Source organism: Lepidochelys olivacea, assembly GCF_965140295.1.
Source record: "Lepidochelys olivacea isolate rLepOli2 genome assembly, chromosome: 24".
In the NCBI taxonomy this organism is placed as follows: domain Eukaryota; kingdom Metazoa; phylum Chordata; order Testudines; family Cheloniidae; genus Lepidochelys; species Lepidochelys olivacea.
In genome coordinates, this window is record NC_140434.1 from 17,839,798 (window position 1) to 17,978,660 (window position 138,863).

The 138,863-nt window shown below is 56.6% G+C and overlaps 6 protein-coding genes across 10 annotated transcripts in view; 3 read left to right on the plus strand and 3 right to left on the minus strand.

Annotated features, from left to right (window-relative positions):
- Nucleotides 1–8,558: 8,558 nt before the first annotated feature.
- On the minus strand, nucleotides 8,559–36,936 carry LOC311512483 (phospholipase A2 inhibitor and Ly6/PLAUR domain-containing protein-like; the record flags this gene model as incomplete). Its single annotated transcript, XM_084613695.1, has 5 exons — nucleotides 8,559–8,803; nucleotides 28,938–29,078; nucleotides 29,794–29,952; nucleotides 31,104–31,226; nucleotides 36,870–36,936. 5 exons carry the CDS (start codon nucleotides 36,934–36,936, stop codon nucleotides 8,559–8,561), a joined length of 735 nt encoding a protein of 244 aa, XP_084469821.1.
- Nucleotides 36,937–43,860: 6,924 nt separating this feature from the next.
- LOC311512484 (phospholipase A2 inhibitor and Ly6/PLAUR domain-containing protein-like) lies at nucleotides 43,861–50,677 on the minus strand (the record flags this gene model as incomplete). Its single annotated transcript, XM_084613696.1, has 6 exons — nucleotides 50,591–50,677; nucleotides 47,668–47,790; nucleotides 45,962–46,120; nucleotides 45,105–45,245; nucleotides 44,258–44,339; nucleotides 43,861–44,032 (listed from the first exon to the last, which is right to left on the minus strand). Exons 1-6 carry the CDS (start codon nucleotides 50,655–50,657, stop codon nucleotides 43,861–43,863), a joined length of 744 nt encoding a protein of 247 aa, XP_084469822.1. The 5' UTR covers nucleotides 50,658–50,677.
- Nucleotides 50,678–96,723: 46,046 nt separating this feature from the next.
- LOC311512725 (interferon-inducible GTPase 5-like) lies at nucleotides 96,724–100,592 on the minus strand. Of its 4 annotated transcripts, none has more exons than XM_084614065.1 (2): nucleotides 100,578–100,592; nucleotides 96,724–99,747 (listed from the first exon to the last, which is right to left on the minus strand). In XM_084614065.1, exon 2 carries the CDS (start codon nucleotides 99,731–99,733, stop codon nucleotides 98,507–98,509), a length of 1,227 nt encoding a protein of 408 aa, XP_084470191.1. In that variant the 5' UTR covers nucleotides 99,734–99,747; nucleotides 100,578–100,592; the 3' UTR covers nucleotides 96,724–98,506. The 4 variants fall into 4 exon arrangements, with proteins under 4 accessions (XP_084470191.1, XP_084470190.1, XP_084470189.1 ...); XM_084614064.1 differs by lacking the exon at nucleotides 100,578–100,592 and adding an exon at nucleotides 100,569–100,575; XM_084614063.1 differs by lacking the exon at nucleotides 100,578–100,592 and adding an exon at nucleotides 100,106–100,182.
- A 4,570-nt stretch (nucleotides 100,593–105,162) lies between these two features.
- LOC311512388 (heat shock cognate 71 kDa protein-like) lies at nucleotides 105,163–115,252 on the plus strand. Of its 2 annotated transcripts, none has more exons than XM_084613599.1 (9): nucleotides 105,163–105,368; nucleotides 108,876–109,081; nucleotides 109,572–109,777; nucleotides 110,399–110,551; nucleotides 111,166–111,721; nucleotides 112,498–112,700; nucleotides 113,386–113,584; nucleotides 113,776–114,008; nucleotides 114,832–115,252. In XM_084613599.1, the coding sequence occupies exons 2-9, from the start codon at nucleotides 108,877–108,879 to the stop codon at nucleotides 115,000–115,002; spliced, it is 1,926 nt and encodes a 641-aa protein (XP_084469725.1). In that variant the 5' UTR covers nucleotides 105,163–105,368; nucleotide 108,876; the 3' UTR covers nucleotides 115,003–115,252. The 2 variants fall into 2 exon arrangements, with proteins under 2 accessions (XP_084469725.1, XP_084469724.1); XM_084613598.1 differs by having other exon boundaries at nucleotides 105,164–105,368; nucleotides 108,872–109,081.
- Nucleotides 115,253–119,929: 4,677 nt separating this feature from the next.
- On the plus strand, nucleotides 119,930–130,414 carry LOC311512209 (uncharacterized protein). Its single transcript, XM_084613305.1, has 7 exons — nucleotides 119,930–120,161; nucleotides 121,734–121,850; nucleotides 122,513–122,656; nucleotides 125,998–126,141; nucleotides 126,624–126,758; nucleotides 127,159–127,311; nucleotides 127,594–130,414. The coding sequence occupies exons 1-7, from the start codon at nucleotides 120,113–120,115 to the stop codon at nucleotides 129,318–129,320; spliced, it is 2,469 nt and encodes an 822-aa protein (XP_084469431.1). The 5' UTR covers nucleotides 119,930–120,112; the 3' UTR covers nucleotides 129,321–130,414.
- A 4,329-nt stretch (nucleotides 130,415–134,743) lies between these two features.
- LOC311512574 (urokinase plasminogen activator surface receptor-like) overlaps nucleotides 134,744–138,863 on the plus strand; it is a 4,514-nt gene continuing 394 nt past the window's right edge. The window contains exons 1-7 of the mRNA XM_084613846.1: nucleotides 134,744–134,859; nucleotides 136,161–136,271; nucleotides 136,649–136,795; nucleotides 136,899–137,048; nucleotides 137,757–137,894; nucleotides 138,180–138,326; nucleotides 138,670–138,863. The exon at nucleotides 138,670–138,863 is cut by the window's right edge and continues 394 nt beyond it. Coding sequence (XP_084469972.1) covers nucleotides 134,811–134,859; nucleotides 136,161–136,271; nucleotides 136,649–136,795; nucleotides 136,899–137,048; nucleotides 137,757–137,894; nucleotides 138,180–138,326; nucleotides 138,670–138,863 — 936 coding nt within the window. The 5' untranslated portion in view covers nucleotides 134,744–134,810. The remainder of the gene's footprint in view (nucleotides 134,860–136,160; nucleotides 136,272–136,648; nucleotides 136,796–136,898; nucleotides 137,049–137,756; nucleotides 137,895–138,179; nucleotides 138,327–138,669) is intronic.

A 138,863-nucleotide genomic window follows, 5' to 3' on the forward strand; every position in this document is an offset into this window, starting at 1 on the left:
CTGTCCCCACCCCCAAAAAAAACCAATAGGGTTCTGCCCAGTGATGTCTATAACATCGTCTGCAATTTGGGAGTTGATGGAACGCAGCATTCAAAAGTTACTTCATTGCACAGAAATAGGGAAATGCCATTGAGGTGAGTGCGGCCAGTTTGTCTGGGCTGCCTGCCGGCCAGCAGAGGGGTCTGACAGAAAGATTTGGGGTGCAGAAGCCAGCTGTCTTGGCCTTTAGCTTCGCGGGGATTGCTCCCCTTTGGGAAGGCTCTGTGTTGCGCTGGCCCCCAGTTTTACAGCCGGTTACAGGCCCTAGGCTTAAGTTAAAGTCAACTTTGCCCACATCCCTCTGGATCAGCCCAGCCATTTGCAGTATGCGGGGGATGGCAAGGATGGAAATTTCCAGGCAAAAACCTGTGTTAAACAGCACAAAGGGACGTTCATTGTCTCTTGTTCCCCAAATTACCATTGATACAAGTCATATTAACCACAGCGCACAGACCTCTTGGGGACCTGTAAGTGGAGAATCTCTGCCCTTCAGTCCTTATGTACAGCGCTCTGCACAAAAGCTATGTAAGTGCAACATCTTCACAGCTTTTCTTTTAGAGAGTCTAAGAGTTTCAGGCTCTGATGCTGATCTAGTCTGAGCTCCTGCCTAGCTGAAGCCAGAAAACCTCACCCAGCCCTTCCTCCATGCAGCCCATATCTGATGGTCGAACTAGAGCCAATCTTCCAGAAGGACGTCCAATCCCAATGTACAGAGACCAAGAGATGGAGAATCCCCACCCCCACCCCTCCTTGAGAAACTGGTGCCAGGATTAATTCCACCTTGGACTGATCTAAATTCAACTCCCACCATTGGATCTCATTCTGCCTCTGTTTGCTCGGTTGGAGAGCCCTCTGCTACCGGACATTGTAGGCCTGATTCCAGGTTACACTCAGTCCCCTATTGTGTAATTTACTCCTCTATTAATTCCCCTTTATGCTGCCAAAGCAGTGCAGAGGGGCCTTCGTGGGAATAAGAATTCAGGGCAGTGTCCAGTCACGGTGTCCCTCAGGTCCACGCCCAACAGATGGGTTGCTATGGCTGCGGCCCTTGGGGAATTCACACCCTGAGCACTGCAGTGTGACCAGTCTAACCCCTGGGAGAGATGGAGGTCGATGGGTGAATGCTTCCCTCAACTCGGCTACCATCGCTCGGGGAGGGGAGTTCCTAGAGGGATGGAAAACCCCGTCCTTTTGGACACGAGGCATCTTCACTACGGTGCTCTGCTGGCCCAGCAGCAGCTCTGTGGCTAAGCCATGACAGCAGCCATAGTGTAGACAGGGCCCTGTACCCCACACAGAGCTAATCCCCCCTCCCTGCACAGGCTGGATGTTCCCCTGACTTGGGGTCCGGGGAGTATAAAGGGTCCAAGCCCAGGAGGGGTTAGACGGCCACAGAAGCAGGTGACTCACGTGGGGAAGTTTGTGCATTCGTCGTAGCTAGGAGAGCAGGGAGAAGGCAGAGGAGGAAGGAAACCATCCTGGTGCTGGGAGGCTCACGGGGCTGGGCTCGGAGCCGAACGGGGCCTTCTCCCGGCTGACACAGCGAGCTCTGCCTGAGGGGAGAGGAGAGAGTCGAGACCAAAATGAGGCGAGAAAGGGAATTCCAGCCGAAATTTGGGCAGAGGAGCACCAGGCAACGGAGTCACACAAATAACCAATTCTGTGCTTCACTGGCAGTTCCAAAAGATCGGGTGGGAAATCGTTTTGGGTTGGCCCAAAATTCTCGTCCAACTGCAAAGCTGAACGAAAAATGATTTTGGTTCATTTTCAAGCATTTAGAAAGATTTTAAAATTGGATGAAATAGAAATGCTGCCATCAATTCTGAAATGAAAAGACATTTTGAGTTGGAAAAAATCCAGAACGTCTAATTCGGGAAATGTCCAGACAAAACATTTCCATTTTTTCAAGGTGTTTTTTCTCGGATTTTTTTTCAGCTGCAGCAATGTGGCGAAATTGACACAAATTTGCAAAATGTCTCACTCGCCCTGAACCTGCGTTTTTCAGTGGAGAAACGTTTCGGTCGAAAAATTTCTCCCAGCTCCCTCCTGCCACTGACATGCCTGGAAAAACAGAGTGGGAACTGCAGGGTAGAGTCCTGCATAGGCCTGGTTTTCAAATCCCACTCCGACCCGCCCCCAAACTGTTTCTTGCATTTTTATTTCTCTCCCAGCTGCAAAAACCTTAGATCCCGCAAATCCTACAAGAGAGAGAGATTCCCTCATGCCACTTTTAAAGAAAATAGTCTGGTTAATATATTATACATATAAACAGAAGTCAGACATAATTCTTACCGCTAAAAGTATAAAACAAATCTTACTTAAACCATGTAAAAAGTTATTTAAGTGCTGTTATAATGGACATCAAATCGCTTTCTATCCTTTGCTTAAATTAAAGTATAAACACTTTTATTTTTAAAAAGCCAACTTGCTTTCTATTGCTGAAATTCTACTGATGACAAGCTGCTGCCCTGTGTTTTCCCGCATATTACCGCAGTCGGCTTTCTTTGCCCACCCAATCCCACCTGCAACAAAGCACTTTTACCCGCTCCTGCTATTATGGCAGCAGGTCCTGTGGGTCCCGTGGGATCCCAGTCCTGCTGCAGAGCTCTAGCCTGGCCCAGGTTTCACTCCCTCCTCCGTATTTTCTCCAGGTCTGCACCGTCCCTTGTGACATGGGGCGACCGGCATGGCCTGTGGGGCGCCAGGGTCAGAGCATCCTGCCGATCTGCAAAGGGGCCCTACAGTGTTTCCACATTATCTCCACCCCCTTGGGCGGCTTCTTCACTTTCCACTTCTGCAGCGAGCTGAGATGTCCATTGATCCTCCTACAGGGACACTCCGGTCCCTTCCCTGGATCAGCCCAGTTCGGTTAGAAGCTGTCAGGTCTCGGAGGCTTCAGACCCCCGCCCTGCCCATGTGCGTTACTTTGCATTGACCAAAACTCAACTTCATCTGCCATCGCGTTGCCCGTTGACCCAGCTCCTTTCGATCTCCCTCAAGTTCCCGACTAACCTCAATACGTTGCCTTCTCTGCAGATTTCACCACCTCCTCGCTCACCCCCCGTCAGATCATCTGAGTACCGTGAACGCTGGGTCTAGCACAGAGCCTGGAGGCCTCCACTTTTAAGCTTTTGCCATCACACAAAATTCCCTTGAATTCTGGCTCTGTTTTCTAGAGACACAAGGTGGGGGGAAGAGACGAGCTTCTGAGCGACACCGAGCTCTGCTGTGGGTCAGCGTTGCTCGACAACTCGTGTCTCTCCCCAGCAGAAGCTGGCCCAATAAAAGCTTTTCCCTCCCCGACCTTGTCTCTCTAATATCCCGGGACCCGAATGGCTACAAGAACGCTGCAAACTCCTGTTTTCTGGCTGTTGTCCTGTTTCTGCTCCATGACGGTCCATTGCCTCCCACCCCAGGACGGCTTCGATTCCTTCCTGCCGTACAGCGAGGGACTGTGCCGAAGGCTTTTTGACAGTCCACATCAAGTACATCGAGTGGTTCATCTCTGCTCCCTAAACCTGGGACGTTCAAAGCAGCCAAAGGGAGACCGAGACCCGACTCCCAGGAAGTTTCAGCAGATGCTGGCCCCCTCGCCGCCAGTTTTTCCTTTGAAAATCTCCCTATTTCATTCCCCCACCACTCCAGGAGTGAGACTTCTTTTCCCTTGCACAGACTGAGCCGCTTTATCCCGGCTCTGTCGTCGTCATGGGGTTTTGCAGCGGGAGCGTGCACCTGAGATATATCTCCAGCCTTTACCCGCTTTGCAGCAGACCAGGGAAGATTACAACGGATAATATAACACGGCTTAGAAACTCTTACCTTCAGGTGCAAAATAGTCCAGTTCACCTCCAATTTCTCTGGAAGTTGAAGAGATGCACTAACCTGTCTAGCATGGCCCCTTTCCTCTCTATATAGGCCAAAGACAGAATTGGACGTAATTGGGTGTAATGATTTACTGAAAGCAACATGCAATACGACCATCATGCCTGGCCACTCCCTCTTTAAGTACAATTCAGACCGACTCTTTCTCAACCCATCAGCTTGTGTTTTATAGAACTTGTCTCGTAAAGTCTCCTGGTTCGTGCAACAGAGTTAAGAGATGATACTCAGCTCAGTCACAAGGGTAGAGGTGCGACTGTTTGCACATTGGAGGTGTTTAGCCAGATCATGAGATGGTGTGGATCATAGAGAGAGGGCAAATTCACAGCAGCTGGGGATCTGTCCAATAGAGCTAGGGCCAATTGACACCAGCCCAGGATCTGGTTCCATTTACTCTAATGGAGTGATGGTCGATTGACACTAAATGGGGGATCTAGTGAAACTATCCCAAGGTAACTAAGGTTGACCATGGAGTTGGCCCCATTAGGACAGCTGCCCTCTCACGCCCAGAACAGGTTGTTAAATTCCTTCTCCTTAAATTGGGCAAACATTCATTGGTGACACATTTTGTTATCCGCCCCATGTCAAGGGCGTTGTGTCCAACTGGGTCTCGTGCCCGTGATGTCGCGCCCGGCTGGGGAAATTTAGTTACAGAATAACTGAGCGGAGAAGTGCGTTTCGGCCTTGGTTGTATTTCAAGCCAGTTTTGCTGCCTGAGGTTGTCGAGATGGGTAGGGGGCTTCCAGATGGAATCCAGGTGTTAGGATCTGCAGGAGTCTAAAGAGAGGGGGTGGTTGGAGAGCGACTGGTGAACAGTGCGATGGAAAACCTGGGGATTAGTTATATCAATGCATTAATGCAAGGCTCAGATTCAATTGGTAGGTGGTGATTCTGTATCGGTGCCTCGCCGAGTTTGCAGCCTTGTTCTCTAGAATCTCGGCTGTCATTGAAAACACAAGAGTGAGGGGAATGGGAAAGTCCCCCACAAACCTTTTTCAAAAGCTCTTTAGGTTTAGATAGTTTTAGGCGGTTGCCTTTTCTAAAAGGGGCAACAACTGGTTTTATTTAAAACTGTCTCCGTAACCCATTTTCCATACCTTCAGAGAATTTGAGGGGTTGACATCAGCAGGTCTGGTATGTATAGTTCTGTGAAAGCTCCGGTTGTCACTCTTTATAAACTCAGGTAACACGTTAGGTAGCGACCTGGGCTGTGGGATGCAGAATGTCTCCACATCTGAATTTGTAAAGTTCTGTTAAATGGCCCCACACCCCCCACATCATGCCACTTTAGCAATCTGCTTAAAGTTTGGTTGAGAAATTCTTTTCTCTGACCTGTGTATAATTTTTGAGGCAGGCAACCTTCACTGCAAACAGCTTTAAAGGCCATGGTACTTCACTGCCCATTTTATCTTTGAGGCCTAAGGCCCAGGCTCATGTAGAGAGACTGTCTATTGCTGTTAAGATATACTTAAAATCACTGTAAAACTCCAGAGTAAAACTCCAGACATGGGGGGCGTGGGGAAGGGTTCCATCCTAGACCCTGGCATTACACCTCTTCTGATTAGTAGATGTTTCCCTTCTGGAATGCTCTAAGGGGGGCTGAAACCCCCTTGGTGGGGGGGAGTTCTTAGAGGGGTCACAGAGCCCTCTTTTCGGGTGGGTCACCCCATCCCAGAACCTGTCCTAATTGGTCAAATCTACTCTCAGGGAGGTCCTGTGGGGCTGAAAATCACCCCACTTGGTACAGAATGGCGGGGGGAGTTTACAGAGGGGTCACATGCCATCCCTTCCTTCTGGTTATGTGTCCATCTTGACCCCAGAAATAATACCCCAGGGGCTGAGTTTTACGGTGACAAGTGGGTGGAGCCTGAGGGTAAAAGAGGTGGGTGCAATGTTTGATTGATGTTGTCACACTTGTACTACTTATCTATCCCCATACACCTCCTCTGTCTATCTCGAAAGATCTCCAGGGCAGGACTGTGTCAACACGTCTGTGCAGCACCTGACACAACTGGGGCCGCAATCTAGTCAGAGTCTGGGCAGAACTTGGCACAACGCATTCCTGATCTCTAGGTACTACCCTAGTACGTTTCTTGACAAAGCCCTGTCTGGCATGATTTAATTGGGGATCGGTCCTGCTTTGGGCCGGGAGTTGGACTAGATGACCTCCTGAGGTCCCTTCCAAGACTGATATTCTATGATTCTTTCTCTCTTACATGCCAAGGGACCGCAGATCCCTCTGGGCTAGGATAGCACTGAAGTGCAGCCACCTCTGGGGTGGGGGTGAACCCCAGCCTGGGGAATGTCTAATGACAGCAATGTTTAGGAGATGGACCCTGGAAGATTAAATATCCTCAGAGGGGAGCCCAGTCACTTTAACAGAGACAAGGGTGGAAATCAACAAATGCACCGCGACTCCCACTCATCCTCTGCCTCTGGCAGCCCAGTGAGACTGCAGCCCAAGGACTCTTCCCCAAGGGGTCCCTCCGTCTTCCCAGTGGATGCCCCCCTTCACTGGCCCTCCGCTCTCCCCAGCTGTGGGAGGGCCACTGGTCTGCCCTCTAGGATGCATCCACACTGCAGCTGGGAGGGGTCCGGCCCAGCTCAGGGAGAGGGACCCAGGCTAGCCTGACTTCAGGACTGGGCAAACTGGTTGAAACTATAGTAAAGAACAGAATTGTCAGACACAGAGATGAACATAATTTGTTGGGGAAGAGTCAACTTGGTCTTAGTAAAGGGAAATCGTGCCTCATGAATCTCCTAGAATTCTTTGAGGGGGTCAACAAGCATGTGGACAAGTGGGACCCAGTGGATGTTGTGTACTTAGATTTTCAGAAAGCCTCTAAAAAGGTCCCTCACCAAAGGCTCTTAAGCAAAGTAAGCTGTCATGGGATAAGAGGGAAGGGTCTCTCATGGGTCGGTAACTGGTTACAAGATAGGAAGCAAAGGGTAGGAAGAAATGGTCAGTTTTCAGAATAGGGAGAGGTAAATAGTGGTGTCCCCAGGGATCTGCACTGGGCCCAGTCCTATTCAACGTATTCATAAACGATCTGGAAAAAGGGGTAAACAATGAGGTGGCAAAATTAGGACTGAAAAGATCATGTTGCCTCAATATAAATCCATGGGACGCCCACAGCTTGAACACTGCGTGTGGATGTGGTCGCCCCGTCTCAAAAAAGATCCACTGGAATTGGAAAAGGCTCAGAAAAGGGCAATAAAAATGATGAGGGGGACGGAAAGCCTTCCGTATGAGGAGAGATTAATAAGAGTGGGACTCTTCAGCTTGGAAAAGAGACGACTAAGGGGGGATAGGAGAGAGGTCTATAAAAGGTTGAAGGGTGTGGAGGAAGTAAATAAGGAAGTGTTATTTACTCCTCCTAACAAAAGAACTAGGGGCCACCAAATGAAATTAACAGGCTGCAGGTCTAAAACAAACAAAAGGAAGTATTTCTTCACACAACGCAGAGTCAACCTGTGGAACTGGTTGTCAGGGGATGTGGTGAAGGCCAAGACCATAACAGTGTTCAAAGAAGAACTAGATAAATTCATGGAGGATAGGTCCATCAGTGGCGATTAGCCAGGATGGGCAGGGATGGTGGCCCTAGCCTCTGTTTGCCAGGAGCTGGGAATGGGCGACAGGGGATGGATCACTTGATGATTCCCTGTTCTGTTCATTCCCTCTGGGGCACCTTTCATTGGCCTCCGTCGGAAGACAGGATACTGGGCTAGATGGACCTTTGGTCTGACCCAGTAGGGCCATTCTTACATTCTTATGCTCGAGTGTGGATAGCAGTGTGGCCACGTGCATGGGGAGAGGCGTGACAGGACTCCCTGTGTGGAGCCCCACCATGCCTCAGTTTCCCGGGTCCCACAGGGCTGTTGCACAGACCTAGTCATTAAGGTTTGTGATGCCCTCAGATCCCGTGGCGAGAACTCCGCAGAGAGGCCCAGGAGGTGTCATTAATCATTCAGCGCAGCGCAGGCTTGGAACAGCGGGTGGGAAATACGGCCTGGGGTAGTGCCCCACTGAGAAGAAACAGACGTATTGACCGAGGCAGGGCTGCGGTGGAGAACACACAGTGCGTGATCGTGAATCAAAGGCTGGAGCACAATGCAAATGCGCCGGGGGATTGGATTAAGCTTGTACTGGCAACGTGTGTTCTGGCATTTCCTGACTTCTCAGAGCTTCAGTGTGCAACCTCCATGGTGTGCTTGGAATGTAGATTTTTGGATTGCAGATTTTATATTTGGAATGTAGATTTTTATTGCAGATTTTATATTTACACACACACACACATACACAGAGAGCCAAGCAAATTCTTATGTGGCTAATGCATCTAACAGTGCCCCAGTTTCCTGCGGACGAGCCCAGCAATGGGCAACCTGTACTTAACAACACACCGGGGGCTTTTATTTCGGATCCTGATTTATTCAGTGAATTTGCTAATGCACAGAGAGATTCCAGCCAGCCGTGAGGTACCAGGACAGATGCACACCCATATTCTGGGCAGACTCTTGGTTACGCAGCGGCCCCCCTGCATCGCCCCGGCAGCGCGGGGGGCCTCGGAGGGGGCGCTGCTGGGAATTCAGGCCTTTCCTCACAGGCACCAGGTGCCGTGAGGCCCATGCAGTGCAGGGGGTCAGGAGAGCAGCTTCCCCAGCAGCAGCCCAGTCAGGCCAGGCAGGTAGAGGGCAAAGGAGAATTTCCCCAGAGCCGGGCTGGCTCCGCTGGGAGCAGGGCTGGTGGGTGTTTTCTCCGCCGGAGCGTCGGTTGCCCGTGAACACAGGTATATGTAGGGTCCTGACGCCAGGAATGTTCCAGGTTTAATGTCCTGAGCAGACGCAGTAGCACAGCCTTTCGCTTCAAATGGCGAAGAAGATGGACCTGAGGGAGGAAACCAGGTTGTTATGAGGCAGGGGCAGCTCTGGTTCCTTCTCTGCCCCCAGAACCTCTGTCTCCACCATCCAGCGGTTCCCGCCTCTGCCCCCCGGTCCCACCCTCCCGGTGCTCTCCCTGCGCTCGCTGTAACCGGCCACGGCAGGCCGGGAGTCTGGTCCCCTCGTGCCTCCCCCGCGCCCCTTTCTGCAGCTCCACAAGAGACTGAAGCTGGAGTTTGGATCCCAGCTGATCACCGGGGGCGGCTCCTTCCCCAGCGCGCGGCCCCCCGGGGAACACGCCCGGCTCTCAGCGTCCCCGGCAGCCCCGACCGCTCGGTTCAGTTATTTTATAAACACCCCAAAGCGCTGGGAGTCCTGAACACACACGGAGAACAGGAGCTTCTGCACTGAGCAATGGCTTCGCTCCACCTTAAACATACAGGGAGTGGGGTCTAGTGGTCAGAGCAGTGGGGGCTGGGAGCCAGGACTCCTGGGTTCTCTCCCCAGCTCGGCATCACTGACATAACAACCCTTCCCATGGCAAGAGACACGTTGTCGTAACTCCAGGAGCCGGGCGGCATCACTGAGCCGGGGGAGCTGGTGTGGAAGGGAAAACTTCCAAGTTCCTCTCTCCTTCCCTCTGGCCAAAACCCCCCTTGGCCGCCCCCACCCGCCCAAGGGCCCAGCACAGACTCTAGGTTTCACCAGTTCTCTGGGGAGTTCCCGAGGCCTGAGATTCCCGGGGGAGCTCCCGCACTGTCCCCAGCTGGCAGCATTTGCCGTTCGGTATCTCCCCAGTGAAACCGATGCGATGGGTCTCGTCCCCTGCACAAGGGGCGATTGTGCTGTTCCAGGTATCGGACTTCAGATCAAAGCAGATGGGGCACTGCAGCCCGTTCCTGGTGGCACTCCCTTTGGGCACTGAGAGACATAGTTACAGGTGGATTAAACCTCATTCAAACGGGCGGGTGCGCCCGCTGCCCTGCTTTGCTCGGCCCTGCGAAGGCCCCACCCCAGCCCGTGGGCACGGCGACCTCTGAACCTGACTGCCGATCAATTTCAGAATTTCTGGGCATTTTCTAGGCCCCCATGGCCAGAAGCCTGCTCCTCTTTGGGAGAAATCAGAAACAACCCCCCACCATCTGATCAGCCCAGCCACCTCTGCGATTGTCTCAGATCAAACACTGGGTCGACGGCCCCCAATGACTTCCCATCTCCGCTCTGCCCAGCGTCCCCGGGGGTGTAACACGGTAACACCCGCAATGACCGATCTCCCAGACAGAAAGAAGGAGGATGGTGGGGGCAGGGGGCATGGGGGTGAAGGGTATATACACAGACCTGGGTGGGAACCGGGGTGGGGGAAGAGGGGCATGGGGGTGCTCTGAATCCCTGGCAAGGTGGGGGAGATTGCCATAAAAAGTGTCTCCAAGGAATTCCCAGACTTTATTGGATGATCTGTGCCCGGCTGTGTTATTTTCCCAACCGATCCCCGGGTGGCTGAAATCCCCCGTCACCACCACGGTCTGGGCTTTTCAAGATTTTGTGGTTTAAGAAAAGCCTCACCCACCTCTACTTCCTGGTTAGCTGGTCTGTCGCCGACCCTACCGTGGCGTCCCCCCCCCCCCCGCCCCCGCTTGTTACCCCTTTTATCCCGACCCGGAGACTTTAGACATGTCTGTCTCCTATTCCCAACCCAGCCTCCAAGCAGGTGCCGACACCTTGGCTATACCAGGCAACCCCTCCTCCCTTTGTCCCTGCCCGCCCGGAGCAAGCCGTGCCCCTCTGGGCCGATATCCCAGCCGTGTGTGTTCTCCCACCACATCTCTGTGACGCCGGCGATGTCCCAGCTGTGATCACTCACTCATTCAAAAGCTGAAAGCGATGGGAAATCCAGTCGTTTTGGGAAATGGCCAAACAGGAGGTTTTGAATTTTTCGCACCAGGACCCACAGGGATAAACTGGCCAGCGATAAACAGCCCTGGGGCTCTGAACCAGGTTTCCAGCCACCAGAAGAGGGAGCTTCTGGAAGGGTTTCCCAACTGGAGGAGGGGAGACGCAAAGCCCCCAACGAGTTTGCAGGTCGATCTTGACAGGGGTATGAACAAGGTCCTACTTGAATTGTGGGATGATTGTCAAAAAATTGCGTCTTGAGTTGCGGACAAGCCATGGAAAATTGTGGAGAAGTCATAACAGACCTTATTATTTGCGATAATAAAATCCACGATGACTTTTCTGTGATTTTCCACTGTCGACTGCCTGGGGCTGAGGGCGGGGGCCAAGGGCTGAGAGCAGGGGCATTTGCTGTCAGCCCTGAGGTGGCCAGGGCTCCCACTGTCAGCCCCATGCACGATGGGGGCTTCCACTGCCAAATTTGTGGTGGAAGCCTAATGTTGCAGAATCTGCCATTTCTGCAGTAATATTGCAAGTTACGTACGGTGTTCTTTACGAAGGTTTAGATGGAAGCATATCCTGGCTGCTTGCTACTGCTTCTCTCAGATGTAGCCCTCGCCCTTCTGATTTCAAATACATTTTAAAATAGGCCCCAACTGTTCTCCCCACCCGGCTTGGAGACCCGCCAGCTACAGGTATTTCAATGGACGACAGAAATGACATTCGAGTAAATGGACGCGTAGGGCAATAAAGGGGAGAAATGGTCACAAATACAATCGTGCCGGGGGTTTCTCCACATGTGCAATTCGACTGCGGCAAGTGGGGGGGTCTAAGGGTCCGCTGGGGTGTGAATCTACCCTGCGCCTGTCCACGTGCACCCTGCTGACGCGTGTGAACTGTTCATTACTGTGCTTTGAGCTCGTCCCCTTTCAAGGCGCTCTAATGACCTGTCCACGTGCACCAGCAGGGGGCGCACAGATGGATTCACACCCCAGCTCACCGCCGTCTAATTGTTTGGGTGAACAAGCCCTTAAACAGGGATGGTAAAAACAGATCCCCATGTACCGTCCAGTACAGCCGAGTTACAGTTATCTGTGTCATTGCATCAGCTGGTGTTGATCCTCAGAAACGTGCCATTCCTGCCAGTAAAAGTGATGGGGGATTTTATGCCACTGTTCTAGTCATCTATACATTCTTTGTAGAAGTCAGTGGTCGGTGTCTCACCTGTTTTAAAGAGAGAAAACAAAGAACAGAACTGAGAGGCTGGGGGCGGGGGAACCTTGAGTAGGATCAGGGAGGTTATTTTACATCTGCTTTTGGCCCTGGGGTGACACTGCTGGGATCCTGGGCCCAGTCCTGGGCCCCATGATTCAGGAATGAAGTTGGTCGGGGGTCAGAGAAGAGCCACGAGGATGATTGAATGGTTAGAAAACCTGCCTTAGCGTGAGCTCAAAGCTTGTATCCACTGTGGATAGTAGGGGGCTGTGTGTGTGTGTAAGCAGGGGGCGGTGGGAGTCAGGGCCAAACCTGGGTTACAGCCCACATTAACTCTGCAGTGAAGAGAAACCCTGAGTGGGTGCAGGTTTGAATAAACCCATTTGTGACTCGTCCTGGGAAAATTACCTGAGTGTGGTCAGAGAGAGAGCGAGAGCTGGGTGCATGGAGATAGATAGATAGATGGGGTCTGTGGGGATAGATAGATAGACAGAGGGGGTGGATGGGGATGGATGGATAGATAGAGGGGATGGATGGGGATGGATGGATAGATAGAGGGGGTGGATGGGGATGGATAGATAGATAGATAGATAGATAGATAGATAGATAGATAGATAGATAGATAGATAGAGGGGGTGTGTGGGGATAGATAGATAGATAGATAGATAGATAGATAGATAGATAGATATTATGTTAAAGCTGATGGTATCCTATGCATCCTTCTGTGATGGGGTGTACCTACCCTGCACCGGCCCCGAAAGGGTTAACTCTGCTTTTCAGGCTGAGGAAGCCCCGCCCCTCCGACTCTGCTGCACATGCTCAGCCTGGAGGCAGGGTATAAAAGGAAGCAGCCCAGCTCAGTCTGGGCAGGCTGCTGAAGGGGGAGGATGCGGACAGCAGGCTCTCTCCAGGGAGCTGCTACTGGCTTCACTTGCAGAGCCACGGCATGCAGAGCTCTAGACGGGCTCCAGGCTGCCTGACGAGCCCGCAGAAGAGATCGCGCCGGCAGGAGCTTCGCCACTTGAGGACCCCCGAGACCCGGGAGAATCGTGGAGCCTCGTCAAGGGAGAAAGGGTCGGAAGCAGTCCAGGGGACTTAGACTTTCCTCCAGTGAGTGAACTGGGGAACCAGTCAGCGTGTTTCGGGGGCATCTCCGCTGACTCGGTGGTGGGCACCCGCTCCGCTGCCTGGGCCCTGGGCTGGGGGTCGGAGGAGCAGGGAGGGCCTAAGTCCCCCTACCCATAGGCCACACACCACTAAGTGGTGCCCCACTTCCCCGACGGGCCAATCAGCCATGCAATCCCACAGAGATGGGTCACTTTATTGACTCTGGCCACTAAGCCGCATTACCACGTTTTACAGTCAGGGTCATGAACACAGGACCTAACGGGCTGCTATTCAGTTTTTTCCCTTCTTCTCACCCTACGTGATCCTGCACAGGAGATGGAGTGTACCTACCCCCTTCTTACAGGGTAAATGGAGTGACACCTTTTTACAGGGTAAATGGAAGGAACCATTAAATCTCTTTAATTCAATGGAAGCATGAACAAAAACGGGTCTGTAACTAAAGTTTTCGAAGAGCTCAGGGAGTTGAACTTGGAGAAGGTTTGGAATCTCTTTAAGTCAAAGGGGCAAAAATTATCTTGAGTTTGCATCCCAAGCAAGCAGAATAAACGTGTGCGGCCGGGCTCCAGACCTGAGTAGGTGACTAACCACTTCCTACAAGATTTTGGGAGCAAGGTGACTGTCTACAAGGGATCTCATCACCGATTTCTCTTTTTTAACATGATCAGAAAGTACATTTCCACCTAAAGCACCTTCACTTGTTGCATCACAGCCGTCCATTGTGGAGGTGAAAACGTAGTGAATAAAATTCAATAAATAAAGCCCAGGGGGTGAAATCCAGGCCCCACTGAAGTCAATGGGAGATTTATAATTTGGGTCCAGGATTCCAAACCTCTGTGTCTTCAGGTTGCCATGTACGACACAGTAACGCTGCCTGAATAAATAAAGTGTCTAGCAACAAATGGATATAAACTGGTGTAGCAGGGTGGCTACCCTGCTCCTAAATAGGAGGGGTTAAAAGCAGCCCTGGGGAGGGCTGGGGATGGCCACGCCCCAATCAGGCCCCAGCTGGCCTGTATCGAAAGGCTGGGAGCCAGAGGCCCAAGGAGTCTCTCTCCGGGCTGGGAGGGTAATGAGGGTGGTGCACTGCTGGGGAAGGAGCAGGCTGAGCAGGGGTGCTCCAGGCTGGCAACTCCCCAGGCTGTAGGCCTGGTCCAAGGCCCATGGAGGTACTGGGAGGCAGAGGAAGGCAATAGGTCCGAACCCCCTTGCCTATGATGAGGCCTTTACACTGCAGTCTGCCCCAGGGCGCAGGGGCTTGGTGATGACTGGCAGTAGCCCAGACGGAGGTAAGGTGGGGATAGTGGGTTGGGGGTTCCCCAGGAAGGGGAGACCCAGAGGCAGAGTGTGGGGGTGCTGCCAGGGGGCAGAACCCAGAGAAAGGGGCACCTGGGTCTGTGAGGGACACGGGGGCCAGAGCTGTGCGGATCACCAGCCTGCAGGGGGCGCTCCGCGCTGGAAAGAGCTAATTCCCCAATGACCAGCAGGAGGCGCTGCAGGGGTGAGTCCGAACCTTTACACTGGCTGTAAACATCAGAGGGGAGCAGTGGGAGCAAAAATCAAACTGGCTTCAAGCCTGAGCTTGATAAGTTTATGAAGGGGATGGGAAGCAAATATCTCTAACGGCTGGTGATGGGACGCTAGCCGGGAAGGGCTCTGAGTTACGGCAGAGAATTCTTTCCCAGGTGTCTGGCTGGTGGGTCTTGCCCCTATGATTCTATGACTCTATGCTCAGGGTCTAACTGATCATCGGATTTGGGGTCAGGCAGGAATTTTCCCCTGGGTCAGATTGGCAGAGACCCTGAGGTTTTTTTGCCTCCTCCTACAGCATGGGGCACGGGTCACCTTCAGGTTTAAACTAGAGTAAATGGTGGATTCTCTGTAACTTGAAGTCTTTAATCCATGATTTGAGAATGTCAGTGACTCAGCCAGAGGTTAGGGGTCTGCTGCAGGAGGCGGTGGGTGAGGTTCTGTGGCCTCCGACGTGCAGGAACTCAGACTAGGAAGATGATCACGATGGTCCTCTCTGGCCCTAAAGTCTACGAGTTCTGCGCCGGGTGACTGTGCTTTGTTGACCACGTGGGGGTTGGCCTGAGCGATGATGAGGGTTGTGACACAGACTGCAGGGTAAGATGGGCCTGGGTTCCCGGCAATGTCACCTACCCAGTGTCGATTCTCCTGCCCCTGAGATGCAGCCTCCTGTAGCCTTCGTTGCTGTGCAGGTCTCTTTAGGAGGCTGGCACGTGTCCACCGAGCCAGAGCACTTCTCACATTTCAGGGTTCCTGTTGGAAGAAGAAGAAGAAGAAATGCTTCCTTCTTACTGGGGGTAACAGTGTCACTCTGACACGCCCCTTAACCCCAGTCTTCCCCCTCTGCTCCAAACAAGCCGAGGGGTTAATGGACCCGATTCCCTCTGGGACACTCAGCAATTGCTCAATTTCAGCCCCTGGGCCAGCAGTACACGGGGGTCAGACTGGGGATGGGTGAAGGGGATGGTGCTCTTCCCAAGCTCCGCCCACAGAATAAGCTCCTCCCACCCCAGATGTTGCTTCTGGTGTGCAGGTAATCACAGTACTGGGAGAGTTGCTCGCTTCGCAGCGTGTGTTGGCTGAGTCCATTGCACGGCCCGGGGGTCCTGGCAGCCCCCCATGGTCCTCACAGACTCCTCGGGTGCCCCTTCCATCCCCTTCTATTGCAGGGACGTCATGAAAGCCCCTCCACCTCCTACTTCATGCCAGGATCTCTGTGTGCCCCCCATTTCCCATCCCCCATGCCAGGGGCTCTCTGTGCCTCCCATTCCCTATCTGTGGCGAATGGGAAGGATGAAAATTCCCAAGCAAAAAACTTTGTTAAGAAGAAGAAAAGGACATTCATTCTCCATTGTTCCCCAAATTACCATTGATACAAGTGGCATTGACCACAGCACATGGACACTCACAGACCTCTTGGGGACCTGTAAGTGAATGATCTCTGCCCTTTAGTCCTTATGTACAGCGCCCTGCACGCAAGCTGTGTGAGTGCAGCAGCTTCACACCTTTTCTTTTAGAGAGGCGTAGATTTTCAGGCTCTGATGCTGATCTAGTCTGAGCTCTGGCCTAGCCCAATGGCTCTCCCAGCCATTCTGCCATCCAGCCCATATCTGATGGTTCAGCTACAGCCAGTCTTTTATTAGGGCAGCCAATCCCAATGTTCCACCCTGCCTCTTGAGAAGCTGCTGCCAGGGTTAATTCCACCTTGGACTGGTCTAAATTCAAATCCCAGCCATGAGATCTCTTTCTGCCTCTGTTTGCTCGGTTGGAGAGCCCTCTGCTACCAGAAACTGTAGGCCTGATTCCAGGTTACACTCAATCCCCAAGCAGTGTAATTTAGTCCTATATTTAGTCCCCTTCATGCTGCCAAAGCAGTGCAGAGGGGCCTTCATGGGAATAAGAATTCAGGGCAGTGTCCAGTCACGGTGTCCCTCAGGCCTGGTCTACACTAAACAGGTTGATTTCGCTATGGCACTCGGAGGGAATCCACACCCTGAGCACCACAGTGAGGCCAACCCAACCCCTGGAGTAGATGCAGGTCGACAGACGAATGCTTTCCTGGGGTTGGCTACCATCACTTGGGGAGGTGAGTTCCTAGAGGGATGTTTCCATTGGGGCAGGCGGTATCTTCACTATGGGGCTCTGCCAGCCCACCTACAGCGCTGGGACATGACAGCAGCCATAGTGTAGACAGGGTCCTGTACCCCACACAGAGCTAATCCCCCCTTCCTGCACATGCTGCATATTCCCCTGACTGGGGGTCCAGGGGTATAAAGGGTCCAAGCCCAGGTGGGGTTAGATGGCCACAGCAGTGGGTGACTCACCTTGTGCACTCGTTGTAGCTAGGAGAGCAGGGAGAAGGCAGAGGAGGAAGGAAACCGTCCTAGTGCTGGGAGGCCCACGGGGCTGGGCTCAGAGCCGAACGGGGCCTTCTCCCGGCTGACACAGCAAGCTCTGCCGGGGGGAAGAGGAGAGAGTCAAGACCAAAATGAGGCGGGAAAGGGACTTCCAGCCCAGATTCAGGGAGGGAAAGCACCAGGAATCAGAGCTGCACAAATAACCGATTTTTTGATTCACTGGCAGTTCTCGAAGATTGGGAAACAAATCGTTCTGGGTTGACCCAATTTCTCGTCCAACTGAAAAGCCGAACGAAAAATGGTTTTCTTTCATTTCCAAGCGTTTGGAAACATTTTAATTTGGCTTAAAAATAAATGGTGCCATCTCTTTTGAAATGGAAAGACATTTTGAGTTGAAAAAATCAAAACGTCTAATTCTGGAAATGTCCAGACAAAACGTCTCCATTTTTTAACGATTTTTTAACGATGATTTTTTTTTCTGCTGAAGCAATATGGCAAATTTGAGGCAAAGTCACGAAATGTTTCAGTCACCCCAAACCCGCATTTTTCGGTGGAGAAAAGTCAGGGTCAAAAAATTTCTCTCAGCTCTCCCATGCCTAGTAACCACAGAGTGGGCGCTCCAGTGAGGAGCCCGGCGTGGGACTGTTTTTTTTAATCCCACTCCCAGCCACTCCCGCGTTGTTTCTTGCATATCTATTTCACTCCCACCCATAATCATCTTAGATCTCGCAAATCCCACGAGAGAGAGAGAGAGTCCCTCGTGCTACTTTCAAACAAAATAGTCTGGTTAATATATTATACATATAAACGGAAGTCAGACATAATTCTTACAGCTAAAAGTATAAAACAAATCTTCCTTAAACCATGTAAAAAGTTATTTAAGTGCTGTTATAATGGACATCAAATCGCTTTCTATCCTTTGCTTAAATTTAAGTATAAACACTTTTATTTTTAAAAAGCCAACTTGCTTTCTATTGCTGAAATTCTACTGATGACAAGCTGCTGCCCTGTGTTTTCCCGCATATTACCGCAGTCGGCTTTCTTTGCCCACCCAACCCCACCTGCAACAAAGCACTTTTACCTGCTCCTGCTATTATGGCAGCAGGTCCTGTGGGTCCCGTGGGATCCCAGTCCTGCTGCAGAGCTCTAGCCTGGCCCAGGTTTCACTCCCCCATCTGTATTTGCTCCAGGTCTGCACCGTCCCATGTGACATGGGGCGACCGGCACAGCCTGTGGGGCACCAGGGACAGAGCATCCTGCCGATCTGCAGAGGGGCCCTACAGTGTTTCCACATTATCTCCACCCCCTTGGGCGGCTTCTTCGCTTTCCTCTTCTGCAGCGAGCTGAGGTGTCCATTGATCCTCCTACAGGGACACTCCGGTCCCTTCCCTGGATCAGCCCAGTTAGGTTAGAACCTGTCAGGTCTAGGAATGCTTCAAACCCCATCCTTTACGCCGGTGGCTCTCAGCCAGGAGTACGTGTACCCCTGGAAGTACGCAAAGGTCTTCGGGTACGTCAGCTCATCTGGATATTTGCCTAGTTTTACAACAGGCTACATAAAAAGCACCAGCAAAGTCAGTGCAAACTAAACTTTCCTACGGACAATGACGTGTTTCTACTGCTCTATCGACTATACTGAATGTAAGTACAATATTTATATCCCAACCGATTTATTTTATCATGACATGGTAGCAGTGAAAAAGTCAGTCATTTTTCAGTAATAGTGTGGCTATGACACTTTTGTATTTTTATGTCTGATTTTGTAAGCAAATAGTTTTTAAGTGTGGTGAAACTTGGGGGTGTGCAAGACAAATCAGACTCCGGAAAGGCGTACGATAGTCTGGAAAGGTTGAGAGCCCCTGATTTACACGCTTTGCGGCAGAGCATGAAAGGTTACAAAGAATAATTTAACACAGCATTAAAAACTCTTAACTTCAGCAGCAGTGGTTCCGTTCACCTCCAAATTCTCTGTGAAACCGAAGAGACGCACTAACCTGTCTAGCATGACCCCTTTCCTCTCTCTATAGTCCAAAGACAGGTTTCAGAGTAACAGCCGTGTTTATTATCATCCACATTGTAAGGAGAGTGATCACTTTAGATAAGCTATTACCAGCAGGAGAGTGGGGTGGGGGGAGGTATTTTTTCATGCTTTGTGTGTATAAAAAGATCTTCTATACTTTCCACAGTATGCATCCGATGAAGTGAGCTGTAGCTCACGAAAGCTCATGCTCAAATAAATTGGTTAGTCTCTAAGGTGCCACAAGTCCTCCTTTTCTTAGTCCAAAGACAGGATCAGATTCATATATACATTGGGAGTAACTGTGAATGACTTACTGAAAGGTAACATGTTATACGACCCTCATGCCTGGGCACTCCCTCTTTAAATACAGTTCAGATTGACCCTTCTCAACCCACTGTGTTTTATAGAACTTGTCTCACGCAGTCTGCTGGCTCATGTAACAGAGATAAGAGGTGGTACTCAGCTCAGTCACAAGGGTAGAGGTGCGACTGTTTGCACATGAGAACTCTTTAGCTACATCCTGAGATGGTGTGGATCGTAGAGCGATGGCAAATTCACAGCAGGTGCGGATCAGGCCCCATTGACTTCAATAGAGCTAGGGCCAATTGACACCAAATGGGGTGGGGGTCCAGTGAAACTATCACAAGGAAACTGAGGATGGCCATGGAGTTGGCTCCATGACAACTGCTCCCCTCCCACTCCCAGAACAGGTTGCTAGCTTCCTTGTTGTTGACTTGTGTAAATATTCACTGGGGACAGATTTTCTTACCCGCCGCATATCAAGGGTGTTGCGTCAAACTGGATCCCAAGAGCACAACCTTGCGCCTGGCTGGGGGAATTTAGTTATAGAATACTGAGCAGAGAAGAGTGTTTCGGCCTTGGTTGCATTCCAGGCCAGTTTTTCTCCCTGAGGTTGTCGAGATGGGTAGGGGGCTTCCAGAGAGAAGCCAGGGTTAGGATCTCCAGGAGCCTAAAGAGAGACCTGAATAGCTCCATGTATAATGTTTTTCATGCTTTAAAAAAGCAATTTTAAAAATGGTAATGTTTTGCTTTAAATACAACATTTCTATACTTTTGAAAAAAAATATCTAGGTGTACTTTCTCTGAAGCCCTTGACCATCAACAGTAGGGTTGATCAAGAAATTTTTTGACATTATTCCTCTGTCTGTATCCGTGTCTGTGTTTACAATATATATGTCATCCCTTTGTCTTCAGCTCAGCCTGTTATATTACACCTTGCGTGCTTGAGTTTTGGTTCAGTAATAAGGATAATAACCTGACTGTTTCATTTTGTGTTCTTAATCAGTATTCCTTCATTTTAAGTGGTTTCAGCATTTGTGTACACGTTTACAGTAGAAGATTTCAAGAGTAGATAAGCTACTTATTGACAGCAGAAGATTTCAAGTGTGGATAGGCTACATAGTGAGCAGATAGATCACTATGAAGAGGAGATTTGAAAGTGGTGCAAGGAAGAGACGGCGAAAACAATTGAGTGAAGCAGCAGCTAAGAGCTCAAAGCCAATAACTTCATTTCTCAAACCACTGGAAAACGCACCTTACCCAGCAAACACTGCTACAGATAATGCAAACGCCGAACTGCAATAGGTGATGTTTCAATGTCAATACCGGATCATGAGGACAGTAGTCAAGAAGGAGATGTGCCAACAGTTAACAGATGCAGCAGACGATCAAGAAACTCAACAGCAACAGGAAGATGTAGATCTTACGCAGCAAGAGCAATTCATGAGTACTACGGGTTTGACTCTGACTGACGTTGGAATTATTGACAAGATCAATGCTGCCCAAATGCAAACTTTTCCTCAGATTAGTTGTTTTGAAATTCCAAGTAACATTCCACAAGATGCTGATAATCATGCTCTCCCTACTCGTCTGCTGACAGAAACTCTTCCAAATGGTGAGACCTGCACAAGAGACTGGTTATGCTGGAGTATGGGAAAAACAATCTCTGTACTGTGCGCCCTGCTTCATTTTGAACAACAGTGCTGCAAATGCACCAGTTCTCTCTGATCACTCAGGATGGAGCATCAACAGAGGTTGGAGGAAGTTGAAAGACCGGATATCATCACATGAGAGTTCAACGTCACACAAAGCCCTGGTCTACACTGGGGTGGGGATCGACCTAAGATACGCAACTTCAGCTATGAGAATTGGTTTCAGAGCAGCAGCCGTGTTAGTCTGTATCCGCAAAAAGAACAGGATGACTTGTAGCATCTTAGAGACTACCAAATTTACTAGAGCATAAGCTTTTGTGGGCTACAGCCCACTTCATCGGATGCATAGAATGGAACATATAGTAAGATAGATAGATAGATATACACACAGATAAGTTGGAAGTTACCATACAAACTTGCATCCGATGAAGTGGGCTGGAGCCCACGAAAGCTTATGCTCTAATAAATTTGTTAGTCTCTAAGGTGCCACAAGTCCTCCTGTTCTTCTAGCTACGAGAACAGCATAGCTGAAGTCGATGTATCTTAGGTTGACTTACCTCGCGTCCTCACAGCGCGGGGTCGACTGCCGCTGCTCCCCGTCAACTCTGCTTCTGCCTCTTGCCGTGGTGGAGTACAGGAGTTGACGGCAAAGCGATCGGGGATTGATTTTATCTCATCTACACTAGATGCGATAAATCGATCCCCGATAGATCGATCCGGCAGGTAGTGTAGACATACCCAAAGAAAACTATGTTACATGGAAATCAGCCAGTAGGGCAGCATCAGCTGAAAGTTCAGTTGAGAATATACTCTTGACTGAACTCTCTACAGAAACTAATAACTGGAAAAAAAACTTCTTGAGCGGAACCATGGATGTCATCCTTGTTCTTCCTGAGCAGGGATTGCTTTCTTTGGTTCCAGTCAATGTATTGGTGATCGTTCAAATGGAAGCTTTCAAGGCATAGTTGAGCTCCTCAGCAAATATGACCCACTTTTATGAGAGCATGTTAAATGTGTTTGAGAATCGCAAGAAAGTCCAAAGCACATGCAAGTCCATTGCCTCTCCACACGCAGACAAAACGAGTTTATTGAGCTATGTGGGTCATTCGTACAAACAGCCATTCTTGATGAGATGTGAAATGCCAAGTATTTTTCAATCAGTGTTGATGCCACTCCAGATTATTCTCACAAGGAACAGACTACTATGGTTATTCGATATGTTAAGATTGTAGACAGCTCAAAATTTTCAATTGAAGAAAGGTTTATTTTGTTTGATAATTTCACGAGAAAAACTGGAAAAGAAATTGCTGCTCAAGTACTAGCAACTCTAGAAGGTTTTAAGTGAGATTTTCAAGTCTTCATTGGTCCAGCCTAGGACAATGGATCTAATATGGCTGGGAAGTACCAAGGTGGACAAGCAGTTCTGCCTGAGCATAATTCAAACTATTTTCTCCAGCTGTGGAAACCACACACTAAACCTTGTAGGTGTTGACTGGGCTGAATCATGCAAGGAGGCAATTACTTACTTCGGAGCTGTTCAGCAAATGTACAATCTCTTCAGTAGCAGTCCACAAAGGTGGGAAATTCTGAAGCAATCTCTTCCTATTTCACTGCAGGGGATGTCCCAAACTAGATGGTCTGCACGGATTGATGGGGTTCAACCGGTTGCACCGCATTTGAATTCTGTGAGAAAGGCTTTAAATGAGTTTGAATCCCTCAATCTCACTGCAAAGGCTCGAACTGAACTTCAGTCTATTCAGAAGCACATGTCCAAATTTGAAAGCATTCTGATGTCATCTTTGTGGATGAAGCTACTTACAATGATCCACCAAACTAATCTGGGAGTTGAAGCACCCAGTGCTAGACTGGATGTTGAGAGGGATAACACTGAAAGTCTTATCAATGACATTCAACAGATTCGTGAACAAGGGGATGCGATCCTGACTGAGTCCAAATTAGTAGCACAGAATATTGACATTTCTTCTGAGTTCTCCACCAATTGCAACTTACCTACTGAATCCGGTGCCGAGCAGCATTATAGGGTCAATGTCTCTCTTGTCGTCATTGACTCTATTTGTACCCTTTGGGGGTTTCTTTGGCAGTTCATCAGACTGAGTAATGAAGATCTACTTTCTGCAGCTGAACAATTTCAGCAACAGTACAATGAAAAAATCTCAAAAGATCTCAGTGACGAGGTCATCTTCCTCAAACGAATATATTCCACGAACTTTAAATTGGATTGCAAGCCAAAGGAATTGCTTCAAGAAATACTTGAATGTGGACTCTCTGGGGTGTTTCCTAATATCACAATTGCATTGCGTATTTTTGTCAGTTTGTCTCCATCAGTGGCTTCAGGTGAACGCACCTCCAATGTGTTGAAGCAGGTAAAGAACTATCACCATTCAACTATGGGACAAGAGCGTTTGAATGGGCTCACCATGCTTAATGTCAACTGTGAAATTGCACGAAAGCTAGACTTTTTCCTCAATAATTAGTGCATTTGCCCAGAAAAAGGCTAGAAAAGCATTTGTTAAATAAAAAAATATTCAAATTATGTCTCACTCTTTTTTTGGTGCCTTATTTTGTTTTCATGTGTCGTCATTTTTTATTTTTATTATGGCTAGGGGCCTCAAAAGCTCTGAGAGGGCCTGGTCTTTATTTCAGGGGTGATGGTGTCGATGTGGTGTTTACGGACAGGCACGTAATGCGGTTTATCCTAGGGGATGGTGACAAACTCGTTCCTTCCTCGGACGGGGCTGCAGCGTAACAGGGGAATGGAAAAGTCCCCCACAAGCTCTTTTGGTTTTAGATAGTCTCACATGGTCGCCTCTTCTAAAAGGGGCAACAACCGGTTTTATTTTAAAACTGTCTCTGTAAACCATTTTCCATACTGTGGCAGGCGGACTAGTTCCAGAGACCCTCTGCTAGAGGCCTCGCTGTCCTGTATCACCCTGCCCCAGAGTAGAGCAGAGAGAAGTTCTCCAGGCAGCCTAGAGTGGCTGCAGAGGAGCGGCCAATCAGAGGGGCTGACGGATCGACCAATAGGGGGCCAGAAGGGCCAGATAAAAGGCAAGCCACAGAGCAGAGCCTTCAGTGGCTGTGTGAGACCTGACGAGGGAGGACCGGGAGCCTGGCTGGCTGGACGAGCAGCAAGCCACGGGCAGCTCACCGCAGAGAGCTCACCGGGCAGAACCGGGCCCAGGGAAGGCTGCCAAAGACCGGGCGCCTGACTGGCTGGATAGAGCAGCAGCAGGACCATGAAAACGTCAGTGCGGGCTGTGAACGCTCTGGCTGTCACTCTTTATAAACTCAGGGAACACGTCGAGGTAGTGAACGGTGTGGTGGGATGCAAAATATCTCCACAGCCGAGATTTTAAAGTTCTGTTAAATGGCTCCACAACCCCCGCTTTGACTTCATTGTTAGTAACAAAATGGGGAACGCCATTAACGCTGCTTCAACAATCTGCTTGAAGGGTTGTTTAAAAATGCTTTTCCCTGATTGGTTTGTAATTTTTGAGGCATGCAAGCTTTGCTGAAAATAGCCTTAAAGGACATGGATACTTCACTGCCCGTCTTGTCTTTTAGGCCTAAGGCCCAGGCTTATTTAGGCCTAATGTCTGTTGCTGTTAAGATGTACTTAAAATCACTCTCAGACTCCAGAGATTTGGGGGAGGGGGGGTTCCAGCCTAGACTCTCACACTATACCTATTCTAATTGTACGTTTCCCTTATGGATGCCCTAAGGGGGGCTGAAACCCCCTTGGTAGAGGGCGGTGGCGGGAGTCCTTAGAGGGGTCACACAGCCCTCTTTCGGGATGGTCACCTGAACCTGCCCTGATTGGTCAAGTCTTCTCTCAGGGAGGTCCTATGGGCTGAGACCAACCCCACTTAGTAGAGGAGTTCTTAGAGGGGTCACACGCCACCCCTTGCTTCCAGCCATGTGTCCATCTTGACCCCTGAAGTAATACCCCAAGGGGTGAGTCTTATGGTGACAAGTGGGTGGGGCCTGAGGGGGAAAAGGGCAGGTTCAATGTTTGTACTACTTATCTGTCCCCATACACCCCCCTAACTAGTGTGGTTAGATGTTGATAGATGTTTGGTTGCATGTGTGTGTTCCCTCTGTGTGCCGCCCCAGTCCTGCACAGACATCTGGCAGGGCAAACCTCGAGCGAATTGCCCAATGACCACAAGATCCGTTAAGGATGAAGGCACCAGGCCAGGTTTATTGTCGACGAAGTACGGTACTAGTATCCCGCAGACTCTACTGGACCACTAATACAGGTATGCCTGTAACGATGGACCAGCTCAGTGAACAGTGGGACTTTCTGTTCCTCCCTAGACTAGACAAAGACACTCCCTCTGAGATACATCTTTATACCCCGATACAAACAAGTTACGTACTGCCCCTCTGACATAGTTACTGTAGTTACTGTCCCCTGACATGGCTCGTTACTACTCATTACCGTGTACATGTTGGTTTGATTAAAACATCTCTATTACATACTGACCTTATCTTTTAGGAGGGCTCAGTGCATTCCTATTATCCTTGGGGAATGGTTTTGTACCATCTGATATCGGGGTGTGTTTGCGTGAGCGCTCTGTGACTAGCACTTCTTAGGAATGTGTATTTCTGCATTATCAGCCCTGTTCTTGCCAGATTCTTTGAGCAGGTCCTGCCTCATACCAGGCCTCTGATTCAAGGACTTATGTCTTAGGTTCTCTTCCTCCTCCAGCTAGCTAGCTATCCACATATGCCCCCACCATCTATCTATCTATCTAGATCTTCAGGGCAGGACAGTGTCAACATGTCTGTGCAGTGCCTGGCACAACAGGGTTCCTGATCTGGTCAGGGTCTCGGCAGCACCTGGCACGACAGGTCCCTGATCTCTAGGTACTACCCGAGTACGTTTCTTTCTCTCTTACGTGCCAAGGGACCTCAGATCCCTCCGGGCTAGGATAGCACTGAAACGCAACCACCTCTGGGATGGGGGTGAACCCCAGCCTGGGGAATATCCAATGACAGCAACATTTAGGAAACGTGCCCTGGAAGATTAAATATCCTCAGAGAGGAGCCCAGTTGCTTTAACTGAGACAAGGGTGGAAATCGGCAACTGCACTGTGACTCCCACTCATCCTCTGCCAGGGTGGCCCAGCTAGGCTGCTGCCCAAGGACTGTCCCCAGGGGACACCAGCAACCACACACCACACAACAGAACCACTAACCCAGGAACCTATCCTTGCAACAAAGCCCGTTGCCAACTGTGTCCACAGATCTATTCAGGGGACACCATCGTAGGGCCTAATCACATCAGCCACACCATCAGAGGCTCGTTCACCTGCACATCCACCAATGTGATCTATGCCATCATGTGCCAGCAATGCCCCTCTGCCATGTACATCGGCCAAACCGGACAGTCTCTACGCAAAAGAATAAATGGACACAAATCAGACGTCAAGAATTATAATATTCAAAAACCAGTCGGAGAACACTGCAATCTCTTTGGTCACTCGATTACAGACCTAAAAGTGGCAATTCTTCAACAAAAAAACTTCAGAACCAGACTCCAACGAGAGACTGCTGAATTGGAATTAATTTGCAAACTGGATACAATTAACTTAGGCTTGAATAAAGACTGGGAGTGGATGGGTCATTACACAAAGTAAAACTATTACCCCATGTTTGTTGCCCCCCCGCCCCCCCGCTCTCCTGCTGGTAACTGGTCACCTTTCCTGATCACTCTCCTTACAGTGTGTATGGTAACACCCATTGTTTCATGTTCTCTGTGTATATAAATCTCCCCACTGTATTTTCCACTGAATGCATCCGATGACGTGAGCTGTAGCTCACGGAAGCTTATGCTCAAATAAATTGGTTAGTCTCTAAGGTGCCACAAGTCCTCCTTTTCTTTTTGCGGATACATGGCTAACATGGCTGCTCCTCTGAAACCTCCCCCTTCCCAGCGGCTACCCCCCACCTCTGGCCCTGCAGCCTTTTCTCTCCCCAGCTGTGGGAGGGCCTGTTAATCCTTTGGGGTGTATCCACACTGCACCTGGGAGGGGTCCGGCCCAGCTTCAGGAGAGGGACCCGCCCTAGCTCTGCTCAAGCTGTGGATAGCAGTTTGGCCACGTGCATGGGGAGATGTGTGTCAGGACTCCCTGTGTGGAGTCCCGCCGTACCTCAGTTTCCCGGGTCCCACAGGGCTGTTGCACAGACCAAGTCATCAATGTTTGTGACGCCCTCAGATCCCGTGGCGAGAACTCCGCAGAGAGGCCCAGGAGGTGTCATTAATCATTCAGCGCAGCGCAGGCTTGGAACAGCGGGTGGGAAATACGGCTTGAGGTCCCCCGCACCGGCGAGAACAAAAAGTCGTATTGACCGAGGCAGGGCTGCGGTGGAGAACGTACAGTGTGTGATCGTGGAATCAAAGGCTGGAGCACAATGCAAATGCTCCTGGGACTGAATTAAGCTTGTACTGGTGTAAAGCCATTGTCGGCGGGTAGGACCGAACCTCTGGAGCGAAATGCAGAAGCCTCTACCCGAAGAGCCGAAAGTCAACTGGCTCTTAGCTCAGGCTGTAGAGCAGACTCTTTTGATCTGTCTTTCTAAGTGGTCTCGATGCCACTAGATGGGACAGACACCACAGCCAGGAGGCGTGTGGGTTACACTGGCAATCTGTGTTCTGGCAACGAGCAACCTGAACATAAGAACACACCGGGGGCTTTTATTTCAGCTCCTGATTTATTCAGTGAACTTGCTAGTGCACAGAGAGATTCCAGCCAGCCGTGAGGTACCGGGACAGATGCACCCACCCATACGCTGTGCAGACTCTTGGTTATTGCATCGCCCCAGCAGCACCGAGGATCCTCGGGGGGTGGGGGTGGGGGGGAAATGGTGCCGCTGGGAATTCAGGCCTTTATTCCCAGGCACCAGGTGCCACGTGGCCCGTGCAGGGCGGGGGTCAGGAGAGCAGCTTCACCAGCAGCAGCCCAGTCAGGCCAGGCAGGTAGAGGGCAAAGGAGAATTTCCCCAGAGCCAGGCTGGCTCCATTGGGGGTGGAAGGGTTTGTTTTGGGGAGGGTGGTGTTTGTAGGGGAGTGGGTGGGGGTGAGGGTATTAGCGGGGCTGGTGGTTGTGCGAGGGAGGATGGTGGGTATTTTCTCCGCCGGAACGGAGGTCCCCCATAAAAAGAGGTATCTGTAGACTGCAGAAATCAGGATGGTTTCACCTTTAATCTCTCTTGTGGACTCAGTACCGCAGCCTTTCCCAGTAAATGCTGAAATAGTTGAACCTGAGGGAGGAAACCAGCCTGTTATGAGGCGGGGGCAGCTCTGGTTCCTTCTCTGCCCCCAGAACCTCTGTCTCCACCATCCAGCGGTTCCCGCCTCTGCCCCCCGGTCCCACCCTCCCGGTGCTCTCGCTGTAACCGGCCACGGCAGGCCGGGCGTCTGGTCCCCTCTTGCCTCCCCCGCGCCCCTTTCTGCAGCTCCACAAGAGACTGAAGCTGGAGTTTGGATCCCAGCTGATCACCGGGGGCGGCTCCTTCCCCAGCGCGCGGCCCCCCGAGGAACACGCCCGGCTCTCAGCGTCCCCGGCAGCCCCGACCGCTCGGTTCAGTTATTTTATAAACACCCCAAAGCGCTGGGAGTCCTGGACACACACGGAGAACAGGAGCTTCCGCACTGAGCAATGGCTTCGCTCCACCTTAAACATACAGGGAGTGGGGTCTAGTGGTCAGAGCAGTGGGGGCTGGGAGCCAGGACTCCTGGGTTCTCTCCCCAGCTCGGCATCACTGACATAACAACCCTTCCCATGGCAAGAGACCGTGTTGTCGTAACTCCAGGAGCCGGGCGGCATCACTGAGCCGGGGGAGCTGGTGAGGAAGGGAAAACTTCCAAGTTCCTCTCTCCTTCCCTCTGGCCAAAACCCCCCTTGGCCGCCCCCACCCGCCCAAGGGCCCAGCACGGACTCTAGGTTTCACCAGTTCTCTGGGGAGTTCCCGAGGCCTGAGATTCCCGGGGGAGCTCCCGCACTGCGGCCAGCTGGCAGAATTTACCTTTCACTTGGTACCCAATGAAATGCAGGCAGTAGGTCTCGTCCCCGGTACAAGGGGTGATGGTGCTGTTGCAGACAGTGAAGTTCAGAGCAAAGCAGGTGGGGCACTGCAGGCCGTTCTCGGTGGTGCTCCCCGTGGGCACTGAGAACCGAGAGAGAGCGAGACGGTTACAGGGTGGGTTAAACCTCGTTCAAACCCCTCGTCTGTGCCCTGCATTGCCCGAGCGCGTGAAGGCCCCACCCCCAGCCCGACGGCATTTCTCCGTCTGTCTGTGACACCACCATCTGTGAACGCCACAGCCGATCGGTTCCAGGCCCCAGCGAGTTTGAAGTGGAGCCTGACAGGCTCAGGGAGGTTTCCATTTGAGCCCATCCCGGCTGCTGCCCCATCTCTCACCTGCAGCCCTCGCCCATCTGATTTCACATGGGCCCCGACTGCTCCACCCACCCCCGGTCTGGAGACCCGCCAGCTACGGCCATTTCAATGGCGGCAGAAATGACGTTCGAGTGAATGGACAACAAAGGGGAGAAACGGTAACAAATACAATCGTGCCGGGGCTTGTCCACATGAACCATTCGACTGTAGTAAGGGGATCCGGGGTGTAAGGATCTGCCGGGGTGTGAATCGACCCTGCGCCAGCCTGCCACGGCCCAGCTGTCCACATGCGCCCTGCTGACGCGCGTGAACCCTTCATTCATGTGCTTTAAGCTAGTGCCCTTGCAACGCGCTCGAACGGCCACGTGCGTCGGCAGGGGGCTCGCGGAGAGCTGCAGTCACGCCCCAGCTCAGCGCCGTCCAAACTGTTCCTGTGGACAAGCCATGAAACAGGGACAGTAAAAACAGACCCACAACTTACCTTCCAGTGCGCCCGAGTTACAGTTATCTGCGTCGTTGCATCGTGTGGAGTTGATCCTCAGATACTGGCCATTCCCAACAGTGAACGAGATGGGGACTTTTATGTCACTTTTATAGCTACTCAGACACTGTTTGTAGAAGAACGGGCTCCTTGTCCCATCTTTGTTAAAGACAGAAAACCAAAACAGAAAACAAGAGACTCAGAGGGAAATCTCAAGTAACAGCAGTGAGGTTATTTTACCTCCATGTTTGTCCTGGGGCAACAGCTGCTGGGATCCTGTGTCCAGTTTGGGGCCCACAATTCAAGAAATTAAAGAGGAACCCGGGTCTCAACTACACCCCAAATTGCAACAGCTAGCCTGAGATTAAAGGGTTTTGTGTGTGGATAGTAGGGGGAGGTGGAGGTGTTAGAGCTAAACCTCGGGTCACAGCCCACGTTAACTCTGTAGTGAAGCCGTAACCTGTGTGGGTGGAAGTTTGAATAAACCCATGTGTGACTGTGCTGGGAAAATTTCCTGAGTGTGGTCAGAGAGAGAGAGAGAGAGAGAGATGGGTGTATGGAGATAGATAGTTAGATAGATGGATAAAGACAGACTATGTTAAAGCTGACAGTGCGCTATTCATCCTTCTTACAGGGTAAATGGAAGGAGCCATTTACTCTCTTTAATTCAATGGAAGGATGAACAAAAATGGGTCTGTAACTATGGTTTTCATTTTCAAAGGGCAAATGTTGAGAAGTTAAGGGAACTAGTGAAATCCGCCGGCCTGAATTGCTCAGGGAGTTTAACATGGAGAAGGTTTTGAATGTCTTTAAATCAAATGGGCAAAATCTACCTTGAATTTGCATCCCAAGCAAGGGGAAAAACTTGTAAGGCCAGGCTCCAGCCCTGAGTAGATGACTAATAGCTTCAGACAGGTAACACTGGGAGCAAGCCGACGGTGTACAAGGGATCTCAGTGCCAATTTCCTGTTTTTAACATGATTCAGAACGTGCATTTCCACCCAAAGCAGCTTCGCTTTTTGCAGCGCAGCCGTCCATTGTGGAGATGAAAACTGAGTGAAATCTTGGCCCCACTGAAGTGAGTGGGAGATTTGCAATTTGGGGCTAGGATTTCGAACCACCGTGTCTTCCAGTTGCGACATAAGACACTGTAACGTTGCCTGAACAAATCAAGCGTCGAGCCCAGACTGAGTGTTGTGTGCCGGGGGGATGTGCTTTGTGGATGGATTGTGCTGGGGTTGGCCTTAGTGATGAGGATGGTGACAGAGTGCGGGGTGGGATGTGCTTGGGGTGACGGCAATGTCACCTACCCAGTGTAATATCTTCTGCCACGGAGAGGCAGCCACCAGTAGCCTTGTTTTCTTGGCAGGTTCCTACAGCCGTATCACAGGTCTCCTCTAGGCCAGAGCACACTTTGCATGTCAGGGTCGCAGCTGGAGAAAGAAGAAGAAGAAGTGTTTCTTTCTTACTGTTGTGTAACAGTGTCGTCGCTGATATGTCCGTTAGCCTGAGTCTTCATAAGAACGGCCAGACTGGGTCAGACCAAAGGTCCATCTAGCCCAGTGTCCTGTCTTCTGACAGTGGCCAATGCCAGGTGCTCCAGAGGGAATGAACAGAACAGGGAATCATCAAGTGATCCATCCCCTGTCACCCATTCCCAGCTTCCGGCAAACAGAGGCTGGGGACACCATCCCTGCCCATCCCTGACCTATCCTCCATGAACTTATCTAGTTCTTTTTTGAACCCTGTTGCAGCTTGGCCTTCACAACATCTTCTGGCAATGAGTTCCACAGGTTGACTGTGCGCTGTGTGAAGAAATACTTCCTTTTGTTTGTTTTCAACCTGCAGCCTATTAATTTAATTGGGTGACCCCTAGTTCTTGTGTTATGCGAAGGAATAAATAACACTTCCTTATTTACTTTCTCCATGCCAGTCATGATTTTATAGACCTCTAAAATATCAGAGAATCAGAGAATCAGAGAAGATTAGGTTTGGAAGAGACCTCAGGAGGTCATCTAGTCCAACCCCCTGCTCAAAACAGGACCAAATCCAAAAAAATCATCATAGCCAGGGCTTTGTGAAGTTGGGCCTTAAAAACCTCAAAGGATGGAGATTCCACCCCCTCCGTAGGGAACCCAATGCAGCGCTTCACCACCCTCCTAGTGAAATAGTGTTTCCTACTATCTAACCTAGACCTCCCCCACTGCAACTTGAGACCATTGCTCCTCGTTCTGTCATCTGCCACCACTGAGAACAGCTGAGCTCCATCCTCTTTGGAACCCCCCTTCAGGTAGCTGAAGGCTGCTATCGAATCTCCCATCACTCTTCTCTTCTGCAGATGAAATAAGCCCAGGTCCCTCAGCCTCCCCTTGTAAGTCATGTGCCCCAGCCCCCTAATCATTTTCGTTGCCCTCCGCTGGACTCTCTCCAATTTGTCCACATCCCTTCTGTAGTGGGGGGCCCAAAACTGGACCCAGTACTCCAGATGTGGCCTCACCTTTGCCGAATAGAGGGGAATAATCACTTCCCTCCATCTGCTGGCAACGCTCCGACTAATGCAGCCCAATATGCCCTTATCCCCATTTAGTCGTCTCTTTTCCAAACTGAAAATTCCGTTTTATTAATCTCTCCTCATACAGAAGCTGTCCCATACCCCTAATCATTTTTGTAACCCTTTTCTGTACCTTTTCCAATTCCAGTATAGCTTTTCTGAGATGGGGTGACCACATCTGCACACAGTGTTCAAGATGTGGGTGTCCCATGGATTTATAGAGAGGCAACATGCTATTGTCTGTCCTATTATTTGTCCCTTTCTTCATGATTCCCAGCATTCTGTTCGCTTTTTTGACTGTCGCTGCACATGGAGTGGAGGTTTTCAGAGAACCATCCACAGTGACTCCAAGATCTTTCTTGAGCGGTAACAGCTAATTTAGACCCCATCATTGTATATGCATAGTTGGGATTACATTTCCCCATGTGCATTACTTTGCATTTATCAACACTGAATTTCCTTTGCCATTTTGTTGCCCAGTCACCCAGTTCTGAGAGACCCTTTTGTAGCTCTTCACAGTCTGTCTGGGACTTTACTATCTTGAGTAGTTTTGTATTGTCTGCAAGTTTTGCCACCTCATTGTTTACCCCTTTTTCCAGATCGTTTATGAATATGGTGAATAGGACTGGGCCCAGTGCAGACCCCTGGGGACACCACTATTTACCTCTCTCCCTTCTGAAAACTGACCATTTCTTCCTACCCTTTGCTTCCTATCTTGTAACCAGTTACCGACCCATGAGAGAACCTTCCCTCTTATCCCATGACAGCTTACTTTGCTTAAGAGCCTTTGGTGAGGGACCTTGTCAAAGGCTTTCTGAAAATCTAAGTACATTATATCCACTGGGTCCCACTTGTCCACATGCTTGTTGACCCCCTCAAAGAATTCTAGGAGATGGGTGAGGCGTGATTTCCCTTTACAAAAACCATGTTGACTCTTCTCCAACAAATCATGTTCATCTCTGTGTCTGACAGTTCTGTTCATTACTACAGTTTCAACCAGTTTGCCCAGTACTGAAGTCAGACTTACCAGCCTATAACTACCAGGATCACCTCTCGAGTCTTCTTTAAAAATTGGCATCACATTAGCTACCCTCCCATCATCTGGTACAGAAGCTGATTTAAATAATAGGTTCCATACCACCGTTAGTCGTATATCCGCAATTTGACATTTGAGTTCCTTCAGACCTCTTGGGTGAATCCCCTCTGGTCCTGGTGAGTTATTACTCTTCAGTTTATCAGTTTGTTCCAAAACCTCCTCTAATGACACCTCAATCTGGGACAGTTCCTCAGATCTGTCACCTAAAAAGAATGGCTCAGGTTTGGGAATTTCTCTCACGTCCTCAGCCGTGAAGACCGATGCAAAGAATTCATTTAGTTTCTCTGCAATGGCCTTATCCTCCTTGAGTGCTCCTTTAGCACCTCGACCGTCCAGTGGCCTCGCTGGTTGTTTAGAAGCTTCCTGCTTCTGATTTGCTTAAACAAATTTTTGCTGTTACTTTTTGAGTCTTTGGCTAGCTGGTCTTCAAATTATTTTTTTGGCTTCCTAATTATATTTTTACACTTCATTTGCCAGAGTTTATGCTCCTTTCTATTTTCCTCACTAGGATTTAACTTCCACTTTTTAAAGGATGCCTTTTTGCCTCTCGCTGCTTCTTTTACTTTATTGTTTAGCCACGGTGGCTCTTCTTTGGTTCTCTTACCATGTTTTTTAATTTGGGGGATACATTTAAGTTGAGCCTCTATTATGGTGTCCCTAAAAAGTCCCCATGCAGCTTGCAGGGATTTCACGTTTGGCATGGTACCTTTTAACTAACTTCCTCATTTTTGTGTAGCTCCCCTTTCTGAAATGAAATGCAACCGTGGTGGGCTGCTTTGGTGTTTACCCTGTCACAGGGATGTTAAATTTAATTATATTATGGTCACTATTACCAAGCGCTTCAGTTATATTCACCCCTTGGACTGGATCCTGTGCTCCACTGAGAATTTCCTCTCTCCTTGTGGGTTCCAGGACCAGCTGCTCCAAGAAGCCGCCATCTAAGGTGTCAAGAAACTTTATCTCTGCAGCCCGTCCTGAGGTGACCTGGACCCAGTCAACAGGGGGATAGTTGAAATCCCCCGTTATTACTGAGTTTTTAATTTTGATAGCCTCTCTAATCTCCCTGAGCATTTTACAGTCACTATCACCATCCTGGCCAGGTGGTCGGTAATATCTCCCTACTGCTATAGTCGTATTATTCAAGCATGGAATTACAATTCATGGAGTTTCTATGGGAGAGTTTGGTTCATTTAAGATTTTTACTTCGTTTGACTCTACGCTTTCTTTCACATATAGGGCCCCCCCCCCACCAACACCACCTGCTCCAAACAAACCGAAAACTTAACGGACCCAATTTCCTCCAGGACACTCAGTAACTGTGCAGTTTCAGGCACTGAGCCAGCAGTAGCCGGGGGGGACTAATTGGGGACGGGTCAAAGGGATGGTGCTTTCCCCAAGCTCTGCCCACAAAATAAGCTCTGCCCACCCCAGATGTGGCTCCTGTTGTGTATTCACAGTACTGGCGAGTCGCTCCCTTCGCAGTGTGCGCTGGCTGAGTCCATTGCACCCGCCCGGGGTTCCTGGCAGCCCCCCATGGTCCTCACAAACACCTCGCGTGTCCCTCCCACCCTGTTCGATTTCAGGGATGCCATGTAAAGCCGGCCCCCCCCATGCCTCATGCTAGCGGCTCTGTGTACCCCGCATTCCCCATCCCCCCCTACCAGGGTCCCCCAATTCACTCCCATGCCAGGAGCTCTGGGTGCCCCCCATTTGCCCTCCCCTGTACCAGGGTACCCCCTTCTCCCTCCATGCCATGTGTGCTCCCCATTCCTTCCCCCCCCCACCATCATCCTTGTTTCTATCTGGGAGATCAGCTGCTCAGGATGTAACATGTTAAGCTGCATGGGGATGCTGGGCAGAGCTGGGCGGGGGGTGGGGGGTGATGGGCTGGAAGATGTCAATGGTGCCACCAACCAGTTCTTTGATCTGCACAGAGTTACAGAGGGGGTTGAAGGTCTGGCTGGGCTGGCCAGACACCAACGGCTCTGTGTGACCCCAATTTCCCTCTTCCGGTTTTCTGATTTCCCCCCAAATCAATGTGGTTCTGCCCATGTCTAGAACACCCCCTGACATTCTGGAGTTAATGGAAAGTAGCGTTCAAAAGTTATTTGGTTGCACAGAAGAAATAGGGAAAGGCCACTGAGGTGAGTGCAGCCAGGCTCTCTGGGCTGCCAGCTGGCCAGCAGAGGGGTCTGGCAGAAGGGTTTGGGGTGCAGAAGCCAGCTGTCGTGGACATTGCTCCCCGTTGGGAAGGCTCTCTGATGACAGGTCCCCCAGGTTTACAACCCGGCTACACAGCCCTTAGTCTTTGGGATATAAAGGTGGCTTAAGGTAAAGCCAACTTTGCACACATCCCACTGGAATAGCCCAGCCGTTCGCAATCTGTGGGGAATGGGAAGGATGGAAATTGCCAGGCAAAAAACAGAACAAAAGGACGATCATTGTCCCATGTTCCCCAAATTACCATTGATACAAGTGGCATTAACCACAGCACATGGACATGCTGGGGACCTCTTGGGGACATGTAAGTTTGAAGAATTTCTTCCCTTCAGTCCTTATGTACAGCGCCCTGCACACAAGCTGTGTGAGTGCAGCAGCTTCACACCTTTTCTTTTAGAGAGGTGTAGATTTTCAGGCTCTGATGCTGATCTAGTCTGAGCTCCAGCCTAGCCCAAGCCAGAGAACCTCTCCCAGCCATTCTGCCATCCAGCCCATATCTGATGGTTCAGCTACAACCAGTCTTTTAGAAAGGCATCCAATCCCAATGTACAGAGTCCAAAGGATGGAGAATCTGCCTTGTCTCTTGAGAAGCTGCTGACAGAATTAATTCCACCTTCGATCGGTCTAAATTCAACTCCCAGCCATGAGATCTCTTTCTGCCTCTGTTTGCTCGGTTGGAGAGCCCTCTGCTACCGGACATTGTAGGCCTGATTCCAGGTCACACTCAGTCCCCTAGCAGTGTAATTTACTCCTCTATTGAGTCCCCTTTGTGCTGCCAAAGCAATGCAGAGGGGCCTTCATGGAAATAAGAATCCAGGGCAGTGTCCAGTCACGGTGTCCCTCGGGCCTGCTCTACACTGTACAGTTAAGTTGATATAGCTGTGGCCCCTGGGAGGAAGAGGAACCACACCGTGAGTGCTGCATCTAGGCCAGCCCAACCCCTGGAGCAGATGCGGCTGGGCTGGTGGGTGAATGCTTCCCTCGGCCTGGCTACTGTGAGTTCCTAGAAGGATGGAAAAACCCCGTCCATTGGCCCAGCTACAGCGCTGGGACACGACAGCAGCCGTAGTGTAGACAGGGCCCTGTACCCCACACAGAGCTAATCCCCCCTCCCTGCACAGGCTGGATGTTCCCCTGACTGGGGGTCCGGGGGGTATAAAGGGTCCAAGCCCAGGAGGGGTTAGACGGCCACAGAAGCAGGTGACTCACGTGGGGAAGTTTGTGCATTCGTCGTAGCTAGGAGAGCAGGGAGAAGGCAGAGGAGGAAGGAAACCATCCTGGTGCTGGGAGGCCCACGGGGCTGGGCTCGGAGCCGAACGGGGCCTTCTCCCGGCTGACACAGCGAGCTCTGCCTGAGGGGAGAGGAGAGAGTCAAGACCGAAATGAGGCGGGAAAGGGAATTCCAGCCGAAATTTGGGCAGAGGAGCACCAGGCAACGGAGTCACACAAATAACCAATTCTGTGCTTCACTGGCAGTTCCAAAAGTTCGGGTGGGAAATCGTTTTGGGTTGGCCCAAAATTCTCGTCCAACTGCAAAGCCGAACGAAAAATGATTTTGGTTCATTTTCAAGCATTTAGAAAGATTTTAAAATTGGATGAAATAGAAATGCTGCCATCAATTCTGAAATGAAAAGACATTTTGAGTTGGAAAAAATCCAGAACGTCTAATTCGGGAAATGTCCAGACAAAACATTTCCATTTTTTCAAGGTGTTTTTTCTCGGATTTTTTTTCAGCTGCAGCAATGTGGCGAAATTGACACAAATTTGCAAAATGTCTCACTCGCCCTGAACCTGCGTTTTTCAGTGGAGAAACGTTTCGGTCGAAAAATTTCTCCCAGCTCCCTCCTGCCACTGACATGCCTGGAAAAACAGAGTGGGAACTGCAGGGTAGAGTCCTGCATAGGCCTGGTTTTCAAATCCCACTCCGACCCGCCCCCAAACTGTTTCTTGCATTTTTATTTCTCTCCCAGCTGCAAAAACCTTAGATCCCGCAAATCCTACAAGAGAGAGAGATTCCCTCATGCCACTTTTAAAGAAAATAGTCTGGTTAATATATTATACATATATTATAGTCAGACATAATTCTTACTGCTAAAAGTATAAAACAAATCTTCCTTAAACCATGTAAAAAGTTATTTAAGTGCTGTTATAATGGACATCAAATCGCTTTCTATCCTTTGCTTAAATTTAAGTATAAACACTTTTATTTTTAAAAAGCCAACTTGCTTTCTATTGCTGAAATTCTACTGATGACAAGCTGCTGCCCTGTGTTTTCCCGCATATTACCGCAGTCGGCTTTCTTTGCCCACCCAATCCCACCTGCAACAAAGCACTTTTACCCGCTCCTGCTATTATAGCAGCAGGTCCTGTGGGTCCCGTGGGATCCCAGTCCTGCTGCAGAGCTCTAGCCTGGCCCAGGTTTCACTCCCTCCTCCGTATTTTCTCCAGGTCTGCACCGTCCCTTGTGACATGGGGCGACCGGCATGGCCTGTGGGGCGCCAGGGACAGAGCATCCTGCCAATCTGCAGAGGGGCCCTACAGTGTTTCCACATTATCTCCACCCCCTTGGGCGGCTTCTTTGCTTTCCTCTTCTGCAGCGAGCTGAAGTGTCCATTGATCCTCCTGCGGGGACACTCCAGTCCCTTCCCTGGATCAGCCGGGTTCAGTTAGAACCTGTCAGGTCTCGGAGGCTTCAGACCCCCGCCCTGCCCATGTGCATTACTTTGCATTGACCAAAACTCAACTTCATCTGCCATCGCGTTGCCCATTGACTCAGCTCCTTTCGATCTCCCTCAAGTTCCCGACTAACCTCAATATGTTGCCTTCTCTGCAGATTTCACCACCTCCTCGCTCACCCCCCGTCAGATCATCTGAGTACCGTGAAGGCTGGGTCTAGCACAGAGCCTGGAGGCCTCCACTTTTAAGCTTTTGCCATCACACAAAATTCCCTTGAATTCTGGCTCTGTTTTCTAGAGACACAAGGTGGGGGGAAGAGACGAGCTTCTGAGCGACACCGAGCTCTGCTGTGGGTCAGCGTTGCTCAACAGCTCGTGTCTCAGCCCAGCAGAAGCTGGTCCAATAAAAGCTTTTCCCTCCCCGACCTTGTCTCTCTAATATCCCGGGACCCAAATGGCTACAAGAACGCTGCAAACTCCTGTTTTCTGGCTGTTGTCCTGTTTCTGCTCCATGACGGTCCATTGCCTCCCACCCCAGGACGGCTTTGATTCCTTCCTGCCGTACAGCGAGGGACTGTGCCGAAGGCTTTTTGACAGTCCACATCAAGTACATCGAGTGGTTCATCTCTGCTCCCTAAACCTGGGACGTTCAAAGCAGCCAAAGGGAGACCGAGACCCGACTCCCAGGGAGTTTCAGCAGACACTGCCCCCCTCGCCGCTGGTTTTTCCTTTGAAAATCTCCCTATTTCATTCCCCCACCACTCCAGGAGTGAGACTTCTTTTCCCTTGCACAGACTGAGCCGCTTTATCCCGGCTCTGTCGTCGTCATGGGGTTTTGCAGCGGGAGCGTGCACCTGAGATATATCTCCAGCCTTTACCCGCTTTGCAGCAGACCAGGGAAGATTACAAGGGATAATATAACACGGCTTAAAAACTCTTACCTTCAGGTGCAAAATAGTCCAGTTCACCTCCAATTTCTCTGTAAATTGAAGAGATGCACTAACCTGTCTAGCACGGCCCCTTTCCTCTCTATATAGGCCAAAGACAGAATTGGACGTAATTGGGTGTAATGATTTACTGAAAGCAACATGCAATACGACCATCATGCCTGGCCACTCCCTCTTTAAGTACAATTCAGACCGACTCTTTCTCAACCCATCAGCTTGTGTTTTATAGAACTTGTCTCGTAAAGTCTCCTGGTTCGTGCAACAGAGTTAAGAGATGATACTCAGCTCAGTCACAAGGGTAGAGGTGCGACTGTTTGCACATTGGAGGTGTTTAGCCAGATCATGAGATGGTGTGGATCATAGAGAGAGGGCAAATTCACAGCAGCCGGGGATCTGTCCAATAGAGCTAGGGCCAATTGACACCAGCCCAGGATCTGGTTCCATTTACTCATTAGGACAGCTGCCCTCTCACGCCCAGAACAGGTTGTTAAATTCCTTCTCCTTAAATTGGACAAACATTCATTGGTGACACATATTCTTATCCGCCCCATGTCAAGGGCGTTGTGTCCAACTGGGTCTCGTGCCCGTGATGTCGCGCCCGGCTGGGGGAATTTAGTTACAGAATAACTGAGCGGAGAAGTGTGTTTCGGCCTTGGTTGTATTTCAAGCCAGTTTTGCTCCCTGAGGTTGTCGAGATGGGTAGGGGGCTTCCAGATGGAATCCAGGTGTTAGGATCTGCAGGAGTCTAAAGAGAGGGGGTGGTTGGAGAGCGACTGGTGAACAGTGCGATGGAAAACCTGGGGATTAGTTATATCAATGCATTAATGCAAGGCTCAGATTCAATTGGTAGGTGGTGATTCTGTATCGGTGCCTCACCAAGTTTGCAGCCTTGTTCTCTAGAATCTCGGCTGTCATTGAAAACACAAGAGTGAGGGGAATGGGAAAGTCCCCCACAAACCTTTTTCAAAAGCTCTTTCGGTTTAGATAGTTTTACGCGGTTGCCTTTTCTAAAAGGGGCAACAACTGGTTTTATTTAAAACTGTCTCCGTAACCCATTTTCCATACCTTCAGAGAATTTGAGGGGTTGACATCAGCAGGTCTGGTATGTATAGTTCTGTGAAAGCTCCGGTTGTCACTCTTTATAAACTCAGGTAACACGTTAGGTAGCGACCTGGGCTGTGGGATGCAGAATGTCTCCACATCTGAATTTGTAAAGTTCTGTTAAATGGCCCCACACCCCCCACATCATGCCACTTTAGCAATCTGCTTAAAGTTTGGTTGAGAAATTCTTTTCTCTGACCTGTGTATAATTTTTGAGGCAGGCAACCTTCACTGCAAACAGCTTTAAAGGCCATGGTACTTCACTGCCCATTTTATCTTTGAGGCCTAAGGCCCAGGCTCATGTAGACAGACTGTCTATTGCTGTTAAGATATACTTAAAATCACTGTAAAACTCCAGAGTAAAACTCCAGACATCGGGGGCGTGGGGAAGGGTTCCATCCTAGACCCTGGCATTACACCTCTTCTGATTAGTAGATGTTTCCCTTCTGGAATGCTCTAAGGGGGGCTGAAACCCCCTTGGTGGGGGGGGGAGTTCTTAGAGGGGTCACAGAGCCCTCTTTTCGGGTGGGTCACCCCATCCCAGAACCTGTCCTAATTGGTCAAATCTACTCTCAGGGAGGTCCTGTGGGGCTGAAAATCACCCCACTTGGTACAGAATGGCGGGGGGAGTTTACAGAGGGGTCACATGCCATCCCTTCCTTCTGGTTATGTGTCCATCTTGACCCCAGAAATAATACCCCAGGGGCTGAGTTTTACGGTGACAAGTGGGTGGAGCCTGAGAGTAAAAGAGGTGGGTGCAATGTTTGATTGATGTTGTCACACTTGTACTACTTATCTATCCCCATACACCTCCTCTGTCTATCTCGAAAGATCTCCAGGGCAGGACTGTGTCAACATGTCTGTGCAGCACCTGACACAACTGGGGCCGCAATCTAGTCAGAGTCTGGGCAGAACTTGGCACAACGCATTCCTGATCTCTAGGTACTACCCTAGTACGTTTCTTGACAAAGTCCTGTTTGGCATGATTTAATTGGGGATCGGTCCTGCTTTGGGCCGGGAGTTGGACTAGATGACCTCCTGAGGTTCCTTCCAAGACTGGTATTCTATGATTCTTTCTCTCTTACATGCCAAGGGACCGCAGATCCCTCCGGGCTAGGATAGCACTGAAGTGCAGCCACCTCTGGGGTGGGGGTGAACCCCAGCCTGGGGAATGTCTAATGACAGCAATGTTTAGGAGATGGACCCTGGAAGATTAAATATCCTCAGAGGGGAGCCCAGTCACTTTAACAGAGACAAGGGTGGAAATCAACAAATGCGCCGCGACTCCCACTCATCCTCTGCCTCTGGCAGCCCAGTGAGACTGCTGCCCAAGGACTCTTCCCCAAGGGGTCCCTCCATCTTCCCAGTGGATGCCCCCCTTCACTGGCCCTCCGCTCTCCCCAGCTGTGGGAGGGCCACTGGTCTGCCCTCTAGGATGCGTCCACACTGCAGCTGGGAGGGGTCCGGCCCAGCTCAGGGAGAGGGACCCAGGCTAGCCTGACTTCAGGACTGGGCAAACTGGTTGAAACTATAGTAAAGAACAGAATTGTCAGACACAGAGATGAACATAATTTGCTGGGGAAGAGTCAACTTGGTCTTAGTAAAGGGATATCGTGCCTCATGAATCTCCTAGAATTCTTTGAGGGGGTCAACAAGCATGTGGACAAGTGGGACCCAGTGGATGTTGTGTACTTAGATTTTCAGAAAGCCTCTTAAAAGTTCCCTCACCAAAGGCTCTTAAGCAAAGTAAGCTGTCATGGGACAAGAGGGAAGGGTCTCTCATGGGTCGGTAACTGGTTACAAGATAGGAAGCAAAGGGTAGGAAGAAATGGTTAGTTTTCAGAATAGGGAGAGGTAAATAGTGGTGTCCCCAGGGATCTGCACTGGGCCCAGTCCTATTCAACATATTCATAAACAATCTGGAAAAAGGGGTAAACAATGAGGTGGCAAAATTAGGACTGAAAAGATCGTGTTGCCTCAATATAAATCCATGGGACGCCCACAGCTTGAACACTGCGTGCGGATGTGGTCGCCCCGTCTCAAAAAAGATCTACTGGAATTGGAAAAGGCTCAGAAAAGGGCAATAAAAATAATGAGGGGGACGGAAAGCCTTCCGTACGAGGAGAGATTAATAAGAGTGGGACTCTTCAGCTTGGAAAAGAGACGACTGAGGGGGGATAGGAGAGAGGTCTATAAAAGGTTGAAGGGTGTGGAGGAAGTAAATAAGGAAGTGTTATTTACTCCTCCTAACAAAAGAACTAGGGGCCACCAAATGAAATTAACAGGCTGCAGGTCTAAAACAAACAAAAGGAAGTATTTCTTCACACAACGCAGAGTCAACCTGTGGAACTGGTTGTCAGGGGATGTGGTGAAGGCCAAGACCATAACAGTGTTCAAAGAAGAACTAGATAAATTCATGGAGGACAGGTCCATCAGTGGCGATTAGCCAGGATGGGCAGGGATGGTGGCCCTAGCCTCTGTTTGCCAGGAGCTGGGAATGGGCGACAGGGGATGGATCACTTGATGATTCCCTGTTCTGTTCATTCCCTCTGGGGCACCTTTCATTGGCCTCCGTCGGAAGACAGGATACTGGGCTAGATGGACCTTTGGTCTGACCCAGTAGGGCCATTCTTACATTCTTATGCTCGAGTGTGGATAGCAGTGTGGCCACGTGCATGGGGAGAGGCGTGACAGGACTCCCTGTGTGGAGCCCCACCATGCCTCAGTTTCCCGGGTCCCACAGGGCTGTTGCACAGACCTAGTCATTAAGGTTTGTGATGCCCTCAGATCCCGTGGCAAGAACTCCGCAGAGAGGCCCAGGAGGTGTCATTAATCATTCAGCGCAGCGCAGGCTTGGAACAGCGGGTGGGAAATACGGCCTGGGGTAGTGCCCCACTGAGAAGAAACAGACGTATTGACCGAGGCAGGGCTGCGGTGGAGAACACACAGTGCGTGATCGTGAATCAAAGGCTGGAGCACAATGCAAATGCGCCGGGGGATTGGATTAAGCTTGTACTGGCAACGTGTGTTCTGGCATTTCCTGACTTCTCAGAGCTTCAGTGTGCAACCTCCATGGTGTGCTTGGAATGTAGATTTTTATTGCAGATTTTATATTTACACACACACACACACATACACAGAGAGCCAAGCAAATTCTTAAGTGGCTAGTGCATCTGACAGCGCCCCAGTCTCCTGCGGACGGGCCCAGCAATGGGCAACCTGTACTTAACAACACACCGGGGGCTTTTATTTCGGATCCTGATTTATTCAGTGAATTTGCTAATGCACAGAGAGATTCCAGCCAGCCGTGAGGTACCAGGACAGACGCACACCCATATTCTGGGCAGACTCTTGGTTATGCAGCGGCCCCCCTGCATCGCCCCGGCAGCGCGGGGGGGCCTCGGAGGGGGCGCTGCTGGGAATTCAGGCCTTTCCTCACAGGCACCAGGTGCCATGTGGCCCGTGCAGGGCGGGGGGTCAGGAGAGCAGCTTCACCAGCAGCAGCCCAGTCAGGCCAGGCAGGTAGAGGGCAAAGGAGAATTTCCCCAGAGCCGGGCTGGCTCCATCGGTGGTGGAAGAGGTTGTTTTGGGGAGGGTGGTTCTTTTGGTTGTGGTGCTAGTTTTGGGAGGGGGGGTTGTTGGAGCGGGTCTGGTTGTGGTGGGGGTTGGATTGGGGGTGGGGGGGGTTGTTGGAGCGGGGCTGGGGGTTGTATTGGGGGTGGGGGTGGGGGTTGTCGCGGGGCTGGGGGTGGGGGTTGTATTGGGGGTGGGGGGGGTTGTTTCTAGGGCGGTGGTGGTTGTGGGAGGGGGGACGGTGGGTATTTTCTCTGCCGGAACAGTGGCCCCCCAATAAAAGGAAAATGTGTATGGTGTAGAAATCAGGGTGCTTCCAGGTTTAATGTCCTGAGCAGACGCAGTAGCGCAGCCTTTCGCTTGAAATGGCGAAGAAGATGGACCTGAGGGAGGAAACCAGGTTGTTATGAGGCGGGGGCAGCTCTGGTTCCTTCTCTGCCCCCAGAACCTCTGTCTCCACCATCCAGCGGTTCCCGCCTCTGCCCCCCGGTCCCACCCTCCCGGTGCTCTCGCTGTAACCGGCCACGGCAGGCCGGGCGTCTGGTCCCCTCTTGCCTCCCCCGCGCCCCTTTCTGCAGCTCCACAAGAGACTGAAGCTGGAGTTTGGATCCCAGCTGATGGCCCGGGGGCGGCTCCTTCCCCAGCGCGCGGCCCCCCGAGGAACACGCCCGGCTCTCAGCGTCCCCGGCAGCCCCGACCGCTCGGTTCAGTTATTTTATAAACACCCCAAAGCGCTGGGAGTCCTGGACACACACGGAGAACAGGAGCTTCCGCACTGAGCAATGGCTTCGCTCCACCTTAAACATACAGGGAGTGGGGTCTAGTGGTCAGAGCAGTGGGGGCTGGGAGCCAGGACTCCTGGGTTCTCTCCCCAGCTCGGCATCACTGACATAACAACCCTTCCCATGGCAGGAGACCGTGTTGTCGTAACTCCAGGAGCCGGGCGGCATCACTGAGCCGGGGGAGCTGGTGAGGAAGGGAAAACTTCCAAGTTCCTCTCTCCTTCCCTCTGGCCAAAACCCCCCTTGGCCGCCCCCACCCGCCCAAGGGCCCAGCACGGACTCTAGGTTTCACCAGTTCTCTGGGGAGTTCCCGAGGCCTGAGATTCCCGCGGAGCTCCCGCCCTGTCCCCAGCTGGCAGCATTTACCATTCTTTAGAAACCCAGTGAAATCCAGGCAGTAGGTCTCGTCCCCGGTACAAGGGGTGATGGTGCTGTTGCAGACAGTGAAGTTCAGAGCAAAGCAGGTGGGGCACTGCAGGCCGTTCTCGGTGGTGCTCCCCGTGGGCACTGAGAACCGAGAGAGAGCGAGACGGTTACAGGGTGGGTTAAACCTCGTTTAAACCCCTCGTCTGTGCCCTGCATTGCCCGAGCGCGTGAAGGCCCCACCCCCAGCCCGACGGCATTTCTCCGTCTGTCTGTGACACCACCATCTGTGAACGCCACAGCCGATCGGTTCCAGGCCCCAGCGAGTTTGAAGTGGAGCCTGACAGGCTCAGGGAGGTTTCCATTTGAGCCCATCCCGGCTGCTGCCCCCTCTCTCGCCTGCAGCCCTCGCCCATCTGATTTCACATGGGCCCCGACTGCTCCACCCACCCCCTGGTCTGGAGACCCGCCAGCTACGGCCATTTCAATGGCGGCAGAAATGACGTTCGAGTGAATGGACAATAAAGGGGAGAAACGGTAACAAATACAATTGTGCCGGGGCTTGTCCACATGAACCATTCGACTGTAGTAAGGGGATCCGGGGTGTAAGGATCTGCCGGGGTGTGAATCGACCCTGCGCCAGCCTGCCATGGCCCAGCTGTCCACATGCGCCCTGCTGACGCGCGTGAACCCTTCGTTCATGTGCTTTAAGCTAGTGCCCTTGCAACGCGCTCGAACGGCCACGTGCATCGGCAGGGGGCTCGCGGAGAGCTGCAGTCACGCCCCAGCCCAGCGCCGTCCAAACTGTTCCTGTGGACAAGCCATGAAACAGGGACAGTAAAAACAGACCCACAACTTACCTTCCAGTGCACCTGAGTTACAGTTATCTGCGTCGTTGCATCGTGCGGTGTTGATCCTCACATACTGGCCATTCCCAACAGTGAACGAGATGGGGACTTTTATGTCACTTTTATAGCTACTCAGACACTGTTTGAAGAAGGACATGTCCTGGGTCCCATCTTTGTTAAAGACAGAAAACCAAAACAGAAAATGAGAGGCTGGGAGGGGAACCTCGAGTAGCAGTTGAGAGGTTATTTTCCCTCCATATTTGGTCCTGGGGCGACACTGCTGGGATCCTGTGTCCAGTTCAGGAAGTTGAAGAGGAACCCGGGTCTCAACTACACCCCAAACTGCATCAGCCAGCCAGAGGGTAAAAGGTTTTGGGTGTGGATAGTAGGGCGTGTGGTGGGATGATTAGGGCTAAAATGGGTTCACGGCTGCGGTGAAGAGAGACCCTGAGTGGGTGGAAGTTTCAATAAACCCATTTGTGACTGTGCTGGGAAAATGACCTGAGTGTGGTCAGAGGCAGGTGGCATGTATGGAGATAGATAGATAGATAGATAGATGGGGGGGTGGGGATAGATAGATAAATGGGGGGTGGAGATGGAGATAGATTAGATGGGGGGTGGGGACAGAGAGGGGGTGTGGGGATAGATAGATTAGATAGATGGGGGGTGGGGATAGATAGATTAGATGGGGGGTGGAGATGGAGATAGATTAGATGGGGGGTGGAGATGGAGATAGAATAGATGGGGGGTGGAGATGAAGATAAAATAGATGGGGGGTGGGGACAGAGGGGGGGTGTGGGGATAGATAGATAGATTAGATAGATGGGGGGTGGAGATAGATAGATAGATAGATTAGATAGATTAGATAGAAGGGGGGTGGAGACAGAGATAGATGATAGATAGAGGGGGTGTGGGAGGATAGATAGATGGGGGGTGGCGATAGATAGATTAGATAAAGACAGACCACGTTAAAGCTGGCGGTGTGCTATGCATTCTTCTTACAGAGTAAATGGAAGGAGCCATTTACTCTCTTTAATTCAGTGGAAGATGAACAGAAAGCGGGTCTGTAACTGAGGTTTTTGATTCCAAAGGGCAAATGTTGAGAAATGAAGGGAACTAGTGAAATCTGCCGGCCTGAAGAGCTCAGAGAGTTGAATACAGAGAAGGTTTGGAATCACTTTTTGCCCGTTTGACTTAAAGAATCTTGAATTTGCATCTGAAGCAAGTGGAAAAACCGTGTGCGGCCGGGCTCCTGCCCGGAGTAGGTGACTAACCGCTTCCTACAAGATTTTGGGGGCAAGCCGACAGTGTACAAGGGATCTCAGCGCCAATCTCTATTTTTAACACAATTCAGAACGTGCATTTCCACCCAAAGCAGTTTTGCTTGTTGCAGCGCAGCCATGCATTGTGGGGCTGAAACCGTAGTGAATGAAATTCAATAAATAAAGCTCCAGGGGTAAAATCCTGGCCCCACTGAACTCAGTGGAAGATTTGCGACTGACTCCAATGGGGCCAGGATTCCAAACTGCCGCGTCTTCCAATCGCTACGTAAAACACAGTGACGTTGCCTGAACAAATCAAGCGTCGAGCCCAGACTGAGTGTTGTGTGCCGGGGGGATGTGCTTTGTGGATGGATTGTGCTGGGGTTGGCCTTAGCGATGAGGAAGGTGACAGACTGAGGGGCGGGATGTGCTTGGGGTGACGGCAATGTCACCTACCCAGTTTAATATCTTCTGCCACAGAGAGGCAGCCACCAGTAGCCTTGTTGTCTTGGCAGATCCCTGGAACAAAACCGCACTCCTTTGTTTGACCAAAGCACGTCTTACATGTCAGGGTCGCAGCTGGAGAAAGAAGAACAAGTATTTCCTTCTTACTGTGATGTAACAGTGTCACTCTGAAATGTCCCTTACCCCAGTCTTCCCCCTCTGCTCCAAACAAGCCGAGGGGTTAACGGACCCGATTTCCTCCCGGACACTCAGCAATTGCACAATTTCAGCCCCTGGGCCTGTCAAGGTTCCTTCCCCACTCTGAACTCTGGGGTACAGATGTGGGGACCTGCATGAAAAGCTCCTAAGCTTACTTTTACCCGCTTAGGTTAAAACTTCCCCAAGGTACAAACTATTTTACCTTTTGCCCTTGGACTTTATCGCTGCCACCACCAAACATCTAACCGGTATTATTATTAGGGAAGAGTCCGTTTGGAAACGTCTTCCCTCCCCCCCAAATTCCTCCCAAAGGTTACCCCCCCCCTTTCTGGGGAAGGTTTGATAAAAATCCTCACCAATTTGCATAGGTGAACACAGACCCAAACCCTTGGATCTTAAGAACAATGAAAAAGCAAACAGGTTCTTAAAGGAAGAATTGTAACTGAAGAAAAAGTAAAAGAATCACCCCTGTAAAATCAGGATGGCAAATACCTTGCAGGGGAATTAGATTCAAAGCATAGAGAATCTCTCTAGGCAAAACCTTAAGTTACAAAAAGACACAAAAACAGGAATATCCATTCCCTCCAGCACAGCTTATTTTCTCAGCCATTTAAACAAACAGAATCGAACGCATCTCTAGCTAGGTTACTTACTAAGTTCTAAGACTCCATTCCTGTTCTGTCCCCGGCAAAAGCATCACCCAGACAGAGAGGCTTTGTTTCCCCACCCCCACCCCCAGGTTTTTGAAAGTATCTGGTCTCCTCATTGGTCATTGTGGTCAGGTGCCAGCGAAGTTACCTTTAGCTTCTTAACCCTTTACAGGTGAAAGGGTTTTTCCTCTGGCCAGGAGGGATTTTAAAGGTGTTTACTCTTCCCTTTATATTTATGACAGGGCCAATGGTACCCCGGGGCCCCACTGGGGACGGGTGAAGGGGATGATGTTCTTCCCAAGCTCCACCCACAAACTATACTCCGCCCACCCCAGACGTGGCTCCCGTTGTACAGCTATTCACAGGACCGGTGAGTCACTTGCTTTGCAGTGTGCATTGGCTGAGTCTGTCGCACCGGCCAGGGCTCCTGGCAGCCCCAACTGATCCTCACAAACTCCTTGGGTGCCCTCCCCACCCCCTTCTATTGCAGGGACACCATGCAAGCCCCCCCATCCCCTACCTCATTCCAGGGGCTCTGTGTGCCCCCCATTACCCATCTCCCGTACTAGGGTGCCCCATTCTCCCCCCATGTCAGGGGCTCTGTGTGTCCCCAATTAACCCGCCCCACCACCACCATCATCCTTCTTTCTGTCTGGGAGACCAGCCGCTCAGGGTGTAACATGTTAAAGCTCCAGGGGGATGCTGGGCAGAGCTGGTCTGGTGGGGGGGTGGTTGACGGGCTAGAAGATGTCAAAGGCACCACAAACCGGTTCTTTGATCTACACACAGTTACAAGGGTGGTTGAAAGTGTGGCTCGGCTGGCCAGAGGCCAGCGGCTCTGTGTCTCCCTGATCTCCCTCTTCCGGTTTTCTGATTTCCCCCAAAGTCAATGTGATTCTGCCCAGCGATGTCTAGAACATCCTCTAAAATTCTGGAGTTAATGGAACACAGCGTTCAGAAGTTATCTGGTTGCATAGAAATAGGGAAAGGCCACTGATGTGAGTGTAGCCCGGCTCTCTGGGCTGCCAGCCAGCCAGCAGAGGGGTCTGACGGAAAGGTTTGGGGTACAGAAGCCAGCTGTCTTGTCCCCTAGTCTCATGGGGATTGATCCCCATTGGGAAGGCTCTCTGATGGACTGATCCCCCAGGTTTAGAGCCTGGTTACACGGCCCTGAGCTTAAAGTAAAGCCAACTTTGCCCACATCCCTCTGGATCAGCCCAGCCATTCGCAATCTGTGGGGAATGGGAAGGATGGAAATTGCCAGGCAAAAAACAGAACAAAAGGACGTTCATTGTCCCGTGTTCCCCAAATTAGCACAGATACAAGTGGAATTAACCACAGCGTGTGGACACGCACAGACCTCTTGGTGACCTATAAGTGAAGAATCTCTGCCCTTCAGGCCTTATGTACAGCGCCCTGCACACAAGCTGCACCTTGAATTGGTCTAAATTCAACTCCCAGCCACTGGATCTCATTCTGCCTCTGTTTGCTCAGTTGGAGAGCCCTCTGCTATCGGAAATTGTAGGCCTGATTCCAGGTCACACTCAGTCCCCTAGCAGTGTAATTTACTCCTCTATTGAGTCCCCTTTGTGTTGCCAAAGCAATGCAGAGGGGCCTTCATGGAAATAAGAATTCAGGGCAGTATCTGGTAATGGTGTCCCTCGGGCCTGGTCTACCCTAAACAGGATGATATAGATACAGTGCTCGGGGGGGTTGAAAAGTCCACACCCTGAGCGCCGCAGCTAGGCTGACCTAACCCCTGGAGTAGGTGCAGGCCGATGGGTGGATGTTTCCTCAGCCTGGCTACCGGCTCGGGGAGGGGAGTTCCTAGAAGGATGGAAAACCCCGTCCATTGGGACAGGCAGCGTCTTCACTACAGGCCTCTGCCAGCCCAGCTACAGCGCTGGGACACATCAGTAGCCGTAGTGTAGACAGAGCCCTGTACCCCACACAGAGCTAATCCCCCCTCCCTGCACATGCTGGATGTTCCCCTGACTGGGGGTCCGGGGAGTATAAAGGGTCCAAGCCCAGGAGGGGTTAGACGGCCACAGCAGAGGGTGACTCACATGGGATAGTTTGTGCACTCGTTGTAGCTAGGAGAGCAGGGAGAAGGCAGAGGAGGAAGGAAACCATCCTGGTGCTGGGAGGCCCACGGAGCTGGGCTCGGAGCTGAACGGGGCCTTGTCCCGGCTGACACAGCGAGCTCTGCCTGAGGGGAGAGGAGAGAGTCAAGACCAAAATGAGACAGGAAAGGGAATTCCAGCCCAGATTCAGAGGGAAAAGCACCAGGCAACAGAGCTGCACAAATAACCGATTTTTTTGGTTCACTGGCAGTTCCAAAAGATCAGGAAATAAAAAATCATTTTCGGTTGAACCAAAATTCTCATCCGACCGAAAAGCCAAACAAAAAATGGTTTGGGTTCATTTTCAGGCATTTAAAAACATTCTTAACATGGTTTAAATATAAAGGTTGCCATCCATTTTGAAAAGACATTTTGAGTTGAAAAAATCAAAACGTTTAATTCTGGATCTGTGAAGGTGAAACATTTCCACCCTTTCCGGGCTTTTATTTTTTTCTTTCTAGGATTTGCTGCTGCTGCTGCAATATGGCGAAATTGACACAAATTCACAAAATGCTTCAGTTGCCCCAAACTTGCATTTTGGGGTGGAGAAAAGTTTTGGTGAAAACATGTCTCCCAGCTCTCTCCTGCCACCGACATGCCCGGAAATAACAGGGTGGGAACTCCAGGGAGGAGCCCGGCGTGGGACTGTCATCTTAATCCCACGCCAACCCGCCCCCACATTGTTTCTTGCATTGTTATTCCTGTCACACCCACAAAAACCCTAGATCCTACAAATCCCACAAGAGCGACAAAATCCCTCAGGCTACTTAAAAAAAATGGAAAAAAACATTTGGTTAATATACGATAAATATAAACAGAAGTCAGACACAATTGTTTCTACTAAAAGTATCAAACAAATCTTGCTTAAACCATGTAAAAAATAGTTTAACTCCTGTTATAAAAGACATCAAAACTCTTTCTATCCCTCGCTTAAATTTAAGGGTAAAAGCCTTTATTTTTAAAACACCAACGTGAAGGTTTTTTGTTGAAGAATTGTCACTTTTAGGTCTGTAATCGAGTGACCAAAGAGATTGAAGTGTTATGGGTGAGGACAAAGTCACAGATTGACAGAGCCAGAAGTGTACCCAGAAGTCACCTACTACAGGACAGGCTCAACAAAGAAAATAACAGAACGCCACTAGCCGTCACCTTCAGCCCCCAACTAAAACCTCTCCAACGCATCATCAGGGATCTACAACCCATCCTGAAAGATGACCCATCATTCTCACAGATCTTGGGAGACAGGACAGTCCTTGCTTACACACAGGCCCCCAACCTGAAGCAAATACTCACCAGCAACCACAGACCACACAACAGAACCCACTAACCCAGGACCCTATCCTTGCAACAAAGCCCATTGCCAACTGTGTCCACATATCTATTCAGGGGACACCATCACAGGGCCTAACAACATCAGCCACACTATCAGAGGCTCGTTCACCCGCACATCCACCAATGTGATCTATGCCATCATGTGCCAGCAATGCCCCTCTGCCACGTACGTAGGCTAAACCGGACAGTCTCTACGTAAAAGAATAAATGGACACAAATCAGACGTCAAGAATTATAACATTCAAAAACCAGTCGGAGAACACTTCAATCTCTCTGGTCACTCGATTACAGACCTAAAAGTGACAATTCTTCAACAAAAAAAACTTCAAAAACAGACTCCAATTAGAGACTGCTGAATTGGAATTAATTTGCAAACTGGATACAATTAACTTAGGCTTGAATAAAGACTGGGAGTGGTTGGGTCATTACACAAAGTAAAACTATTTCCCCATATTTATTCCTCCCCCCGCTGTTCCTCAGACTTTCTTGTCAACTGCTGGAAATGGCCCACCTCGATTATCACTACAAAAGGTTCCCGCTCTCCTGCTGATAATAGCTCACCTTACCTGATCACTGTTGTTACAGTGTGTATGGTAACACCCACTGTTTCGTGTTCTCTGTGTATATAAATCTCCCCACTGTATTTTCCACTGAATGCATCCGATGAAGTGAGCTGTAGCTGATGAAAGCTCATGCTCAAATAAATTTGTTAGTCTCTAAGGTGCCACAAGTCCTCCTGTTCTTTTTGCGGATACAGACTAACACGGCTGCTACTCTGAAACCTGTCAGAGATGGGGGGTGCTGGGCTGGAGGGAGGAGGGCACAAGAGACATAACAGGCAGGCAGGAGAAAAGGGGAGAGGGAATCACAGAAAGCAGCAGGAGCTTCAGGGAGAGAGAGGAGGAGCCTCTTATGTACCTCTCGAGCACCCCCAGGAGCCTGGACTGATTAACCCCAGCTTCTCTAGGAGCTTCCGGTTTCCTGCTTCTTCCCTGAACCCACTTGAGGAGAACAGGCCGTGAATTGAAGTACTCCAGTTAGGCCCTTAAGACGCTGATATCTTCCCTCGCTCAGGCCCTGCTACCAGCCTGCTTATTTGTCCCCTTCAACTGAGTGTTGAGAGCCACTATCGCTGGCCCAGAACAGCCACCATGAGTGAAAGAAGAAAACGCCCCTCTGGGGCAGCATTCAGAAAAAGCAAGCAAGAAAAGGAAGCTTTTCTATCTAAGCAGGAAGGAGCTCTCCTGAGAGACATAGGACAAATGCTCACGGTGAGCCTTCCGGCCCCACAGAGGATGGGAGTGGTGAGGAGAGGCCTGATCTTCCAGTTAGTCAGAGTGCGGGTGACCTGGCAGCTACTGCAGCATCCATATCTCCATCTCCAATGGATGTAACCAGGCACAGTCCTGAAGAAAAGTGTAGATCAGAGAAGAGTGGGGTGGAGGCGCAAGGAAACAGCTGCTGCTGAGTTTAGTTCCTTGAGTCTAGAGGATCCAGGACTGTGGACCTCCCTGAGCAGTAGCCTGAGGGACTTCCTTGTACTGCACGGGCCACAGCAAGTGAAAAACGTCATGTTCCCCAAAGACAATGGAAATAGAAGTTTCCATCCAACACATTACTGAAATCCCCAATGGTGACAAAGTGGATAGGCCATGGCTTATGTACTCAAAAACCGAGAATGCTGCATACTGGTTTTGTTGAAAACTCTTCCAGTCTAATGTTCCAGCCACAGTGGGTTCTACAGGAACAAAGGACTGGAAAAATTGGGCTAGAAATCTGGCATGCCACAAGAAGGCAGCAAATCAGCAGAGAGCATTCCATAGGTGGAAAGAGCTTGAGATGAGACTAAGGTTAAAGGCCACCAGAGATGATCAGCATCAAGAGAAGACGGCATCAGAGTCTCTTTACTGGCAAAATGTTCTGAAAAGGCTCACGGCCATGGTGAGAATGCTCGCGACCCAAACCCTAGCCCTGCGTGGCACTGCAGATCAGCTGTATGTGCCAAACAATGGAAACTTCCTTAAAACTATGGAGCTGAGGGCTGAGTTTGATGCTGTTCTCCAGGAGCATCTAAGAAGAGTCACCACCCAAGAAATGTACACCCCCCACTACCTTGGGAAAACAATTCCAAATGAGATCATCCAGTTACTGGCAACAAAATTCAAACAGGTTTCAGAGGAGCAGCCGTGTTAGTCTGTATTCGCAAAAAGGAAAGGAGGACTTGTGGCACCTTAGAGACTAACCAATTTATTTGAGCATAAACTTTTGTGAGCTACAGCTCGGATGCATCCGATGCAGTGGGCTGTAGCTCACGAAAGCTCATGCTCAAATAAATTGGTTAGTCTCTAAGGTGCCACAAGTCCTCCTTTTCTTTTTGTGAAAAGTCAAACAGAAGATTGTGGCAGCTCTGAAGTCAGCAAGATATTCCTCTGTTATTGTGGACTGCACACCTGACATCAGCCATACGGAACAAATGACTTTAATGGTGCATTTTGCAACAACCACAGAACCTAGTGAAAATGTCCCTGCAATGGTGACTGTCAGAGCATTTTCTAGACTTTATTGATACCAGGAGCTGGTATGACAAATGTGCTTCTTAAAAAGCTGGAAGAGACGGGAATTGCGAGAGCTGACAGGAGAGGTCAGGGCTACGATAATGGTGCCAACATGAGAGGAAAGAAGAGAGGAGTGCAGACACGGATCCGAGAGTTAAACCCTCAGGCTTTTTGTCCCATGCAGCTCTCATTCATTGACCTTGGTGGTCAGTGATGCAGCATCAGCTTCCAGTGAGGCTGCTGAATTTTTTAATGTAATTCAAAGCATCTGTGTATTTTTCTCTGCATCAACTCGTCGATGGCAAATTTTGAAGCAACATCTGGGAACATCCTCTCTGACACTGAAACCACTGAGTGCTACACGAATGGAAAGTCGAGTGGAGGCGATAAAGCCTATCACACACCAAATTGGGAAGCTAGATGATGCCATAGTTGCCATTATGGAGGATAAGGCTATGACAGGAACTGTTCATGGGAGAACAGTGGCAGAGGGAAATGGAATCACCAGAAACATACCTAACTTCACATTTCTGTGTGGCTTAGTGTTGTGGCCTGACCTACTGTTTCAAATAAATGTTGTAAGCAAGAGACTCCAAGGTGCTGACCTTGATATATCTGGAGCAATGGAACAACTGGACAAAGCAAAGTCACACCTACAGTCTTACCGGTCAGATGAGGGATTTTAAAATGTTCTGAAGAGTGCACAGAAGTTGGCAGAGGAACTTCACACTGAAGCTATTTTCCCACCCATTCAAGAATAGAAGAGTCACCGAAGAAGAAGACATGTTGATTACGAGGCACGGGATAATCCCATAAGAGACCCCAAACAACAATTCAAAGTTGAATTCTTTAACCAGGTGCTAGATTGTGCAATCCAGTCAGCTGAAGAACGTTTCATGCAGCTCAAGGAACACAGCAGTAGATTTGGGATGTTGTGTGATATTCCCAAACTCCTCACTATACCTGAAGAAGACCTACACCAGCAATGCAGGGCACTAGAGACAGTGTTGATGACACATGATGACATGCGTGATATTGATGCGAGTGATTTAGGGGATGAACTGAAAGCCCTTTCAAGATACATTTCAGCAGGATCAACTCCAAAGGCTGTTCTGGAATATAAGTGCACAAATAAGAGGACCACCCTCTTTCCAAATGCTTTTGTTGCTCTGCGTGTACTTCTAACACTTCCTGTACCAGTTGCCAGTGGAAAACGCAGCTTCTCCAAGCTGAAGTTAATAAAAACACCTCTACGCTCCACAGTGACACAGGAGAGACTGGTCAGCCTTGCAACCATCTCAGTAGAGCATGAGCTGGCCCAGACTGTGGACCTTCAGGAAGCAGTTCAAATCTTTGCAACCAAGAAGGCACGAAAGCCCCACTTTGATTATTCAAACAGATAAAAGTGCCAATGTTTACTATGCAGGCAAGACAAGTTACATTTGCTTTTCAGGCGTTTGAAAGTTAAGTGTTACTTAAAATTTTTGAACACGGCATTTTAAGTTGTTAGTTCTCCTTTACTGGGGTAGGTAGCAGAGAAGGACCATGAGAGGAGTAGAAGAGGAAGAAGGCAGAATTGAGACCTTTCAAAGTTTTGGCCCAAGCAAAGGGGCATGGGAGCATCATTTGAGCTCCCCGCCTCGGGTGCCAAAATGTTGTGGGTCGGCCGTCACTGCCCTACAGTGAGGGAGCTCGCCGAAGGCTTTTTGACATTCCAAATCAATTATGTCGACTGGTTCTTCTCTGTTCCCTAAGCCTGAGACGTTCAAAGCAGCTGAAGGGAGTCCAAGGCCAGACTCCCAGGGAGTTGCAGCAGACGCTGGCCCCCTCGCTTCTGGTTTTGCCTTTGAAAATCTCCCTATTTGGTTCACACACCACTCCAGGAGTGAGGCTTCTTTTCCTTTGCACAAACTGAGCCGCTTTATCCTGGCTCTGTCGTCCTCATGGGGCTTTACAGTGGGAGCGTGCACCTGAGATATATCTCCAGCCTTTACCCGCTTTGCAGCAGACCAGGGAAGATTACAAACAATAATTTAACATGGCTTAAAAACTCTTACCTTGAGCCACACAGTGATTCCGTTCACCTCCAAGTTCTCTGTAAAATCGAAGAGATGCACTAACCTGTCTAGCACGGCCCCTTTCCTCTCTCTATAGTCCAAAGACAGAATCGGATTCATATATACCTTGGGAGTAACCGTGAATGATTTACTGGAATTTCATAAATTACATGACCCTCATGGCTGGCCTCTCCCTCTTTAAATACAATTCAGATTGACTCTTTCTCAACCCATCAGCTTGTGTTTTATAGAACTTGTTCCACACAATCTGCTGGTTCGTGCAACAGAGATAAGAGGTGATACTCAGCTTAGTCACAAGGGTAGAGGTGCTACTGTTTGCACATGAGAGGTGTATGTGCAGATCCTGAGGTGCTGTAAATCACACAATAATGGCCAATTGACAGCAGTCGGGGATCTGGTTCCATTTACTCTAATGGAGGAATGGCCGATTGACACCCAATGGGGGGTCCAGTGAAACTATCCCAAGGAAACTAAGGATGGCCATGGTGTTGGCCCCATGATGACAGCTCCCCTCCCACGTCCAGAACAGGTTGCTAAATTCCTTGTCATTAAATTGTGTAAACATTCATTGGTGACACATTTTTGTACCCACCCCATGTCAAGGGTGTTGTGTCAAACTGGGCCTCGTGCCCATGATGTCGTGCCCGGCTGGGGGAATTTCATTACAGAAGAACTGAGCGGAGGATTAATATAAACACACAACACAAGCATGTGGGGACAAAGTTAGAAAGGCCAAGGCACAAAACGAGATTAAACTAGTTAGAGACAGAAAGGATAAGAAGGAAACATTCTACAAATACATTAGAAGGAAGGTGAAAACCAAGGACAGGGTAGGCGCATTACTCAGTGAAGGAGGGAAAGACAATAGCAGACAATGGAAATGGCAGAGGTGCTAAATGACTTTATTGTTTCAGTTTTCACCAAAAAGTTTAGTAGCATTTAGGCATCTTATGTAGTGAACAGCAGTGAAAATGAGGTAGGATCAGAGGCTAAAATAGAGAAAGAACAGGTTAAAAAATGTGTAGACAAGTCAGATGTCTTCAAATCACCAAGGTCTGATGAAATGTGCCCTAGAACACTCAGGGAGCTGACTGAGGAAATATCTGAGCCATTAGTGATTATCTTTGAGAAGTCATGGAAGACGGGAGAGATTCCAGAAGACTGGGAAAGGGCAAATACAATGCCCATGTATAAAAAGGGAAATAAGGACAAGCTGGGGAATTACAGACCAGACAGCTTAACTTCTGTACCCAGAAAGAGAAAGGAATAAATTATCAAGCAATCAGTTTGCAAACACCTAGAAGATAAGAAGGTGCTAAGTAACAGCCAGCATGGATTTGTCAATAATAAATCACATCAAACCAACCTGATAGCTCTCTTTGACAGGGTAACAAGCCTTGTGGAAGGGGGGAAGCAGTAGATGTGGTATAATCTTGACTTTAGTAAAGCTTTAGATACTGTCTCGCATGACCTTCTCATAAACAACCTCGGAAAACACAACATAGAGGGAGCTACTATAAGGTGGGTGCAAAACTGGGTGGAAAATTGTTCCCAGAGAGTAATCATTAGTGGTTCACAGTCATGCTGGAAGGGCATAACGAGTGGGGTTCCACAGGGATCAGTTCTGGGTCCGGTTCTGTTCAATATCTTCATAAATGATTTAGATCATGGCACAGAGAGTACACTGATAAGGTTTGTGGATGATACCAAACTGGGAAGGGTTTGGAGTGCTTTGGAGGACAGGATTAAAATCCAAAATGAGCTGGACAAACTGGAGAAATGGTCTGAAGGAAATAGGATGCAATTCAATAAGGACAAATGCAAAGTACTCCACATAGGAAGGAACAATTAGTTGCACACATACAAAATGGGAAATGACCGCCTAGGAAGGAGTCCTGCGGAAAGGGTTCTGGGGGCCATAGTGGATCACAAGCTAAGTATGAGTCAACAGTGTAACGCTGTTGCAAAAAAAGCAAACATCCTTCTGGGATGGATTAGCAGGAGTGAGGTAAGCAAAACACAAGAAGTAATTCTTCCGCTCTACTCCGCACTGATTAGGCCTCAACTGGAGTGTTGTGTCCAGTTCTGGGCGCCACATTTCAGGAAGGATGTGGACAAATTGGAGAAAGTCCAGAGAAGAGCAACAAAAATGATTAAAGGTCTAGAAAACAGGACCCATGAGGGAAGATTAAAAAACATGGGTGTGATGTTGCACTCCATATTCTTTATGGAAGTATGCTTATGAATATGACATAACTGGAATATGCTTTACGCTAAATACCCCTTGTATGGTGTCATTAGAAAGCTTGTAATCTACTAAGTGTGTTCATCCTATTTGTTTTCATGTATTTGTGACGGTGCGTCCCATAAGGCTTTATGGAAATATACTTATGAATGTATATATGACATAACTGGAATATGTTTTAAGCTACATATGCCATGTTCTTTACTGTAGTTTCAACCAATTTGCCTGGTACTGAAGTTAGACTTACCAGCCTGTAGCTGCTGGGATCAAGTCTGGACCTTTTTTTTAGAAATTGGCGTGGCATTAGCTGTCCTCCAGCCATCTGGGACAGAAGCTGATTTAAATGGTAGGTTACATAGCACAGTTAGTAGTTCTGCAATTTCACATTTGAGTTTCTTCAGAACTCCTGGGTGAATCCCATCTGGTCCTGGTGACATATGACTGTTCAGTTTATCAATTTGTTCCAAAATCTCCTCTAATGACACCTCAATCTGGGACAGTTCCTCAGATCTGTCACCTAAAAAGAACGGCTCAGGTGTGGGAATCTCCCTCACGTCCTCAGCCGTGAAGACCGATGCAAAGAATTCATTTAGTTTCTCCACAATGGCCTTATCGTCCTTGAGTGCTCCTTTAGCACCTTGACCGTCCAGTGGCCTCGCTGGTTGTTTAGCAGGCTTCCTGATGTGCTTAAACAAATTTTTGCTGTTACTTTTTGAGTCTTTGGCTAGCTGTTCTTCAAATTCTTTTTTCAGCTTCCTAATTATATTTTTACTTTTCATTTGCCAGAGTTTATGCTCCTTTCTATTTTCCTCACTAGGATTTAACTTCCACTTTTTAAAAGATGCCTTTTTGCCTCTCGCTGCTTCTCTTACTTTGTTGTTTAGTCAGGAATGGTCTAGTTATGATGTAGTTCTCTCCTGCGTGCAAGGGGCTGGACTAGGTGACCTCGCGAGGTCCCTTCCAGCCCTACACTTCGAAGGTGCTATGGCTACGCTACAGGCTCTGTAGAGGCGTAGGTCCATTGCCAAAGCTGGGGGACCACCACGTCCCCGGGTGATGGTGGCTGGGTCTCCAGCCAGTAGGGGCAGAAGCAGCCGAAGAACTTTCTACAGTTTTCACTGGACTTTCTCTTCCGGGTGCTGATTGATTGTTCGTTCCAGTCCTCCCTCTCGCTCAGTCTCTTCCTCTTGGCTAACTCCACGCCGACCCCTCCTATCCTGCCCTTGCCCCCTAGACCCACTTCCCTTCCCATTTAGTGGATCCCCACCTAACTAACCCACCCTGCCCCACACAAAGCAATTGAGGCACTGACATGCTATTCGCTGCCCACCCATTGGTCACTCCACTGGTGTGTTGTACCCCGTCCCCCTGCCCTGGCTTTGCTTATCAAGTTACATTGTCAGCTCTTTGGGGCAGAGGTGTCCACGACTCTGGGTTTGTCCAGGTGGAATCCAGGCAGAATTCCACCTGCCACCAAAATGCGGCCAGCCCTGGGGCACTGCCTGGCAGTTGTTTGGCAGCGAAGAATGACAATATGCAACCGTGTGTCTCCCAGATAGACATTCACACAACAGGCCTGTGAAATGCCCCCTTAACAAGGGCTCGTGTACGCTTCAAACATGGCACCTGCGCAGCTGAAGCGCTCCAGTATAGACCCCCCCTACACGGGGCTAGCTGAGAAAACGGGCATGATTTGGGGGACATTTTTCCAAAGACAAACTTTCATTGTGTTTGAAATGTTGTGAGGAATTTTCCAATGAAGTGATTCAAAAAAACCAATTGAGGGATTTGGGCTTGGATTTGAATGTAGCTCATCCCTTTCCCCAAGCAGAAACAGCTAGGTCAGCCGAACCATTCTTCCCTGGACCGAGCCACATCTGCACCAGGGGTTAGGTGGGCATAGCTATGGTCCAGCGGAGTGTGAATATTTTCGCATTCCTGAGCAAAATAGAGTAAAAGGGGGGGGGGGAGACAAGTAAATCCCATGAGGCACCATGGTTAGGGATTCCCAGGAAGGACAAGAGGAGTAACTATGTTGCATCATGGGAGATGTAGTCCAACCAGCGAGCCCAGCCTCTAGAGAACGGAAGAGTGAGGCACATGTGCTGGAACTCCCATGAGTCATCACAGCAATGGAAATATTCCAGCTTTCAAATCTCCCTCCGAAAAAAAAAAATCGAAATTTTCTGCCTAACAAAATTTGAAACTCTGTGCCCAAAAAATTGAGAAAAATTTTTGTTTTCACATTCATCAAAATTTTCTAAGGAAACACCGACTTGCTTTTCACGCTGCCAAGGAAGTAGGGGGTGCAAGGCAGCATGATGGGATGGATCACTCGCTAATTGCCTTGTTCTCTTCATTCCCTCTGAAGTTTCTGGTACTGGCCCTTGTCAGAAGATAGCAGACCGGGTGAGATTGACCTTTGGTCTGACCCAGGATGGCCCGTTCTTATAGGGTTATGAAGAGGGAGTGACTCCCACAAAACAGTGCTGTGCATGCTGGGAAATTCCTTCAACCGCCTCCCCTTGACAAGGAACAAGCAGACACCTGAATGGTTTCAATGCCATTTTTATTCAACCCACTGGATTCATTGATTCACCGATTTTAAGGCCATCTATGGCTGATGCCCTGCATAACTGAAGCAGGAAAATTACACCTAGATCCCCCCCCGACACACACACACACCCGTATAGAGCCCGACATCCTATGATGAACTCATCTCCCCAAAGGCACCCCTAAATCCCAAGGGGTGCAGCTGGGGCGGATTCTCCAGGAACTTGCAGAGTGAGGGCAAATCAGGACAGCTGTTTCACCAGGAGCAGCCCGGCCAACGTCGGAAAGAACGCCAGGGCATGAACAGCAGGGTAACAGCCTTTGCTGGTAGCCTGAATGCAGTTGGCTTTGGTCAGTGTATACACGCCCTGGTAATAGTAGAAGCTGCCATTGATTTTCAGCTCACAGGCGCTCTGTGTGGTGCAGCCTTTCAAGACCAATGTGGTGTTGATGGTATTGACTGTAGATGGAAACAAACAGGAGATAAGAATCCAGAATGGCCTGGCCTTTTCCATCTCGTCCCCTCCCCAGCAGCCTGGGCCACAGAGCTTTGCCAGTAGCCCATTCTGGGGGGTCGGTTTCCAGCCTAACAAATCGTTGAAAACACTCAGTTTTGAGTAGACCCAGAATGGACGGTTTTCGGAAAAATGGAAGCGGTGACACAAGTTAATTACATTTGGGGTTGAAAGGGAATGTTTCATGGGAGGGTTTTTTTGAGGGGCTCTTAATGCTTTTTCAAAATATAAAAACTGACAGAAAACGGTATTTTGAATGGGAACTTTTTGTTTTTTTCCGGCAAAAACAAATTGGCAAATTTGACACAAATTCTCAAAATGCTTCAGTCGGCCCGAATCGGCTCTCATCGGCCAGGGAATTCTGGGTTTCACCAGCCCAGGCAGCTGGGAATTCCTGCCAGAAAGAGCTCAGGTCAGTTCCCCAGCCAGACTGCATGTTTTGGAGGAATTACCAAGCCTCCCAGCGAAGTCGATGCAACGATCTTCAGAGCCCAGGCAGGGGACGTTCACATTGTCCTTGCACTGGTCGGCATTCAGCGCATCACAGGCCATGCACTGCAGCCCATTCTTGGCTGAACTTCTCAGTGGCAGTGGGAACAATCGGAGAAAGAACCACGGGTCAGAATTTCAGGACACAAAGAGGCTCAGGATGGAGAATCAACTGAACTATCCATCCACACGGCTAGAAGTCTCAGTCAGGATCTCAGCATCTCTCCTCTCCATTCCCATACCAGCCGGCTCTCTGGCTTTGACCAGTGCAACCTGGCCCCGTTCAAATGCTGCTGCTAAAGTTCTCCAAGCCGGCCGCTTGGACCGTGTCACCCATTTCTTTGCGTCAATCCCTTTTTTCCATCGCATCAAACATAAGCCAAATGTCCCACTGGAAAATCTTTTTTTCTCCTGGAAATTCCTAAATGAACATTTTCAATTTGCTGCCACCTGATTTTCATTCTGGTTTTCAAAAGCTTTTCAGCTCTCGGGGCCAGGAGACCAGGGTTTTTGCCAGCAAATGTAACAGACAGAATGAAATCTGTGTTTTCGGATGGTTTTTCCCTGTAACGTTTCCAAACGTCTCCAGTTTTGGGAACAGGTGCAGAGCAGTTAAAGGAATAAAAATGAAACGAAGCGCCTCCGGCACGTCGTAACTTTGTTAGCACTGACGACATCTGGAAGCGTTACAGACAGAAAAAAGGAGAAGACTGGAAATAGCTCAAACGAACCTTGGGGTTTATTTAGTTACAAAATGCCAGAGGAAGAGGAAGAGGAAGAAGAGGGGCTTGGATGTGGGAGACCCAGGTTCAAAATATGGTGGCGGGGGGGGGGGGGAACCAAGATTGACTTTTTAAATTTCAGGTAATGACTGAAAATATTTTGGATTAAACTCAAGCTGAAACCAAATTTGTTCCGATTTTTCAGAGCTGCCACTGAACCAGAAAAGAAAAACCCACCACCCCCACAACCCCAGACCTGTAACAAAGTTACGACGTGCCGGAGGTGCTTCATTTCATTTTTATTCCTTTAACTGCTCTGCACCTGTTCCCAAAACTGGAGACGTTTGGAAACGTTACAGGGAAAAACCATCCGAAAGCTGAAAAGCTTTTGAAAACCAGAATGAAAATCAGGTGGCAGCAAATTGAAAATGTTCATTTAGGAATTTCCAGGAGAAAAAAAGATTTTCCAGTGGGACATTTGGCTTATGTTTGATACGATGGAAAAAAGGGATTGACGCAAAGAAATGGGTGACACGGTCCAAGCGGCCGGCTTGGAGAACTTTAGCAGCAGCAGTCTCTCTTCATTGTGGCAGGAGATGAAATGTGGCCAGTTTGAGGTTTTATAAAAACAACATTTCACACGCGCAAAAATATAAAGCTCCTTTTTTAATCCTGCGAAACAGAAAGAGTTTTGAAATTTCAGACGTTCGCAGGCACATTGTTTTCCCACCTGTCGACCAGCTGCGCCTGGTACCTACCGGTCACGGTTATATTGTGGAGGCAGCTTCCGGCTGGAAAACACACAGAGATGGTCCCCACTTGTTTGTCGGGCCCAACGGACAGGCTGATGAAGTTTACACGGCAGGTAGCGCTGTTCTCCCTGCAAGCTGTGACGGTCGCGTTGTCCTTTCCTATGTGCAGGGGGAAACGACAACAAAACCAGCCTGTGTGCGCACACACACACACACACACATGCCCCCCCACCTCCTCTGTCCACACTCTCAACACAACCCACCCACTCAGAACACACACCTTTCCTCACACAACCTTCCCCCACTGCACAAGCCCTCCACAACACACACACACACAAACTTTCCCCCCACAACCCTCTCACACTCCACAACCCCTCCATCCACACACCTGACACAACCCACCCACACACTCAGAACACACCCACACACCTTCCTCCCCACAACCCCCACACATACACCCCACAATCCCTTCATCCACACATCTAACAAAACTCACACACACACTCGCACCTTCCCCACACAACCCTCCCCCACCCACAAGCCCCTGCCCCACAACAAACCCCACCACACACAGTACCCACATACACAACCCTCCCCCAACCATGCACAGCCCCCCATAATACCCACACACTCACCCCACAACCTCCCCAATACACACAACTACCCCCACACCCTACACAACCCACCACCCCCACAACCCCAGACCTGACATAATCCCCCCACAATACACAGGCCCCCACCCACAACAACCCCCACCCCTCAACATGCACCCCACAACTCACAATCCACACACCCTACGCAACCAACCTTCAACATCCACACACCCAACTCTCCCCCATAGCACCCCCACACACACACCACACTGCCCATACCAGAAACAACCCCCTCCCACCACACACACACATCCAACCTCCCCCACACAGCCCATACCAGACACAACCCTCTCCCACTGCACACACGCACCTCACACACGTGCACAAACCCTCCCACACCTCAAGAATAGCCCTGACCCATCTCATTTATTTCTCGCCCTAATGGAAGCAACCCATATTTTGGCTAATCCGCTCAGGATAAGAGAGGTAAGAGCATCGTGGGCTGGCTCGAAAGTTAGGCAGGTTTGCAGGAGGGAAAGGGGAGTGCCAGGCCCCTCTCTCTCGCCTGAGAAGACTGAGAAGACATCCGATGAAGTGAGCTGTAGCTCACGAAAGCTCATGCTCAAATAAATTGGTTAGTCTCTAAGGTGCCACAAGTCCTCCTGTTCTTGTTTCCAGAGTGAGGATCCAGGGCTCTTGATTGCAGTTCTTCACACTGGTAGGACAATTTGCCTGGGACTCAGAGACTGTGCAAACTGAACATGGATCTGTGGGAAGAAACACCAGGGGTCCAGGGTTAATTCTGGTGGAAAAATCCCACCCTTCTTCTCTTGTTTCCCTAAGGGTTTATCCTCACTGGGGAATTTACAAGTGTCACTAATCTGGATTAATTGAACCAGATTAAGCCCCAGTGTAGACACCCTCAATAAATTCAGTTTAGCTAACTTTACGATGCAGGTGAATTAAACTGTAATACAGCCACTTTTAATCTGCATTAACCAAAAGTATGAATTTAAACTGGATTGGTTAAAGTCCTCTGCCCACACTTTCTGTTGGGATTAAAGTGGCCTTCATTTGGTTTAATTTAATTCACTTTGGAGGTAAATTAAGAAACTGAATTAAGGCCATTTATATATCAAATTAGAGGGATTTAATCCAGTTTAAAAATCACACCTTTGGTTAATTTGGATTAATTTTCCAGCATGTCAGCCTGTAGGCAAGGCCTTTGATGGGAGAATGATCAGAGCGAACTTGATAGAGGGTTACAGAGCAGTGGCTGAAGGGTAGGTGGCATGGCCGGTCAGTCGGAGCCTAAGCAGTTTACACAAAGGCCATTTGCACAATGTAAAGGAGCCATAAAATAGGTATGAGTTACTGGGGCCAATAGGGTGACACTGGGGTAAATCAGGAGTGACTCCAATTTAGCCAATGGCGTGACACTGGGGTAAATCAGGAGTGACTCCAATTTATCCAATCAGGTAACACTGGAGTAAATCAGGACTGACTCCGCTGGAGCCAGTGGTTGAAAAGGACAATTGTGTTAAACGCGTGGCTCGTAGACTCACCTTGGCCATTAGCTGCAGCTAGGAGCACGGCCAGGAGGCTGAGCACAAGGGAGCCCTGCATGGTGACTGGGAGAGAGTGGGGCCGGGCTTGGAGCCCGACTGGACTCTTGTTTGCCTCGGATGCATCGAATTCTGCAGCCACCGCATGCATGGGCTGGGGGGGAATAACACAGGAAGGGCAGAGCTCCAGTTTTCCATGCCCTGGGGGGCTGTAGGATTTACTAGAGAAGCTGCCCCTCTCCTGCCCAGTCTAAGCTTGCAACTTGACGGCAATGAACTAAAATGGCATCTCTAGCCCTGGTAACCAGCCCTAAAGGAAGTTGAGTCTGCAGCAGGGAGACAGGAGCTAACAGCACCAAAACCTCTTGCTGGAAGGTGGCACCATAACACGACTTTACTGCTTCGAATCCAGAACACTCACCCTCAAGAGCTGAAAGCAGAGGGAGACGAAGCAGGCTGCTCGCTAAGGTACAGCGAGCTAATTCACCCCACCTGACTCTAGGCCAGCTCTCCGCACACCGCCTCCGGGCACACAGGCTGCCCTGCAGAGCCCCCAGCCTGCCACAGGACAGGAAAGCCCTGTCCCGGTGGAAAGCAAATTGCTGGGAATTGTAACACCGTTTTCAATACAGCCCAGCAGACGCCAGCTTGGCGAGGTGCAAGAGGCCCCATGTGTGTGTGTATTGGGGTGCACAGGCCCTGGGGTGTCCCAACCGCTATGGGGAACTGGGCTCAAAGGTGATGTCGGCCCTGTGGGGGGCGGGGGTCCAGTTCTGGTCGATGGATGTGTGCTGGCTATGAGCCAGCTAGTGCACTATAGATAGCAGCGACACACACTCACACACACACACAACTTCCACACACACCTCCCATACACAACCCCCCCACCCACACAACCCCCCCGCAACCTCCCCCCCACACCCCTCCCATACACAACCCACACACAGAAACCCTCTGCTGCGACCCCCCTCCCACACACAACCCCCACCCATCTACACAACCCCCCCACAACTCCCTACCCACACACCCCTCCCACACACAACCCCCACACACACAGACAGACTCCCCGTGACCCCCCCACTCCCACTCTTCCTACACACAACCCCCACACAGCCCCCCGCAATTCCCCACCCAGACACCCCTCCCACACACAACCCCCCACAACTCCCTACCCACACACCCCTCCCACACACAACCCCCCCCACACAGACAGCCTCTCCTGTGACCCCCCCCACTCCCACTCTTCCTACACACAACCCCCACAGAACCCCACACAACTCCCTACCCACACACCCCTCCCACACACAACCCCCCACACACAGACAACCTCCCCGTGACCCCCCCACTCCCACTCTTCCTACACACAACCCCCACACAGCCCCCCACAACTCCCCACCCAGACACCCCACTCACCCACAGCCCCACACACAGCCATCCTCCCCACACACAACCTCCTCACACACTCCCCCACACACCTCCCCATGCCTCACCCCACACGACCCTCACACACTTGCCGCACATCTGCTCCCGCCCCACAACCCTCCCTAACACAACCCACCCCCACACCCCTTCCGCCCACCCCCCAGCCGTGCATGTGGCCACACTGCTGTCCACAGCTCAGCAGAGCCAGCGCAGGTCCCTCTCCCCGGGCTGGGCCTGACCCCTCCCAGCTACAGTGTGGACGAACCCTGAAGGATTAACAGGGGCAGACCGGTGGCCCTCCCACAGCTGGGGCGAGAAAAGGCTGCAGGGCCAGAGGAGGGGGGCACCCATTGGGAAGACAGAGGAACCCCTGGGGACAGAGTCCTTGGGCCTCCAGAGGCAGAGAGTGAGTGGGAATCACAGAAGCAGCCTGCAAGGTTGTGCCCCAGCACCCTTCTCTGCGGTCTGGTCAGGCTTTGAGGGACGTCTTGTTCTCCCCTCCTCACCCCCATCCTGTCATCAGTAGGGTCCAGAGTCAACACACTGAAGCCAGCGTCTCTCAGCGCTTCACTAAGGTTCCTGGTCCTGACTCACTCAAGTAGATTCCACCCCAAAAGGGGAGAGAATATTAAAGAGCCAGGTGGAATCCTAGCAAAGAACTACCAGACACGGGGCTAAATGGTCACTGGCCGAACAAAGGGGAAATTGAGGCAGCCTCAACTGCAGGGGGCGCCAGCAGCTAAAAACAACTGCAGACAGCAGGTGTACTCTGAACCCTACTGATAGCTACATTGCTCATGATTTCAAAGCTGAAACAGGAGCCTCCAGCCAAATGGGCCCTTTGAATTGCCCTGGTAGTAGAAAATAGCTTTGGATTATCTGGAAACAGCCCCTTTTAGTTCAGCTGAGAATGCGGACCCCATATTTTCCTCCTGAAAACTCTCTGGGAATAAAGGACGAGCCAAACCCAGGGTAACTTTCTCAAAGTGCCTGTAGGTGGAAATTTTAAAGCGCTGAACTGAATTAGGCTCCTAATTCCCGTTGAAACCAAGGGAATTAGGTGCTTTCTGAGACTCCACTAGGATCCTAAGACTTTAAATCTGACTCCTATTTGTGTGATGAGACAGAGAAAACTGAAACTGTCAGTTTCTTCTTATTGCGTCCTCTCTTATCTGCCAGATAATGGGACAAGAGAGAACTGCAGTTTTGCCCAGTCTGGCAAATCCCATGAATGAAACCTCGCTGCCTTAGCCGAAGATTTGGCTTGACAATGGGGATTTTGCTCACTGGAATTTCTCCAGGATAAAACATCTCCGGTCAGAATATTTTCCCACCATCTGGTGATAACATTTTTTCCTCACGTGGAAATTTGAAAAAAGTAAGAAAGCGTGGGGGGGAGAATACGGGGGGGGATCGACCTTTCCCCACTTCTTGTCTGGTTTACCCAGTTAGAAAACAGCAGCAATGTGTGAAAGTTTGAGTTATTTTTCCCCCACTTTCTCAGCCCTTTTGTAACCAGAAAAAAAACAAAACCGAAGTGTTACTTTGGCTCATTTAAAGAGAAAGTTAAACAGGAGACAAAGCAGCGGGGCCGAGTGGACAGACCCCTGCGCTACGCTTCAGAGGACCAATGAACTACTCATCAGGCTGCTGCTTGCAAACCCCTGCCCCATCGTGCCTCAGTTTACCCATCTATAAAACAGGGGTGATGATACTGACTCTGAGAGCTAGGGGCTGTGATTAGGATTATTTTAAACCAGACAGCTACTTTCTCTCTTGTTTTAGTTTTTGAAAACTTTCCCCACTCCACTTTTCCAGAGGAAAACTTTTTTAAAAAATGAACAGAGGGTGGGCATTTTCCGACCATTTCCACAGGAACAATTTCTGGATCCCGCCTGAGATCCAGGGGGTGTCCCTGTCATGCCAGGTGCCCCACAGACCCTGCCCGAGACACAAAGGGTGTTCCCATTTTGCCATGCGTGCCTGGGCCCCGCCCGAAATCGAGGGTGGTGGGTTCCCCATCCTGCCAGCACCACCTGGGCCCCACCCAAGAACAAGAGACGCTCACTGTCATACTGGGCAATACATAGACCTCAAGTGAGATTTACAATTGAATTTAAATTACATCTTAACCCTTTTATCAGCAGCAGAGCTGGTCAGAAATGAGAAGGAAAAAACCCCAATAAGATCCGGGTGCTTTTCATGTTTCAGAAATCTTCTCCCTGCGCTAGTTTTGGATTTCTTCACCGGCCTCTTTCGAGAGAATTCTTTTGTGTCCCCCCGGCTCTCAATCAAAATCGCCTCACGGGCGTTTTCCCTTTTCGCAATGGTTCACACACGCAGTTTGCCCCCCTCTGATTGGCATGGACGGAGTTATTTACTGGAAAGAGAAACCGCATTTCCAAATTCGGAGGGAAGTCGTGCCAAACTGGGGGGGCTCTGGGACGGAAAAGGAGAAAATTTACTCCCCATTCAAAAAGCCCGCACGGTTTGGTTGAAAAAACGTCAACGCGGATGCGAAACTTTTCTCCATTGGGTTGAAAAACTTCGCTCGGCTCCTAGGTCCCAATTTAGGACAATACTTCTGCATGTGAATTTGGGTCTCGTGGGAGAGGAGAGGGCGGTGGGCCAGGGACAGCTCTTACCTGCAGCCTCCCAGGTCTGGGGCTGGCGAGGATGGGGAAGCAGGTTCTCTTGCTGAGCAAACTGGACACCTCCTCTCTATAGAGGTTTCAGAGTAACAGCCGTGTTAGTCTGCATTCGCAAAAAGAAAAGGAGGACTGGTGGCACCTTGGAGACTAACCCATTTATTTGAGCATAAGCTTTCATGAGCTACAGCTCACTCAAATAAATGGGTTAGTCTCCAAGGTGCCACACGTCCTCCTGTTCTTTCTATAGAGGGAGGAAGCAGCACTGATGGCTCCTGGTAAGGGCCCAGGTGGCAGCAAGCTGCAAATTATCTCACTGGGCTGTGCTCAGATTAACCCTTTGCTAGCCCGCGGGACCGATCCAATGTTATCACTTGTTTCGCTCTCAGTTCTCTGTGCTTCCTACAGTCACCGATCTCCACCCTTGTCTCTGTTAAAGCGACTGGGCTCCTCTGAGGATATTTAATCTCTGACGGCACGTTTCTTAAACGCTGCTATCATAGGACGTTCCCCAGGCCCGGGTTCACCCCCACCCCAGAGGTGGCTGCATTTCAGTGCTATCCTTGCCCAGAGGGATCTCAGGTCCCTTGACACGTGAGAGAGAAAGAAACGTACTAGAGTAGTACCTAGAGATCAGGGACCTGGTGTGCCAGGTGCTGCACAGACTTGTCGACACAGTCCTGCCCTGAAGATCTATCTATCTATCTATCTATCTATCTATCTATCTATCTATCTATCTATCTAGATAGATAGATAGATAGATAGATAGATAGATAGATAGATGAGGGCCAGGGAGCAGTGGGAGATGCTAGAGGGGAAATATATAAACTCAAGGCTAATTAAGGCGTGGTTCCCTGTAGACTAAGCAAGGTGGCTGCAGGTTAATTGGAGCACCTGCAGTCAATTAAGGCCCTGTTAGGAACCTAATAAAACCCCCTGTGCCAGGCAGATGGAGGGGAAGGAGAGAGGACTGGAGCTTGGAGGTGTGTTGAGAGATTTGGAAGACCTGAGAACTGGAGTCAGGGAGACCCTGCCCAGCAGGACAGGGAGACTCCCTCCCCACCAGCATCTAAGGACCGAGGGTAACCCCACCTAAGGGGGACGAGGGTAAGAAACTCACAGGGGTTGAGAGGGGCTGGGACTCAGAGTGAGGAGCAAACCCAGACCCACTTCCCTCCTCTACCACCTTCCCAGGCTAGTAGCAGGGCCCTCAGCACCCACGAGCAGGGGCAAAGGGGGGCATCTTAGCTCCCTGCCAAGAAAAGCGCAGGACCCACCAGACTAACATCGGCCACCTTGCCATGATAGATAGATAGAGGGGGTGGGTGGGGATAGATAACTAGATACATTAGATGGGGGTGTGGGGAATATGAATGGGAGAACAAGTGGATGTTTCTACTCCCTAAGCCTCAGTGTCCCTCTGTCATCCTCCGATCTCTGAGTTCCTCCTCCCCCCAGGCTGGTTTCTTCAGACTCCTAACATAAGAGTGACCATATTGGGTCAGAGCAAAGGTCCATCCAGCCCAGTGTCCTGTCTACCGACAGTGGCCAATGCCAGGTGCCCCAGAGGGAGTGACCCTAACAGGTAATGATCAGTGATCTCTCTCCTGCCATCCATCTCCACCCTCTGATGAACAGAGGCTAGGGACACCATTCCTTACCCAACCTTAACCACCATGAAGTTATTCAGTTCTCTTTTAAGCCCTGTTATAGTCCTAGCCTTCACAACCTCCTCAGGCAAGGAGTTCCACAGGTTGACTGTGTGAAGAAGAACTTCCTTTTATTTGTTTTAAACCTGCTGCCCATTTATTTCATTTGGTGGCCCCTAGTTCTAATATGAGAACAAGTAAATCACTTTCCCTTATTCACTTTCTCCACATCACTCATGATTTTATAGACCTCTATCCTATCCCCCCTTAGTCTCCTCTTTTCCAAGCTGAAAAGTCCTAGCCTCTTTAATCTCTCCTCCTACGGGACCCCTTCCAAACCCCGAATCATTTTAGTTGCCCTTCTCTGAACCTTTTCTAATGACAGTGTATCTTTTCTGAGATGAGGGGACCACATCTGTACGCAGTATTCAAGATGTGGGCGTACCATGGATTTATATAAGGGCAATAAGATTTTCTCTGTCTTATTCTCTATCCCTTTTTTAATGCTTTTTCGACTGCCGCCGCACACTGCGTGGACGTCTTCAGAGAACTCTCCACGAAGATGCCAAGATCTTTCTCCTGATTGCTTGTAGCTAAATTAGCCCCCATCATATTGGATGTATATTTGGGGTTATTTTTTCCAATGTGCATTACTTTACATTTAGCCACATTAAATTTCATTTCCCATTTTGTTGCCCAATCACTTAGTTTGGTGAGATCTTTTTGAAGTTCTTCACAGTCTGCTTTGGTCTTAACTATCCTGAGCAATTTAGTATCATCTGCAAACTTTCCCACCTCGCTGTTTCCCCCTTTCTCCAGATCATTTATGAATAAGTTGAATAGGATTGGTCCCAGGACTGACCCTTGGGGAACACCATTAGTTACCCCTCTCCATTCTGAAAGTTTACCATTTACTCCTACCCTTTGTTCCCTGTCTTTTAACCAGTTCTCAATCCATGAAAGAATTTCCCTCTTACCCCTTGACAACTTAATTCACATTAAGAGCCTTTGGGGAGGGACCTTGCCAAAGGCTTTCTGGAAATCTAAGTACACTATATCCACTGGATCCCCCTTGTCCACATGCTTGTTGACCCCTCAGAGAACTCTAAGAGATCAGTAAAATATGATCTCCCTTTACAGAAACCATGTTGACTTTTGCCCAACAACTCATGTTCTTCTATGTGTCTGACAATTTTATTCTTTACTCTTGTGTCAACTAATTTGCCCGGTACTGGCGATAGAATTACCAGTCTGTAATTGCCAGGATCTTAATTCTAAAGAATTTCCTGAGACATTCCATTGCAAGTTGCCGTTCCCCAGAAGCAGCCGGGCGAGCTGAGCTGTCTGATCAAAGATGAAATAAACGCGAAGAGTCATAAATAAGATAAGGCAGGAGTCAACCTGCCAAGATCGCCAGCTGCGCCGTGAAGGGAGCGGTGAAGTTAGACACCGGGACAGTCAGAAATGTATTTAGTACTCGAAGTGCCCACTGCCCCCTGAGACTGGTCGTGCGACAGCGGGCACAGAACCCAAGCGCCGGCCCGAGGTGCTGACCCCCAGCCACGAGCAGCGGATGCCGCTCCCCAGCCCTGCCCACGCAGCGGGGGGGCACCGACCCTGGGTGCCGATCCCTGGCCTCCAGCCCCAGGAGCAGATATCTGGTGCCGGCTGCAGACTCCAGCAGGTGCTGGCCCTGGACACCAACCCCTGGCCCCGGTCATGTGGCAGCAGCAGGCCCCAAGCACCAGCCCCGGGTGCCAACCCCCGGCTCCGAGGCAGTGGACGCTGACCTTGGAATCACGCAGGTGCTGGCCCAGGGCGCTGACCATCAGCCCCAACCACGCAGCGGTGGTGCCCCCCATCCATCGTCCCCGGCCCTGGTGCCTCACCCCCCACCCCTCCATCCAGGTCTCCATTTGCCAGGACTCGCTGTGAAAAGTGATATTTTCAAAGATACAAATTCCACAGCACAGTGAGCACCCCAGGGCCACCTGCCTGCAGAGCTGGCAGCCACCCAGCTTGAGCCCTGACAGTCAGCCCAGACACCTCTTTCATTGCCTCCATCACCCCTAGTTCCTGCTTCCTCCTGGGCTCCCCACCCACCGCCCCATCAGCCATGGGCCCTGCTGCTTCCCCACCCCATTGTCCCAAGTTCCCTTCCGTGGCCTCACACCCCAGGCCTGCCCCACTCCTTGCCTCTTGTCCATGGCACTCCCCCCACCATGGCCACATCGCCCACCCATAAGGCCCTGTTCGGTCCTGGTTAAATCCCCACCGTCCTGCTCCCCCAAATATAGAAGTCAAAATACTCCTATGCACCAGAGCACCCCAACGATCGCTGCGATGTCAAGTTTTAAAGTTGCCTTGTGAACGCCATAAACCCTAATGCAGACTCATCCCCTTCTAAACATTACTGCCGGGCAGGCAGAGTGGAATTACGTAGATGTGGTTTCCTTTCAAATCACAAAACACATTCACACTGTGTTTTGACATCTCCCACTCCGGTAGCCCCGTAAGCAGCTATGGGTCACCCTCATGCTCGGCAAGATCCCTGTGTGGTGTCTGAGAAGGCGGAGGCCGTTTGTGGCGGAAGGCAAGAGCTAAAGACACGAACGGGTATCAGAAGGTTTTTCAAAACATCAGTGCCAGAGATAGTGACACAGAGACGGTCCCACAGGAGCCACCTCCCGCTAAGGAAAGTGGAGCATGGAAGGAACAAAAACGAACATGTCAGGACCGGTGGGAAATGCAGTTTCTTGTGTTTCAGAGCCGCAAGCTGTTACATGAGGCAAAAACCGAGCTTGAAAGGCAACAGCGGCAGCTCAAAGATTTTCTGAATAAAGCGGATCAGATTCGAGGGGCCACTTTTAAAGTTGCGCGACTTGAGGGGCAAGGACGGAAACCCTTCCCTTCTGGCTGCCGACCCAGGAAGAGAGCTTTTCAGAGAGCCACCACGGCGCAACGACCCCCTACAGCGGCGCACGAGAGATCTGGCGGATGTTCTGCAAAATGAAACAGCTGGAAAAGTCCCGGCGAGTCCTTTCTCCAGTCTGCGCTTGGATGAGAGCCTCGATGTCACGAGGAACCCCCAGGTAGTCGAATGCGTTCCCTTTTTGGCTGCGATGCCCGTTGTTTTATGTCAGGTGAGCCTCGCTGGCAAACCCGTTTTGGAACATGTCCAGGCGAGAGTGCAGGAGAGCCGGGGCAGCTTTGACAGTCCCTGCGGGTTGCCAGCTGGGGGGGCAGCAGCTACGCAAAGTGCACGAGTAGTCGTGCTGAGCTGCCCCCCGAAACCTTTTTCGTTTCCCTGTTTTGCCCACCAAGTACTTGCCAGCAAAGCTTCAAGGGAAGGGCTGAATGAGGTTGAATCCAGCACTGCTGACAAAGGGAATTCGCAAGGCGGGGCGCCATGGGCGGCGGGACACACAAGGTGCCGTGAATCACAAGCCAGTCCGCTGGCTTCGTTTTCAGGACAGCGAACAGAGGCTGGGAAGAGCTCCTCGAGGCTGTGAATAAAGTTGCACCGGAACTGTCCCAAAAACAAGATCCAGAAGGACAGGGTTGCCTGGTCTGCTTGAAAGAGTTTTTACCAAAGCTTGCACCCTTGAACCTGGAGCTTCAGCAACCTCAGCGAACAATATCTGAGAGCGTTGAAATAATCCATGCCTTTAGAATGACCATCACTGACAGCAGCCAGCCACAAGCGGCCAGTTATAGGGGCCCGCGGTGCCCGTGCTCCACAATATTCAGGAAGGTGGACCCGGTTCCACCAATGTTTGGGCCCCGGGGCTGAAACTGAGCCATTGCTGAGTGAGCTGGGGGAAATCAGGCCCGTTAACTCCTCGGCTTGTTTGGAGCGGAGAGTGAGGACAGGGGTTAAGAGTGACACTGTCACACCACAGAAAAGTCTTCTTTCTCCAGCGGGTTCCCTGCTATGTGGCTCGGGGCTGCCTCTCGGGGGCAGGAGAATCTACACTGGGTAGGTGACACTGCCGTCAACCCAGGCCATCGCAATCATCCGGCGCTCCAGCCGGGAAGCAGGGTCGGGGGCTGCTCCATGAGGCTCCTGGAAGCAGTGGAATGGCCCCCCTCTGGCTCCTATGTCCTCCAATGGCCCCCTCCAGCGCTCCAATGGGAGCTGCCAGGGTGGTGCCTGCGGACGGGGCAACGTGCAGAGCCACCTGGCCGCGCCTCTGCTTAGGAGTCGGAGCGGGGACATGCCGCTGCTTCCGGGAGCCATTTGAAGTAAGCGGCGGCCCAGAGCCTGCACCCCTGAGCCTCTCCCCGTGCCCCAAACCCCTGCCCCAGCCCTGATCCCCCTCCTGCCCTCCAAACCCCTCGATCCCAGGCCGGAGCACCCTCCTGCACCCCAAACCCCTCATCCCCAGCCCCATCCCAGAGCCCACACCCACAGCCAGAGCCTGCACCCCTTCCTGCACCCCTGCCCCAGCCTGGAGTCCCCTCCCTCCAACCCCCTCAGTCCCAGTCCAGAGCACACCCCAAACCCCTCATTCCCAGCCCCACCCCAGAACCCCAGTGGGGACAAGGCTGTAACCCGGGTTACTATATGTAGACTCCAATAGTCCTCCAGCGCCTTACCCATAATTCCTTTGGGGCCGTGTTTTCCTGCCCTTCTGCCTACACCCTTCTGCACCAGAAGTCACCTGCCGGTTTATACACCCCTTGGTGATTGTAGCAGGGCAGCCACCCCTCTCCGGCCCTGAAGGGGTTCAAAGCAGCCTGGGCAAGGGCTGCAGCTGGGAACAGCTGGGCTGATTGGGGGAGGCATCCACAGCTGGGGCCACACCCCAATCAGGGCCCAGCTGGCCCTTATAAGAGGGCTGGGGGCCAGAAGCAGAGGAGACTCCCTCTAGCCCTGGAGCGGGAAGGGCTGAGCTGCCTGGGAGCAAGGTACCTGAAGCGGGGCAGGCAAAAGGCAAAGGGAGCCGGGGAGCCCCAGCCCGGTAAAATCCCCAGGGTGAGGTCTTGGTAAAGGCCAGGAAAGGTACTGGGGCTGCAGAGGGGCAGCCCGGGGACAGGCAGAGGCAGCTGGTCCTACCCCTCTGCCAGTGATGAGTGGCCATGACAGTCTGCAGCCTGCCCCGGTGAGCAGGGGCTAGATGAGAACTGGCAGTAGCCACTGAGGCGAGGTGGGTGTAGAGGGTTGGGGGTTCCCCTGGGAGGGGAGACCCAGAGCGTGGGGGGACTGCTGGGGCAGAACCCCAGGGCAAAGGGCACCCCAGGAGGGACACGGGGCCCCTAAGGCAGGCAAGACACCGGCCTGCAAAGAGCTAAGTCCCGAGACGACCAGCAGGAGGTGCGACGCTGGTGAGTCGTCGATTCGCTACCGTAATGTTTAAACTCCACGTTCCCTGCAGCCGGCTCCGTCTCTACCTGGCTCTCAAGCAGAGACTCGCGGCAGAGAACTGCACAGCTTGGGGCAGTGCCAACAACCATGGGACATGCCCCCAAAAGGCCTCGCGCTGCCCCGGGGTTCGTGCAGCCCCAGCCTGGCGGCATCCGGGTGGATCGAAGCCCCGGGAGGCTTAGCAGTGCGGACGCTCACGCCAGGGCGTGGCTAACCCGGGTTCGCTCTGCAGTGCAGATGCTGCCATGGATTCCTAGACGCCAGGGCCACAAGGGACCGTTGTGATGGTCTCGTCTGACCCCAGCACAGCCCAGGCCAGAGACCTGCCCCTAGAGCCTCTCAGTTCTGTTCCTTGTTTTCTTTCTTTAAAACAGGTGGGACACTGGCCATGGAGTGCTCCTGAAGCTGTCTACGGGACTATACTGGTGGTGTAAAATAACCTCCCTGCTGGTACTCGAGATTTCCCTCTGAGTCTCTTGTTTTCTGTTTTGGTTTTCTGTCTTTAACAAAGATGGGACAAGGACCCCGTTCTTCTACAAACAGTGTCTGAGTAGCTATAAAAGTGACATAAAAGTCCCCATCTCGTTCCCTGTTGGGAATGGCCAGTATCTGAGGATCAACTCTGCACGATGCAACGACGCAGATAACTGTAACTCGGGCGCACTGGAAGGTAAGTTGTGGGTCTGTTTTTACTGTCCCTGTTTCATGGCTTGTCCACAGGAACAGTTTGGACGGCGCTGGGCTGGGGCGTGACTGCAGCTCTCCGCGAGCCCCCTGCCGATGCACGTGGCCGTTCGAGCGCGTTGCAAGGGCACTAGCTCAAAGCACATGAACGAAGGGTTCACGCGCGTCAGCAGGGCGCATGTGGACAGCTGGGCCGTGGCAGGCTGGCGCAGGGTCGATTCACACCCCGGCAGATCCTTACGTCCCCCCACCCGCTGTCACAGTCAAATGGTTCATTTGGAAAAGCCCCGACACAATTGTATTTGTGACCATTTCTCCCCTTTCTTGCCCCCAATGTCCATTCACTCGAATGCCATTGAAATACCCGTAGCTGGCGGGTCTCCAAACCAGGGGGTGGAGCAGTCGGGGCCCATGTGAAATCAGACGGGCGAGGGCTGCAGGCGAGAGAGGGGGCAGCAGCCGGGATAGGCTCAGGGAGGTTTCGATGTGAGCCCATCAGCCTCCACTTCAAACTCGCTGGGGGCTTTGCCCCCCACTTACTGTGGGAAGCTGCTCCAAGCCCTCCCTCTTCTGATGGCTGGAAACTGAGTTCAGAGACTCGGGGCTGTTCATCGCTGGCCAGTTTATCCCCGTTGGTCCTTGTGCAAAAAATTCCAAATCGCCTGTTGGGCCATTTCCCCAAACAATTGGATTTCTCGTCGCTTTCAGCTTTTGAATGAGTGAGTGATCACAGCTGGGACATCGCCAGCGTCACAGAGATGGAGGGCGGGGGGGAGAACACACACGGCTGGGATATCGGCCCCGCGGGGCACAGCTTGCTCCGGGCAGGGACAAAGGGAGAAGGGGTTGCTGGTATAGCAAAGATGTCTGTACCTTGGAGGCTGGGATGGGAATAGGAGACGGACTTGTTGAAAGTCTCTGGGTAGGGATAAAGGGGTAACAACCTTGGGGGGGGGACGCCATGGGAGGGCCGGCGACAGACCAGCTAACCAGGAAGAAGAGATGGGTGAGGCTTTTTTAAACAACTCACAGAATCATGCAAAGCCCAGGCCGCGTCGGGGACGGGGGCTTTCAACCACCCAGAGATCGGTTGGGAAAATAACACAGCCGGGCACAGATCATCCAGCAAGTTCTGGGAATTCCTCGGAGACACTTTTTATTGCAGTCTCCCCCTGCCTTGCAAAGGATTCAGTGCAACCCCCTGTCACGGAGTCCCTGGCCGATGCTCTGGAACTGCTCCCTATGAAGCCAGGCAGGACTCTGGGGAAGTCTCCTCTCCGGGAGCAGCCTGTCTGCAGGACACGAATCTCACCTGGCTTCCACCTTCCTGGGTCTGACCTCGGAGCATTCAGCCTCCTCTGCCCCTCCGTGCACTTCCCCCAGTGAGTCCACTCAGGAGGGGTCTTGGGGAAGCCAGAGGGTCCTGCCCCCCAACTCCGCAGTCAGACATGACTCTCTCTCTGCATCGGGGGCGGCCTGTTCTTTGGGGACTCCTCCCGGCTACCCCCTGACTGACTGTCCACAAACTCATCGGCCAGCTGCCCTGCGTGCTGGGGGTTCTCGAGCTTTTTGTCCACCAGCCACAGCCTCAGGTCGGACGGGCACTGTTCATACAGTTGCTCCAGTATGATTAGGTCAAGCAGGTCCTCTTTAGCTTGGGCCCCAGCTGTCCACTTGCGGGCATATCCCTGCAGCCGGTTGACCAGTTGTAGGTAGGTGACCTCAGGCATTTTACGTTGACTCCGGTACATCTCGGGGGTCAGCCCAAACTCACGGAGCAGGGCCTGTTTGAACAGTTCATAGTCCCCTGCCTCCGCCCCTGTCATTCGGCTGTACACCTCCATGGCTTTGGGGTACAGTAAGGGGGTGAGAAACTGGAGCCTGTCTGCAGAGTCAACCCTGTGCAGCTCGCAGGCATTCTCAAAGGCTGTCAGGAAGCTATCCATGTCCTCCCCCTCCTTCCGCTGGGCCAGGAAGCACTTATCAAAGCTCCTTGCAGTCTTGGGTCCATTTTGGGGGGCAGTGAGCCAGACAACCACGTCTGCACTTCACTCCATGTCCCAGCCAGCCCCAAACTGAAACTCCCTCCAGCCCCTCCTCCTCTGGGCTTTGTCCCTTTCCAGGGCCAGGAGGGCTCCTGATTCCTTTGTTCTCCAACCCGTTAGCTCTCACCTGGCAGGGGGAAGGGCCCAGGCCATCAGTGGCCAGGAAACAGGGTGTTGGCCATTCTCTGTGTTCAGACCCCTGCACACACCTGCCCTCTAGGGCTCTGCAATGATCATACACCCTTATCCCACCACCTAGACACTTAAGAACTGCTAAGGGGAAACTGAGGCACCCCTACACTATTCAGAGGAAACATTAAGAACAGTCCCACTTCGTCACATCTCTCCCCCCTTCGAGACCGAACTGAGCGGGGTCACTTTAGCCAGTGACCTGAGGAAGTTTGAACCCACCAACGTTCCCATGGATGCCCCAGCATCTCTCCCATTCCTTGGTAGGAGTTACACCAGGCCCTTCCAGTTTCACGCCCTCCCTTAGGTCGGGGGTGGTCGATAGCACTCGCAGGCCGCATGTGGGAAGGTTTATGCGGCCTGTGCCCTTTGGCCACCCCAAAACCCCCGGGGATCAAACTGGGATCAGGTCTTCTCCCAGCGCTCCAGTCTGGAGGGCTGCAATTTGGGCTCTCTTGGTTAAGAGCCCCCATCTTGACCTGGGCCACATACTGTTCACTGACAGAACTAGCATGGAGACATCCCTTTCTAAACAACCTTGTCTCCCCAACAAGCTGGCCCAACACAGCCACTTCGTTATAGGACTGTTTAACGTTCTTAACAGCTTTCACTCCATCTGAGACCTTCTCAAAGCTCTCCACACTGGATCTTTCAACAGGAAAGTCAGTGGCTTCATTCACAACAGAAAATTTCTGGCTGTTAGGAACTGAAACTTTCTTGATTAAATCACTTTCACACCCTTCAGTTGCAGTAAACTGCTTGCAAAGACTCCATGAGGATTCCTTTCCCTAGGGCTTTTCTATGCAACAATTCACCCCTCACAGAAATTCTGCCCTTACCCTCTTTCCCTAGGGCTTGCTCTAGAGGAACACTTTCCTGAGCAACGACAGACTCTTTCTGGGTCTCCCTTACATCCAGAATTACCTCTGGCCCATGCGGCGGATTCCTCCACAATCCCCTTTCAGGCAAACTGAAGTAAAAGGTCAGAAGCATAAAAGGTCAGAAGCATTCTGGATAAAAGGTCAGAAGCATTCTCCTTCCCTTTGCCACACACAAGTTCAGGAATCTTTTCCTTCTTGCGACAGGTTTCCACACCCTCAGTAGGTAACACAATCACACACCTTCATGCCCTCCTTGTGCCCTGCCTAGGATCTCACCCTGATTAGTCAGAGTTGCTGCACCCTTTCCCAGCCACACACTAGCAACAGGCAAAATACAAGCACCAGAATTGTCTGGTCTCTGGGATTTTACATAGACCCTAACTGGATGCGACCTAGTTACAGGGCCATTCCCCCGAGCAGACACAAACTTAGGACCCGTCCCTTCCTGGGCTTTAGCTGGATCCAGAACCAGCTCTGGGACAACTGCACGACCCTCAACCATCACAGGCTGAAAGGCCCCTTCTGTCTGCTCCACAGACCAAGAAGAGCCGGACACACTTTCTCCTTTCCCAGACACACAGCTTGGGATCTCATTCCCCTGGTCCCAGCACACAAGGCTGGTCACAGACAACTGCTTGGAGACTGGGGTAGCTCCCTCCACAGGCAAGTCAATACCCCTGACAGACACAGGCAGATTTCCCCCCCGCCCCTTTTCCCCCATTCCCAATCCCCCTGGGCAGGGCCCCCCTGCCCCCATCATCCTCCTTCTTTCTGTCTGGGAGATCGGTCATTGAGGGTGTCACCATGTTACACCCCGGGGACGCTGGGCAGAGCAGAGATGGGGGTGTCAGTGGGGCCACTGTCCAGGGGTTTGATCTGAGACAATCGCAGAGGTGGCTGGGCTGATCAGCTGGCGGGCGAAGGGGGGGTGTTTCCGATTTCTCCCAAAGACAGCAGGGTTCTGGCCCTGGGGGCCTAGAAAATGCCCAGAAATTCTGAAATTGGTCGGATGCAGGATTCAGAGGTCGCCGTGCCCGCAGGCTGGGCCCTTCACACGGTCGAGCAATGCAGGGCAGTGGGCGCATCCACCAGTTTGAATGAGGTTTAATCCGCCGCTAACCATGTCTCTCTCTCGGTTCTCCGTGCCCAAGGGGAGCACCACACAGTGCTTGGTGCTGAACTCCCATGCCTCTGACAGCCACATCGGCCCTTGTGCAGGGGACGAGACCCATCGCATCGGTTTCACTGGGGAGATACCGAACGGCAAATGCTGCCAGCTGGGGACAGGGCGGGAGCTCCCCCGGGAATCTCAGGCCTCGGGAACTCCCCAGAGAACTGGTGAAACCTAGAGTCTGTGCTGGGCCCTTGGGCGGGTGGGGGCGGCCAAGGGGGTTTTTGGCCAGAGGGAAGGAGAGAGGAACTTGGAAGTTTTCCCTTCCTCACCAGCTCCCCCGGCTCAGTGATTCTGCCCGGCTCCTGGAGTTACGACAACGTGTCTCTTGCCATGGGAAGGGTTGTTATGTCAGTGATGCCGAGCTGGGGAGAGAACCCAGGAGTCCTGGCTCCCAGCCCCCACTGCTCTGACCACTAGACCCCACTCCCTGTATGTTTAAGGTGGAGCGAAGCCATTGCTCAGTGCGGAAGCTCCTGTTCTCCGTGTGTGTCCAGGACTCCCAGCGCTTTGGGGTGTTTATAAAATAACTGAACCGAGCGGTCGGGGCTGCCGGGGACGCTGAGAGCCGGGCGTGTTCCCCGGGGGGCCGCGCGCTGGGGAAGGAGCCACCCCCGGTGATCAGCTGGGATCCAAACTCCAGCTTCAGTCTCTTGTGGAGCTGCAGAAAGGGGCGCGGGGGAGGCAAGAGGGGACCAGACGCCCGGCCTGCCGTGGCCGGTTACAGCGAGAGCACCGGGAGGGTGGGACCGGGGGGCAGAGGCGGGAACCGCTGGATGGTGGAGACAGAGGTTCTGGGGGCAGAGAAGGAACCAGAGCTGCCCCCGCCTCATAACAACCTGGTTTCCTCCCTCAGGTCCATCTTCTTCGCCATTTCAAGCGAAAGGCTGCGCTACTGCGTCTGCTCAGGACATTAAACCTGGAACCTTCCTGGCGTCAGGACCCTACATATACCTGTGTTCATGGGCAACTGACGCTCCGGCGGAGAAAACACCCACCAGCCCTGCTCCCAGCGGAGCCAGCCCGGCTCTGGGGAAATTCTCCTTTGCCCTCTACCTGCCTGGCCTGACTGGGCTGCTGCTGGTGAAGCTGCTCTCCTGACCCCCCGCCCTGCACGGGCCACATGGCACCTGGTGCCTGTGAGGAAAGGCCTGAATTCCCAGCAGCGCCCCCTCCGAGGCCCCCCCGCGCTGCCGGGGCGATGCAGGGGGGCCGCTGCATAACCAAGAGTCTGCCCAGAATATGGGTGTGCGTCTGTCCTGGTACCTCACGGCTGGCTGGAATCTCTCTGTGCATTAGCAAATTCACTGAATAAATCAGGATCCGAAATAAAAGCCCCCGGTGTGTTGTTAAGTACAGGTTGCCCGTTGCTGGGCCCGTCCGCAGGAGACGGGGGCGCTGTCAGATTAATTTAGCCACATAAGAATTTCCTTGGCTCTCTGTGTTTATGGACACACTGGGCGACCCGCATGATGTTCTGGGACCCTGCGGGGTCTCCACTGCAACGTCCACGCTGCTGGTCACCCAGCGCTGAGATGCAGCTGTCTCTGGGGTGGGGCATGGGGGCTGTTTATACAGGGATCCTTTACCCGGCGCTGAGATGCAGCCACTTCTAGGGTGGTGCAGCACAGGCCCCGTCTGCCCTGTAGGCCTGATTTGGCACCCATGCCGACCCCACTATTGTGAAATGGGGCTGGAATCGATGCAGAACATTTACTTTGGGGTTTAGCCCCAGGGCAGCTGCACTGGTTGGGGGCTGGGGGAGCAGAGTGCAGAGCGAGCGTCAGCCAGCGTTGCGATGGGGTGAAGGAGCCGATTATCAGCTGTGGAGCAGCATTACACAGGAGCTCAGGGCAATTGTCATATTTGCAAGAAACATTCCTGGCTTGAGGCCAAAGCCAAGTAAGGAAACTGCCTGGTTCCTGGGAGTCAGAGGATAAAACTTCCCCTCTGCCCTTATCTCATTTTATGTGCTGTTGTATTGACATGACCCTTGCTCAGCAACTCTGGGGAAAGTCGATGTGCCCAAGAAATGGAAAGTGAAAAATACAGCTGCCTTCAGAGGCACTAACAACCAGAGCTGGGGAGAAAGATGGGAAACTGGCTTTCAAGGTCATAAGTTTTGCTACCACACAGCAGAGAGGGTGACACTGGTGTCAGCGGTGGGATACTGGTGTGAGTGGTAGGCAAGTTCTCTCTCTCTCTCTCTCTCTTCCCCGCACCCAAAGTTTCACACCCTCCCCATCCTTGCAGTAGCTCAGCACCTACCTCAAGAATTTACCAGCCACAACAGCAGCCAGAGACTCCCAAACTCGCTCCAGAACCTGCGCATGAAATCCACCCCTCCTGTGGAGAGGGGCTGGCACCAATTCCACACACTCCCAAGCCTCGAAACAAAACTCTTTGTAGAGGGGTAAATTTCAACCTTGTTGATTGAAATGGGCCCAGCTCCGAGCAAGGAAGGCCGCTTCTGTCAACAAAGGAGGCTGTTGCAAACCGGGCCAATGCCATTGTGGGGTGTATTAACAGGCGTGTCGTCGTTGCCCCGCTCCACTCGGCGCTCCTGGGGCCCGGCTGGAGCCCTGTGCCCGGTTCAGGGCACCGCACTCTGGGAGAGATGTGGACAAACTGGAGGGAGCCCAGACAGGCAGCGGGTTAGGAAACCTGCCCCGGGAGGACAGGCTGAGGGAACTGGCCCTGTTCAGTCAGAGACGGGGGGTAGGAGAGGGGGACGACACCTGACAACAGCCCTCAGAGGTTGTGATACCGCGGCTGGAGAGCGACTGTTCTCCAGGCCCCGGCGGAAGGAGAAGCAGGAGCCGGCTCAGGTGCCGCAGGGAGCTGGAGGTTGGAGGCAGGAAACTCTCGACCTCCCAGGGCAGCTCAGCTCTGGGATCAGCTCCCCGGGGCTGTGGTGGGATCCCGGCACTGGACGGTTTTAGCACCAGGTTGGACAAACCCCCGTCAGGGCTGGCCTGTGCTCACGTGGCCCTGCCTCAGCGCCGGGGGCTGGACGCGGGGACCTCGCAAGGTCCCTCCAGCCCCACATGTCTCTGATTCTGTGCCCATTTCTTCACCATCCCTCGCCTGGACCCCTGCCCCACAGCCCAGCCGGCTGGACTGAGACCCAAACCTCCAGCCACCTTGAGGCCAGTCCTGGGTTCTCTCCCTGGATCTGGGAGGGGAGTGGGGTCTAGTGGGTTAGAGTAGGTGGGGCTGGGAGCCAGGACTCCTGGGTTCTCTCCCCAGCTCTGGGTTCCACTAACTCCAAATTCCCATTACATAGCCATACAGATGAAGGGACCTAGGCAGTGCCCAGGCCCACAAATACAGCCCCAGGAGCGTCCCGTACCCACGCAGCCCCTGTGGGTGTCCCAGTGAGAGGACTGGCCTCTGCCAGCTGGGAAAGGCCCACAGCTGGGCCAACCACGCTGCGATTCCCACTTCAGGCTGAGGCCAGGCATGGTCCTGCAGCTGGAGCCATGCCCAGCCCACGTGGCAGGGGGCAGCAGGGGCGGATCTGAGCCTGCGTGGGGTCGTGTTTCCCACCCACCCCGAGGGGCACTGCTGGGGAAGCGGAGGAGAAATAAGGCTCTGTCCTAGCTGAACAGGCGTTAACGCAGGGAAATCCCCTGGGCTGGGCCCCACGGGCCGGAGCACCTGAGCGCCGAGATCTCGGCTGGCCCTAGATTCGAGTCAATGGGGCCGGATCCCCGGGGGGTCGATCAGCCGTCGCTCCCTTGGAGCCAGTGAAGGTGACTGGCACCGGCTGAGGCCCTGGCCCCCTGGGCGCTCAGGATACGGGGCAGGAACCCGGGTATACTGGGGCTTTCTTTGCAGAGGCCCCAGGTGCTACCCCTGAGTGGGGACAGGCAGCAGTGCCCTGGCGAAAGGGGGCTGACGACCCACACAGACTGGGAGGTGCAGTGAGCCCTGGTAAAGCTCCTCCGGAGGGAGTTTCGGAGGAGCCGCCGAGAGAGGGACGGAAAGCCCAGCCCCAGGGACCGGAGGCCGGGCAGGGACCGGAAGGCGTGTCATGCCTGTACCAGGCGGGGACGTTTAAAAAGAGATTGTCCCTGTTGGGCTGGGGACAGGGCACCTCACCCCGAGCAGGGACGGGGACAAGTCCCTAAGACAGTCCGCTGGGTGCGGGAACCCTGGCGGTTGTGGGCATGTTGGGCCTGTGGGCAGCGAGGGCACCTCTGGAGGGGTCGCCCAGGCCCCGGGAACACGACCCGGGGCAGCCCAGGGAGGGCGAGGCCAAGAAAGGAGGGGAAAAGGCCCGGGGAGGCGGGGAGCCTGCTGGGGCTGCCAGAAACCGGGCCACGTGAAGAGAGACTGGCCCGCTCCAGGGCAGGGTGGAGGCGGCAGAGATAACGGCTGACCAGCCCCTGGGCCACCCATGGGAGGGGCCCCGGCAGGAGGTTGGGACCCAGACCGTGGCCGAGCCAGGCGCCAGTGAGGAAACCCGGACAGAGTGGGGCCTGCAAGAGGCCGGGACCCAGGTGGCCATGGGACAGGCCACCAAAGGGACCCAGACCCTGAGGGTGGAGGGTCCGGGGGATACGGACCTGCGGGCGCAGCTCCAGGCCGCGGCGTAGGCCCGCCAGAAGACAGAGGCCCCCAGGTGGGAGGCTTCCAAGAGGAAGCGTCTGGGCCTGGAGGGGCGGCCCTGGAGGGCCAGCTTTGGGGAGCCCAGGCCAAGAGTCCCCCCTGCCCCAGGGGTGGGGGTTTTGAGGAGGAGGGTTTTGAGGAGGGGGGTTAGATGGTTGGGGGTTCCCCTGGGAGGGGGAGACCCAGGGTGTGGGGGCACTGCCAGGGGGCAGCACCCCAAGGTAAAGGGGCACCGGGGTCTGGAAGGGATACAGGGGCCAGCGGCAGGCAAGACACTGGCCAGGAGGAGGCGCTAATTCCCAAGACGACCTGCAGGAGGCGCCGCATGGGTGAGTCAGGACCTTGCTATGCACATACACACATGCCCTGTGCCAGAAGAGCAAGGAGCCCGCGGGCTAGGGCAATCAGCTGGGGTGCGGGAAACCCATATTTAAGCCCCTGTTCTTCCTGATTCAGACAAGGTCTGTGCAGCGCCCAGCGCGACGGGGCCTAATCTCATATTTGGGTCTCCTCCAGCCCAGGTGAAAGCACTTGCCACTGGACTTTTGGCTAGTCTGGAGGGGAGGGGGGTTGTGGGAGGGACTTTCTGTCTAGTGTTAACCAGAATTTCCGTCTTGGCCCTAAGAAATCTTCCAGACAAAAGTTTTGTTGAACCTGAGACAGTTTGGGCAAACATTTTTAATTCCAACTGTAATTAGATGTTTGGCTACGTGTGTGTTTTTCCCTGTTTTGCCCCAGCTCTGCGCGGACAGCCAGCACAGCAGACCTCAAGCAAACCGCCCAACGACAACAAGATCCGTTAAGGGACAAAGGCACCCAGCTTGGTTTATTGTCGACGAAGTACGGTACTAGTATCCTGCAGACTCTACCGGACCACTAATACAGGTATGCCTGTAACAATGGACCAGCTCAGTGAGCAGAGGGACTTTCCGTTCCTCCCTAGGCCAGACAAAGACACTCCCTCTGAGAGACCTCTTTATACCCCAATACAAACAAGTTACGTGCTGCGCCTCTGAGATAGTTACTGCTCCCTGACAGGGCTCGTTCTCACTGATCACCTTGTACATGGTGGTTCGATCAAAACCTCTCTGTTACGTTCTGTCATCTTGACCTTCTCTTTTAGGAGGGGTCAGTGCATTCCTGTTATCGGTGGGGAATGGTTTTGTACCATCCTTGATATCGGGATGTTCTGGTACCATGTGATATCGGGCTGTGTTTGCATGAGCGCTCTGTGCCTAGCGCTTCCTAGTGTTACGAATTACACCTGGTAGGACACGCACACAAATGCTGCGAATTACACCTGATGGGTCACGCACAGTTCAAATCTAGGCTGAGGCACATAAACAAAGTTCACAACTGCAGAGTTCCCAAGAAACACCAAGTTTATTACTCTCGAGCGTGGTGCCCCCCTGCTAGCCAGGAGGGGACCCTGAATACAGATTATACAAAGGTTATATACTTTTTAGCAAAGCATGTTGCCCTCGTGCATCGGAAACCTTAGCCAATAAACAAACCCTTTTCTTATCTACCACCTATCCCTGCTTGGTGCATTCCTCCTGCTAAACCAGTATGTTAATTACACAGCATGGTCCTAAAGCCATGCATCAGTAACTTTTATTATCAGGATGGGAGGCCTCACATCAAAGGCCAGGAGATAGGGTGTTTAGGGACTGACAAAAAACCAGATACTGGGAGTCAAGGCAGGCTGGAGACAAGGAGGAGGATTTTCACAGGAATGCAGTATCTAAGGAACACGCCTCCTGGTGCGTGATGTGCTTGCTTTTAGACAATGGTGGGCCTCAAAACCAAAATGGAGTCACATGTGCTAACTTTTCCTTAACAGTAGCCATGTGTATTTCTGCACCATCCGCCCCGTGCTTGCCAGATTCTGTGAGCAGGTCCCATCTCTTGCTCACAACTAGTCGTCGTAGTAGTTACGTTGAGACTACTTTAGCTCAGGCCTCATACCAGGCCTCAGAGACAAGGCCTTAGGTCTCGGGCTCTCTTCCTCCTACACCAACAAACGTGCATTTTCTCCCCGTCGATCAAACAGCATCGAAAAGTTCCCCACCAGCTTGACCGCCATTGTTTTTCGGGGCTCGTTCGCTGCACTTTGTTCTGCTGAAATTTCGCCCTGGTGGTGCAGCGGGGCTGGCTGCTCCGCTCCGCCCCAGAGCTGGCCACCGCTCGGCGGTGCCGCAGAGATAGCATTTGGGTGGCCCCGTGAAGCCCTGTTGTTGTCTCTGTTTGTTGTGGTTCTGTGGTGCATGACACACCAGAGGTGGCTGCCTTATCTCCTGAGCAGTAAAAGGGATTAAGAAATCACAAAGGAACAAACACAAGAGCAGAGACACTTAACTGAGATAAGCTTCTAGGTGCCTTTCCATTGGGCTGGGAGTCCTGGGTCCTATTCCCAGATCTAGGAAAGGAGGGAGGGTCTAGTGGGTTGGGACTGGGAGCCAGGACTCCTGGGTTCTCTCCCTGGCTCTGGGAGGGGAGGAGAGTGCTGTCTAGTGGTTAGAGCTGGGGGACTGGGAGCCAGGACTCCTGGGTTCTCTCCCCAACTCTGGGAGAGGTGTGGGGTCTAATGGCTGGAGCTGGGAGCCAGGACGCCTGGGTTCTCTCCCCAACTCTGGGAGGGGAGTGAGATCTAGTGGGTTAGCGCAGGAGGGGCTGGGAGCCAGGGCTCCTGGGTTCTCTCCCCAACTCTGGGAGAGAAGTGGGGTCTAATGGCTGGAGCTGGGAGCCAGGACGCCTGGGTTCTCTCCCCAACTCTGGGAGGGGAGTGGGGTCTAATGGCTGGAGCTGGGAGCCAGGACGCCTGGGTTCTCTCCCCAGCTCTGTGCAGCACCCTGCTAACATAATAACAGCCCCTGATTCTCACGGCGATCTCCCGAATCCTTACTGGTTTTGAAGCATTTCATTTGTGGTTTGCAGGTCCCGGCCTCAGGAAACCAGCAGTGGGCGGCTCCCGGGCGCTGTGGCGGGGGCAACCAAAAGGGCTGAAAACCGGGAGGGAGCCGCTCCGAATAGCAGCCCCGGGTGACCGAAGGGGAAAAGTCTATTTGTGACGGCAGCAGCTGTGCAAAGGGAACAGCTGCCGGCAGCTGAGCGGGTGGCAGGGGAAGTCCAGGGCCCAGCAACGTCCAGCCCAGGCGCGGCCCGAAGAACAAAGGGACCGCGGGGATCATCTGCCTGTCCCCCAAGGAGCCCTCGGGAGCCGGCTCCCAGCCACAAACCGCAGTTGCTCCTCCTCAGGGCCCTGGGCTGAGGCCTGGTTTCTGAGCCTCTCGGGCCAGAGGGGCCCATTAGCTCCTCTCCTGGGCCAAGCTCCCCCACCACCGAGCCTGTTAGACCCGAGAATCCCAGGGAGCTGTCCCAGAATGCAATGGGGCAAACAGTGCTGGGGGGTTAGCACCCTGGGAGCCTTCCCAGAATGCAATGGGGCAGATGGGTAGAGGGGGTCAGTGGCCCAGGAGCCTTCCCAGACTGCAATGGGGGCAGATAGTATTGGGGGGTTTGCATCCCGTGAGCCTTCCCAGAATGCAACGGGGCAGACAGCTAGGGGGTTAGCGCCCCGAGACCTTTCCCAGAAGGAAATAGGGCAGATAATACAGGGGTTAGCACCCCAGGAACCTTCCCAGAATGCAATGGTGCACACAGGGTTGGGGGGATAGCACCTCAGGACTCTTCCCAGAATGCAACGAGGCAGACAGGGTAGGGGGTCAGCGCCCTAAGAGCCTTCCCAGAATGCAGTGGGGCAGAGAGGGTGGGGGGATCGCCCCCAGGGAGGCAACAGATGTGATGGCTGGTTAGAACCTGTGGCTTGTTTCTTTGTGTCTTGTTCCTTCTAACCAGGGAAATTAGCCCCTGGGTGGTGCCCTGTGGTGTCCCTCCCACGCCCGCTCCTTTGCATGCTGCTCCGGATTTGCATTGCCCTTTGCATGAGACGCCCTGGCATCTCGGCAACACCTGGCTCCAGGAGGAGGCCCACAGCTGGGCCCGTTTGCCTCTGTCCTGCCGACCCTGGGCGGGGCAGAGGGGCGGAGGCTCCCCCAGGCCAGGCCCAGGATGCAGAGCGGCTGAACAGATGCATGGGAAGGGTCGTTCAGATACCACGGGGATAGATCGAGAGGGGGCAGATGGGGATAGATAGATAGTCAGTCTTCCAGTGTTGTTTGCAGAGGTATAGCGATGCCGGTCCCAGGATATGAGAGAGGCGAGGAGGAAATAGCTTTTGTGGGAGCAGCTTGTGCGGATGGGCAGGACGAGCTTTCGAGCTCACATGGACCCACGGAAGAGTTCTGTGACGCTCGAGAGCTCGGCCCTTCCCCCAGCAGAAGTTGGTCCAGTAAAAGATACCATGGCACGTAGCTTGTCTCTCAGCTGGAGCGTCGGGGGATGGAGGAAGGTTGGATGGATGGGGGTGTCTGGGGATGGATGCAGGGGAGGGTATGGGGAGGGACGGACGGATGGATGGGGTGTTGGGGGATGGATGGATGGATAGAGGGATGGGGCGATGGATGTATGTTACGGAGATGAATGGATAGATAGACACAGACAGATGGGAGGTCTAGGGGGGACAGACGGACGGATGACTGGCACAGAACGCAGGTGGGAAATCATCTCCCAGCCCTTCCCAAGCAGGGGCTGTCATATTTTCCAGCAGCTCTCGGTGGCCGGGCTCTGCCCACAGCACATCGTGTGCCCGTGACACCGTCGGCTCCATGGGCGGGTAAATGGCTGCTGGCTCCTGTGTTTCGAGGGGTCCCGTGCACGGGAAGCACGGGCTCCGGCAGCAGGAAGAATGCATCGGGGAGGGAGCTGCCCTCGCTGAAATCCACCCAGGGGCGGGAGCTGCCCTCACTCCCGGCTTCCCCTGCAGCAAGGGCTGATGGGAACTCTGCTCATGGCAAGGTTGGGCTGTTGGCGTGAGAAGGGGCCTGGGAATCTGGGCTCGGTTGCTCCCACTCCTGCCGTGCCAGGAGGCTGGTGGTGGGATGGGTGGGGGGGAACAGAGAATTTGGTCCTCTCTGAAATGCCCATCACCGTGGCCTCTGGCCGCTCACGCACCATGCAGGAACCCCCTCCCTGACGTGAATTCACCCCTAGAAATCAACAGGAAAGTCTGATTATTCCAAGCAGAGTCGGCAGCAAGCCAAAAGGCAGGGACAGGCCATCGCGGGGCATAACCGGCTGGGCCGCAGTGCCGCCGAAAAGGCTCTAGGGACGACGGCGGCTCCCGAACGGAGCCGGCAGCAGCAGCGTGATGCAGCCGCAAACAAGGCCGTTGTCCTTCCGGGGCGGATTACCCTGAACGTCGGATGTTAGACACGGGAGGGAATTGTCCCACCCGGGGGGCCCCAGCTGGAGTCCCGTGTCCAGCATGTGCCCCGCACTTTGGGAAAGATGTGGGCAAATTGGGAGGAGTCCCAAGAAGAGAAATAAAAGGGATGAAAGGTTTAGAAAACCCAGCCTGTGAGGAAAGGTTAAAAAACCCTGGGTCTGGTTAGCGTGGAGAGAAGACAACTGAGGAGCGACCTGGTAGGTTGTCAGATCTATGGTCGGGGCTGTTAGAACGAGGAGAGGGATCCATTGTTCTCCGTGTCCCCCGAGGGGGAGACAAAAGAATTGTTTTGTTTTCTGCCAGGGAGATTTGGGTTCGATTTTTAGGGATAACTCTCAGGGGAGTTCAGCTCTGGAATCGGCTTCCAAGGGGGGTCCTGGGCTCCCCATCATTGGCGGGTTTGAAGATCAGGTTGGACAAACCCCCGTCAGGGCTGGTCTAGGTTGGCTCGGTCCTGCCTCAGCGCCGGGGGCTGGACGTGACGACCTCTCTGGGTCCCTTCCAGCCTGACAATGCTGCATTGTGTAAGCTAAAAAGCTGGCGCGTCCTGAGCCTCTCATCCTACGGCGGAATTTCCAGCCCTCGTTCATTCTCGTCACTCTTCTTTGACCCTGTTCTGGCCACTCCTTCCTTGTCAGTGCCCATCGTCTGGAATCCACCGGGGGATTTCCATAGGACATTAGATCTACGTCCACTCATCAAAGACTTCCTCACCGGACCACGGCCCGTCACAGCTGAGGGTCTGGCCCCATTGACTCTCTCTGCTCGGTGACAAGCTACATCTCCGAGACCTCCAAGGGTGTCCTCCAGGGAAAACCAAAGGTCCCACGGCTGCGATTGCCAAGACATAGGAATGCAGCACAGATCCCCTGGCCTTGTGGGGCGTCTTTTCTGGGTGTAGGAGGCCCTGGGTCTGGTACTGTGGGTTCAGCTTTTACTGTTTAACTTTTATGGCTTCTCGTGTCTAGTTCCTATTGTTTTAAATTCCATAGTTCCAGGGAGGTTCCCGTTCTGCGGAAGGATCAATATTTGTGCAGGTTCCAAATAAGTCCAAAGTCCAAAGCGGGGGGAGGGCACTAGGAGCCAGGACTCCTGGGTTCTATGCCCAGTCCTCAGAAGGGAATGGGGTCTGGTGGTCCAGGGGGGCTTGCAGGAAGCCAGGACTCCCAGGTGCTATGTCCAGTTTGGGGAGGGAAGTGGGGTCTAGCGGATACAGCGGAAATGCGGTGCCCGTGGGAGTCGAAGACGGCACCAAACTCTTTCGATCAGCATAAAGAAAAGCACCCTCAGCTAAAAAAGAGGCCCAGCCTGTAGCATATGCGTTCAGCCCCCAAGCCGCCGGGGCTCGAGGAAGGAATCCCTGGTTGAATTTCTCTGCCCTGGGTTACACAGCAGGTCAGACTGGATGGCCAGAGCAGTCCCTTCCGGCCCACGGTTCTTTGAGTCTGATCCTCGATTGCTTTAAGGACCGGCGGGTACATCACTTTTGCCAGATTCATAGGCCTCGAAGTGGGGGTCCATGTAGCTGGGGTGCAATAACCTCCGTTTTATCATCCAACTCTTACGTTGTGTTTTGACTCGGAGCACGTTATACACCCCATATTCCAGATGGGGAGACTGCGGCCCAGAAAGGGGACGTGACCTGCCCGAGCTGGATCCAGCCGGCCTGTGGCCAAGAACCCAGGAGTCCTGCAGCCCACCCGCCCCCACAGGCGACTCTGACCCGGCCTAGAGGACCTGCGGATTCAGGCCTGTAAATCCAGCTCACCTCCCTAGCTTGGGAGAAGCCGTTTCTCTTACACACACACCCCGGGAAGGTGGCTGAGGACGCTCTCCAGCCACGGCACCATCGTGCCGGGACGTGGTGGTCACCGGGCATCCCCTGCTTCCAAGCCAGGGAGCCGAAGCTCCGCAAGGGGCCCGTGGCAATGCAGGGAGGGGGGAGAAATACAGGTGCCCAGGGAGGAATTGCCGCCTCTCACGCCGATGTGTGAAACATGCCCGGGGATCGGTCCCCAGCCGCTCATCGGTGCCACGACGCCCTCTGGTGACAGGCTGGCACACGGGCCTGGTCCACGCCCCGGAGCGCAGAGAGCGCCCTCTGCTGCGTCTCCGACATCGTAACACCGACTGATTTCATCGGCGTTGCCAACTTTCTAAGAGCAGAAAACCGAACACCCTGGCCCCACCCCTTCTCCGAGGCCCCGCCCCCGCTCACTCCATTCCTCCCTCCCTCCCTCGCTCACGAGCTCATTTTCACGGGGCAGGGGGTGGGGATGCAGGGGGCTGAGGGCTCCAGCTGGGGGTGCAAGCTCTGGGGTGGGGCCGGGGCCGAGGGGTTCTGAGTGTGGGAGGGGGCTCTGGGCTGAGGCAGGGGGGTGGGGTGTGTGGGACGAGGTACGGGCTCTGGGCTGGGGGTGCAGGTTCCGGGGTGGGGCCAGAAATGAGGTATTCATGGTGTGGGAGGGGGGTCAGGGCTGGGGCAGGGGTTGGGGTGCAGGAGGGAGTGACGGCTCCGACTGGGGGTGTGGGCTCTGGTGTGGGGCTGGGGATGAGGGGTTTGGGGTGCAGGAACGGTGCTGGAGCCGAGCGGTTCGGAGGGCAGGAGGGGGCCCCACGCTGGGGCAGGGGGTTGGGGTGCAGAAAGGAGTGAAGGCTCTGACTGTTGGTGCGGGCTCTGTATGAGGGATTTGGGGTGCAGGTGGGGGCACCAGGCTGGGGCAAGGGGTTGGGGTGGTGGAGGGGGTTCAGGGTGCAGGCTCCAGGTGGCACTTACCTCAGGTGACTCCCGGAAGCAGCAACATGTCCTCTGGCTCCTAGGCAGAGGCGCGGCCAGGTGGGTCTGCACGCTGCCCTCGCCTAGAAGTGCTGCCCTGGCAGCTCCCATTGGCAGCGGTTCCCCGCCAATGGAAGCTGCAGAGCTGGCGCTCAGGACAGGGGCAGTGCATGGAGCCCCCATGGCCGCCCCTGCACCTAAGGGCCACAGGGACATACCAGCCCGTTCAGCAGCGCTGCCAGGAGCTGCCAGGGTCCCTTTTTGACCGGGTGTTGGCAACCCTAGACCGACTGCTGACTCGCTCCTTTCCAGAGGGACGCACCCGGGCTTGGGAGAGCTACACTCCGGGGGGTAACTCAACCGGCCACTGTGTTCATCTCGGCTGATAGCACAGGCCAGAGACCTGCCCCACAGCCATTCCCAGAGCAGATCTTCTAGGCATGGGTGGCGCGTGAACCCTCCCTTCAGGGAGGCCAGCCCCCTGGCCCTGCCCCCTTCTGCCCCCCCCCACCTGCTAGAGCCCCGAGCCCCACCCCCACCCACCGCAGCCAGAGAAGCCCCAGCCAAACCACCCCGACCCTCCACCCTGGCCACCGGCCGGCCCAAGCCACCAGACAGCCAAGCGCCGAGCTCCAAGTCGCCGGCAGAGCTGAGCCCCCGCCACCTTCAGGGGAGAAGGGGAGCGTGGGCAGGGCTACAGCATGGGTAAGGGGAGGCTTAGCCTGCCCTGGCCTATGATACCGCCCGCCCGCGCTTCTAGGAAAACATCCAGTCCGGACTGAAATCCAGTCTGCACTAGTCGAGCTGCAGCTCCCAGCCATCGGAAGAGCCTGTTACTAAATCTTTGTTCCCCAGGCAGACACTGACAGACCGGGATCAAGTCGCCCCTTCACCTTCCCTGCGTTGAGCTAAACGGACGGCGCCCCTCAAGTCTCTCACTCACAGGCAGGTTTATTTCTAACCCTTGAGTCATTCTCGTGGCTCTTCTCTGAACCTTCTCCATGTATCACCCTCCCTCTCGGATGGAGCAGGAGACGTCAGGGGTGGCCATTCGCTTTCCACGCGGAACCACTGGATACGGCTACACGGAACCATCCAGCATAGCACAGGTCGGAAAATCCCACCTCATTCTTCCTTCACCAAGCCCAAAACTTCTGGTTGACACTGATCATAGGACGTAGGACTGGACCTCCTGGGTCATTGAGTCGTTATCCCTGCGACTCCAGTTCTGGGCACCGTGCTTTAGGAGAGATGGGGACAAACTGGAGAGACTCCCGAGGAGGGCAAGAGAAATGTTCAAAGGTTTGAGGAAAGGTTAAAACCAGGGCATGGTCAGTCTGGAGAGAAGAAGGCTGAGGGGGGACCTGAGACCAGGCTGCAAATATGTTAAGGGCCGGTATAAAGAGGCAGGGGATCAATTATTCTCCATGTGCACTGAAGGCAGGACAAGAAGCAACAGGTTTAACCCGCAGCCAGGGAGATGGAGGTTGGATGTTGGGAAAATCTCTCTAACTCCCAGGGCAGGGCAGCTCTGGAATCAGCTCCCAAGGGTGGCTGTGGGTCCCATCACTAGAGGGTTTGAAGACCACGTTGGACAAACCCCCATCAGGGCTGGTTTAGGTTGACTCGGGCCTGCCTCCGCGTCGGGGGCTGGACGCGGGGACCTCTCGAGGTCCCTTCCGGCCCCACGTTTCTGTGGTTTCCATAACCCTATGGAGTCTACCCCAGACAGGAAGTGACTCGATCCATGGAAACGCAGAGCTGGGAGAGACCCTGAGAGCTCCCCGAGCCCAGCCCAGAACGGTGCAGCGTGAGCTGCTGTAACTCCGGTGTCCTTGTTACCCGACGGAGGTTAGAGCTTCAGAGTCGCGTCAATAAACATCTGAGAAAAACAGAGGTTTTATTTAATAAACATCCTTTGCTTTACAAAAGTAAGGGGCTATTTCGTTACCACTGTCCAGTTAACGTAACAAGTGAGAGATCCAGAGGTTACCTTATCATGGCTCTGACATCTGGATTTGAGGTCGCAATTCAAGCCACACCCTGGATACTGAAAGAGAAACCTAATTCTCAGCCCAGTGAGAGGGACGCAGCCTTTGCGTATCGTCTCCCTCCAGCGTCTCTCGAGCCAAACCCTGTGGCCAAGATTGGCTCCTCTACGAAACTGGTCCAAAGTTAGAATTTCTGCTCCCTGAGAAATTTGGATATTTTGAAATTTGGTTTTGTTCTGAATCAGGATGAAAACCAGAAATAAATTTGACAATTTCCCCATGAAACTAAATTGTTGGGGGAAACTATTTCGGTCTGGGGCTGATTGGAACATTCCCGTTCAATAACATTTTAAAAACCTGATCAAATGATATCCAATATAATCAATTTGAATACAATAAAATCTGATAAAATCCAATAAAATAAACTCAAAATGTTTCCTTCTGTTTTTGACTTTTACAAAATGTAAACGTTAATATAATAAAATAAAAAATGCAACCAAGTAAAGTCCAATAAAATGTTTCCCTCTGATACTGATTTTTTTTAAATTAAAAAAATCAAAAATATCCAACACAACTGAAATGTTTCCTTCCAATATTGGCTTTTGAAAAGTTAAACAAATCCAATGAAATAAAACCCACTAAAATCAAAATCTTTCCAATGTTGATTTTTTTTAAAATCAGAAACAAACAACAAAAAGGAAAAAAATCCAATATAATAAATCTGATAAAACCAAAACGTTTCCTTCCAATTTTGACCATCTACAAATGGTTAAAAATTGAAAACAACCACCCAGAATGTTGAACCCAGACATCCAAACGCTCGTATCCAAATGGGATTTTTTCCCTGATTTTTCCCCCCAACGATCAGTTGTGTCAGGTTCCCACGCACGGTCCCGATTCCGACAAGAGCCCGTTTTCCGACGGAAGGCTGCTCTACTGGGAAAGTCCCGACCAGCTCCGCCCCCACCTCTGCCTCCTGCCGTCTCCTACGCCCTGGGCCATGGCTACCCTACGGGGCGTTAGCGCTGTTGCTGGGACGCCGTGGCTATGCCGGCCTAACCCTGCACCGTAGTCATACCCGACAGCAATGGAAGGGGTTGGCCATCGGCACAGGAATGCCACCTCCTCAAGTAGCTGCGTCAATGGAAGGTTCCTTCCAACAGCCTAGCGGTGTCTACACCAGGGTTATGTTGGCCTAGCCCCAGCGCTCGGGGAAGCGGGTTCTTCCCGCCCCCCAGCAACCTGGCTACGTTGACCTACATTTGATGCATAGACCGGGCCTTGGTTTGCACAAGCCCACGACGCGGGTGGAAGGAGGCACGGCCCCCACGTCTCCACGGGGAGCAGACGGTGCCCGTCCCGTCAGCGCAGGAGGCTGCCCCCACACCAGCCATCATCCTGCCCCACAGGCCACCCCACCCCCCCACTGGCCACCTCCTCCCTCAATGCTCTGCTGAGGTCCAACCATGGTGGCACGTGCCTCCCAGGCTACCCACAATGCACCTCGCTCTCCAGGGAGCTGTGGGGTCCTGGCACTATCTGGCCCCACCGGGGGTCCTCCCAGCCCCGGCCCCCCCATGCAGCTGGTGTGAGGATGGGGGGGGGGGCAGGGCACAGATGCTGGGGGGGGGCACTAAGCCTCCAGCAGCCCCCCTCACCCAGCAGGGCCCGTCCCTCAGTCATAGAGGAACCCGGGATCAGGGGGGTCACAAGGCTCCCCCTCCTCCCCTGTCCCGTAGGCGGCCTCCAGCACCCGCTGGGCGTCACCAGCGAAGCCCTCCAGGGCACTGTGCAGCAGGTAGTAGGCGGCCACAAAGGAGATGCCGCCGGCCACCAGGTTCTCCAGCAGCGGCAGGCGGGCGCGGGCCAGGCGGGCGGCCGCCTGCCCACAGAGCGCGGCCTGGCTCAGCACGTCCCGCACGGCCGCCGGCGAGAGCTCCCGGCCCAGCGCCGAGCGCACCTGGGCCCGCAGCCGCTGGAGGGAGCCGGCGCCCGCCCGGGCCAGCCCCCCCAGGGACTCCTCATCCAGGCCGAAGCTGCGGCGGTAGGAGCCCAGCGTCTCCACCAGCATGGGCACGTTGAGCTGCAGCGGGAGCCCCGGCAGCGCCGAGACCAGGGACGCCAGCAGGGCCTTCTTCCAGACGTGGCGCCGCAGAGCCTCCTTCCGGCGCCCCACGGACTCGGCTGTCAGAGCCGGCAGGGCCAGGAGCAGCGCGTGGCGCTTGTGCCCGGCCAGCTCCTCCGCCAGCGTGGCCTGCAGCCGCGGGAAGTCGAAGCGATGCAGCTGGAAGGCGGAGAGCAGGAAAACCCGCGGGGCGGCCGCACCGTCCTTCTCCAGCTGGCGGGCGCAGTCCGCGCGGATCTCGCCCAGCACCTGGTCCTCCTGGAAGCGGGCCGGCCGGCGCCGGCGGGACGCCCGCAGGTCCTGATCCACCTTGGTGCGCAGGAAGTAGAAGCGCCTGCCCGCGGCGGCCAGGGCCCGGGCCAGCTGGGCGTGGCTCTCTCGGAACCGCTCCGAAGCCACGAGGAGGAAGAAATCGTAGCGCATCAAGCCCACCTGCTCCAGGTACCGCTCGGCCCGGAAGCTGGGGGTGCCGATGCCGGGGAGGTCCCAGAGCCGGACGCTGGGGAGGCCGGGGTGGGGGTAGGGTGTGGGCTCGGCGGTGGTCTCCACGACACCGGTGGGGGCGGCGCGGGGGTCCGAGTCACTCAGGCCACGGAGGGCATTGACCAAGGTGGATTTGCCGGCGCCGGATTCGCCCGTCACGGCGATGTCCAGGGTGGCCGAGTCCAGCGAATCCAGCAGGGTTTGGACCTGGGTGGAGACCTCCAGAACCAGGCGGGACTGGATCAGGGAGCCCATCTCGGTCAGGTCCTGCTCCCGCAGCTCCAGGCTCTGCATGGCGGAGGAGCTGGCTTGGAAAAGAGGCAGGATGAGGTTTCTTTGGCCTACAACCCGGGTTGCCACAAGACCCCACTCCCCTCCCGGAGCCGGGGAGAGAACCCAGGAGTCCGGGCTCCCCAAGCCCCCCCGCCCTTTGCTCTAACCGCTAAACCCCACTCCCCTCCCCCAGCCGGGGAGAGAACCCAGGAGTCCGGGCTCCCAGCCCCCCTGCCCTTTGCTCTAACCGCTAAACCCCACTCCCCTCCCCCAGCCGGGGAGAGAACCCAGGAGTCCGGGCTCCCAGCCCCCCCGCCCTTTGCTCTAACCGCTAAACCCCACTCCCCTCCCCCAGCCGGGGAGAGAACCCAGGAGTCCGGGCTCCCCGCTCACAGCATTTCTCCGGAGGCTCCCGGGGAGCTGCCGGGCTGGTTTCGCGGCGGTCCCGGGGGCGGGGGGGGAAACCGAAACCGAAAGCACCGGGCCGGCGGCCGGGGGAGGAGCCCGGCGCTGGGCTAAGAGCCGACAGCAGCCAGCCTGGCCCCGCACCAGGGCTCCCCCCCCGCCGCCCCGCGGCCCCCCCCCGGCGCCCCCCCCGGCGCCCCCCACTCCCGCCCCGCGGCCCCCCCCGCCGCCCCCCACTCCCGCCCCCGCGGCCCCCCCCGCTCCCGCCCCGCGGCCCCCCCCGGCGCCCCGCGGCCCCCCCCGGCGCCCCCCACTCCCGCCCCCGCGGCCCCCACTCCCGCCCCGCGGCCCCCCCCCAGCCCAGCCCTGGGCTCTCCCCCCAGGGATACTGTTGGCGGGGGGGCAGAGCTGGGGGGGCTACTCTCTCCCAATCCCAGGCCTCCCTGGTTACCATGGTTACCGGGGGGCGAGGAGGAGCAGGGGGGGCTGGGAGCACGTGACAGACCCAGCAGGGCAGAACGGGAGCGGGGGGGGGCAGCTCCCACCCCATTGGCTGAGCTCTTCCAACGGCGTCCCTGATTGGCTGTGGGGGAGGAGCCCTGAGCCGAGCCCCGTGGTGCAGCTGCACGGGGCGGGGGCGGCCGGGCTGAGAACCTGGGGGGGTCCCTGGCTGGGGAGGGGGGGTTGCCTGGGGGGGTCCCTGGCTGGGGAGGGGGGGTTGCCTGGGGGGGTCCCTGGCTGGGAAGGGGAGGTTTCCTGGAGGGGTCCCTGGCTGGGGGGGGGGGTCCCTGCCTGTGGAGGGGGGGTTTCCTGGCTAGAGGGGGGTCCCTGGCTGGGGAGGGGGGGTTTCCTGGAGGGGTCCCTGGCTAGAGGGGGGGTCCCTGGCTGGGGAGGGGGGGTTTCCTGGAGGGGTCCCTGGCTAGAGGGGGGGTCCCTGGCTGGGGAGGGGGGGTTTCCTGGCGAGAGGGGGGTCCCTGGCTGGGGAGGGGGGGTAGCCGGGGGGGGTCTATCATAATGCCCCTGTGGAGCCGGGGAGCTCTAGACCAGCCTGACCTTGATCCCTGGGGAAGCTACTCGCGCAAGTATCGAACATTGAGTCTGCGAGTTCCCGGGGCCGAACCAGCCGGGTTCCTGCCTTGCCAGGGGAGCGGGTCTGCAGGAGGGGGGATGCGGGGGACGTAACAGGCCTGGAGCGCAGCCGGGCTCCCGGCCCCGGCCCTCGTGACTAAGGTTGAGATTTTGTCCCAGGTATTTTCAGTAAAAGTCACGGACGGGTCACGGGCAAGAAACTAAAATTCACGGAAGCCCGTGACTTGACCCCGTTACTAAAAACACCCAGCAGGGGCGGGCGGGGGCCACTAACCGTGGGAGCCTTTCCGGGGCCTTGACAACCGGCCACTGCTCCGGCCGCAGGGGCTGACCACTAGCCACTGCTCCGGTCCTGCACAACTCCTGGGTGGCGGCTGACGGCCGCTCCAGCCCAGCCTCCGTGCGGGACTGATGCCGAAGAAGTCACGGCCCCTCAGAGACCCGGCCGCTGTGACCTCCGGGACAGGACGGTCTGACGGGTCCGCTGGGGAACTGCGGCCGTGAAGTGGGTACAGAGCTGGTTAAATAACCGCAAAGAAGGCGTAACTGCGCATGGAAGGACGTGGGATCGGAGGGAGGTCCCAAGCGGGGCTGTTCTGGGCCCCGTGGTGTTTAACATCTGCATCAATCCCCGGCGTGCAGGACTAGGGAGGAGGCTGATCAAGTCCGCAGACCACGCAAAGCCGGGGGACGGGGTTGGGGGGAGTTGCCAACGCTTTGGAGGGTGGAGCTGAAATCCAGAGGGACCCCGATAGTTTGGAGCACTGGGCTGTAGACGACACAATGAAATTCAACCCAGGCTAACGGCAGGCGCTCCGCCGAGGGAAGAAACGCCACGTGCCCCAGCCCAGGCTGGGGGAGAACTGGCCGGGCAGCAGCCCTGCCGAGAAGGAGCTGGGAGTCGGGGCGGGTCACAACCTCGACGGGAGCCAGCAATGCGAAGCTGGTGCAAGGAAAAGGAAATGCAATTTTCGGTTGCATTAGCAGAGGCAGAGCAAGCGAGTCCCGGGAGGCACCAGTCCCGCTCTGCTCGGCGCTGGCTCGGCCTCCGCTGGAGGACGGCGTCCAGTTTTGGTCACCACGGAGTAGGCCGGACGGAGAGAAACTGGAAGGCCCCAGCGGCGAGCGACAAAGAGGGAGCACGAGTCCTAGGAGCAAAGGCTGCAGGAACTGGGCATGGTTTGTTTGGGAAAGAGGAGATTACGGCGGGGGCGTGACCGGGGTCTTCACATACTGGCAAGGCTGCCGTGAAGAAGATGGAGACAAGTTGTTCTCTCTCGCCCCAGGGGGCAGGCCAAGGGGCAACAGGTTCAAACTGTAGCAGAGCAATTTAGATTAAACCTCAGGACAAACTCCCCAGCTGTGAGGCCCGTCAGCCAATGGACCAGACGCCTCAGGGGCGTCCTGGAAGCTCCTTCCCTGCAGGGTTTCGAGAGGAGACTGGACGGCATCTGTCAGCGGTTCTCAAACTGCAGGTCGGGACCCCACTTTAACGGGGTCGCCGGGGCTGGCTTAGACTTGCTGGGGCCCAGGGCCAAAACCCGACCCTCCCCGCCCAGGATTCAAGCCGAAACCCGAGGACGTCAGCCCCGGGCTGCGGGACTGAGCTTCCCGGCCCCCTGCGTGGGGCTCAGGCTTTGGCTTTGGCTTTGCCTCCCCCGCAAGGCCGTGGGGCTCAGGCAGGCTCAGGCTTCGGCCCCCCCTCCTGGGGTCATGTAGCAATGTTTATTGTCAGAAGGGGGTTGCGGTGCAATGAAGGTTGAGAACCCCTGGTTTAGACCCAACCCATCCTGCTTCTTGACAGGGGCTGGACTAGCTGACCCTCGCGGGCCCTTCCAACCTCCGGGGTCTGTGGCTCTGTGATTCCATGGGGGGGGGATCCCGTAGCAGTTGGACGCAGCGTGTCTGTCTGAGGGAGAGCCGATGCCTGGACCCCAGAGTTCCCCCCCTCCACCGCCCCGCCCCGCTGGCTTGGGAGTCCACTGAGCACCGGCTGCTGCAGCAGGTCCCTGCCCCCATTGGGGTTCCCAAGCCCAGACAGGAGGGTGGGTAAAGGGGGGGTGAGCACATGGTGGGGGGGCTGCACAGGGCAGAGATGGGAGGGGGAAATTGAGCATGAGAAAGTTATTGGGAATTGGGGGGATCCAATCGGGTTTGGGGGGATCTGGGGGTTCTGAAGGGGTAATTGGGGGGATCCGGTCAGGTTTGGGGGATCTGGGGAGTAATTGGGGAGATTGGGTTGGGTTTGGGGGATCTGGGGGTTATTGGGGATTTGGGGGATCTTGGGGGATCAGGTGGGGTTGGGAGGTCCTGGGGGGTTATTGGGGGGATCTGGGGGGTTATTGGGAATTAGGTGGGGCTTGGGAGTCCTGGGTGGGTTATTGGGGATCTGGAGGATTATTGGGGGGGATCAGGTGGGGTTTGGGGGATCTGGGGGATTATTGGGGGCATCAGATGGGGTTTGGGGGATCAGGTGGGGTTTGGGGGTCCTGGGTGGGTTATTGGGGATCTGGGGGATCAGGTGGGGTTTGGGAGTCCTGGGTGGGTTATTGGGGATCTGGGAGATTATTGGGGGATCAGGTGGGGTTGGGGGATCTGGGGGATCATTGTGGGATCAGGTGGGGCTTGGGAGTCCTGGGTGGGTTATTGGGGATCTGGAGGATTATTGGGGGGATCAGGTGGGGTTTGGGGGATCATTGGGGGATCTGGGGGATCAGGCAGGGTTTGGGGGTCCTGGGTGGGTCATTGGGGGATCAGGGGGTCAGGCACCGGAGCAGAGATCTCTGCGCCCACCTAGCCCCAGGGCAGCTGCTGCTCTTCATGGGCCATGATCCCGCCAGGAGCTTTGCACCGACAGAGTCGGGCCATAAAAGGAACATGGATCCAGGCTGGTAAACAGCGGATTGTGCCAGTTCCCACCCCTCACCCGCCAGCTCCTCCGGTGCCCCTCGCTCCTGACCCGCAGCCCCCTGCCAGCCCAGCCCGGGGCTGAGAGGGCCAGTCTGGCTGAACTCTGCCCTGGTTCTGCAGGTCCCTTAGTGGGTTTTCTTGAGATTGGGAAATTCATTTCACTTGTGACCTCTAACAGGCTTTGAACCCAGCACTGCGTGGGGCCTTTCCCCTCTAGAGGGCACCGGCCCCAATCCGGTCACAGAGCGGGGGGGGGGGGGGGGGGGTTGGCCAGCTCAGGGGGGCGGGGAATGGGACAAGGGGCCTTTCCCCTCTAGGGGGCGCTGGCCCCGATCCAGCCACAAAGCAGCAGTCTCCAGGGGGGAGTTCTGGGGAATACACGCGTGAAATGAGCTGGGAAGTTCTCAGCTTGTCCCAAAACCTGCCTCCAGGGGGGCTCAGAACCTCCTTCCAATTCCCGGCCTCGAGGGGCTCCAGCCCATTTATCCCCATTTATTTGGGTCCCAGCATTGTCCTCCGGCTGGAACAGCTGGTGCCATGGGCTGGGGGGCAGAGGAGGGGGGCTGGGGGGTTCGGGAGACCAGATAGCAAGAGTGAAAAATTGGGACGAGGGTGGGGGTAATAGAAAATCAGGAATCTGGTTGCCCTATTGGAGGTGGGGGGGGGGCATTTGGCCGGGGGCCTCTGGGGGGCTGTGAGGGGGCACATGGACCTAGAGGCTGGGAGGGGATTGGCAGGGGAGGGGGAATTTGGCCAGGGGTCGCTGGGGGGAGGTTGGGGTGCTCTGGGGGCCACACTGGCCAGGGAGGGGGCTCCTTTTTCCTGGGGGGCACCACCAGCAGTTAACCTGGAGTTATTTCCATGGCAAGGCAAAAGGGGGGGGGTCTCCCCCTCCCCCTTTAAGCCACCTGCCCGGTCCCAAAATAACCCCCTGGCCGGGCTACAATTAGACCCGCCCCGCCCGGCAGGGGGCCCCGATGGGGGCGGGACCGGCTAAGCCCAGGACCCTCCCAGCTCCCAAAGGGTCCAGCCCGATGCCAATTCCGGCAGCTGCGCTCCCCCATTCGCTCCCCCCGGCCCGGTGACGGAGCGGCCCAGGCCGGCCCCGATTGGCCCAGGCCGGCGGCCAAGTCCAGAAGCTTCTGCAAAGGGGCGGCCGGGTGGGGGGCCGGACCCGTATATAGCTGGGGGGGGCGCCGGGCCGGGCCGGGACGTAGCCACAGCTGGGGCGCACGGAGCCAGCTGAGCAAAGGTAGGGGGGATCCCAGCTGCCTGGGGGGGAGATTCCTTGCAGCGGGGGGGGGGGGGTAATTTAAGCTGATTGGGGCAGATCATGGGAGCTGGGGCTTGGGGAGAAGGGGCAGACGCGCAGCTGAGTGGGGCAGAGGCTGGCAGCTGCGGGGGCCGGGGGGGGGGGCGTATAGGTCCTTGGCAGTTCCCAGGAGAAGGGATCCGGGCTTGTTCACTTCAGAGATGTTGTTGCCAGTATTTATTCCTGTGCTGGTGTGAGGTTTTCGCTCTGGTTGGGGCCGGGCTGACAAGGGGGGTGCTCGGACTCCTGGGTTCTTACTTTGGGGAGAGAAGTTTCTCTCCCCAGCTTTTCAGGGGAATGGAGGCCGGGAGTCAGGACTCCTGGATTCTCTCACGAGCTAGGCTGCTAAGTGGCTGGGGCGGGGGGGAAATGCCCTTGTGCCTCAGTTTCTCCGTCCCAGCAGAGCTAATAACTTGCCTTCCCGGGGCCGCCTGAAGGTCTCCCCACCGGGACCCGGGCCATATACGGTACAACAGCGTCACCCCCATAAATAGTCTCTGGCTGGCAGCCCCTGGCACCGCGCCCAGGGCCCCTCTCTGACTGGGGCGGGGTGGCATGGGGTGTTTCCTTCCTCTTAGGGCCAGCCAACCCCCACCTAGTCCCTGGCTCTCCCCTCTCCCTGCCCTCTTGGGACGCGACTAGGACATGCTAGCCTCTGGAATTTGAACCCTTCGGGTGCTGCAGCCTGGGGGGTGCCCTGTACCTAGGGGTAACCCCCATGCACCCCCAAAGTTTGCAGCTAAAATAACTTCCCACCCTTGCCGCCAGAGGTCTGGACATCGTTTGGGGGCACGGGGAGCTCTGGCGGTGGGCTGTCCCCGTCGGCGGGGGTCTCTCGTTTGGAGGGGCAGGGTGGGTACCTCCGGCTGCAGGGGCTCTGTATGGCGGGTCACCCCAACCGGCCTCCAGGGACGCTGCCCCTCATTTGCTAAGACCTCGGCAGCAGGGGCCTAGGGGTTAATTCGGGGAATCCACCCCGCTCGGAAGTTTCAGAGGCTGCAGAACAAGACCCGGGGCGACCCTCCATTGGGGCCCCCGTATCTCCAGAGCCCCGGGTCCAAACCGCTTCAAGCTTTCCCCCTCCAGCCTCCCCCGCTCCCCGAACCGCCCTGCCGATTTTGGACCCAATCGGCCTCTCCCGGGGGGTTTTAGCCGGGACCCGCAGCTGGCCCCCAAAGCTGGCCCGAGTGGCGCAGCAGCGAACCCAAGCTGCGCCGGGCCAGGGGCTGTCAGCGCGGCTGGGCGGGGCTGGGTTTGGGGCACGGCTCGGGGCCCCTGTCACTGCCCCACTGGCGGGGGGCTGGGAACAAACCGTGCCCGGGCGACGCCCTTCTGGCTGTAACGGTGGATCAGAGCAAAACACAGAGCCACAAACACACCCCCCCCCATTTATCTGCGCGCCAGACATGGACAGCCCCGGCCGTGGGGGGGGGTCCAGCTAGCGAGCCTGCCCGCGCCCCCCAGCACTGCGCAACTGGGTGCATTGGAAACACCCCCTTCCCAGAGCCTGCGAGAGAACCCAGGAGTCCTGGCTCCCAGCCCACCCTGCTCTAACCACGTGACCCCACTCCCCTCCCTGAGCTGGGGAGAGAACCCAGGAGGCCTGGCTCCCAGCCCCGCCCCCCAACCACTAGACCCCATTCCCCTCCCTGAGCTGGGGCGCAAATTAGGACTCCATGGGTTGTAGGAGTGTGGGGTGGGTGGGGGCATCTAGTGGCTTAGAGCAGGGAGGGCTGGGAGCCAGGACTCCTGGGTTCTCTCTGTATCTGTTCGGACCCCCGGCTCTCGTGCTGGCTGTGACGTTGGGAGCTGCGTTCTGTGTTGTCTGTTCCTGGCACTCCCCAGAGCCAGCGCCCCACCCGACCACAGGCCCCGCCACGGGCGACTAGCGTCCCCACGTCTCTCGGACAAGGGCGCAGCCAGGCGGGGCTCTGCGCCGGGGGACCCCAGCTCTTACCGCTCTGACATGGGCACAGGACGTCTGCTAGCCGGGCTGGGGCGGTAAATAACTTGGGTCCTCACTCCAGTGAAGCATGAGCTGTGTGTGGCCCTGAAAACCAACCGGTCTCCTCTAGCGCCCTGCCAGGACCTGCATTGGGGCCAGGTGCCCCGCTGGCGTAAAGAAAACCCCGCTGCAGGAGAGCGAAGGCCCACGGACCCCAGCCGGGGTCGGGCTCTGTTCCGAGTGCTGGCCTAGGCCGCGCTTTATAGAATTGTACGCAATTGAGTGATGGGCGAGTGAGGTCAACTGGCTAGAGCCCGGACTCCTGGGTCCCCTCCCCGGCTCTGGGAGGGGAGTGGTGTCTGGTGGTTAGAGCAGGGGTCCCTACTTCACAGGGAGGAGGAATGAGCAGTTTCCCCTCTGGGGTGCCAAAGGGTTAAGCTGGCAGTCTTGGCCAAGCTTGGGGGTGTGGGGGCTTGGGCTGTATCCTAGAACCGGCAGGGTCCCCCAGGGAAACAGGGGTGTTACCCCAGGCCTGAGCTTGAAGGGCCCCCCTTCCTCTTGTGTAAACTCCCTGTCACCCTGCCAGCTGGCAGCGCTGCCCCATGGATCAGCTGGTGGTGGGGGCCAGGGCCTGCGATTGGATCGGCTGGGCGGCTGGGCGAGCCGCCCCCTTGGGCCAGGGGCCAGCGAGGGCCGTGTTTCTAGAAGGGCCGGTGGGGGCGCAGGGCCAGGGGAGGTTCTGCAGCCCCCAACCGGGGCTGTTCCAGCAACTTCGCTCGGCTCCCTCCGAAGGAGAGGGACACATGGGGTGACCCCTCCAGGAGGGGACAGGTGGGGACTTGCGTGCGTGCACGAGATTAGCCTGTCGATCTAGCGACAGAATTTTGCAGTGTTGGGTCTTTTTTTTATTATTTTGACGGTTAATATCGGTGTTGACAAACATCTATTTAAATGCCCACCATTGTGGGAAATGGGGGGGGGGCGGCCTTGGGGGACCAGATGTCCCAATATTCGGGCCTTTGTCTAGTACCCTATTGCCTGTCCTGATTTTTCACCCTCGATCTCTGGTCCCCCTGGGTGGGTCAGACGTGAACTATTTAATGACTGCCGCTGAGATCACCCGCCTCCCGTGGGAATCCCCGTGTCACCGGAGCTGGGATTCCAGGCAGCGGTGCTCTCGCTGGGTCCAGCAGCGAAGGGAACGCGTCCAGCGGGTTTGTGTGCGGGCCAGGGCACTGACCTCGACAGGTTTCAAAATCGCATCCTTCCGAGCCTCTAGAAACCACAGGAGACCCAGGGCCCATCTGGCCCAATATCTCCCTGCCCCGCTCCTCAGATGGGACCCTAGAATTAGATCTCAACAGGGGATCCTACAGCATTAAGTTCTGTTAACCTTAGTGTACCTATGGGAGGGGAGTGGGGTCTAGTGGTTAGAGCAGGGGGGCTGGGAGCCAGGAGGCCTGCGTCCCATTTGAGCCCCTTCCATCCCCCTTGGCAGCCAGGATGTCGAAGGGCCAAGCTGTCGGCATTGACCTGGGCACCACCTACTCCTGCGTGGGGGTGTTCCAGCATGGCAAAGTGGAGATCATCGCCAACGACCAGGGCAACCGCACCACGCCCAGCTACGTGGCCTTCACGGACACCGAGCGCCTCATTGGGGACGCTGCCAAGAACCAGGTGGCCATGAACCCCACCAATACCGTCTTCGGTGAGTGCTGGGACACGGGGCCTGTCCCCTCTAGGATCTGGCCCCAGGGTGGGGACTGGCTGGCTCGGGGGGGAGGTGGGCATGGGGCCTGTCCCCTCTAGGGGATGCCGGCTCCGATCCGGCCCCAGGGCAGGGGGACTGGCTTGCTCGGGTGATGGGGAAGGGGATCTGGAACTTTTCCCCTCTGGGGTGGTGTCCAAGGACAGTTTGATTCCTGTGTGAAACGAGTTGGTGGGTTCTCGGGCAGGACAGGGGTCCCTTAGCATCACCACCCCCGCCAAGGGGTTTCTGCAATATTTAGGGAGGAGCATGGAGCCCCTGAGTGGGACCACCAGGGGACCTCAGATCCCAAGGGGGCAGAGGGGTAGCTTGACCCCTGATGGGGCTGTGGGGGTCTCTGATCTGGGGAGGGGGTGTGGAGGCTGGAGCCCCTAGGGATCCCCCATCTCTGTCTCCCACTGACCCCCCACATGTGTCATTCCCTGCCCAGATGCCAAGCGTCTGATTGGCCGGCGCTTCGACGACCCGGTGGTGCAGTCGGACATGAAGCACTGGCCCTTCCAGGTGATCAACGACGGGGGCCGGCCCAAGGTGCAGGTGGAGTACAAGGGTGAGACCAAGACCTTCTACGCCGAGGAGATCTCCTCCATGGTGCTCACCAAGATGAAGGAGATCGCCGAGGCCTACCTGGGCAAGGTGAGGCCTTGGGGGCGGGGCCAAGAAGCCTTGGGGGCAGGGCCAGGTACGTTCTGGGGGCAGGGCATGCCTGGGTGTGGGGCCAAGAGGGCTGGGGACAGGGCCAGGTAAGTCCTGGGGGCATGGGCCATGCTGGAAGCTGGGATGGGGGGTGGGGTTGGGTGAGTCGGAAAGGGGGGCTGGGAGCCAGTACTCCTGGGTTCTGTCCCCGGCTCCGGGGGCATCTCGTGAGTTAGAGCAGCTTCCTTCCCCCTCCTGCAGGGGGCAGCATCCGAAGCACCCAGTGCCCATACGCTGCTAACCGGTTAACTCCATGCCTGGGCTGGGCCCCACGGCCGGGACTCCGGTGCCCCCGGGGACGCCACCGCCCCGGCCTGTCCCGAGGTGCCGGACACCCCCGCTCACCGAGCCTCTGGCAGGGTTTGAACCTTTGGCACCAGAGCGTCCGTCATGGGCTGGAGGAGGCTCTCCGGTAGCCGGCAGCAGTAGTAGATCGTTACCCTCTGGGGCAGAAGGGATGCAAAGGGAGCTTCCCCCAGGACCTGTCTTCCCCCCCCCCCCACCGTCCTTTTGGCAGGGGGGGCAGCCCCAGTCTCCACTGACCCACCCCTCCCCCCGCAGACGGTCACGAACGCGGTCATCACGGTGCCGGCCTATTTCAACGACTCCCAGCGCCAGGCCACCAAGGACGCGGGCACCATCGCCGGGCTGAACGTGCTGCGCATCATCAATGAGCCCACGGCCGCCGCCATCGCCTACGGGCTGGACAAGAAGGTGAGCAGGGAACGGGGGGCCCTGCCCCAGCCCCTAGGGGGCGCCCATCCGGGACTGGCTGGCCCCATGGTGGTGGGGGGGGCAGGGGGGAAGGGATATGGGCCCTGCCCTGGCCTCCAGGGGGCACCCATCTGGGACTGGCTGGCCCCAGGGGGTGGGAGGGATGGGATATGGGGGTCCTGCCCCGGCCTCTAGGGGGCGCCCATCTGGGAACTGGCTGGCCCCATGGTGTGGGTGGGGGGAGGGAGATGGGCCCAGCCCTGGCCTCTCGGGGGCACTGATCTGGGACTGGCTGGCCCCATGGTTTGGGGGGAGAGGATGGGATGAGGGTCCACCCTCTTTAAGCGTGGGGGGACTGGCTAGCTTGGGGGGACAGGGAAGGGGACTGGGGGGCTGCCCCCTGGGGGTGGTGGGCTGGCTGGCTCAGAGGGGGGTGGGATCCAGGGGGCCGTGTCCCTGTGGGGGGGCTGGCTGGGGAACAGGGTGTGGGGACTGGCTGGCTAGCTCGGGAGGAATGGGATCTGAGTGTTGGGGGGGGTGGAGACACCCAGGGGTTCCCTGCCCCCCCGAAATGCTCCATCTCCCCCCCACACACACACACCCACCCCCCACAGGTGGGCGGGGAGCGCAACGTGCTGATCTTCGACCTGGGCGGGGGCACCTTCGACGTCTCCATCCTGACCATCGAGGACGGGATCTTCGAGGTGAAGTCCACGGCGGGCGACACCCACCTGGGGGGCGAGGACTTCGACAACCGCATGGTCAACCACCTGGTGGCGGAGTTCAAGCGGAAGCACAAGCGGGACGTGACGGGCAGCAAGCGGGCCGTGCGACGCCTGCGGACGGCCTGCGAGCGGGCCAAGCGCACCCTCAGCTCCTCCACCCAGGCCTCCATCGAGATCGACTCGCTCTACGAGGGGGTGGACTTCTACACGGCCATCACCCGGGCCCGCTTCGAGGAGCTCAACGCCGACCTCTTCCGGGGCACGCTGGAGCCCGTGGAGAAGGCCCTGCGGGACGCCAAGCTGGACAAGGCCCAGGTGCACGACGTGGTGCTGGTGGGGGGCTCCACCCGAATCCCCAAGATCCAGAAGCTGCTGCAGGATTTCTTCAACGGGCGCGAGCTCAACAAGAGCATCAACCCCGACGAGGCCGTGGCCTACGGCGCCGGTGAGGGGCGGGGCGGGGGGGGCCTGGGAGGGGCTGGATGGGGGGGGGTTCGGGGCGGTGGGGGAAGGATCAGATGGGGAGGATGGGGGAGGGTCAGACTGGGGGGTAAATGGGGGGGGCGTGGGGGAAGGATCAGATGGGGGGGCAATGATGAATAGATGGGGTGTGCAGGGGGGCTAGGGAGGGTCAGGTTGAAGGAAGTAGGTGAGATGTGGGGGAGGGGGCTTGGAGGGGCAGTGCTGGGGTAGATGGGGCAGCTGAGGGGAGGGGTACTGGAGGGTAGGTCAGATGGGGGAGATGGGGCAGGCTGGGAGTGGGGGAGGGGGAGATGGGGAGGTGGACAGTGGGGGGCATAGCGGGGCCATGGGTGGCAAGGGGGGCAGACAGTGGAGGGCTGGAGGTGATGAGGTGATGTTGTCCAGGGCAGGGACATGGCAGGGGGGCTGGCCCCCAGCTCTGGAGGAGGAGTCTTCCCCCCCCCACCCGACGCAGAGATTGGGGTGACACCCGATTTCGGGCACCCCCTCCCAGCCCCAGGGAGGCTCCAGCGGTGCAGGTGGTTTCAGTGCCAGGGATTTGCCGTGCGAACGGGGGCCCGGGCACTTCTCTGAATGAGCCCCCTCCCCCCCCCCCGACATGAATGATGCAAACGAGCCATTTGTGGGGGCATAAATTATGCCCCCTGGCACCCGTCCGGTGGCGGAGCCGATCCTGAGCCCAGGCTGGGGGGACCCCGGTGCCTCGCTGACCCCCCCCCCCGGCCGCCCCCCCTCCAGCGGTCCAGGCGGCCATCCTGTCGGGTGACAAGTCGGAGAACGTGCAAGACCTGCTCCTGCTGGACGTGACGCCCCTGTCCCTGGGCATCGAGACGGCCGGCGGCGTCATGACGGCCCTGATCAAACGCAACACGACCATCCCCACCAAGCAGACCCAGACCTTCACCACCTACTCCGACAACCAGCCCGGCGTGCTCATCCAGGTCGGGGGGGGGGGAGGCTGTGGGGGGCTAAAGGGGGGGGCAGGCTGTTGGGCATGGCGGGAGGGGGATGGAGAGCTCATGGCAGGTAGTGCCAAGCTCTGCCTGCAGAGAGCTGGGATATGCAGGCCATAAGGGGGTGCAGATTTCGGGGGTCTCCTTAGGGGGGTGCAGAGAGCGGGGGGGCTCACCCAGGTGTGTGGGGAGGGGGTTGCAGGGAGTCAGTGACTCACGCAGTTCGGCTGCGGGGGAGCAGAGGGCTGGGGGGCTGACCCAATGAAGGGCTCAGCCCAGTGCGTGGGGTGGGGGTGTAGCAAGACGGCTGTGTGGTTCGGGGGAGCCTAGGAGTCATGGGGAAGGGGGCAGACCGGGGGGGACACAGCTGAGGGGCTGCCTGGCTGCATTCAGAGACCTGGGGGGGGGGAGGGTGGGCATGGGGCACCGCAGCTGGGGGGCGGGCCTTGCCAAGCTGTGGGGCATCACCAGGAGGGCGGCTGGGGCAGGGGTGCAGAGAGCAGCGGTTGCCTAGAGATAAGCCCCCAAAAATGACAAGGAGAGAAGCCCGGGTGACAGGGTCCTGGCTGAGCACAACCAGGAGAAGGGGAAACCTCGTGCCCAGGGGGTGTGGGGTCCCGTGCCCGTCCGCCGGCTGGTTCCCTCCTAACCCCCTGCCTGGTGCCCACCACAGGTTTTCGAGGGCGAGCGGGCCATGACCAAAGACAACAACCTGCTGGGCAAGTTTGAGCTGACGGGCATCCCGCCCGCCCCCCGCGGGGTGCCCCAGATCGAGGTGACCTTCGACATCGATGCCAACGGCATCCTCAACGTCTCGGCCGTGGACAAGAGCACGGGCAAGGAGAACAAAATCACCATCACCAACGACAAGGGTGAGAACCCAGGCGTCCGGCCCCCAACCCGTCTCTAACCCACAGAACCCCAGAGCCAGGGAGAGAACCCAGGCGTCCTAGCTCCCAGCCCCCTTGCGCTCACCACTAGACTTCATTCCCCTCCCCGAGCGGACGGTAGAACCCAGGCGTCCGGGGGGCCCTGTGCTGAGCCGGTCTCCTGCCCCCGCCAGGCCGGCTGAGCAAGGAGGAGATCGAGCGCATGGTGCAGGAGGCGGAGCAGTACAAGGCGGAGGACGAGGTCCAGCGGGAGAAGATCGCGGCCAAGAACTCGCTGGAGTCACTGGCCTTCAACATGAAGAGCACGGCCGAGGACGAGAAGCTGAAGGACAAGCTGGCGCCCGAGGACAAGCAGAAGATCCTGGACAAGTGCAACGAGGTCATCAACTGGCTGGACCGGAACCAGGTGAGGTGGGGAGGGGGGGCCTCTGGGCTGGACCAGAACCAGGGGCCAGGGAGGAGTTGGAGAACCAGGCATGGTTGGAGGTCCATGGTGAGGGAGAGGTGGGGACCAGAGCTTCAGGGAGCCCCTAGCTCCCCTCCCAGAGCTGGGGAGAGAACCCAGGAGTCCTGGCACCCAGCCCCCTTGCTCTAACCACTACACCCCCAGCTCTGGGAGGGGAGTGGGATAGAACCCAAGTCTCCCCCCGCTAGAAAGTCCTAGATCTGGTTCTTCCTCTCCCCCCAACCCCAAAGACCAGGTGAAATGACCCTTCTCACCAGCAGCAGTGGGGCAGACCCTACGCTGCGGGGGGCGTGTTTCACCCACACACCCCCCACAGCTGGGAAGGCCTCTCCCACCGGGTGGCGGCAGCCGCAGAGACCCACAGACAGTGCTGAAACCAGGGGCTGGGGGGGGATGTCTAGGCCTGGGGGCAGCTTCCCATGGGACCTCTGCAGGGGCGAACGGGGCTCAGAAGCCCAGAGCTAGGGAAGACCCCAGTGTCTCCCCTGGCTCCTAGCAGCCTCCTGTCTGGGGGAGAGACCATGAGATCAGCCGGGGCCCTGTTGTCTCCCCACCCCACCCGCCGTGGGGGGAGGCTCCCTTGATCTGAGGGGCCTCGGGGAGCAACGGGTGGGGCCAGGTGGACCCGCTGTGCTGCCCTGTACGGGTGGGAACAGCCGCAGAGCCTTCCCCCATGAAGCCTGGGTGGATACCAGCCGGGGGGGGGTGCATTGGGGCTGGCGTGCAAGGGGTTAACGCTGCCCCCCTGCCCGCCCCCCAACAGATGGCGGAGAAAGAGGAGTACGAGCACCAGCAGAAGGAGCTGCAGAACCTCTGCAACCCCATCATCACCAAGCTGTACCAGGGCGCCAGTGGGGGGATGCCCGGGGGCTTCCCTGGGGCCGGTGGGGCTGGGGGGGCCTCCTCCGGCCCCACCATCGAGGAGGTGGATTGAGAGGCCCAGCCACGGGCCTCGTCCTTCCCCTTCCCCAGCTGAGCCGCCACAGACATCACCCATCCCCGGGGAAGGGGGCAGGGCATTGGCTGGCTTACCCCATGGCTTTCCCATGAGCCTCCGCTCTAGCGGGGACCCTGCTCCCCCCAACTATGACTTGCTGTGTTTAGTGGGGGTCGGCCCCCACGCCCTGCTGCCGTGTTGCGAATCCAGCTCTGTTGGCTCAGAATAAATTATTGTGCCCCTGTAACATGCCGGGCCGGTGTCGCCTCATTAGTGGGAGGTTTGGGGGGGGTGCTGGGGGCTGAAATCTCGCTCCAGGGTGAGACAGGGACCTGGCTGGACATAGGGGACAGGGCAGAGTCGGGCCTAGAACCCAGGAGTCCTGCGGGTCAATGCCAGCTCTCTGCGAGGCCAGGAGCTCGAGCTCTCCAGCGCAAGCCAAGGACGGCTTGGGGGGGCACAATCCCCACGTCTCGGTACCGCTGTGGGGGACACATATCAGATCACGGGCTCTTCGGCCGAGCAGGGGAAAATCTGCTAGGATCCAACGGCTGGAAGGGGAAGCCAGCCCCATTCAGCATGGAAATAAGGCGTCAATTTGTAGCCATGAGAGTAATTGCCCTGGATTCACCAGCAGTCACGGGCTCACAGATCGTCCCCGCTCTTGGCCCTGTGTGGTCCCTGTGGGGAGCCCCCTTCAGTGTGACAGCTCCTCGGGGGGGGGGGCACTCTCTGGCAGGGGTTAGGCCCCTCCACCTCCTGGACCCCCACCTCTCCGAGCCCTAGCATGCCTGTCTCTGCCGTGGGCCCCCTCAGGGAGTCCCTTCAGTCTGGACCCCCAGGGCCCTCCACTTCCAGGGAGAATAATGTCGTGTCTCCCCCCCGCTTCCCCATTCTCTAGCCCGGAGCGACTCTCAGCTGGCGTAACACAGGAGGGTTTATTGAGCGTCTGAACACAGAACAGGAAACTCTCTGGCCTCAGGCCTGGCCTCGCCCAGCCCAGTCTCCCCTGTACCCAGGGGGGCTCTGCCTACTCCCTCCCTCCAGCCCCAAGCCCCCCTGCTTCCCCACTGGGCATCTGCTATCACCAGCCCCAAGGCCCCCCCCCCCATTGTCTCCTCTCCAGGTAAACAGGGTCAGCTGGGCCCCCTCTTCTGTCCTCTGGCTGGACCTGGCTCATTGTCACCGGGGTCCTCTCCCCACAGCCCGTTGTCCTCGCATGGGCCAGAACCGGCTGCGACTCCCAAGCTGCGTCACTGGGTCCCCAGTCGCTGGGGTCTCCATTCTCCAGGCCATTGGCCGGGGTCCCAAGTTCCCTCGCTGGCCTTTTGTCCCCAGAAACTCCCTTTCCCATCCCCTCGTTAAACCAGTAACCCCCAGGGAAACTGAGTCCCACCCCCTCTGCATGCAACCCCATTGGAAAAAACAAGAAAATCCCCCACTTCATCACACCAGCGCTGGTGACTTTTAAACCAGGCTCGGGTGGTTTTCCGAGCCCTCTGCCCTTGTTCCCCCAGGTGTTAAGTCAGGGCCTGGCTCAGGTCTGTGTTGTGCAGGGGGCAGCCGAGGTGATTCACGGGGCAGCAGTCGTCCAGCAGTTAGCTCTGCAGCGCGGAGGAGAGAGTGGACGCGGGTGCTGGCAGCCGTAGGAAAGCTGTTCCCCGCTGTGCCCCACGGCTAGGGGCTGATGCAGAGCTCACTTCCCATGAGCTCCTCCCTGGCCCCCAGCTCTAAGCCCAGCACAGGGGGGCAGGGCACATTCTGCAGGGCTCAAGAAGGGGTTTTTGTTGGCCGGCTGGAGTCAGGGCCTTTTCTTTTTCCTTGCCCTGGGAGCATCCACGCTCAGCCCCCGCAGGAGAGGGGATACGGCCGGCGGGGCTCCTGCCCTGAGCTCCTCCAGGGACATCCTCTTCTGGCGGCCGGCCCGCTTGTGCACTAGATCCAGCCTTGCACCGGTTGTGGGACTGGGAAGGAATTCTCCCGCCAACTCCGACTGCTACACCTGACCTCTCCCCCAGTCTAGCCCCTGGACCCCACTCCCCTCCCAGAGCCGGGGAGAGAACCCAGGCGTCCTGGCTCCCAGCCGCTCCCTGCTCTAACCACTAGACCCCGCTCCCCTCCCAGAGCCGGGGAGAGAACCCAGGCGTCCGGACTCTCATTTCCACGTGACCATGCTGCTTTTAGGGGGAGTTCTGCCTGCCCCCCACCCCTGGGGCTTCTAGCTGGCTCTTTCCTGCCCCCCAGAGGAGATGTTAGCATCTGCAGGGCTGGGAAGGGCCAGCCCACCTTCCTGGCTGCTCACCTGTTTATGGCCAGATGCCCTGACTCAGCCAGTGGCCAGGGATGAGGGCAGCCGCTCGCAGTTCATTTTCTGGCCTGTCTCCCTTTCCCAAATATCTGCCCACATAGCCATCACAGGGCTTCCTGATCAGGCTCTGGCCCTCTGGCGCACAGCGGGGAGTTTCTGCAATATTCATGAGGCCCACCTGTGCCTCAGTTTCCCTGTGTACTCTGCGTGGTTATGCGTGGGAGGCAGGAGTGTTATGGCTCCTCTGGGGCACACAGCAAGACTCAGGTGTGGGGGGAGCAGGCTGGCTGGGCTGCCGTGAATGGGGTCCTTAAGGAACCCCCCATCGATGCAGCATCCCAAAGAGATGAGGGAAAAGCCCCCCTGCCCAGACAAAAGGAGGTTCCCCCACCCCTCCCAGCAGGGCGGCTGAGCATCCCCACCCGCTGGAGTGAGATGGGACCAGCAGGGGCTAAAGAGGGGCAGCTGCTCTCCCCCAGCACCGAAGGGGGCCGAGAGCGACAGAACCCACCATGGCTCTGAAAAGCCGGGGGGATCCGACGTCCTCTGGCCGCGCTCCTCCCCAGCCGAGCTGCTCGCACCTCTGGGCTTGCGCTGGGCATCTGTTTGGGGTGCAGGGCAATGGGAGCCGGGGGTGCAGACCCAGCAGGTGGAAAGGGGACCCCCCCCGTCACAATGTACAGGGACTGAACAGGGCGGGGAGGAAAAGCAGGTACCGGAGCTGGCGGGGGGTGGTGGGTCACGGGTGTAAATCAACAGGGCCAGGCCAGAGTCACATCGGTAGGGCCTGGCCCCAGCCGGGCTCCTGCATTCCTGGGGAGGGCTGGGGAAAGTCCTGGCTGGCGGCACGTGGGAGAGACGCAGGCCGGAGCCAGGGGCCTGAGGCGGGAGCCGAGTGTAAACAGCAGGGACGGCGGGGCTGGGTGACGGTACCGGAGGGTGTTTGGATGTGGCAGGAGCCAGGTGCCAGCGGCCAGGGCTGGTAGCCCGGGGGCCTGAGCTCACAGGGGAAGAGCTGGGAGCAGACTGGGGCCCGGAGACGGCTGGGGGAAGTCGTGCAGCTCTAGTGCTCTGTTTAGTGCTACTGCAAGGCAGCCAGCTCTGGGGAGGAGCCGTGGAAGGTGGCAAAGGGGAAGATGAACCATGCTCCTCGGGGAGCTGGTAATGGAATGGCAGCGTGTCTCCCCGGAGGGCGATAAATCATAGCAGCGGAGGTGCTGCGGGGAGCCGGGGCCAGAACCCAGAGAGGGAGAAAGAACGACCGCGTGGATTTATTAGGAGCTCCATTTTTCAAGAGTCTGCAGAGAGACCCCCGTCCCCCACAGTGACCCACTAGACCCCACTTCCCTCCCAGAGCCTGGTAGAGAACCCAGGAGTCCTGGCTCCCAGCCCTCCTGCTCTAACCACTAGACCCCGCTCCCCTCCCAGAGCCTGGTAGAGAACCCGGGCGTCCTGACCCCCAGCCAGAGGGTGGCTGGAACGCCCCCAGGCTCTCCCATGCAGGGGGAGGACTCCAGTGACTCAGGCCTGCTGGTGGAGTCCCATGTCCTGCCCCAGTTTCAGTGACCTGGTGAGGGTGCCCCGGGCAGGGGTGAGGCTGTTATTGTCTGGCTCCGGCTAGGGTGACAGCTCCCATCTGCTCAACGTGGGGCACAGACTCATGCTGGGGATAAAAGGGCCCGCTGCCCTGGGAGGGGCGAGAGAACCCAGGCATCCTGGGGTCCAGCCCCACCCTGTTCTAACCACTAGGCCCCACTCCCCTCCCAGGGCCGGGGAGAGAACCCAGGAGTCCTGAATCTCACCCCCCACCCACTTCTAGCCGTGGCGTGGTGGGATTACAGAGAGAGCAAGAGAGGGGTCTTTGAGACAGAGGAAACCCTGTGATACCTGCACTGGTTCACCAACCTCCTCCTTGAGGCTGGGCACCAGGACTCCTGGGCTCTATCCCCGGCTCTGGGAGGGGAGTGGGGGCTCATGGTTAGAGCAGGGTGGGTTGGGAGCCAGGACTCCTGGGTTCTATTCCCAGGTCTGGGAGAGGAGTGGGGTCTAGTGATTAGATTGGGCGGGGGACTGGGAGCTCTATCTGCAGCTATGGGAGGGGGAGTGGGGGCTGGTGGTTAGAGCTGGGAGCCAGGACTCCTGGGTTCTCTGGTTCTCTCCCCAGCTCTGGGAGGGGAGTGGGGGCTGGCAGTTAGAGCAGGGTGGGGCTGGGAGCCAGGACTCCTGTCTTATGTTCTTCGTCTCTTGCCCCATCTTTGTGTCTCTCTTTCTTCCTTCCCTGCCCCTCAGGAGCTCTCTGGGGCCGGTCCCTACCCCGGTGTCACATTGGGAGTTGGGGCGGGGGGGGTCACAACTCAGCCCCCTAGGAAGAGCAGGGAGCAACGAATAGCACAGAGAATGTCTCCACCACTCTTTCCTTCCATCCCTCGCTCACGTTTTCCATCCCAGCTGCCCCCCACCTGCCCCGGCCGGCCTGGCCAGATTCCCCAAGCCTGCGCCACCCGCCCAGCTCCCCTTTTTCCAGTGGGATGCGCCTGGCATCCATCCCATCCCAGCCGTGCACCCCGCCCGCTCCGGGCCCCATCCGCGCCACACAAGCTAATTACCCCCTGGCCGTTCGGCGTCGCTGGCAAACAGCTGGCTGGGTGCCCACGGTGGATCTGCCCTGTGGGTGGCACCCACCGAGGGGCAGGGCCCCAGCGTGGGTATTTAGGGGGCGATTAGAGGCAGCTCTCGGGCTTGGCGGTGAAGGACAGACGGACACAGGACGGGCGACAGGAGCACCCGACATTTCTCACCATGGCCAGGGCTCTGGCATTAATTCTGCTGCAGGGGCTGGTAGCTCCAGGTAAAGGAGCCCCGGGGGGCAGGGGCGGAACCGACCAGGAGGGCCAGGCTGGCTGGGGTGGGGGGAAATCAGGACGCCTGGGTTCGGTTCCCAGCTGCTCTCGGAAGAGTGACCGAGCCTTGGAGTCCCCATCTGTGAAATGGGGCAAAGGATCCTGCCGTTGGTTGCGTTGGAAGATCTCCTGGGGAGGGCCTGTCTCTCGTGGAGTGTCCGTAGAGCACCCAGCGTGGTCCCCATCTCTGTCCGGGGTCCGTACAGCGCCCAGCACAATGGGCCCTGATCTCTGTCCAGGGTCCGTGCAGCGATGGGGGCCCCGGTCTCTGTCCAGCATCCGTACAGCGATCGGGGCCCTGGTCTCTGTCTAGGGTCCGTGCAGCCATGGGGGCCCCGGTCTCTGTCCAGGGTCCGCACAGCCGTGGGGCCCCCGGTCTCTGTCCAGGGTCCGTGCAGTGATGGGGGCCCTGATCTCTGTCCAGGATCCGTGCAGCCATGGGGCCCTGATCTCTGTCCAGGGTCCGTGCAGCCATGGGGGCCCCGATCTCTGTCCAGGGTCCGTGCAGCTCCTGACGCGACGAGACCTCAATGGCACTCAGGTGTCCATTCAGCACCCTGGTCACAGGCGGGGTCTGTGCAGCACAGTGGTGGTGGGGGGTCCCCAAACTTTTGATATGGTTGGGGGAGGTGAGGAGGAGGGATGAGAAATCCTCCCCTAGCATTGACAGGTCCGTGGGCCTGTAAGGGACAATTCTGACCCGGGGGGGGGGCGGGGTTGGGCTGCAGGGGAAGGACCCCAGCCCAAGCTGAGGGCTTGTTAGCCTCCCCCACACAGCTGTGTGGTTAGCGACTCCCTCACCTCAGCCGGGTTTCCAAGCTCTTGGAGTGGGGGCTTTAGGGGAGTCAACGGGAGCTGAGGTGGGGGTGGGGGGGACAAGAAAGCCCAGCTCCAGGTGATCCCAAAACATCTGGGAAACACTCATGGCAAAAATCCTCTCGGAATTGGGGCTGTGCAGATCGGCTCACCCATTATGCAGGTGGGGAAACCGAGGCACGGGGCAGCATCCCTGAAAGGCCAGGGGAGGCACCAACCATGACTGGGAGCCATAGATAGAACCCAGGAGTCCTGGCTTCTGCCCCGCAACCACTAGACCCCACTCCCCTCCCACGCTGGGGATAGAACTTACCCCATACCCCCCCCCCCCGCCCTCCCCAGCCAGCAGGCCCCACGCCCTGGGACCGGATCAGGGTCAGCGCCCCCTAGTGGGGAAAGGCCCCGTGCCCCATTCCCTGAGCAGCCCAGCTCGTAGGCTTCGGGGTGGCCCCACCCCAGGAACAGGCTGCCCCGGATCCCAGATAAACACCCCAGCGTCGCCTCTCACCCCCTCCGGGGGGTGAAACTGGTACAATTTTCCCAGAGCGGAGGACAGACCTACCCCGTTCCTCGCCCCTGTCCCGGACTCCTGGGTTCTCTCCCCGGCTCTGGGCGGGGAGTGGGGTCTAGTGCTTAGAGACGGGGGGGCTGGGAGCCCGGACTCCTGGGTTCCTGGCTCTGAGGTCCTGTCTATCTCCCCCCAGCCGCCTGCCTACAGTGCAAATCCTGCCAGGGGGAGTTTGGCTGCTCGGTGGAGACAGAAGTGACGTGCGGCGAGGGGGAATCCAGCTGCCGGACAGCTGTGCGCAGCGCCGCCGTGTGTGAGTCCGGGGGGGCTGGGCAGCCTTCCCCGGGCTGGGGCGGGGGGATAAAGTTACGGCACTGTATCACAGCCTGTAAAGGCTGAGGGGAGTGGGGGGCACTGGGGCCAGGGAGCATGCACGGTGGGGGGGGCACTGGGGGAATACAGGGTGGGGGCAGGGGGCATGCAGGGTGGGGGGCATTGGGGGAATACAGGGTGGGGGCAGGGGGCATGCAGGGTGGGGGGCATTGGGGGAATACAGGGTGGGGGCAGGGGGCATGCAGGGTGGGGGGCATTGGGGGAATACAGGGTGGGGGCAGGGGGCATGCAGGGTGGGGGGCATTGGGGGAATACAGGGTGGGGCAGGGGGCATGCAGCGTGGGGGGCATTGGGGGCATACAGGGTGGAGGCAGGGACATGCAAAGGGATGTGGGGGGCATATAGACCCAGCTAAAATCTGGGGGGGGGTCCATGATCTCGAGGAGGGGGGTAACTGCCCCCCTTGCCCTATAGGAACCGTGTCTCCTGGGGGGGGAGGTTTCGGGCGCGGGGTGCCCTATTGGGGAGGAGCCAGGCGGGTTTTTGGGGTATCCTGGCGGGGGGGGAGGGGCTGCTCTGGAGTGGGGGGTGCTGTGAAGGGGCCCAGGCAGGTTCTCACCCGTGCCCCCCCCCCCCACGCAGCCTTCCTGCGCTTCCAGGCCGTGTCCAAGGGCTGCGCTCGCCGCCCGCGGCCGGACGAGGCGCTGGATCTGAGCTCGCATCTCCTGGCGCTGGCCTACCGCGCCCGGCACTGCCAGGGGGACCGCTGCAACGCCGCCAGCCTGGGTGAGCCCCCCTTGTGCCCCCCCGGGCCCTGCCCCCCAGCTCCCTGCCCCCCCCCCCCGCGCCCGGCACTGCCAGGGGGACCGCTGCAACGCCGCCAGCCTGGGTGAGCCCCCCTTTTGCCCCCCCGGGCCCTGCCCCCCAGCTCCCTGCCCCCCCCCCCCGCGCCCGGCACTGCCAGGGGGACCGCTGCAACGCCGCCAGCCTGGGTGAGCCCCCTTGTGCCCCCCCGGGCCCTGCCCCCCAGCTCCCTGCCCCCCCCCCGCGCCCGGCACTGCCAGGGGGACCGCTGCAACGCCGCAAGCCTGGGTGAGCACCCCTTGTGCCCCCCCGGGCCCTGCCCCCCAGCTCCCTGCCCCCCCCCCCGCGCCCGGCACTGCCAGGGGGACCGCTGCAACGCCGCCAGCCTGGGTGAGCCCCCCTTGTGCCCCCCCGGGCCCTGCCCCCCAGCTCCCTGCCCCCCCCCCGCGCCCGGCACTGCCAGGGGGACCGCTGCAACGCCGCCAGCCTGGGTGAGCCCCCCTTGTGCCCCCCCGGGCCCTGCCCCCCAGCTCCCTGCCCCCCCCCCCCGCGCCCGGCACTGCCAGGGGGACCGCTGCAACGCCGCCAGCCTGGGTGAGCCCCCCTTGTGCCCCCCCGGGCCCTGCCCCCCAGCTCCCTGCCCCCCCCCCCCGCGCCCGGCACTGCCAGGGGGACCGCTGCAACGCCGCCAGCCTGGGTGAGCCCCCCTTGTGCCCCCCCGGGCCCTGCCCCCCAGCTCCCTGCCCCCCCCCCGCGCCCGGCACTGCCAGGGGGACCGCTGCAACGCCGCCAGCCTGGGTGAGCCCCCCTTGTGCCCCCCCGGGCCCTGCCCCCCAGCTCCCTGCCCCCCCCCCCGCGCCCGGCACTGCCAGGGGGACCGCTGCAACGCCGCCAGCCTGGGTGAGCCCCCCTTGTGCCCCCCCGGGCCCTGCCCCCCAGCTCCCTGCCCCCCCCCCCCCGCGCCCGGCACTGCCAGGGGGACCGCTGCAACGCCGCCAGCCTGGGTGAGCCCCCCTTGTGCCCCCCCGGGCCCTGCCCCCCAGCTCCCTGCCCCCCCCCCCGCGCCCGGCACTGCCAGGGGGACCGCTGCAACGCCGCCAGCCTGGGTGAGCCCCCCTTGTGCCCCCCCGGGCCCTGCCCCCCAGCTCCCTGCCCCCCCCCCCCGCGCCCGGCACTGCCAGGGGGACCGCTGCAACGCCGCCAGCCTGGGTGAGCCCCCCTTGTGCCCCCCCGGGCCCTGCCCCCCAGCTCCCTGCCCCCCCCCCCGCGCCCGGCACTGCCAGGGGGACCGCTGCAACGCCGCCAGCCTGGGTGAGCCCCCCTTGTGCCCCCCCGGGCCCTGCCCCCCAGCTCCCTGCCCCCCCCCCCCCGCGCCCGGCACTGCCAGGGGGACCGCTGCAACGCCGCCAGCCTGGGTGAGCCCCCCTTGTGCCCCCCCGGGCCCTGCCCCCCAGCTCCCTGCCCCCCCCCCCCGCGCCCGGCACTGCCAGGGGGACCGCTGCAACGCCGCCAGCCTGGGTGAGCCCCCCTTGTGCCCCCCCGGGCCCTGCCCCCCAGCTCCCTGCCCCCCCCCCCGCGCCCGGCACTGCCAGGGGGACCGCTGCAACGCCGCCAGCCTGGGTGAGCCCCCCTTGTGCCCCCCCGGGCCCTGCCCCCCAGCTCCCTGCCCCCCCCCCCGCGCCCGGCACTGCCAGGGGGACCGCTGCAACGCCGCCAGCCTGGGTGAGCCCCCCTTGTGCCCCCCCGGGCCCTGCCCCCCAGCTCCCTGCCCCCCCCCCCGCGCCCGGCACTGCCAGGGGGACCGCTGCAACGCCGCCAGCCTGGGTGAGCCCCCCTTGTGCCCCCCCGGGCCCTGCCCCCCAGCTCCCTGCCCCCCCCCCCGCGCCCGGCACTGCCAGGGGGACCGCTGCAACGCCGCCAGCCTGGGTGAGCCCCCCTTGTGCCCCCCCGGGCCCTGCCCCCCAGCTCCCTGCCCGCCGGCCCCCCTGCCACCCCCCCGCGCCCGGCACTGCCAGGGGGACCGCTGCAACGCCGCCAGCCTGGGTGAGCCCCCCTTGTGCCCCCCCGGGCCCTGCCCCCCCAGCTCCCTGCCCCCCCCCCCCCCGCGCCCGGCACTGCCAGGGGGACCGCTGCAACGCCGCCAGCCTGGGTGAGCCCCCCTTGTGCCCCCCCGGGCCCTGCCCCCCCAGCTCCCTGCCCCCCCCCGCGCCCGGCACTGCCAGGGGGACCGCTGCAACGCCGCCAGCCTGGGTGAGCCCCCCTTGTGCCCCCCCGGGCCCTGCCCCCCCAGCTCCCTGCCCCCCCCCGCGCCCGGCACTGCCAGGGGGACCGCTGCAACGCCGCCAGCCTGGGTGAGCCCCCCTTGTGCCCCCCCGGGCCCTGCACCCACAGTGCCCCCAGCACCCTGACCCGCGGGACCCCCTGCCCCCCCATGCCTAGTACTGCTAGGGGGGTGGCTACAACGCCCCAAGCCTCGGTGAGCCCCCTTGCACCCCACCCCATGCACCCCCAGTGTCCCACCGGACCCTGCCCCCCAGTGCCCGGCACTGCCTGGGGGACGACTGCAATGCCCCAAGTGTCAGTGAGCGACCCCACCCCCCTGGGGCCCTCCCCCGCACCTCCCCAGTGCCCCGCCTGCCCCCTGCGGTTCCACCCCCAAACTCCCCCACCCCCTGCACTCCCACCCATCCCCCACACCCCTGATCCCCCCACACCACCCGTGCTCCCCTTGCACCCAACCCTTCTCCCCTGTCCCCACCCCTGCAGCCCCACCATCTGCCCCCCAGCACCTGGCTCTGCCAGGGTCGGCTGCAGTGTCCCAAGCTTTGCGGGTGAGTCCCCCAGTGCTCCCACCCTGCCCCTAAATCTCCCGTGTCCCCCACCCTGCACCCCCCTCACCCTTCCTGCCTGCAGCTCTACCCCCCCAGCACCTGCTACCCTGCACCCCCACCCTGCACCCCCGTGTCCCCCGACCTGCGACCCCACCCTCTGCAGCCCCCGTGCCCCTCCTGCCTGCAGCCCTGCACCCCTCGCCCCCGTGATCCCCCAGTGTCCCCCGCTGCCCTACTTTCAGTCCACCTGCAGCGTGCCTCCCCAGTGCCCCCCACCATTCCCACAGTCCCCTGCCCCCACCTCGCCTGCAGCCCTGCCCCCGAGTGCCCCACCCACATCCCCAGTGCCCCACCCCACCCTGCCCCCACCCAGCACATCCCCCTGCCAGTCCTACTGCCCCTCCGAATCCCCAGTGCCCCTCCCCTCCCACCCTGACCCCATAGGTGAGAGTTGCCCCTGCCCCCACTGACCCCTCCCGTCTCTCCCTGCAGCCCCAGAGCCGGCCACCCCCAACCAACTGAGCTGCCATGCCTGCACCTCCCAGGGCGCCTGGTGCCCCCCCTCCGCCCGCACCCAGCTGGGGTGCACCGGGGCACAGGACCAGTGCCTGGACCTGGACATCACCGGCACCCTGGGTAAGGAGGGCAAAGGGGGGGCGGGCGGGAGGGAGGGAGGGACGGCTGGCTGGGGGGATGAGAGATGGGGAATGATGGGGAGGGGAGAACAGGAGGAGGTGGGGGTGTAGCTGGGAGAGGGGAGAACAGAACTGGAGGTGCTGGGGGGGAAGCAGGGGGGGAGGGGAGAAGCGGAGGCCCTGCATGGGGGGAGGAAGGTAGTGGGGGGAGGGGAAGCTGGGGGAGGGGAGGAAGGTAGTGGGGGGAGGGGGAGCTGGGGGGGAGAAGCTGAGGCCCTAGGGATGAGGGGGAGAAAGGCAGTGGGGGGAGGGGGAGTTGCAGGAGGGGAGAAGCAGAGGCCCTGGGGGTGAGGGGGAGGGAGAGCTGGGGGAGGGGAGAAGCGGAGGCTCTGGCCGGGGCGGGGGAGGAAGGTAGAGGGGGAGGGGAGAACCGGAGTGCTGGGGGTGGGGGTTGAACATCCCTGATGCCGCCCCCCCACCCAGGTGAGTTCACCAACATGAAGCTGAAGGGCTGCGCCAGCCTCCCACGCTGCCAGGACGGGCTGGGCTTCTACGCCGGCACCCGTGCCATCCATGCCCGCTGCTGCGACACGCCCCTCTGCAACCACCTGGACACAGGTACCCGCCGGGGGAGATGGGCCCAGGGGGCTGAGCCCGGGGCGGGGTGGAGGCGGGGTACCAGGGGGCTGATCGGGGGGGGAGGAGGTGGGATACCAGGGTAGATGGGCCCAGGGGACTGAGCCCGGGGCGGGATGGAGGCGGGATACCAGGGTAGATGGGCCCAGGGGACTGAGCCCAGGAGGGGAGGAGGCGGGATACCAGGGTAGATGGGCCCAGGGGGCTGAGCCCAGGGCGGGGAGGAGGCGGGATACCAGGGTAGATGGGCCCAGGGGGCTGAGCCCGGGAGGGGAGGAGGCGAGATACCAGGGTAGATGGGCCCAGGGGGCTGATCAGGGGGGAGGGGTTGGGGGTTTCAGGCCCAGAAGCTCATGAATTCCCTCCCCCCACCCCGCCCCAGATTTCCTCATAGAGGGCGAGCCGCACAACGGGCTGCAGTGCTTCAGCTGCGTGGACGAGGACGGTGTCGGCTGCACCAGCAACTCGAGCTCCACGGTGCCCTGCATGGGACACCACAACATGTGTCTGGAGGGGATCGGCCGCAGCCGCACCGGTGAGCGGGACACGGGGCCTGACTCCTCCGGGGGTCTGGCTCCCATCCGGCCCCGGGGCGGGGACTGGCTGGCTCAGGGGGGCCGGGACTGGGACACGGGGCCTGACTCCTCCAGGGGGGCTGGCTCCCATCCAGCCCCGGGGTGGGGACTGCCTGGCTCAGGGGGGCCGGGACTGGGACACGGGGCCTGACTCCTCCCGGGGGGGGCGGCTCCCATCCGGCCCCGGGGCGGGGGGCTGGCTGGCTCTGGGGAATCCTGACCCTTTGCCCTCCTGCCTGCAGGTGGCGCCGACTCAGGCCTGGTGACCTTTAAGGGCTGCGCCACCCCGGCCATGTGCCAGAGCTCGCTGCTGGCCCTGGTGCAGGAGCTGGACGAGGCCGAGGTCTATTGCTGCACCGGGAGCCTCTGCAACACCCGCATCATGGACGGGCTTGTGGCCGAGGGGCGGCCCAGCCACCCCAGCCCCGCCGGCCCCGTGACGCGCCTCCCCCCTACCCCCACCCCCGAGCCAGACTGCATCCTGGAGGAAGACGAGGAGGAGGAGGACGTGGTCCCCGTTGCTGGGGGCCACCCTCCGTTGGCAGGGAGCCACGGCGACCGGGAGGCGGAGACCACCAAGAGTTCCGAAGGGCGGGGCTTGGAGGAGGGAGGGGCCTTTGCCGCCGGGGACCACGCCGTGGTGCCGACAGGCGGACCGGGTGTCACCCCGCACCCCGGCCACGTGGCGACAGGCGGCCACGGGACCGCGTCTGCCGAAGACGGGGACAATGCCGGCTCCAGGGACAACGCCTTCAGCGCGGGAGGGGTCTTTTCCGAGAGCAACGCCCCGCGGCCGACGGGCGTCCCTCCCCCCGATCCCGTGGCTACAGGCGTCCCCGCTGCCGTCGTCCTGGAGGGGAGCAGCCGCTCGGAGCCCAGCGCCACCGAGACACCAGAGAACGCCCGGGAGATTCCAGCGGGCGCCGGCCTGGCCCACACAGAGGAGGAAGAGGAGTGCAAGGAAGAAACCAATTACTCTGCCCGGGACCACATTACCGGTGAGGCCTCGGCCTCCGCCAGCAGCACCGAGTCCCCGCGGCTGGACCACGGTGACGGCCCTACCGAGGCATCATCCCTCATCAGAGCCACCACAGGTCTCGGTGCCAGGGTCTTCGTTGCCGAAAGAGATGGCCACAGCTCTGCCGATTCACCGTCCGGTGCCGGCAGCACCACGGTGAGCCCCGGCGACGGGGTCGTTGCCGAAGGAGCTGGCCACGGCGCCACCAGTTCACCATCTCTCTTTGCCGCAGACAGCTCCGGCACCGAAAGTCGCACCGGGTCAGCCAGAGAGAGCTTCGTGGCCGAGGGCAGCACCACCTGGGCCCCTGACAGCTCAGCCGCAGCCTCTGGTGAGGCCCGCAGCACCGACGGCCCGACTCCCGGCTCCCCCGGCAACCGGATCGACGCCGTAGCCCGCATCCCCTATCTCGCCACCAGGCAGAATGAGAGCGTCTTCTCTGAGGACAAGGAGGGAGGTTCCAGCCAGCCCAGCGCCCCTGCAGCCAGCCCCACCAGCACCGTCCTGGCCCCCGGAGGAGCCAGCGCCGGGTCCCACCGGGGGAAGAACAAGACCCTCTGCACCAAGCGCCCGGGAGTGGCTCTGGTCGACCACGGCCTGTCCTCCCATGACATGCCGGTGCAGGCCGGGCACGCCGCCCCTCCCAGCGCCCTGGCGACGGTCAGCAAGCCGGAGGGCTTGTTGGAGCGCATCGAGGGCGACCGGGACAGGCCAACCATCTCCTTCCCCATCACCGTGGAAACGCCCAACAACTCCCCGCGCGGTCCCCTGGGCAACGCCAGCGCCCCGGGGCTGGACCCGGTGGAGGGGCTCGTGAAGAACAGCAGCGGCGGGCTGTACACCAACACCCCGGGGAAGCCACGCCCGCCCTACCCCAGCGGAGCCTCTGGCCTCGGCAGCAACCTTGGCCTCGTCAGCCTCACGCTCCTGCTTGCGGTACTGCTGCACTGAGCCCTGCGGGGAACCCAGGAGTCCGGGCTCCCAGCCCCCCTGCTCTAACCCACTAGACCCTGCCACTCCCTGCCCAGAACCAGGGAGAGAACCCTGGCGTCCTGGCGTCAGTTCCACCCACGGGCCACCATAGCATCCGGAGCCTGCAGCCGAGCGGAAGGAAAGCCCTGGCCCGTACCGGAGCAGGCCGCCTGAGTCCTTTTGCGCTTGCCTGAGGGTGCATCTGTGAAAGTGACACTACTGCCCCCTGCTGGCTGGAATCGAAAGTGCTCCCCCTGTGTGTCATAGACCCCATATTGCTAGTGGCAGAGGGAGATTTCCCTCCTAGAACAGGGGGCTGGGAGCGCCGTAGTGGCTGCTGCTCTGAGGGGCCCTACCCACTCTATAGGTAGATATGTACAGCTCCAGACAGCCCTGGGATAGCTCCATTAACCCTTGAGATGCTGGAGGGGGGTTTTTTATGCCTGTTAAAGGCCTGGATTGGAAGAGGGGGTGCTAAACAAAACAGCACAGCACTGCCAGACCGCACATCCATAGGGCCACATGGGCAGACAACATAGAAACGTACACCCCCCCACACCCGTACACACACACACTATCCAAACACACGCACCTGGCAGACACACACACAAGTACACACAAGGTAGGCAGCGTGTCCAGACACACACACGCGAGTTTATTTTGCTCTCTGTGAAGTCTCCTAGGGCTTAAATATTTATTCAAGAGGAACTTTACCCTATCAGACAACAGCCCCTGGGGATGGAGGGAGGGGGTCTCTCCTGTTTGCCCCCTTCCCCTTAGTGCCCCATGTTGCAGGGGAAAGGGGGTGGCGTGGTCTCACCCCTCAGCCAGTTGGCTGCCGATGGGGCCAGTTACTGCCCTGGGGGGGGGTGGATTACCCACCACCCCCTCTCCCCCAGCATCGCCCCAGCCAGTTCAATGATCCCCCCTCCGAGTTGATGCTTAATTTATTGCTGTGTCCTTTGGCAGGGGGACGGGACCGGAGCCCGGCGCGGTCTGGCTCGGCTCCCCTCTGCTTTGCCCCCGCGGCACCCCCTGCCTGCAGGGCGTCCAATAAAGACCTTTCCTTCCTACGCGTCCGCTGCCTTCGACTGACAGAGCCTGGGATGGGGCGAGGGAGGGTCCGTCCCTACCACCCCCCTCCTCGGAGACATTCCCCCCCATCCCCCCTTTCCTCTGCCCTGCGGTCCCCCTTGGGCCCCCCCCAGCTCCACTGATGCTAGCAAGGGGTCCCCGGCCCTGGGCCGAGCCCCCTGCGCTTTCGGACTCTGCCCCTAGTAGGGGCCATGGCAGCTCAGCGACTAGATTAGTGGCCCTGGCTGAGTTTCGGGGGTTGGGTGGTTTGGGGGTTCCCATGAGACCCTGGACGGACACACCCACACCCACACCCAGGCTGGCTGGTTGCTTCAGCCCTCTCCTCGCCTCCTTTGGCAAGAGTCGGCCCCCACAAGCGGCCTTGTGGGAGGGATGGCTGAAGGGTTCCTGGAAAGGCAGAAGTGGGGGCTGATGAGCGAACCCAGGAGTCCTGGCCCCCAGCCAATCCCCGCTTTGACTCACTAGACCCCACTCCCCTCCCAGAGCTGGGGAGAGAACCCAGGAGTCCTGCCCCCCCAGCCCCCACACACCCTCACTGGATCCCTATAGCTGGGCACATGGAGCCGGGATGTGAGTCGTCGGGGCTGGCCCGGGGCCAGGAGGGTTCCGGGGAGAGGCCGGGAGAAACCACCCCCACCCCAGCCTGCCATGGGGCACGGCCATGGCTCGTCACCTGTGCCCCTCCGTGCACCCCACCAGGCGGGGCCTGACCCTGCCGGCTGGCAGGCTGCGGGGCGGGGGGAGCTGGGGGCACGCTATGGGGGGCTGCTCAGGGGATGGGAGAGGGCCATAGCAACTGTCTGAGACTGTGGGGGGGCAGCAGGCACAGAGCCTGTGGGGAGAGGGCTCCTGGGGGGCTGGCACTGCTAGGCAGAGACTCAGTGGGGCAGGGATATTAGGGGGCCCAGGAGGGAAGATGCTGGGGGACAGTGGAAGGAGCCCCCGTGGAAGCCAAAAAAGGACCCTGACCCTGTCCCTGGGACACCACCTGGATGGGGGGGGCTGGGTTCCCAGGGCGGGGCAGCACGTGTGCAATGCCACAGTGGGGGGTGAGGGGGGGCAGATGGCACGTCAGGAATTCCCGGTGACTCAGTCTGACCTGGGTTTCGGGGAGGGGAGGGGCCTCTTGCAAGTGAGACATCAGCCCTGTGGGAGGAGAACCCAGGAGTCCTGACTCCCAGCCCCACCCCCACTCTACCCATTAGACCCCCCCTCCCCTCCCAGAGCTGGGTTAGGTCTCAGGAGTCCTGGCTGCCAGCCCCCTGCTCTAACCACTAGGCCCCACTCCCCTTCCAGGGCCAGAGAGAAAACCCAGGAGTCCTGACTCCTAGCCCCACCCCCACTCTAAAGACCCCCCTCCCCTCCCAGAGCTGGGATTGACCCCAGAAGTCCTGGCTCCCAGCCCCCCTGCTCTAACCACTAGACCCCACTCCACTCCCCTCCCCTCCCCTGGCCAGGGATAGAACCCAGGCATCCTGGTTCCCAGCCCGCCCCTGCTCTAGCCACTAGACTCCACTTCTCTCCCAGAATAGATGCGTTATGAGGTCACTGGCTGACCCATCGCTTACCTCAACCCATCCTGGGCGCTTCCTTCTCCTTTCCTATTAGACCCACGTCATGGTGAGGCACACGGGCCTTGTGCCCTAGGGTGTGGGATGGGGCAGGACAGTTGGGGGCAGTTCTCCCCTCCCCTTTGCTTCCCAAATCTGGTCCTGGCTCCCCGGGGGCCTGTGTGGCAACTGGGGGGCTGATGGGACTCGCTTCTGGGCAGGGCCCCAGACTGGGCCTGCAGGACATCTGGATCCTTGTCCCAGCTCTGCCACAAACTCCCCCTGTGACCGGGAGCAAAGGGCAGTATGCCCCTGCCTCAGTTTCTCCAGCTGTACAATGTGGTGTCTGTTTAGGCTGGGAGCTCCTGGGTGTGGGGTCCGCTTTCACCATGTGTCCCGGCAGCACCTGTAAGGATGGGACCCCAATTTCAGTGTGTGTGGGGGGTCTGTGCAGCACCCGGCACAACAGGGTCCGATCTCGGGCGGGGATCTGTGCTGGGGTTTATCCATCCCAGCCACATCCCTCCCAGCTTTCTCTGCACCAACCCTCCCACCAACCTGTCTAGCCCGTGGGTGGCACCGAAGCGTTGACCCCCATTGAACTCAAAGGCCCAAGCAACATGGTGGAGAAAAGCCCTCGGGGTTAAAGGCTCATCAGCCCTCAGCTCTGCTGGGCAGGAGGCCGGGGAGCAGCTCCCCCCACATGTTCCCCCGGCCAGAGGACTGGTCCCCAGTGAGCCAGGACCATGGGGCAGGGCAATGGGGCAGCCAGGCCAGAGGCTAAAGTCCCGCCCTTGGCTGGTCATTAAACCCCCAGCCACACTGGGCAAGTGACAAGCAACCAACCACCCCTGGAGAGGGTCCCGGTGGGGAGGCAGAGGGGTGGGAAGCAGGGCTGTGTCTGGGGGGCAGGGGGCAAGTGGAATTGGGATGGGCAGCTGTGGGGGGATGGGAAGGGGTGCTGGGGATTGGGCAGTGGGGCTGGTGGGAGTGGGCAAGGGGCTGTGGGGGAGGGGAAGTGGGGCTGGGGGCTTGGAAGTTGTGGGGGGATGGGAAGGGGTGAAATCGGGGGGGTTGGGGGGCAGGACCGGGGCTAGTTTTGTCCAGCTCAGGAGCGGGAAGTGGTTTGTGGGTTTTTTGTCTAATTCCTGTTCCCGGGTTCTGCTGAACATGAACCGATTTTTTGCTTGATAAAACAAGTTGGTTGGGGGGGGGGGCACGGGGGCCTTTGTGTGTGCGACAACCAGGATGTGTGTGTGTGATCTTGACAATCTCTCGCTCCGCCCCAGCGGGCAGGGGGGCATCTGGGCCCGGCGCTGCATTTCTTCCATCCATGTTCCGCTCCAATCAGCTCCATTTCGCAAGCGAGCCGGGGATTTCTGTAACCGGGGGGCATGTGTCACACACACGCCACAACCACACGGACACACACGGACACACACATTCCAAGGCCAGAAGGTATCTTGTGACCTTCCAGCCTGACCTGATACAACAGGCCAGAGAAAGTCTCCACTCTGCTCCCAGAGCTGGGGAGAGAACCCAGGCGTCCTGGCTCCCCGGCTCCTCCCCCACAACCACTACACCCCACTTCCCTCGCAGAGCTGGGGAGAGAACCCAGGCGTCCTGGCTCCCTGGCTCCCCACCACCACCACTAGACCCCACTTCCCTCGCAGAGCTGGGGAGAGAACCCAGGCGTCCTGGCTCCCTGGCTCCCCCCCCCAACCGCTAGACCCCACTTCCCTCGCAGAGCTGGGGAGAGAACCCAGGTGTCCTGGCTCCCCCCCCCAACCACTAGACCCCATTTCCCTCACAGAGCTGGGGAGAGAACCCAGGCATCCTGGCTCCCCGGCTCCCCCCCCCCCAACCGCTAGACCCCACTTCCCTCGCAGAGCTGGGGAGAGAACCCAGGCGTCCTGGCTCCCCCCCCCAACCACTAGACCCCACTTCCCTTGCAGAGCTGGGGTGAGAACCCAGGCGTCCTGGCACCCAGTCCCCTCATTCTAACCACTCCTATTCTGGTGCTGTAACAGGGCATCACCCCAGGATTCTGCACCCCATAAAAGTCCGTGGGGCGCCCCAGCTGGGCCAGAGCCATGTTCTGGGGGGGGACAAACACCCTCCTTCCATGGCGGCCTGGCCCCAGGGGCGGGAGCAGGGCTGGAAAGCCGCGGCCCTCTGGCTCCTCGCGGGCCCTCAGAAAGCCCCAGTAGAAGAGCTGTTATCCTCCACTGGCATTAGCCACAAGGGGGCGACATGATGCAGGGTCACCGCCCCACACAGGACCATCCACCCCCTCCCCCAAACCCTGTGGCAGCCCCCACAGGGTAACCCCCAGCTGTCCCTCCCCAGGCAGACCCCCCCAGCTGTTCCCCCCCAAACCCATTTCCTGCCGATGCTCTAACCACCCCGCCTCCCTCTGGGAGCCCCCCAAGGGAACAACCCAACCAGACCCCCCGCCCCAGGGGGACCCCCCCAGGACCCCCTGCTGTTTCTCCCCCAGATACCGCCTACCCATCTCCCCTAAGAGCCCCCACGAGGTAACCCCCCAGCCCCTCCCAGTGGGGACCCCCAGCACCCCCGATGTTTATCCCCCAGATTACCCCCCCCCCCGGCTCTAGCCCACCTCCCCGAAGAGCCCCCGCCCCACTCCTGAGCTCCCGGGTCCAGCCCCGCAGCCGGGGGGGGGGGAAGGGGTGTGTCCCAGGCGCGGACGAGGTGGGGGGGGGAGGTTCTTAAGGCGGCCCCGGCGCGGGACGGCAGCACACAGTAGCCAGAGGCAGGACGGGGCGCCGGCGCCGGGGTCGCAGGTTCGAGCCCCGAAGCCATGGAGTCTGTGTGGGGCTGCATCCTGCTGGGGGCGCTGCTGAGCCAAGGTACTGGAACCCGGACGCCTGGGTTCTCTCCCTGGCTCTGGGAGGGACGTGGGGTCTAGTGGTTAGAGCGGGGGGAGGGGTGCTCGGATGCCTGGGTTCTCTCCCTGGCTCTGGGAGGGACGTGGGGTCTAGTGGTTAGAGCGGGGGGGGGGTGCTCGGATGCCTGGGTTCTCTCCCTGGCTCTGGGAGGGCCGTGGGGTCTAGTGGTTAGATCTGGGGGGCTGGGAGCCAGGACTCCTGGGTTCTCTCCCCGGCTCTGGGAGGGCCGTGGGGTCTAGTGGTTAGAGCGGGGGGAGGGGTGCTCGGATGCCTGGGTTCTCTCCCTGGCTCTGGGAGGGCCGTGGGGTCTAGTGGTTAGATCTGGGGGGCTGGGAGCCAGGACTCCTGGGTTCTCTCCCTGGCTCTGGGAGGGACGTGGGGTCTAGTGGTTAGATCTGGGGGGCTGGGAGCCAGGACTCCTGGGTTCTCTCCCCGGCTCTGGGAGGGCCGTGGGGTCTAGTGGTTAGAGCGGCGGGGGGGGAGGGGTGCTCGGACGCCTGGGTTCTCTCCCCAGCTCCGAGGTGCAGCTGTGGCTGCAGGATTTGCCCCAGCAGTGGGGCGGCAGGGCAGGATGCGAGCTGGCGGCCAGGTGGGCGCGGACGCGGGGAGCCGCTCGGTGGTTTTGTCCCGGCTCTTAGCCCTGAGTCAGATCCTGAAGGGGGAGGGAGAAGAGAACCCAGTGGGGGAGGGGCAGGACACTTCCCTGGCCAGGTGGGGGCTCGGCAGGGGGGCTGAGCCCCGCCCTAGGAGAGGGCTGTGAGCTGGGGGGGTCCCCTCCCCCGAGGAAGGGCCAGGAGTCCCCTGGGGGAGCAGATCCTCACCAGAGTTCAGGGTCCCCTCTCAGGGGGAGGAAGAGGTGAACTCAATCCGCTCATTTCCCCTTAGCTCTGATTCACCATCAGCTGGGGACTGGATGTGGTTAGATCTGGGAGCCCGGACTCCTGGGTTCTCTCCCTGGCTCTGGGGGGGAGTGCAGTCTAGTGGTTAGATCTGGGGGGCTGGGAGCCCGGACTCCTGGGTTCTCTCCCTCCCTCTGGGAGGGGAGTGCGGTCTAGTGGTTAGATCTGGAAGCCCGGACTCCTGGGTTCTCTCCCTGGCTCTGGGGGGGGAGTGCAGTCTAGTGGTTAGATCTGGGGGGCTGGGAGCCAGGACTCCTGGGTTCTCTCCCTGGCTCGGGGGGGGGGGAGTGCAGTCTAGTGGTTAGATCTGGGGGGCTGGGACTTCTGGGTTCTGTTCCAATTCCTCCACGTCTCTCCGCCCAGCGGCTGCCCTGCGATGTTATTCTTGTGATGGGGACCGGAGCTGCCAGGAGATGGAGGACTGTGGGGAGCAGCAGGGACAGTGTCGCACAACTGCCCTCACCATGATCTCCCGTGAGTGCCCCCCAGTGACCAGCTAACCCCCAGCTAGCCCAGCCCTGGGCTCCCCTGACCCAGCCCTGCTGGTGCCCCTCACTCCCGACCCACAGCCCCCTCCCAGCCCAGCCCTGGGCTCCCCTGACCCAGCCCTGCTGGTGCCCCTCACTCCCAACCCGCAGCCCTCTCCCAGCCCAGCCCCGGGCTCCCCTGACCCAGCCCTGCTGGTGCCCCTCACTCCCGACCCGCAGCCCCCTCCCAGCCCAGCCCTGGGCTCCCCTGACCCAGCCCTGCTGGTGCCCCTCACTCCCGACCCACAGCCCCCGGCTAGCCCAGCCCCGGGCTCCCCCGAGCCAGCCCTGCCAATGGCTCTGACTCTCTCCTCCACCCCCCAGGCTCCGGGGTCTCCGATCGGATCCAGAAGGGCTGCGACGTGCAGGGGAAACCCAACAACTCCATCTCCTTCGTCTCCCACGGGCAGATTGTGATGCTGGCGGAAGAGCACTGCGCTACCGACCTCTGCAACCAGGGGGTGCCCAAGGGTCAGTCCATGGAGCCGGCGGGGTCCTTCCCCCTCCAGTCTGTTCGCCCTCCCCCGGGGGGTCCCGTTGTCCCCTGCTCACCCCGCCTCTCTCCCCCCCACAGCCCTGAGCTCCTTCCCCTCCAACGCCAGCCTGGATTGCCTCTCCTGCTCCTCCTCCGACCACTCCTGCTCCAGCCCCTCCTTGATGCGGATCCGGTGCCTGGACCCCCGGCAGCAGTGCGTGGACATCGCAGCCATCTCCACGCCCGATGGTGAGCAGGGACCCGTCCCGAGACCCCCTCCCCGCCCCACATAGGGGGCCCAGGCCCCAGCACCTGATGGGCCTCTGCCTCTTTGCTGGAGACCCCCTGAGCCAGCTAGTCCCCCGAGCCTGGGGCCGGATGGGGGCCAGCGCCCCCTAGAGGGGACAGGCCCCACGTCCCATTCCTGGCCCCCCTAAGCCAGCCAGTCCCCAGCCTGGGGGCAGATGGGGGCCAGCGCCCCCTAGAGGGGACAGGCCCCACGTCCCATTCCTGGCCCCCCTAAGCCAGCCAGTCCCCAGCCTGGGGGCAGATGGGGGCCAGCGCCCCCTAGAGGGGACAGGCCCCACGTCCCATTCCTGGCCCCCCTAAGCCAGCCAGTCCCCAGCCTGGGGGCAGATGGGGGCCAGCGCCCCCTAGAGGGGACAGGCCCCACGTCCCATTCCTGGCCCCCCTAAGCCAGCCAGTCCCCAGCCTGGGGGCAGATGGGGGCCAGCGCCCCCTAGAGGGGACAGGCCCCACATCCCATTCCTGGCCCCCCTAAGCCAGCCAGTCCCCAGCCTGGGGGCAGATGGGGGCTAGCGCCCCCTAGAGGGGACAGGCCCCACGTCCCATTCCTGGCCCCCCTAAGCCAGCCAGTCCCCAGCCTGGGCCCGGATGGGAGCCAGCGCCCCCTAGAGGGGACAGGCCCCACGTCACCCCTGCTCTCTCTGTCCCCAGAGTTTCCCCAGGACGAGCGGCGCATCAAAGGCTGCGGGCAGATCTCTCGGTGCCAGGAGCCCCTGGGCTTCCACAACCAGGACAGCTTCTACCTGCTGCAATGCTGCAACTCCAGCCTGTGCAATAATGACGCCCACGGTAACCAGGGGGCTGCGGGTCGGGAGTGAGGGGCACCGGCAGAGCTGGGGGAGGGAGCCCAGGGCTGGGCTGCAGGGGGCTGCGGGTCGGGAGTGAGGGGCACCGGCAGAGCTGGGGGAGGGAGCCCAGGGCTGGGCTGCAGGGGGCTGCGGGTCGGGAGTGAGGGGCACCGGCAGAGCTGGGGGAGGGAGCCCAGGGCTGGGCTGGCAGGGGGCTGCGGGTCAGGAGTGAGGGGCACCAGCTGGTTTTCGGGCTGCCCAGTGATCCATTCTGACCCGGGTTCAGATTACCAGGAATCCCCCCTGCCCCTGAACGGAGTCACCTGCTTTGCCTGCGAAGGGAACTCCAGCCATGGCTGCACCCCAGAAAACATCACCCGGTTGCAGTGCCAGGGGCCCATGACCCACTGCATGGAGGCTGTGGGGAGCCATGGTGAGTAGCTGCAGAGCCAGCTGGGGGCGCCGTGCTGCGGGGGGTGGGGCAGGGGCCATGGTTCTGTGGGGGGAGAGGAGTGCAGGGGAGGGGCCACCAGGCTCGGGGGAGGGTGGGGGACTCAGCGGGGGGCAGGGGCTGGGGGCTCGTCAGGGGCACTATGTGGTGGGGGGACAGTGGGCACCAGGCTGGGAGAGGGGCTCAGCCGGGGACGCCAGGCCATGGGAGGGCTGGGGGGCTCAGCAGGGGCACAGGGCAGGGGGCATCTCGCTCCAGGGGGTCTGGGTGGGGGCTTGGGGGCCGGCTCCGGGCTCCATCTCACTCTCCTGCCCTCCCTCCCCAGCGCTGAGGGGGCCGGGCGCCATGCTGAAGGGCTGCGCCACCCCGGCCTGGTGCGATGCCCCCTACACCTCCATCTACAAGCGCCTGGCCGGGGTGCAGGCCCGCTGCTGCCGGGGCAACTTCTGCAACAGCCGGATCCAGGCGGGCGCCCTCCCCCCGGCCAGGAGGAGCCGGGCCGGCCGCAGGCTTGGGGCC

What these genes read in the sequence shown, in the direction of transcription:
- LOC311512388 (XM_084613599.1), top strand. Translation starts at nt 108,877, where the DNA reads ATGTCGAAGGGCCAAGCTGTCGGCATTGACCTGGGCACCACCTACTCC. An exon ending in CCGAGGCCTACCTGGGCAAG is followed by an intron (nt 109,778 to 110,398) that starts GTGAGGCCTTGG and finishes CTCCCCCCGCAG; the next exon opens with ACGGTCACGAACGCGGTCAT. An exon ending in ACTGGCTGGACCGGAACCAG is followed by an intron (nt 114,009 to 114,831) that starts GTGAGGTGGGGA and finishes GCCCCCCAACAG; the next exon opens with ATGGCGGAGAAAGAGGAGTA.
- LOC311512209 (XM_084613305.1), top strand. Translation starts at nt 120,113, where the DNA reads ATGGCCAGGGCTCTGGCATTAATTCTGCTGCAGGGGCTGGTAGCTCCA. An exon ending in CTGCAACGCCGCCAGCCTGG is followed by an intron (nt 122,657 to 125,997) that starts GTGAGCCCCCCT and finishes CTCTCCCTGCAG; the next exon opens with CCCCAGAGCCGGCCACCCCC. An exon ending in GGACATCACCGGCACCCTGG is followed by an intron (nt 126,142 to 126,623) that starts GTAAGGAGGGCA and finishes CCCCCCACCCAG; the next exon opens with GTGAGTTCACCAACATGAAG.